The sequence below is a fragment of the Mesoplodon mirus genome (assembly GCF_964341445.2).
Source record: "Mesoplodon mirus genome assembly, chromosome: 5".
Taxonomy (NCBI): domain Eukaryota; kingdom Metazoa; phylum Chordata; class Mammalia; order Artiodactyla; family Ziphiidae; genus Mesoplodon; species Mesoplodon mirus.
Genome location: NC_138980.1, coordinates 82,491,852 through 82,636,030, shown reverse-complemented (window position 1 = coordinate 82,636,030; position 144,179 = coordinate 82,491,852). Strand labels below are relative to the sequence as shown.

Here is a 144,179-nt window from a genome sequence, read left to right as displayed (position 1 = left end):
GCCTGCCTCATTTAGAAAAAAGTAAAAATTTATTTAGAAAGGAAAGGATAAAAGGACTCACAGTCCAATTACATTCTACTCCTACTAGTTTCATGACCATGGGAAAGTCTTTATCCATAGAAGACCATGGGGTTCTGAACTATTGTATGAAAAAAGTTCAACTACACCCTCTACTTCAAGTCAAAACTGCTGATTCTTTTATCATACACAAGCTTATTTGTTTATTTAAACTTTGTCTTTCTTCATTACTTTAAATTTTTTATGTCTAAAGGTCTAAAACTTTTTCCAGATTATCAAATTTCATCGAATAGAAAAATAATTCTTAATAAACATTACAAAAAGGATTTAGCTGTTTGTCACAAAAATGTGCACTTAGACTTGAGTTTATCCTCTTCACTGTCAACAAGAAACCTGGTCTTCCTAGATTCCTGGTCTCTGACATGGAAAAAAATATGGAGCATGTGTAGCAAAAATAGCTCAAATGTAGAATCACTTGGGGAATAATTTGGACTTACATAGTTAAACGAAAAATCTCCAAAGTCATATTTGCCAGAATTACATCCAAGAACAACGTTTTATTTAGCAACTAACTGAGATGAATAGCAGCTTCAGTAGCTCTAAGCAAAGGCTCTATTCATCAAATTTAAGGACACAGGCAAAGGAAATTGATTCATTTCTGGACCTGATTGAGTTTCCACAGTTAGATGCATTGGAGGGAGACAGGGCCTGAATGCTTCAATTCTGTGGTCATTGCCTGCATGTAATCTGGTCTGGAACACCCCACCCTTGTGTCCTCAAGTCCAACCAGGCTCCTCCCATGGAAGAGGCTCTTATCTCCATGCCACTTTTAGAGTAATCAATGAGATCTTTAATAAATATCTGAGATCTTTCAACGGAAGTACAGCTTTCTCTCAGGAGATGCCGGTGTGCCTGAAACAGCAGAAGCATGAAATATTGGAATACCTTGTGAAAGGGAGGGCCTTGCGCTTAGTTGGTGCTCTGTCAATGCTTGTTAAATCAATTGAAGGTCTCATGTTAAACTTATTATGTTTGACACAGTTGTAAGACTTATTTTCACCTCCTCCCTATCATCCTGAGAGTCTGCTTGGGAGCCAGAAGAGCTTACTGCAGTGGCATGTTATCACTGCCACTTCCATAGTTCTTCTGAGTATTTGAGTCATACTGGCTCAGTGTCTCAGCTCACGTCTGGAGGGTAAAGCTCTGTGGAGGGAGGCACCACATCTGTCTCCTTCACCCTCACAAGGCCCATGGCAGGCGCTTGGAAATACTTGGTAGAGGAGCAGGCTTGGCTCTGCTTTTTCTACTTTTACCACCTAGGAGGTTTGTTTGATGTCAGGATGCTGGGTTCCTTAGTTAACACATTAACTTGGGTTTGTAAGCTTTGCCCTTGGAGTGAAAAAACCTGGGTTTGAGCCCCAGTTTGGCCTATTAACTGGGACCTCAGACAGTTAAACTCTCTGAGCTTCTGTGTCTTAACCTCTGTAAAGGAGGCAATAATAACACCTTCTTCACAAGATTTTGGTGAGAGTTAAATGAAATTATATATATATGTATATGTATATAAAAATGTATATATATGTAAAATCTAGTACAGGCTAAGTATACAAGAATGTTAAATCTCTTCTGTGCACAGATCAAGCTACTGATGTGTAGTGTAGAACTCCTTGGAAGTAGTAATAAGGGGCTGTAAACTATTTGTGATAGTTCAAAAAGGCCAAGGATTGTTATATTTACTTATTATAATAGTAATGAAACTGTTAAGCTTTTTGGGAATCAACTTGCTGACTCATGCTAGTCAGGGATCTCTCTTGATACATACATGTCTCAGATTAATTAAAAATGAGAAAATGAACTATTCAGGTATGTAACTGAGTATAAAACTCAAAATATGGAGTTTATGAGGTATCCTTGGTTACTTGCAACTACAGTGGAAGTTACTCAGAAGCATGTGTTGGTTACTTGGTTACTCAGAAGCATGTGTTTTGGATCTGGCCCTCAACTCAAGAATTTATGATGAGCTTACAGAATTTGGGGAGCTGAAGTGTTTGCTGCTGGGCACTCCAAGTGTGTTTAGCAATAAAACTAAACCAGTTTCACCACAATAAGAACACACGTGCTGGCTAGACTGAGCTGTTGTAATTTTTCTTGAAACTCATAACAACTACATATGTCTAATTCATGTGAGAGGATTTTATTGCAAATTACTAAATAGTGGATAATGAATAATTTTACCACAGGCTTTTATTACTAGATGGCCAGAATCTCACATTGGCATGAAATGACTATGGCATTCTAAAGCAAAATAGAGTTACATTTATATAGTCCAGATTATTTGTGAAATCCTATAAACTCTCAACTCTCTTGTATTTTATCCTTTAAAATGTTTCAAGAAATTATCAGCCAGTATACTTTGGGGAGATAGTGTAGAGATATAAAATCAGAGAAAAGAGACTATTTACTAGCCTCATAAATATGTTCTAAAAATCCTAATGATTTCATCATACTTCCTTTGTTTATTACCACATTCTTACCAAATTCCTATGGGACTGCTTATGGTATGAGAGAAAGAAAGAAAAAGAGGAAGAGAGAGATCTTTTGATCCTTGAGTAGTATTTCCTAACTCCTTTAGCATGCGGATGATTTTATGTTATTTTGTATTGTTAAGTCAAATTTCCCATTTTCCTTATCTGAACTAGACTGAAGCCAGATTGAAATTTGGGAGGGTATTTTTTACTAAGAGGGAAATTAAACGTTAAGCCATTGCAACCATAAATCCTGTTTACGTTTCCTTAAACTAAAGATGTTTTTACTCCTCCATCCCATATTTTTATCACTACTCTGTTGAATGTATTGTGAACATCTGCTCCACAGAAGATAGATATACGACAGGTAACCATGTATCATTTGTGCCTGTTGGGCATTTAAAATACTCACATCTCTGTCACCTGTCCATAAAGAATTTGTGAGATGTATTTTATCTTCCTCCCCGTGGGTCAGTTATCTAATGAGACTTGATACCCTAAATAAAATTTTAAGATGTTGCCTACTTATTTGGATAAGGATTATCTATTTTAATTCTTTGCAAAATATGAAATAATTAAAAATAGAACTTTGTGAGTACATTTATGGCAACTTGGATCTTACAAAAGTATGAAAGGAAGCTTTCAGTTTCCTTACTGAGTGTACATTTTAAGGACTGTTACCTCACTAACAATTATAGCTAGCATTTTATCACTGTTACATGACATAAATACGTAATAAACAATATCTGATTTTGTTTCTACAATAACCCTGTGAAATAGATGGTACAAATATTATCAGGCTTATTTTACAGATAAATAAACCTCAGGAAACTGAGGCAAGAGGGATTTTAAGTTACTTGCCCATAGTGAAATGGCTAATAAGTACTAAAATCAGGACTCAATCTCTGGTCCTCTTCCTCCTAGTTCTGTGTTTCTTTTTCCCTTTTTAAAAAAATGAGGTGAAATTCACATAACATGAAATTAACTATTTTAATGTATGTGATTAAATAACATTTAGTCCATTCACAATACTGTGCAATTATTACCTCTTTCTAGTTTCAAAACATTTTCATCACCCCAAAAGGAAACTCTGTACCCATTAAGCTGGCAACTACCAGCCCCTGGCAACCACTAACTAATATAGTTTCTGTCTCTATGGATTTACCTAAACTGGATATTTCATATAAATGAAATCATATAATATGTGACCTTTTATGTCTGGCTTCTTTCACTTAGTATAATGTTTTTGAGGTTCATCCACATTGTGCTTCATTCCTTTTTATGGATGAGTAATAGTCCATGTTTTGCATGCACTACAATTTTTTATTCATGGATGGGTGTTTGAACTGTTTCCACTTTTTGGTTTTTGTTAACAGTGGTACTGAGAACATTTGGACATCTGTTCAAATAATGCTAATTATTATAAATGAATATTTGGATTGTTTCCATTTTGGGGCCATTATGAATAATGCTGCTATGAACATTCATGTTCATGTTTTTGTGTGAGCATATGTTTGAGTTCTCTTGTGTACATACCTAGGAGTGGAAATGCTGGGTCATATGATAATTCTATATTCAACTTTTTGAGGAACTGCCAAACTGTGTTCCACAGCAGCTGTACCATTTTATATTCCCACCAGAAATGTATGAAGGTTCTAATTTATCCACATCCTCACTGACACTTTTTATTTTCTGTTTTTTTTTAATAATAGCCATCCTAGTGAGTGTGAAGTGGTATCTCATTGTAGTTTTGACTTGCATTTCCCTAATGACTCATAATGTTGAACATCTTTTCATATGCTTATTGGCCCTTTACATATCTTCTTTGGAGAAATTTGTTGAGTTCTTTGCCCACTTTTAATTTGGGTTGCTTCTGTATTTAAAAATAATAATATATCATTCTTTTCCCCCCAAAATTCCACTTTTGCTCCCTTGGAAAATTTACCTTCCTGCTCCATTAGTGTGTCTTTTTTTTTTTTTTACATCTTTATTGGAGTATAATTGCTTTACAATGGTGTGTTAGTTTCTGCTTTATAACCATTAGTGTGTCTTTACGCAGGGAAAAAATAGTTAACGTGTTCTTGAGATATTTTCATGTGTGTGTATGTGATCGGGGTCATTCCTACCTATGAATAAGATATAAAGTTCTCCACAGGTGATGGAGTTGATAACCTAGCATGAAGACTGAGACCATCCATTTGTCAGTCACCATGGTGCTGTCCTCAGACTGGGGTGCCCTTCAGAGGGTGAACCAGGGTGGATGGCAGATTTGGGAACATGGGCTTCTATTTAACTTGGATCAGGAAAAGGAGAAGTTGCCTGGTTTGCTGCCCTGTGTCAGGGGATAATGGGGCGCCTGCTCTGGAGTGAAAGGTCAGGATGGGGTGGCAGTGGGGTTGAAGGGAGAAAGCCAGACATTCTTCATATGTGGCTGGACCTCTTGGCTGCTACAAGGGTGTTTTCATGGTCAGACAGTTGCCCGAGGGAGTCCTGATACTTTTTATGCTGTTTGTATTTTGTGTGCCTTTTTGTCTGTCTTGGTACTGAGTGCAGCTCTTTGTAGAAGTGCCAGCCTGTCTCAGGTGTGCTAAGGAGAACATGGGCAGAGGCTCTGGGCAGATTTGGACCAATGTTTTGAAGGGGAAGCAGCTCAAAGAGCCAAGTGAGGTGGTGGCTGCAGTAGAAATAAGGGTGAGAAGACACCAGAGGGAGGGAGAGGCTTGGGAGCCAGACTTCTGGCAGGTTTTCTCTGGGGCCCCTCCCTGACACTTCTCAGTGTTTACCCCTCACAAGAGCCTCTGTTCTTCTGCCAATGTGACTGGATAATACTTTGAGATATTAATTTACAGACTTTTCTCATATTTCCCCCTTTTACCTCCCCCACCTCCCCCCCCCAGTTAATCAAATGGTTGACTCTGCTCGCTAATCTCAGGAGAAGGAGGTGACTGGCCAGAAAGCAGAAGCACACTATAAGTTACTTTTTGTATGTGCTCTGAAAGTCCAAATAGTTAGGGGAGCCTAGGAGATTCTGGGTTTGAACAAAATGGTTGGGTGAGGGAGAGGCTTTCCTTTTACCCCCAAACTTGAAGAAAGATCCTCCTGGGCTGGCGTGGGGATGAGGAGAGCTAAGGTGGGTACATGGGCATGAACACAGAGAGGAGTATGGGTCCCAGAGCAGAGGGGCCCATCCCCTGCTTTCCAGGAGAGCCTGGGAGGCCCCAAGGAAGGAAAAATTGTGTTGGATGTGCTAGGCTGAATAATGGCCCCCCCAAATGTCCACATTCTAATCCCAGTACCTGTGAATATGTTATCTTACGTAGCAAAAGGGACATTGCAGGTAAGATTAAGTTAAGGATCTTGAGATGGGGAAAATTATCCTGGTGGGTGTAATGTAATCACACGATCCTTACGAGAGGGAGGCAGGTGAACAGAATCAGTGAAGATGTTGTGATGATCTTGCACTGCCGGCTTTGAAGATGGAGGTAAAGGCTGCAAGTCGAGGAGTGCCCATGGCCTTCAGAGGTTGGCAAAAGCGGGAAAACGGATTCTCCCCTAGAGCTTCTAGGAAGAACCAGCCCTGCTGTCACCTTGATTTGGCTCATCAGACCCATTTTGGACTTCTGACCTCCAGAACTGTAAGGTAATACTTTCTCATTGTTTTAAGCCAGAGTTTGCGGTCACTTGTTGCAGCAGCACTTGGGAACTAACAGTGGGGATGGAGGCAGGGATGACGGAAGGCCATGCCCTGCATCTCCTGTACCCCAAGTGGGCCCAGCAACAGCAGGACACCGGAAGTAGAGGTTAAGGAGCCACATGGAGGCGCAAGAAAAGCCCCAGCTGACTGTGTGGACTGGGCCCCAAGGACCCGGTGGGCTCCCAACCCAGTGCCCTGGCATGACAGGAGCACCCCAGAACTTCCTGTTGTAGTCCTAGGGAAGGCTGGAAGCTCCCTCCAAGTGACATTAAATTTCTGTCACCCAGCCTAAGTGAGCACTTAAAATATAAATAAAGGAAGTGATTATTCTTGCCCTGAGCTTGGTAGCTGAAATTCCTACTCTCTATGTAAGGTTCATTTTCACAACCCAATGAGGTAAGTATGCCTCATTATCAATTTAGTTGGCTCCTGAAAATGTGCCAGGTAGAGGAATTTTGGAATGACTGAGACTATGTTTTATTTTCTTAAATCTAAAAAAATAATGAATTTGGGCTTCCCTGGTGGTGCAGTGGTTGAGGGTCTGCCTGCCTATGCAGGGGACACGGGTTCGTGCCCCAGTCCGGGAAAATCCCACATGCCACAGAGCAGCTAGGCCCGTGAGCCATGGCCACTGAGCCTCCACGTCCGGAGCCTGTGCTCTGCAACGGGAGAGGCCACAACAGTGAGAGGCCCGCGTACCGCAAAAAAAAAAAAAAAAAAAAAAGCCAGGCTTACCGCAAAATGCAATTAGTTTGCTCCAAATATCACAGAACATCTTAAACATCTAGATAACAATCCATCAAGGATTTCTGCCCCATATAAAGCCTAAAGAACACCAATCATCTAATTATTAAACACATCAGTGGGTGTTTTGTGTTTGATACACAATACTATCCAGTATTACATACCGACTATATTTTCATTCTACACTGAAATGAACTATAATGAAAATAAGCAATACCCCTATATGTTAAAGGTACAAAATGAATGCAAATATCACAAAATGCAACCCTCTAGGTGAATGGCTGAGATATGACTGTGGCTCAGGTGTGCAACTTTACTTTTTCTCCATGAGAATTCCTCAAAACTTGGGTGATCATATAATTCAGGATCAAGTTTTTGTGAGTAAAAGAAGAACTGTTAATAACTATGTTGGGTTAATAGCTGAAACTGGAACTATCTGGGGTGAAGTGAGATGTATAGTCATTCTACTTAAAGCAGTTTTGCAATTTGGAGAGTGAATTTTGCAAGTTTTATGGGAAATATTTGGATAGTAAGAGTTCAATGTTTTCTTAGGCCTGTTTTTCAGACAAGAGAAACTAGTACTCAAAGACTGTAAGCACTTGCCCAAAGTGCCACAGTAATTTCACCCATTGTGTAGGAATTCAAACCCAGGTCTGTATGCTTCACACTGTGGTTTTTGTGAGTGGGTTCAAACACTTTAGACTTGGACCTCTTTTCTGAGACCCCAGAGAACTTGTTCCACCCCCAAAACAGGCATGGAGGGCCCAGGGAACTCCTTCCCATCCCCTAACTTACAACCTCTGGTGCGGGCGGGAGCCACTTGGAATGGTCCTTCATCTTAAGTGCCTGGGTGTACTTCAGGGGCTTCCCTGCAGCAGGGGAGATGGGACACAGGCATCCCACTGTCATTCATTCATTCTTTAAAAAAAATTTTTTTTATTGAAGTACAGTTGATTTACAATGTTTCAAGTGTACAGCAAAGCGATTCACTATATATATACATATATATTCTTTTTCAGTCTCTTTTCCATTATAGGTCACTACAACATATTGAATAGAGTTCCCTGTGCTATATAGTAGGACCTTGTTATTTATCTATTTTATATTTATCTATTTTATATATAGTAGTGTGTATCTTGTTAATCTTGTTAATGCCAAATTCCTAATTTATCCCTCCCCCTACTTTCCCCTTTGGTCACCATAAGTTTGTTTTCAATGTCTGTGAGTCTATTTCTGTTTTATAACTAAGTTCATTTGTATCTTTTTTTTAGATTCCACATATAAGTGATATCAAATGGTATTTGTTTTCATCTGTCTGACTTATTCACTTAGTGTGATAATCTCTAGGTCCATCCATGTTGCTGCAAATGGCATTGTTTCATTCTTTTTCATGGCTGAGTAATATTGCATTTTATATATGTACCACACCTTCTTTATCCATTCATCTGTCAATGGACATTTAAGTTGCTTCCATGTCTTGGCTATTGTAAATAGTGCTGCAATGGATATTGGGGTGCATGTATCTTTCTTTTCTTTTTTTTTAACATCTTTATTGGAGTATAATTGCTTTACAATGGTGTGTTAGTTTCTGCTGTATAACAAAGTGAATCAGCTATATGTATACATATATCCCTATATCCCCTCCCTCTTGCTTCTCCCTCCCACCCTCACTATCCCACCCCTCTAGGTGGTCACAAAGCACTGAGCTGATCTCCCTGTGCTATGCGGCTGCTTCCCACTAGCTATCTATTTTACATGTGGTAGTGTAAATATGTCCATGCCACTCTCTCACTTCATCCCAGCTTACCCTTCCCCCTCCCCGTGTCCCCAAGTCCATTCTCTACATCTGCGTCTTTATTCTTGTCCTGCCCCTAGGTTCTTCCGAGCCTTTTTTTTTTTTTTTAAGATTCCATATATATGTGTTAGCATACGGTATTTGTTTTTCTCTTTCTGTAGGGTGCATGTATCTTTTTGAATTAGAGTTTTCTCTGGATATATGCCCAGAAATGGGATTGCAGGATCATATGGTGGCTCTATTTTTAGTTTTGTAAGGTACCTCCATACTGTTTTCCATAGTGGCTGCACCAATTTACATTCCCCCCAACAGTGTAGGAAGGTTCCCTTTTCTCCATACCCTCTCATTCATTCTTTCAACTGATACCTATTGCTTTTAACCATGATTCTTTTCATGACCCCTGTATTAGTTTCCTTGGGTTACTCTGACAAAGTACCACAAACTGGATGGCTTAAAACAATAGAAATGTATTCTTTCATGGGTCAGGGCCCAGAAATCTGAAATCAAGGTTTCAGCAGGGTCATGCTCCCTTCAAAGGCTCTAAGGGAGAATCCTTCCTGTTTCTTCCAGCTTCTGGTGGCTCCTGGTGTTCCTTGACTTCTGGCAGCATAACTCCAATCTCTGGCTCCATCTTCCTATGGCCGTCTTTCTGTGTGTCATTGTCTCCACATGGCCTTCTTATAGGGACACCAGTCATTGGGTTTAGGACCCACTCTAATCCAATATGACCTTATCTTAACTTAAATACTTACATCTGCAAAGACCTCCTTTACAAATAAGATCACACTGTGAGCTTTCAAGTGGACATGAATTTCGTGGGACACTATTCAACCCAGCACAACTCCCCCTTTGACTTCTCACAGAATCACCACTTCTTTGCTCTTGCCAAGGCATGATCAAGAGTTAAACATCACTGGAACATCCATATGGGAAGAGTCTTGAATGCCACAGTCTGGTGGTAAAAAATGGGGTGGGGGGCAGGGCTAGGGGCCTTGTCTTGAAGCTATGTTTGCACAGCTCTTTTTATGAGATTGGAGAAAAGTCCATTTCCTTTTCAATGAATAGGGGTTAAAGGGTGGGAAGTTCTGATGGAAATTTGGGAGCCTTAGAACTATCCAGAGACACTCCTTGCCATCACCGCTATCAGAGGAGGTCTTTAGAACGAAGAATTTTTCTCCACCTTATTTTTTTAAAAATCAATCTTTAAACAAATTGGTTGAGTTGAATACATATTACTTGAGTGATTTGATTTTTAGAGTTAAGGAATTTGAAAAATTATTCTTCCTGTATTTTGCTATCAACTTGTTTGTGTCAGATCCTGAACTGTGGAGTCTTGTCTTAAACATATTCCTTCATTTAAAAAAATTTTTACATTTTCTTAAATGTGGTATATTCTTGTCACATCTAACTATCACTATGTCATGGGCCAAATGCCTTATACATCACTTAGTTTTCCTGACTTGCCTCAATACCTTTGTGCAACGTACACATTGTCACTAGGACTGTGTACATCTTGCCCCTATTCATCTTGGCATCCCCTGGATTTTACAGCGTGCCTGGTGCAGAGATGGTATTCAACCACATGTTTGTTGAAGGAAGGATGTCTACATGTGACAAAGAGACAAATTTTACCGCCTCTGCTAATTGGATGTACTAATCTACTTTAGAGCGTTTCCCTCTTCTCTCTGGCTGCCACATGGAATTACACATTCGTTCCTGTTACTGTCTTGTAGCCTCTGCTGGTACCTCTGCTAATATGTTAGCCTGTGATTCATCTCTCCATCTAATAGCTATTGCTGCTCTGTGGACCTTATAACAAAGAGCGTGTGAGCTGCCAGTTAATCATAATCTGAATCTTCTAGAATCCAGGTACATATTCAGATGTACAGCACCTCATAAATGTGTAGAGGAGCTGCCTTGACACACGCCAGATGAGATTACTGCTCAGATTCCATGCAGGACAGGCACACTGCCCTGCTGTCTTGTAAAATTGCCCTGGTTTTTATAGAAAGAAAATAGTCTAATGAAGTTCACGCTCCATGAAGAGTACAGATGTGCTCCATGAAGAGAAATTATGGGTAATTTGTGAACCAATTCTAGGACAAAATATGGATCATTAAAACCAGCTTGCCTCAATCTAAGCCTTCAATACTCACAACTTTGGACTTTTCAGGCAGGCACACTTCAACCATTTCAAATTCTAGTTTTGGGGGGTAATTGTTCCTAGAAAACTGTCTCCTAACTTAGCTAGTTGTCTAGAGAATACTAGCAATTTTTTTTTTCTTAAATCTCTCTCCTTTTGCCCACCATTAATTTTGGTGATAAAGGGATATCCTGAACATTATATAATGTATATTGCATTTCAATCCAGACAAAGAGGTGAAGATGAAGTATTTCAGTCCATAGAAAATCAAATAAGATATCTAACTTCCTTCCTTTCATTTTCTTCATGATAAGCAACATGGTGACATTGAAGTGGTAGGGTTCACTTTTGGTCTTTCATCTTTCTAGCTTCTCTCCTTGATCCTGTGAGACTTCATGAGGATTCAAACACCAAATGATGATGTCTTCTGTCATTGCTACCACTTACCTTTCTGCCACATTTTACAAAATCTGTATGGAAATATATTGCTAAGCCTTTGGAACGTAGCTGATCACTTAACCTAAGTGGACAAACTCTCCACTCAGTTTTGATCTCATTTCAGTGGTACAGATGCAGTCACTTGCACTGGGTCACTCGAGGACCTGCATGTGGCCCTCAACACTGTGTAGCCATCCTGTGATTACCCAGTGGCACCCTACTGTTGCCACCTGGTGGTGGGCTGAGTGGTGCCTGAGTTCAGAGTTGCTCACTGGGGACATGGCAGGGCATAATGGGAGATGAAGCTCTGGGACGCCTGCACCTCACAACGTTGCACATCCATTCAAAAGTCAACAAGTGTTTCTTGAGAGCAGGCACTGTTCTTGGCGCTGGGTAAGAATAGGAAACAAAACAGGTAGAGATTCTGGCCCTCAAGAAGCTTACATTCAATTATGGGAGACAGCACTAACAAGATAAATAAATTAAACACACTCTATCCAAAATGAAGATACACTCCATGGAGAAAAATGGAGCAAGGAGGGAAGAAATCAAGGCAGGCCTCACTGTGAAGGTGACATTTTCATAAAGGCCTGAAAGAGAAGAAGTGTTGTACCATGAGGCTATCTAGGGAACAAAGCATTCCAGGCAGGGGAAAGAGCAAGTGCAAAGGCCCTGAGTTGGGAGCATGCCTGTTTGAAGAACAGTGAAGAGGCCGGTGTGGCCAGAGGACAGGTGACAAGGAGGAGAGGAGAAGGGGATGAGGTCTTTCAAAGACTTCAGTAGGCATTTAGGATTTCCCAAGGAAAGTCTTATTTCCAGAATTTAAAAAGAAGAGTTGTAAGGTATCTGATGGAAAGGAGAGTAGATATGACTTTGTCTTTGATCAAGTTTCCTTTTCTTAGCTCAAGAGCAAGAATGTTAGAAGAAGAAGGAGAGGGGGCAAGGGTAAGAGGGAAGTGGAGAGAGGGAAGAGAGGAAAAGGAGGAAGCTTGTCCAGCCCAACCTGGCCTTTCCCCCGAACCTGACCCCAGATCTCTGTGTCTGGATCTGTGCAAGACATTTAAAAACCTCAGACAACTGACCTGTCCGGGGTGGAACTCGGCAGCTTCTCTGAGACACATCTTCTGTCTGCCCTGCCTGCAGAGTTACCTTTCACAGCTCAACATCTAGCAAGCCAGCAGGACTGAGTTACATTTTCCTGACCCTAATAGAGAGAAAGAGAGAGGGATTATAGGGGAGTTTATTTATCCAACATTTGTTCATTGAACAAACATCTGATGAAGTCCTACTATGTGCCAGCCACTGCTACCTGGGATCAGACACTCTTACTCTTTTGTCCAAGGAACTTAGATGCCCAACACAAGTACAGGACACACTGTTTAGGTGGTGGGGCTGCATCTTTTCATCTGAAGGCAAAATAAGCACAAGAAATGCTCAAACAGCCTCTGTGCACCCCAAAGACCCCAGGCAGGGAATAATTCTGAATATGTGTGTTGGTACTTCAGGTGTAAAAGAAGGAAACTCACTCAGAATGCTGTAAAGAGCCCAGCGCCACTAAAACTGTGCTGTCCTTCAAGAAACAACCCAACTTTAGAGAAGGGATCACATTGTTACTGCAATGGCTGGCATCTTTCTATTCCTCACTTCTCTACTTTGCTGCTGTGGAAGGACTTAGCTTCTTTCTCTCTTCTTCCAAAGAACCTGCTCTTGGAGACCCAAGATTCTATTTGAAATTCACACTACCCAAGAGAAATGATCTGATTGGTCAGTCAATCCTCCTCTAACACAGAATGTGCCTCTGGGCAGAGACTGTGATGAAGCTACCTTAGTCATGTATAAATAGCTGTGATGGCGTCAGTCTTCCATTCCTGGTCAAATTAGCAGTGGCCAGCGTACTGGTTTCAGATGATAACACCTCTATGTTACATCTACTTCTTAAGGGGAAGCGATTGAAATGGCAGATACAATGAAGTTTCCCAGAAGGCCCCTAACTTAATTTCCCCACCCTGGCATGCTATTCTTTCAGAGAAGTGAGAGGAGTTCTCTGTTCTTTGTCCCCACTTTTTTCTTTCCTCATTAGACCTCCATCTACCCTGGCCTACCATATTCCTCACTCCACCCCAGTACCATAACATTCAACTGTCCAGGGTTTCTCTCCTGAGTGTGTGTATTTGCTCAGTTTTGACTCAGAAATCTGTGAATTTGGTGTGTTTAATAAATGAAAATTTCTCCCATTGTTCCAGGAGCTGATGGAGCTTGTGTTAATTCCAAACTCTATATTTCCTGTGGAATTCATGAAAGCCACAGAGTTCAAAATTCATTTGTTCTTTCAGATTATTTGGGTCTTTGCTAGGACTGGTCAAGTTTCTGCTTCTTTCCTCTGGGTTGATTAGATCACATAATGTTTTATACTTAGATTTCTCCACACCATTATTACACTCAATGGACTTCATTTAGAATGTCGTGGCATCACTCTGGTGTGAGATATGAGTGCATTCTGCCAGTCCACAGACATGTGCTGGCATTTCCTATTAAAAAGAAAATGGACCACACACTTCTTGCTGTGCTTATGAGGTCTTAATGGGAATTATTAGACCAGAGGGAAGATGTGATCATTTTATCGGTCATTCTATTTGAAGGAAGGAATCCCTTAATTTTCCTTCCTTCATTGGAAGAACTGTTTACGAAGGTATAGTTCATTGAGTCCAGAGGGCTGTGTGAGGGCCATGTGGGAATCTCAAAGACCCTCTTCTTCAGGAAGGATATAGGAGTATAAACAGATACTAATGGGGAAATAATTCAGTTTGTACTTACTCTTGCCTGGCATTATAATAGAGAGTGAGCTCTGTATACCTAGGGCACCAGACAGCACTCTCCTGACACAGGGAAAGGAGCTGGACTCAAACTCTCTCTCCAGGTGTTCCAGCCCCATCTTCTACCCCTGCCATGGGCTTTGAACATCATGAGTCACTTGCTGGCTTTGACCTTTCTGGTTTTGTCTCTGACAAGCCTCCACATGGTGGGGCCTTGGGGATAATTCCTTCATTCACTTGTACATGTATTTATGTGTACCCTTGTTCATTCGTTCATTCACTCAGGCACTCTTTTGACAATGATTCAACAGTATTTAAAAAAATTTTTTTTTAATATTTTTAAATTTTATTTATTTATTTTTTGCTGTGTCAGGTCTTAGTTGTGACATGCCGGACCTTTTTTGTGGGTTCTTTTGTTGTAGCACATGGGCATAGTTGCCCCACAGCATGTGGGATCTTAGTTCCCCAGCCAGGGGTCGAACCCTTGTCCCCTCATTGGAAGGCAGATTTTTTACCACTGGACCATGAGGGAAGTCCCGATTTAACCATATTTGATGAGAGCCTCTGTGTGCCTTGCAGCATGTCAGGTACTGAGCAGTATATCCCTATTCTCCAGAAATTTATTGTCTTATTTGAGAGACGAACCTAGCACATATTTTAGAGTTTAGTACAAATACATTGCAGTTCAGAGTATCAGTACTAAAAATGTGACCCAGACAGTAAGAGCTGGGGGAGTTCCTGGGAAGGTGAGCATGAGAAGTGAAGGCTACCTGGATAAAGTAGGACTTGAGCAGGACCCTAAAATAAGGGCATTTGGCAGGTATGGAATAAGGAGAAGGAAACTCAAAGCAGAAAACACAGAATAAGCTAAGGCAGAAAGTCATAAATGACAGTGGTGCTTATGGTGGAGAGTGGAGAGACCACTCTGGCCAGAGGAAAGGGGCCGTGTCTGGAGTTATAGGAGGTGAATGTCAAATTAGATCAGGGCCAGACTGATGAAAGAATTTGAATGAAACAAACAGCACATTTGGACTTTATTCAGTACAGGTCTGAGAACCATTGGCACTCTTGAATATAAATGTGATGCTGTTGCAACAAACTTAAAATAGTTTAGGATTTCACTATTACCCAATAGTCAGTTGATGTGCCTGGGAGTGCAGGGTGGAGGTGAACCCTGATAAAGATGACCTCCTTGATAGGCAATGGGAAGGGGACAGGAAAAAAGAACAAGGAGGGTTAATGTCTAATTTTCCTAACCTTGTATGATATGCTGAAGAACTTTCTGATATACGTTTACATGGGTAAACTTGAATCAAACAGGGTTTGCCAGTGAGAGAAAGCCTTGTGTGCAGTGGCTCATTTAGCAAGGAGTATGTACTGGTTCATATGACTAAACTGTAGGAAGGGCTAAGGATGTGGCTCAGGGCAAAGAGGGGGGATTTTATTTATAACTCCAGTAATTTTACATAAAGTTGAAGACAATCATTTTTATTTGTTTTTTGATTAATGTCCCAATAATTCACGTATTTAACCAATTATATTTCTCTTAAACATTTAGCACCAGTTACATATCTAAATTCCCACAATTTTAAACAAGAACATACTATATACAGATATAATAATGCAATAATAAACACTTACATAGCACTTACTATATACCAGGCACTGTTGTAAGCACTTTATATATATTGTTCATATAATCCTCAAAACAACCTTATCAGATAGGTTATTGTCAACCCAATTTTTGAAATGAAAAAAATTGATGCCCATTGTGTTTATACATTTAACAAGTTATATAGATTGGATTCCAACCTTGTCATCCAGACTTCAGAGTTCATGTTCTTAACCATTACACTTCTACTACCTCTCAATATAAAATGTTAGTATCATTATTTAACAATATTCTGGTGATATTAAACAATGTAACTACATATGAGAAAGAAATTATAAATGTGAAACATTGAAAATCAGGAGGTAAAATAATTATTTGTAGACACTGTGATTCTACACCTGGAAAACAATAAGAGAAGCAATAGAAAAAACTACTGCAAATAATCAAGAGAATTCAGTCTATCAACTTGTTATAAAATGAAATATAAAATTTAGTCATATTCATATGTAAAAACCACCTAGACAGAAGATATAATTTAACAAAAGACCCATTTGCAATAGTAAGAAGAAAGCTAAAACTCTTCAAGATAAACCAAACAAAATTTATGCAAGATGCACCTAAAGAAAACTTTAAAACACTTAAGGACACCGAAAAAAACATGAAGAAATAGGAAGACATACCATGTTCTTGGATAGGTTGTTTCAATATCATAAAGGTGTCAATTCAAGTATCTTAATTTAAGGATTAACTGGAACTTAGTAAAATTTCAAAAGCTAATTTTATAGTTCATGTAGGAAAACTATGTATATATAAGCAAATATAGCTAGGATAATTTTTCAAAGGAAGAATAATGAGCCTTGCCAGATGTGAAAATTTGTTATAAAGCTATGATTGTTAAGACAACATGATATGACAAGTCAGACATGGATGTGGAACAGAATGTAAAGTCTAGCAATGGACAAAAATAAATCAAGGATTCAGGATATGATAAAGCCCACATTTGATTATTTGGTGAATGGTGTTAGGATGACTACATAACTATCTTAAGAAAAATAAAATTATATCCCCACCATATAATTTGTATCAAAATAAATTCTCGATGTACTAAATATTTAAATGTGGGAAATGAAAACATAAAAATACTAAAAGAAAAAATGGGAGAATTTTTAGTACTCTCAGAGTAAGGAAGGCTTTTACAATGCAAAAAACCATAAGAGCACCACTACAGATCTCATAGGAATAAAAAGGATTAGAAGAGAATACTGTGTACAACTATATGCCAAAAAATTGCATTAACTAGATGAAACTGGACAATTCCTAGAAAGACACAAACTACCAAAACTGACTCGAGAAGCAACAGAAAATCTCAATAGACCTATAACAAGTGAAAAGATTGAATTGGTAATTTTAAAACTTCCCACAAATAATCCCAGGCCTAGATAGCTTTACTGATGAATTCTATCAAAATTCAAAGAAGAAATAATATTAATCCATTACAGACTCTTCCAAAAATAGGAGGAATACTTCTTCACTGATATCAAAATTTGACAGACATTACAAGAAAAGAAAACTACAAATGAATATCCCTTTAAAATATAGATGTAAAAATCCTCAACAAAATACTAGCAAACAAAATTCAGCCATATGTGAAAAGGATTATTCACCATGACAAATCTGGATTTATCACACTATTAAGATTGGCTTAACATCTAAAATCAATCAATGTAACACACTGTATTAATAGAAGAAAGGACAAAATCTCATGTTCATCTCAATGAACCAGAAAAAGAATTGACAAAATCCAATACCTTTTCATGGTAAACAAACAAACAAAACCTGAGAAGCTCGGAAAAGAAAGGAACTTAATCTAACTGATAAAGGTCATCTATGAAAAGTTCACAGCTAACCTAGTGAAAGATTGATTGCTTTCCCCCTAAAATCAGAAAAAAGTCAAGAATGTTCACTCTCACTGCTTCTATTCAATATTGTACTGGAGGTTCTAGCCAAGTCAGCTAGACAAGAGAAAGAAATATAAGGCATCCAGACTGGAAGGTAAGAAGTAAAACTGTCTCCATTAGCAGATGACATGACCTAGTGTAAAAAATCCTGAGGAGGGCTTCCCTGGTGGCACAGTTGAGAGTCTGCCTGCCAATTCAGGGGACACGGGTTCGTGCCCCAGTCCAGGAAGATCCCACATGCCGCGGAGTGGCTGGGCCCGTGAGCCATGACCGCTGAGCCTGCACGTCCGGAGCCTGTGCTCCACAATGGGAGAGGCCACAACAGTGAGAGGCCCGCATACCGCAAAAAAAAAAAAAAAAGAGAATAGTCTTCTCAACATATAGTGCTCAGAAACTGGATTTCTACATACAAAAGAATGAAGTTGGACCCCCCTACCTCACATCAAATACAGAATAATTCAAAATATATCAGAGACTTAAATGTAAGAGCTAACTAGAAAACTCTTAGTGAAAAAAATGAGAGTAAATCTTTGTGACCTTGATCACAAAATGACACCAAAAGCCCAGTGACAAAAGAATAAATTGATAAATTGGACCTCATCAAAGTTAACAACTTCTGTGCTTCAAAGGTCACCATCAAGAGATTGAAAAGCCAACCCACAGCATGAGAGAGAATATTTGTACACTATGTATCTGATAGGGACTTGTATCCAGAATACACAAAGAATTCTTAGAATGCAACAGTAAAAACATAGATAACCTAAATTGAAAATGGGCAGAGGATTTAAAAAGCCATATCTCCAAAGAAGATATACAAGTGGCCCATAAACTCATAAAAAGTTGCTTAACATCATAAGCTGTCTGGGAAATGCAAATCAAAACCACAACAAGAAATCCATACCAAAAAGAATGGGTTTCTTTTGGGGTGATGAAAATGTTCTGGAATTAGATAGTGATGATTGTTGCACAACTCTGTGAATATACTACGGACTGTTGAATTGTTCACTGTAAAAAGATGAATTTCATGATTTGTAAATTATTTTTCAATAAAGCTGTTATTTAAAAAAAAGCCATAAGAGAAAATGTTGATTAATTTAGTTATGTAAATCATTTAGATTGATCTGCATTGCAAAAACTACCATAACAAATTTAAATAGCACATAATGTTCTGGAGAAAATATAGGAACAACTCATATTCCAGAATAGGGTTAATCTCCTTAAAATAATAGGAGGCTTTGTAAAAAAAAAATCCCAAAAAACCCACAATCTGAAGTGGAAAATAGGCAAAGGATATGAATAGAGATTTTTTAATTAAAAAAATTTAAAACTCAACATACAAAAAGATGTTAATTTTCAATAATAAGTGATATATTACAACCTCATTGAGAAACCAATTACACCCATCAAATTGGCAAAAATCAGTAATTTTGATAACACTGTTGATGAGATTCTAGGAATACGTTGCTAGTAAAAATGTGTGAAGGGCAATTTGGCTCTATGTATCAAGATTGCAAATGCACATACCCTTTGATCCAGTAATTCCACTATTGGAAATGAATTCAGTGGAAGCTGACCAACTCTCTGCCCCCATCCCTGCCCCAGCCAAAAGGAAATGGGGTCCTTGTAGGCTTTGCCAGTTTTAATGGTGTGAATACTTCCACCATGGTCAATTTCAAGCTATTCTCCTGACGTCAATCAGCTCTTCAAATTCCTGAAATTTTAATAATTGGCTCTTGCAAGCCCAGATGAGCCTGCCCCAGCATATCACTGAATATTCACTAGAATTTGCAAAAGGATATATGTATGAAATTGCACCATTATGTATAATGACAAAAGAGTTGAAACATTTTAAGTGGCCAACAATAGAGAACTGCTTAAATTAATGATTAGATAATAAAGTTGTTTAAAAAATTGAGAAAGCTCTTTATTTACAGATATGGAACGTTTCTAAGCTATATTTTAAGTTAAAAAAACTAAGGTGCATAACAGCACATATCATATAACACTTGAGGAAAGGGGGGATATATATGTGTGGAATATCTCTGAAAGGGTATGTAAGAAACTAGAATCATTGATTTCTTCGGGGGAGGAGAAATGGGGGTGATTCACACGCATATACTGAGCAGCACTGTGTGAAAACTCTAGGGACCTCTGCAAATCTCTGGGGTTCTTTCTCTATTTAGCTCTCTCTTGAGTCCCCTGTTCTGCAAACTTTAGCTGCCTTGGACTCCCCAGAATCTTGGCTCTATCTCCTCAATTCAGGGAGTCTGCTGGTCTCCATGTGGTTTCCTCCTCCTCGTGCTGTGTCCTGGAAGCTGCCTCACGGCAGTAGGCTAAAGCAATTAAAGAGTTCATCTCATGTGCTTTTGACCTCTTGGGAATCACTGTCCTTCCTGGCCTGATGTTAATATTTTGACAGTGATTGTTTTATATATTTTGTTCAGTTTCTGTGTTCTTTTGGACAGGAGGGTAAATCCATTCCCTGTTATCCCATTTTGGCTGGAAATGGAAGTGAAATACAATTTTTAGAAAAAAATAGAATACCTTCATGACCTCAGGATAGGGAAAGATTTCTTAAACACTGAACATTGCTCACACAAAATTAAGATTTTATTTTAAAATTAAGACCCCATAAAGAGAGTGAATATATAAGTCACAGAAAAGGAGAAGATATCTGCAATGCATATAATTGAGAAACAACTCATAAATAGACTACATGAGATGAAAAAAAAACCTCTGCAGATTAAGATCTAAAAAATATAACCCAAGATAAAATAATGCAAAAGCCATTGATAGGCACCACACAAAAGAGAAACTCTAAATAGCCAATGACCATATACAGTGGTGTTCAAATCATTAGTAATCAGGGAAATGCAAATTCATATCAAAATGTCAAACATTGCCACCAGGTAGACAAACATTTTAAAAACTAACAACTCCAAGTGTTAAGGAAGTGTGGTATGCCAAGAACTCTCTACCTTGGCTTGTGGGAGTACAAATTAATGTGACTATTTCAGAAAACAGTTTGGTACTTTCTAGTAAAGTTTAAAATATACAAACCCTATGATCCAGCAAATTCACTCATGGGTCTACACCATACAGAACCTCATGCATACATGTAAAAGCATACAGGTTCAAGAATGTTCATAGGGACATAATAACCAAATAATGAAGACAAATCACATGTTCATCAGCAGTAAAATGGATAAAGTAAGGTATATTCCTACAATATGCAATGTTAAAAATGGATGAGCTATGTCATACAACAATATGGATAAAACTTACAAATATAATTTTGACCAAAGGAGTAAAATTCTAAAGAAAGCATTGATTATAATTCTATTCATCAAGTTCAAAAACAGGTGAAATGAAGTATATTATTTAGAGATGCACTCTTAGGTAGTAAAACTATAAAAAAAAAAAACACTAAACGTTTCCCTTAAAAAAGTAACTCATATCAGGGCAGAGTTAAGATGTCACTGAGGGAAGACCCTGAGTTAGCGTCTCCCCACAACTAGGGCACCTGCTGGCCGCTGGAGGGGGACCCTGACACCCAAGGAGATGAGAGGAACCCCCAAGTGAACCGATGGGGGTTGGGCCAAGGCTCCTGCTGTGGGAGCTCCATGGTGGAACCACTGGACTAACAGAGAACCTCAGACCCCAGGGAATATTCATCGGAGTGAGGTCTCGTGGAGTTCCTCATCTCAGCACCAAGACCCAGCTCTACCCAACAGCCTACAAACTCCAGTGTTGGAAGCCTCAGGTCAGACAACCAATAAGACAGGAACACAATCCTGCTCATCAAAAAAAAAAAAGAGGGAAAAAAGTATGTCACAGATGAAGGAGCAAGGTAAAAACCTACAGACCAAATAAATGAAAAGGAAATAGGCAATCTGCCTGAAAAAGAATTCAGAGTAGTGATAGTAAAGATGATCCAGAATCTTGGAAACAGAATGGAGGCATGGATTGAGAAAGTACAAGAAATGTTTAACAAAGATCTAGAAGAACTAAAGAACAAACAAACAAACAACAAACAAACAGACATGAACAACACAATAACTGAAATGAAAAATACACTAGAAGGGATCAATAACAGAATAACTGAGGCAGAAGAACGAATAAGTGAGCTAGAAGACAAAATGGTGGAAATAACTGCCGAGGAGCAGAATAAAGAAAAAAGAATGAAAAGAATTGAAGACAATCTCAGAGACTTCTGGGATAACACTAAATGCGCCAACATTCGAATTATAGAGGTCCCAGAAGAAGAAGAGAAAAAGAAAGGGTGTGAGAAAATATTTGAAGAGATTATAGTTGAAAACTTCCCTAACATGGGAAAGGAAATAATCACCCAAGTCCAGGAAGCACACAGAGTCCAAACAGGAAAAACCCTAGGAAAAACACACCAGACACATATTAATCAAACTAACAAAAATTAAATTCAAAGAAAAAATATTAAAAGCAGCAAGGGAAAAACAAAAAATAACATACAAAGGAATCCCCATAATGTCATCAGCTGATTTTTCAGCAGAAACTCTGCAGGCCAGAAGGGAGTGGCAGGATATACTTAAAACCTATGGCCAAGATTACTCTACCCAGCAAGGATCTCATTCAGGTTCGACAGAGAAATCAAAAGCTTTTCAGACAAGCAAAAGCTAAGAGAATTCAGCACCACTGAACCAGCTTTACAACAAATGCTAAAGAAAGTTCTCTAGGTGGGAAACACAAGAGAAGAAAAAGACCCACAAAAACAAACCCAAAACAATTAAGAAAGTGGTAATAGGAACATACATATCGATAATAACCTTGAATGTAAATGGATTAAATGCCCCAACCAAAAGACACAGACTGGCTGAATGGGTACAAAAACAAGACACATATATATATGCTGTCTACAAGAGACCCATTTCAGACCTAGGGACATATAGAGAGTGAAGGTGAAGGGATGGAAAAAGATATTCCATGCAAATGGAAATCAAAAGAAAGCTGGAGTAGCGATACTCGTATCCAATAAAATAGACTTTAAAATAAAGACTATTACAAGAGACAAAGAAGGACACTACATAATGATCAAAGGATCAATCCAAGAAGAATATATAACAATTGTAAATGTTTATGCACCCAACATAGGAGCACCTCAATACATAAGGCAAATGATAACAACCATGAAAGGAGAAATCGACAGTAACACAATAATAGTAGGGGACTTTAACACCACACTTACATCAATGGACAGATCATCCAAACAGAAAATAAATAAGGAAACATAAGCTTTAAATGACACAATAGACCACATAGATTTAATTGATATTTGTAGAATATTCCACCCAAAAGTGGCAGAATACACTTTCTTCTCAAGTGCACATGGAACATTCTCCAGGATAGATCATATCTTGGGTCATAAAGCAAGCCTTGGAAAATTTAAGAAAATTGGAGTTGTATCAAGCATCTTTTCTGACAACAACGCTCTGAGATTGGAAGTCAATTACAGGAAAAAAACTGTAAAAAACACAAATACATGGAGACTAAAGAGTGTGCTACTCAATAACCAAGAGATCACTGAAGAAATCAAAGAAGAAATTAAAAAATACATAGAAAAAATGACAACAAAAACATGACAACCCAAAACCTATGGGATGCAGCAAAAGCAGTTCCAAGAGGGAAGTTTATAGCAATTCAATCTCACGTCAAGAAACAAGAAAAGTCTCAAATAAACAATCTAACCCTACACTTAAAACAACTAGAGAAAGAAGAACAAAGAAAACCCAAAGTCAGTAGAAGGAAAGAAATCATAAAAATCAGAGCAGAAATAAATGAAATAGAAACAAAGATAACAACTGCAAAGATCAATAAAAATAAAAGCTGGTTCTTTGAGAAGATAAACAAAATTGATAAACCCTTAGCTAGACTCATTAAGAAAAACAGGGAGAGGATGCAAATTAATAAAATTAGAAATGAAAAAGGAGAGATCACAAGTGACACCACAGAAATACTAAGTATTATAAGAGACTACTAAAAACAACTATATGCCAATAAAATAGACAGCCATGAAGAAATGGACAAATTCTTGGAAAGGTACAATTTTCCAAGACTGAACCAGGAAGAATTAGAAAATATAAACAGACCTATCACAAGTAATGAAGTTGAAACCATAATTAAAAATCTTCCAACAAACAGAAGTTCAGGACCAGATGGCTTCACAGGTGAATTCTATTGAACATTTAAAGAAGAGCTAACACTGATCCTTCTCAAACTCTTCCAAAAAAATGGAGAGGGAGAAACACTCCCAAATTCATTCTATGAAGCCACCATCACCCTGATACCAAAACCAGAAAAGAATCACAAAAAAAGAAAATTATAGACAAATATCACGGATGAACATAGATGCAAAAATCCTGAACAAAATACTAGCCAACAGACTCCAACAACACACTAAAAGGATCATACACCATGATCAAGTGGGATTTATCCCAGGGATGCAAGGATTCTTCAGTATACGCAAATCAATCAATCTGATACACCACATTAACAAATTAAGGAATAAAAACAATACAATCGTCTCAGTAGATACAGGAAAAGCTTTTGACAAAATTCAACACCCATTTATGATAAAAACTCTCCAGAAAATGGGCATAGAGGGAACCTACCTCAACATAATAAAGGCCATATATGACAAATCCACAGCAAACAACGTACTCAATGGTGAAAAACTGAAAGCATTTCCACTAAGATCAGGAACAAGACAAGGATGTCCACTCTCGTCACTCTTTTTCAACATAGTTTTGGAAGTCCTAGCCATGGCAATCAGAGAAGAAAAAGGAATAAAAGGAATACAAATTGGAAAAGAAGTAAAACTGTCACTGTTTGCAGATGACATGATACTACACATAGAAAATCCTAAAGATGCCACCAGAAAACTACTAGATCTAATCAATGAATTTGGTAAGGTTGCAAGATACAAAATTAATGCACAGAAATCTCTGGCATTCCTATACATCAACAATGAAAAATCAGAAAGAGAAATTAAGGAACCAATCCCATTTACCATCACAACAAAATGAATAAAATACCTAGGAATAAACCTACCTAATGAGGGGAAAGACTTGTACTCAGAAAAGTATAAAACACTGACGAAAGAAATCAAAGATGACATAAACAGATGGAGAAATATACCATGTTCTTGGATTGGAAGAATCAATATTGTGAAAATGACTATGCTATCCAAAGCAATCTACAGATTCAATGCAATCCCTATCAAACTACCAATGGCATTCTTCACAGAATTAGAATAAAAAATTTTACAATTTGTACAGAAACATAAAAGACCCCAAATAGCCAAAGTAATCTTGAGAAAGAAAACGGAGTTGGAGGAATCAGGCTTCCTGACTTCAAACTATACCACAAAGCTACAGTAATCAAGGCAGCATGGTACTGGCACAAAAACAGAAATATAGATCAATGGTACAGGATAGAATGCCCAGAGATAAACCCACCCACATATGGTCACCTAATTTACGAGAAGGGAGGCAAGAACATACAATGGAGAAAGGACAGCCTCTTCCATAAGTGGTGCTGGGAAAACTGGACAGCTACATGTAAAAGAATGAAATTAGAACACTCCCTAACACCACACACAAAAATAAACTCAAAAAGACCTAAATGTGGGCTTCCCTGGTGGCGCAGTGGTTGAGAGTCCGCCTGCTGATGCAGGGGACACGGGTTTGTGCCCCAGTCTGGAAAGATCCCACATGCCATGGAGTGGCTTGGCCCATGAGCCATGGCCACTGAGCCTGCACGTCCGGAGCCTATGCTCCGCAACGGGAGAGCCCACAACAGTGAGAGGCCCGCATACCGCAAAAAGAAAGGGAAAAAAAAAAGACCTAAATGTAAGGCCAGACACTATAAAACTCTTAGAGGAAAACAGGAAAAACACTCTTGGCAGAAACCACAGCAAGATCTTTTTTGACCCACCTCCTAGAGTAACAGAAATAAAAACAAAAATAAACAAATGAAACTTAAAAGCTTTTGCACAGCAAAGGAAACCATAAAGAAGACAAAAAGACAACCCTCAGAATGGGAGAAAATATTTGCAAATGAAACAACAGACAAAGGATTAATCTCCAAAATATACAAACAGCTCATGGAGCTCAATATCAAAAAAACAAATAATCCAATTTAAAAATGGGTGGAAGACCTAAATAGACATTTCACCAAGGAAGACATACAGATGGCCAAGAGGCACATGAAAATATGCTCAACATCACTAATTATTAGACAAATTCAAATCAAAACTACAATGAGGTATTGCCTCACACTGGTCAGAATGGCTATTATCAAGAAATCTAGAAACAATAAATGCTGAACAGGGTGTGGTGAAAAGGGAATCCTCCTGCACTGTTGGTGGGAATGTAAATTGATACAACCACTGTGGATAACAGTATGGAGATTCCTTAAAAACTAAAAATAGAACTACCATATGACCCAGCAATCCCACTACTGGGCATATCCCCTGAGAAAACCATAATTCAAAAAGAGTCATGTACCACAATGTTCACTGCAGCACTATTTAGAATAGCCAGGACATGGTACCAACCTAAATGTCCATCAACAGATGAATGGATAAAGAAGATGTGGCACATATATACAGTGGAATATTACTCAGCCATAAAAAGAAATGAAATTGAGTTATTTGCAGTGAGGTGGATGGACCTAGAGTCTGTCATACAGAGTGAAGTAAGTCAGAAAGAGAAAAACAAATACTGTATTCTAACACATATATATGGAATCTAAGAAAAAAAATGGTACTGATGAACCTAGTTGCAGGGCAGGAATAAAGATGTAGACATAGAGAATGGACTTGAGGACACGGGGTGGGAGGGGGAAGCTGGGTAGAAGTAAGAGTAGCATCAACATATATACACTACAGAATGTAAAATAGCTAGTGGGAAGCAGCAGCATAGCACAGGGAGATCAGCTTGTTGCTTTGCAATGAACTAGAGGGGTGGGATAGGGAGGATGGGAGGGAGGCTCAAGAGGGAGGGGATATGCGACACATGTATGCATATGGCTGATTCACTTTGGTGTACAACAGAAACTAACACAGTATTGTGAAGCAATTATACTCCAATAAAGATCTATTAAAAAAAAAGTAACTCATATCAAAGTGAACATTACATGAAATAATGCATGAAAAACACTTAGTCCACGAATGGGCACACAGTCTATGCTCAATAAATTTTAGCTGAAAGTATTTATCTTTATCCTGAAACCCAGTCCTTTTCCTGGCAAACAGCATGTACTTGGGTTGTGGGTCTGAGGTGGTAAGTTAACCAGTTAACTCCAAGGTGAGTGTCCTAATGATCAAGAAAGTAACCAGCTACTTAGCCTACTTCTTATGGACTCTAAATGGCATATATTTCTCCTGAGGCTTTTCTTTTTCTGTGAAATATGTATGTTCTCAATCATAATTATTGATTTCATATCCAGCTTTTTATTACAGTCAAAGAGAGAATATATTCAGCCAAAGCAAGTAAATGTGCATTTAAGAGATCAGCCCAAACATCAGAATAAATATCTTGAAAGTGACTGGAATCAAGTTGCAGGAGAAAGGATGTGGTATATGGTAAAGATGGCACACTGACTGTCCTAACACACAGTCTCTATAGATAGGGCTGCGATTCAAAAACATTTAGGGGTAAAAATATAATTAGCCTTGGTTTTTAGCAGGAGTTGAATAAGCAAACTGGTGGCATGATTTTGGAACTGCCAGCTATCCTTGGAGCCAACTGTCTCCAAACTATGGAAGTGGGAAGACAAGAAGACAAGGAACTGAACAATTAACCATCTCTGTCTACATGCTGTGTGTCCATTGCCAAGCCGTACATGTTAGCTGGAGTTACCTCTGTGATACCAAAATGTAGTGGACATAAATCCTAAAAAAAATTTAAAAAGACAATGTACATTATAAGATATAACATATAGAGAGTGCTATGTCCTAACTATTTTTTCAAGGACTAGCACATTGAATGCTCAGAATAACACTAGGGATTTATAGATGAGGTCTGTGGGGTGCATAAAAATGTTAAGTAACTTATCTAAGGTCATACAGCTGCTAATTTAAGTATGGAACTAGGTTTGAATTTTTTTTTTTTTTTTTTTGCGGTACGCGGGCCTGTCACTGTTGTGGCCTCTCCCATTGCGGAGCACAGGCTCTGGACGCGCAGGCTCAGCGGCCATGGCTCACGGGCCCAGCTGCTCCGCGGCACGTGGGATCTTCCCGGACCGGGGTACGAACCCGTGTCCCCTGCATCAGCAGGCGGACTCTCAACCACTGCGCCACCAGGGAAGCCCTAGGTTTGAATTTAAATGCTCTGATTTAGTGTTTTATCCACTAACTATACTGTCTGTCTAACTCTACTGCCTATGTTGACAGGATACATCTTTCTAAAGCATAGAAACTATGAGCTTAGCACCTAGTTAGCAAGAATAATTAATAAAAATAGGGAGCCACCAGGTGGTGTCCTAATTAATAAAACCTTTTGGTAAATCACGTCATGAATTACATGGATGATTTGGAGGTTTGTGTATTGATTTTTGCATTTGGCTGCATGTAAAGTGTTTTTCGTCTTGCTCAAAGAGAAATTTAGGAATAGATAGTCCCAGGCTAGGATTGTAGCTCAGTGATTCCACAAGGGCTCCTTCTATATTCTGGCTCTTCTGTCTTTAGCCTGTAGCTTTCTTCCTGAGCATTGTAAGATAATTTTTACCTCCACTCATTGTGTTTGTATCCCAGGATGGAAGAAATATGAAGAGGCAAAAGACAGTAGTCAAAAACCTAAAGGGCATGGCAGCTGAGGCTATATCTTCTTAAAAGATTCCTTAGAAGTTTCACTCAAGGACTTCTACTTGTATTTCATTGGCTACTTCTAAATCAATCCTAGAAATTGATTAGGGAGAAGAGAGTTGCGAATGGGAGCTGAGTCAGGCAACTGTTGTGTGTCACAGAATGACTTGCTCTTGGAGCCAAAATTGTTAGTTAAGGCTCTGCTCCTAGGAGACAATCGTGGTGGCTTTGGTAGGGAAGGCTAAGGACTGCTGCCCATTGTCCAATGAATGAATAGAGATTTGCTATGAGCAGCCTAGGGCTTGTCAATGGTAATACTCCTTACCAAAAGGGACCTGAAAGTATTAGCAGGTAGAACCTTCTTAGTGGAGAGGACATCTGCTATTGACTTGTCAGCATTCACTCCCCCTTTTCTGGGAGTAGCACCCTGGTTTCCCTTCAGAAAGCTATTCCTGCCCAACTTCAGTCTATGTGGTTTGGTCAGGGCCAATGTCCAGGCCTGGGCAGTCAATATACTGCACTTCTTTGATTACAATGCTTAGTTCAGGGGTAGTTGGGTGACTCAAATTAGCCTGTTAAGACTCAACTCCAGAAGTTTTGTTGAAACAATTGGGAAATAAGTGATCTTTTCCCTTGGATTGCTGTTTAGAAGAATAAGGTAAGTTTGGAGCTTCTGGGGGTAACCACATGGCTGCCTGAGATTCAAGTTAGAACAGAGGAAGGCAGACCAAGAAATGAAGAGAAAGCCTGAGACTTCATGCGGTTGTTTGAACCTCTGAATCCATTTATAGCTGAAATCCCGTAACCTGGTTTTTCATAAGTCATCGAATCGTTCCTTTATAAAGCTGTTATCAGTTAATTTAATTTCTGTCACCTGAAGTTGAAAGAGTCCTCAGTAATATAGCCAGTTACGTCAGTCCTGATTCTTCTTAAGTTCCCCTCTCAGACTCGGGACAAATCACAGTGGTTCTCTTTCTTCGTATTTACATATACAGTCACTCAGAGACTCACACCAACTTGATCCTCTCTCCTTTTTATCAGGGAGAAGGGAGTGGGGGGGCCTGTGTTGCCCACTTTCACAACTCTGTATCTGGAAATGAGAAGACAGATGGTACCAGTAATCAAATCACAAATAAAATGGCATCTACGCAAATGAAATGAAACATTGCTAAATGTGCATGTGCTTCTGATCCATTTTTACCAAGAACAAATCATTTTGAAAATGCTTGACCTTTTCTTACAAAGCATTTTGGGGGGTAGCCTTGTAAAGCAACCCATGGAAATCTGTAAGGGAATGTGACCAATAGAAAATCTTGAAGGTGGCAGAATAGTAGTGATGGATGTATGGAAGAAGTTTTCTGGAATGTTTGGCTGGCTCCAAGACAAACATTTATTTTGAGGAAAGAATTGTGAGAAATGCTGCTGTTTGAAAACATTTGCATACAGAGCAAACATTTGATTTTGAAATCTATACTTAAAGTATTAAGTATTAATGGTACTTAAACTATTAAGTACTGTTAAGTTTTAATCTATACTTAAACTATTAGGTTGCTGCCAAATACAATACTTGTCCGCCTAAACATACGTTTCAATTAAAAATGCTTACCAATGTAGACAGACAAGAAGGAAATGTCTGAAACATGGTCAAACTTAACAGTATTTTAAAAAGCCGAAGTGTTAATTACTGAATTTTTAGAATGTTAATTTTCCGATCAAGGTTTCAGTGTCATTTGTCAATTGCTGTATTATAAAAATGAACTCAGAATGTATAGCCTTTTTTAAAAAGTTCTATTTAAGGATCCATCAGTCTTGTCAATGAAAAAAAAATGATTGTTTTTTTCTTTGAGACTCAAGAATCTTGTTGTTTTTCTGTAATTCCTTTTTTTTTCTTTTAAAGAGGGATTAACCATAGTAAGAATCCTTGGAAAACATATCTGCTTATTCTAAAACACTTTCCTATACAGTTTTTACTTCAGAAGGATCTAGATCACTCTCATATATATATATATATATATATATATATATATATATATATATGATAAATGTATATTATATATGTATTTTTGCATAGTTCTTTACAGTTTAAAAAGAGCAGTTCAGAGAATCATAGATTTTATCATCCAGAGTCAGGAAATGGCATTGTCAAGCTTACCAAATCATGGTCCAGTGAAATTTCTGCTGTGTTGATGGTTTTATCTTGGACCCCTCAACTGTTTTTGATATCTTAATTGTGAGTTGATTTCAGACTTGAACTTGAGCATTTGGGTCAGGACACTTCTCATAAAAACATCTTTCTGAATCTATGGAATATGACTGCAGGATCCCCCAAGGAAATGGAGTTCTGGCCCTTGGAGATGGGGCAGCCAGCCAGCCAATCATTATTCTCATGAATGGAGGAAAAAGTCACCTGGCCTCCCAGTTTATCTGTACAGACAGTTTATTTGCTCAGGCAGCTCCCCTGTACTAGAATGCCTTTTCTCAGTTCCTCTCTACCTGCCTGAATGCAGAAAAATTTTATGGCCCATCTCGTTTGTGAAGTTCTGCTTGATCATCTCCTCACCTAAAGTGATGGCTTCCTCTTCCGAAATATTATGCCACTCCCTGGCCCCAGGTCCTAGGAACTAGAGAGGGGAAGCTGAGTCTCTGAAAGATTTCCCCAGTATAAGATCATTGAGGACAGGGGCACTGCAATTTACACTCTTTTGGTTTTCCCCACATTAACCTCCATAGTGTCTTTATTTATTTTGATTTAAAGACAAGTTTTCCGGTTCCAAAAAGGAAACTGAGAATAGGTGGTTGTTGTTCTTGTTCTTGTTGTTTTAACTGAGAGGCTCTTACACAGAGAACATAGACTCACCAGAAATAATACAATAAAAACAAGACTTCGTGTCATCCTCTGACACACTAACTCAGAGGAGGGAAAGGGCAGGCACCAATCCAGGCAGAAGAGTGTAGTCTGGAGGGGCAGACAGGCTTCCAGGGTTCCCAGTAAGAGCCTCTGTGGGAGTATGGGTCTTGTTTCCTCAGGCTGCCTTGTGGGGTAGGCCTCAGGGCTCCCTCACTTATGAGGCTACCTGTAGGCCATCCTGGCTCTTAGAGACTTATGGAGCACTCAGGGGAACTCAACATGCACTAGGACCCACCAACACTCAGAATGTGAATCAACTATAGCATATGTTCCTAATTTCAAACAGATGCACTGCAATATGCTTGCCTCATCCTGATTATAACTTAAGGCCTACAGGCTTCAACTAAGTTAGGCGACAAACTGGTGACCAAAGGAAGACTGTGTTAGAACCAGGTGGCATTTGCTAGAAGAGTTTCAAAGTAGATTGTCTCAAAGATCCCTACCAAGAGTCACTTGCACACAGTAGGTGCTCATTAGATATTCTGTATAGCTGTTAATTTGTAGGTAGGTAACTTCAATTGGGCTTGTCTATTCTTACAGATTCTTGGAAAAATGGAAGAGTGAATTTTGGGGGGAAGGGTGGAGGTGATGGAGATAACGAAGGGAACATATGAGTTTCTGAAGGGCCAGTCTGCCTTGTCTAATTATTACTCTTTTCCTTTACTTATTAAGACTTAAAGAAAAAAGAGCAGTTGTTTTTCACTCAATGGCTATTCATTAAATCTTTATGGGATTGAACTGCCCCAGTATGTTTTAAATGCACGAGGCCTTTGCATATAATAATAGCTGATTTCCCTGCAAAAAGAAAGGATATATTTAGAGGCTTTTCTGGGAGAATGAACTGGCCCGGGGGATTTGTAATGGACTGTTGAGCCTTTCACCTCGAGGTCAGTAGGTCAAATCCAAATCAGGCCTGGGGTGGCTGAGAAGCATTGTTTGAGTGACAGCTGTCCGGTGACCAGGGTGAGAAGAGCTGGAGGGTTGGGCTGCATTTCAAGTGCAGTGAACAGGTGCTGTCTGCGGTGATCTTGGTGGAGCTTGAGAGACTGTGGTCAGAAATAGGCTGAGCTTGGTCTCTCGGCCCCAGAGGCCATCTTCGACTTGGCAAAGTGAGGAGCTTGCCTTTCCAGTACTGTTGTGACAGGATGAAAGCTGAGGAGACTACACGTACAAAACAGCCAAGGCCTCAGAAGAACAGTGAGGCTCACGAAGCATCATCAGAGGAAGGGCTGACTTCTCCCGGCTAAGCTCTAAAGTGGCTTCCCCGCCTGTCTCTTATTTCTCACACACTTGCTTTCCAAAGGTAGCTGGCACTGTTTTCTAAAACTGAGTAAGGACAAACGAGTGAAGACGCAAAGGGATCAATGGGAAGATGGCAATGATTCAAGTAAATGGTGTGGGATTTCTTGTTTTCAGTTTCTCAAATACATTTTACATACCGCTCGCCTTAGACTCATGGCATCTGGGAGGTGGGGTAGAAAACGGATGGTGGAGAGGGAGGGCAGAATTTGGTAGTTGCTTGAGAAGGAGCTTAGAGTAGAAAGCTACATTAGTCCCATCCTTTTGTTTGGCCGTGGAAGGAACTGAGGCTCAGACAGTTTGGAACAGATCACTGTGTAAAGTTTAAGTCACCAGCAGCACAGGTGACTTCAGCTGATGTAAACAGCGAACAGATGTATTTGAAAGGATATTGAGTAGCTTACAGCATCTTGTGGGAACCACGTGGGAACAGGTACGAGCAGGAGCCAAGGGTGGCCAGAGGCTGAGGATGCAGGAGCCTTCCCCAGTGCCTTGGGGGTTCTTCAGGGGAAGCCCCTTTCACTGTGTTCGCCCCTGAGCCACAGGTTAGGGCAGGGACTGTCTCCACTCCAGGCACAAAACTGGCATTCTTTTGCTTTAAGTCTCTACCCAAATTTCACCTTATGAGAGAAGCCTTCTCTGAGCACTATATTTAAAATAGTAACACACTCCACCTGATGCTCTCATCTTTCCTCTCTGCTCTCCATAGCACTTACTACCATCTGACAATTACTTGTTTATTGTTTACTCTTTGTCTCTATGCCCCACAGTGTAAGCTTCATGGGGATCTGGACATTTCTGGTTTGGTTTTGTTCTGCTTGAAAGCCCCTACAGCCCCTTTCTGAAGAGATAGAGTGGCCACCAGAAGCTGCTTGTCCCCTTAGGAGGGCAGCCTCCTTGAGATCCCAGGTCTGGGCAAGTGGCAAATCTCCTCCGCTGGGAACGTCATAGGGATGGGGAGTAGGGTAATCTTTTTTTCAGGGGTTTCCCCCTTTTGCCTGCATTCCAAAGTTCTCAGTTAGGTGGCTCTCCCCGATCCTAAAGAATGGAGGGGTGGAGCTGTCAGTACAAGTGTGAATGAACAGATGCGGAAATAGGGAAAGGAGTACCGGAGGCAGAGCCCTGTGCTGTTTGGATGCCACGTTTTCAGCCACGTTTTTAATGGCAGGCTAGAGGGATCTGTCCACTAATCTGGCTAAACAAAGATTCTTCCTGTGTCCAACCTCCCTTTTCAGTTTCCTTTTCCTCCTCCCCTTCTTTCACCTGCAGTCCCCCCCACCCCGTCCCGTCCCATCCATTTCCCAGGAAAATAAATCTCTGGGAGGAGATCAGGAGAGTGGATCTCAGAGAACGCTTCTGAATAAACGTCTATATTAATGAATTATTAACTCAGCCACCCATGACCTTAAACCTAGAAGAGGGAGCGCCGAGGGCAGAGAGGAGAGCTGCTGAATTCTTTATTGGAGTCCTGTCAAAGGCAACCGGCCATTTGTTCCCCTCCTCCATCAGGAAAAAATAATTAATATGAAAGGCAAACTTTAAAAATGTATGTCAAACGAAATCAGATAGAGAGTCTCCCAGACAGAAGCCTCTTCTTTCTTGCTTGCCCCTTCTGGCCTCTCCCTCTCTGCCCTGCCCCCACTCCCACCCACCACTTCCCCTCCGACCTAAGGGTACAGTGCTTCCTAAGGATAATTTTCTGGAAAAAAAAATTGCTCGAGAAAATGATGAATTTGGGTAGTTAATTTATCGATCCTGGCTCCTCTTCCCACATGTTTTATTTTAGAGGTCATTAATCAATGAAGAAAAACACCACCGTGTCCCCCCGTTTGCATTTAATACACTCTCGTTCTTTATTTATTCCTCTGGAACAAATTCCCAGCAAATATTCACCCATCGATTTGGGAGCGATGGATTTTTAGAAAGATTGGATCGCTTCCTAAGTGGTCGAAGTGATTTGTTTCATTGGTCTTCAAAATAATGAAGAGGAGGGGCACGGATTTGAGGGGGCGCAGGTCGGCGGGCTCACTTTCTGAAAATTTCCGAGTCATGGCAGTGTGGTTGTGACCAAGCCGTCCGGGATCAGCTGGGTGAGCGGAAAGCGGCCCGGGGCGCCGGCCGTCCCGCCTAGGCAGCGGTGGTGCGCCCCGGGGTGGACTGCGCGGACCTCTGCCCCAACCTAGCCCCGCCGGCCTCCTGCAGATCGCGGTCGGAGCAAAGGCCCCGCCCCGCCTTGTGAGCCTGCACGGTAGGCTCTGGGGATGCTCGGACCCCCGCGACACTGACCTTGAGAGCTTTTCGTGCTCTCCCGGAATCCCGGGCCCTCTGAGCGCCCCCTCTAACGTTAACCCACCTCCTGCATGCGAGTCCCCTAAGGCCTTTGGGCCCTGGCGTCCCGTCGCCTCCAGACCCGCGTACCCTGGGGCCGCTGGGGGCGGACGGTGGTCCTCGAACCTGGAGGGTCAGGGATACCGCACAGGGGCATAGAGGGAGAGGTGAGCTCCGCTACAGTTCTGCTTCTCCCCTTGGCAAAGCGAGCCAAATCCCCGCCGTGGTGTCCCTATACCCCTCTGGCGACAGTCCTTCCGGACTAGGGTGGGCAGGAAAATGCATTTCGTGCCTCACTGACCCGGGTTTGAATCTGCCTCCATCACTCATTAATGGCGTGACCTCATGCAACCTACCTAACCTTTCTGAGCCTCAGTGTCCCCATCTGTAATATGGGGGTTAATGATAATGCTTTCTCCGCATGGTTGCTGGGCGGACTTGAAGCTTTTATCCGCACCTGGCCTGTCGAAAGCTCTCACAAACGGTCAGCTAGTTTTATTGGGAAGGGAACTCCCGGTCTTCCCAGAGTGTGGGCGGCAAGAGGCCTCGGGAGCAGTTGCTGCAGCTAGCATCTCAAAATCCCGAGATTTTCAAGTGTGTTTGGGGGGCAGCTCAGGGAGGAGTTCTTCGGGACGGCCAGTTCTGGGGACCGAGCACTTGCAAGTAGCAGGTTTGCGCAAAAACAAGAAGGCGGTGGGGCCGCTGCCGCAGTGTCCGGTCTCTGAGCCTCGGTGCTGTCTTTCCGGGAGAACAGAGAAAGAGTGTGAGAAAGAGAGTATGCCTCTTCTCCTGTGGCCCGACAGCTACTCTTTGGCAGCTCTGCGAGCAGCTTAATTGAAAGGGGCCTAGAACTTCACCCTCTCCTCCCATGGAGTTGTTCAAAGCCCGAGGAGACTGCGTAGTTAGCCTCGGGGTCCAAAGCACCGTGGGTTTTCCCTCGCGGTGTTTGCCTTAAACTTGGGTACTATCAATCTATCCAGAGATGACTGATGACCTTGTCACAGCGACGCCAGTCAAAATATTTTCGGTCCAGCTCTGTTCCAACCAGCACCGCGAAGCATCCTGAGTGAGACCCGGACAAAGTCTAAACAGCGCGTTTCCCAGGCTCAGACGAAATGAGTGGTGGGAAGACAAAAAGAAACAAGCAGAAATCAGGAAAGAATGGCTCTTAATTGTTCGGAGTGGTAGGTGCTAAATGAATTGGTTTGTTTGGGGAAAGACAAATGTTATTTCTTCTCTTTGAGGTGTGGACAGAACTCCGGCGTTGGGAAAGCGCCCGAGCCGGTCAATTTCACACAGCGGTTCGGTGCCCTCCGCCCACCGACTTCTGTGAACGCCTTGAAGAACTGGGGGCGGGTGTCTAATTCCTTGATGTGAGACCACGCCTGGAAGGGCTGCCACGGTCCAAGGCGCCAGGAGTAGGTAAGGTGGGTGTGGGGCTGCGCTCGCACCCTGCACCTCGGACGCCAGGTTTTGGGGAGAGAGACCTATACATGACCCTTCGGGGCAGCCCCGGGCAGCCAAAGGCAAATAAGCCTCGTCTGTGTCCGGGAGCAGTTGTACCACCAGACGTAGCTCTGGATACTTGGCTTGTATGTCAAAAGGGAGCAGGAGCCAGGCCCCCAGGAAGACAACTCGAGAGTGGGTGGGCTCAGCGCTGGGCGGTGTGAGACTCCATTGCAGCCGCCTTCCAGGCCCGCGGCCAGGCCTGAGTCCCGCCAGGACCAGCGCCCTTTAGAGACCCTAGGTCTCACGCCTCCCAGCTCGCAAAGCCTGCCTCCTCCGCCGCCGACTGAGGGTTTCATTCCAGCGCGCGCCTCGCCCCGCCCCCGACTCCCCCTTCACCCCCACCTCCGCCAAGATTTATGTGAGAGATTGCGTGGAGGGCTAGTCGACTCAGGCACCCAGCAGTACTCCTGGTAAAACGGAGCCCGGGAAAAGCGCAAACCCGCTACGGGGACTCGGTCCTCTCGCCTGGCCGCGCTCGCCCGCCCGGATGCGGACACCCGAGCGCGTGCCGAGATGCGTTCCGGTTTCCGCGTTTCCACTGCTTTCAGGACCAGGGCGGTGAGCCGGCACCTAGAAAAGACATATCATGGGCAGAAAGAGACAACAGGCGAACGGGAGACGTCACGCCAAAAAAAAAGTGGGGGGTGGGAGGGAGGAGGAGGTTTTTGTGCAGGAGAGGCGCACGAGCTGTGTGTGGATACAGCCGAGTTAGAACTTCCTTCTCCCCTCTCCCCTCCCCTCCGTTCTTCTGGCCTGCCTCCTGCCTCCCCCCACCCCCACCCCCATCGCTCTCTCGCGCGCGCTCTCTCTCTCTCTCTCACACACACACACACACACACACTCACACACACACACACACACTCTCTCTCTCTCTCTCACACACACACACACACACACTCAGTCTTGTATTTTGTGCTGTCGTAAAACCCACGTGTCCAGCGGGGAGGCTGCCAGAGCGTGGAGCGGAGGAGCCGGGACGCGGCAGCGGCCGAGCGCAGCAGCCCGCCGCGGCTCCGGCGCCCGGGTCCGCCCGCACTCCCGCGTTCAGCGTAACTGTTCTCACGCCCTCCGCAGGCCTCCACATCCCTGGCTTGCGGCCCCGGAGGGTCCCGGGCGGGCGCATCTCTAGGGCTCTGCTCCCGCGCTGCCCAGGGGCATGTAGCGTAGCCGGGGCGCACACTCTCCCGCACGCTCACCGAGACACACGCACGCACGCACCCGCCGGCGGCTCCGAGTTTTCAGGTAAGCGTGGCTTGTCTGGGGCTGAGGGTCTTGGACCCGGGGAATAGGAGGCTGGAGGTCCTGCGCTGGGGGCGGGGGGCGAGACTGTCCCGCCTCCTGGCGCCGGAGGCCAGCGCGGCTCAGGCGCTGCGCCACTCCAGTTCGGGTCGGCTCCGGGCGGGGGCAGAGGGTGGGGGCTGCGTCCTGCCGCCGAGTTCTGCTGGGAAGCGCCTTCTCTCCGGGCTTCAACAGTACCGGGTGGGCGCTGGGCGCCTCGGGCTGGGAGGCAAGGCAGGGTGCACACAGCTCCCCCAGCGCGGCGCTGCGGCTTCAGAGTAAACTTTGCGCCCCAGCCGAATTGGGAGGAGGGAGCCTCCGAACCGGGTTGCCGCCGGCGGAGCCAAGGACTCAAAACTCTCGCTCCAGGGTCTTGGCGGCGGTCCTCCCCGCCCCTCTCGCACCAGGCCCTGAGTCCGGCTCACGCGCACCCTCCTCTTTGCCCTCTGCCCCCAGCTTGAAGCGTCTGACATGCTGAAGCCCGGAGACCCCGGCGGCTCGGCATTCCTCAAAGTGGACCCAGCTTATCTGCAGCACTGGCAGCAACTCTTCCCGCACGGCGGCGGCGGCCCGCTCAAGGGCGGCGGTGCCGCGGGTCCCCTGGGCGCACCGCAGCCTCTCCAGCCGCCGCCCCCCCCGGAGCGCACTGAGCCCCAGCCGGACAGCCTGCGCCCGCGGCCCGCCTCGCTCTCCTCCGCCTCCTCCACTCCGGCTTCCTCCTCCACCTCGGCCTCCTCTGCCTCCTCCTGCGCCGCTGCCGCCGCGGCCGCCGCTGCCGCCGCGCTGGCCGGTCTCTCGGCCCTGCCCGTGGCGCAGCTACCAGTGTTCGCGCCTCTGGCCGCCGCCGCGGAGCCGCTGCCCCCCAAGGACCTGTGCCTCGGCGCCGCCTCGGGCCCGGGGCCCTCCAAGTGCGGAGGCGGAGGCGGCGGCGGCGGCGTCGGGGATGTCCGGGGCGCCCCGCGCTTCCGCTGCAGCGCGGAGGAGCTGGACTATTACCTGTACGGCCAGCAGCGCATGGAGATCATCCCGCTCAACCAGCACACCAACGACCCCAACAACCGTACGTAGCAGCAGACCGCGCGCTCTCTTTCGGGGCGCTGGCTCCGTCGAGCGCGGGCGCCGGTCCGGGAGGCAGGTCGGATGAGGGGGACACCGGCTTGTGGGCTTTCCAGGCCGCGGGCCCGCACCTCTCAGACCACTGTAGCCAAAGTTTTCTGGGTTAGAGAAGGAAGGAGAACGGTTGGGACGGCCGGGTGACACCACTGGGTTACCTCTTCCCCCTCCTCCCATTCCCTGCTTCCCAGCTCCGAATCTTTTAAGACCCGAGTTGCTCGCGGACCGAGGAGTACAGATCACAGCCCTCCCGCGGGATACTGCGCCTCGCGCGGGGCGGGTACTAGCGGCGCGCGATGGGAGTGTCCGGGGACCGGCCCGGCCTGGCCTTAGAGGGGACAGGGCAGGGACTGTCAGCGGTCCTGGGGAGAGTGGATTCCAGAGCTAATTTCTCCTCCTCGCTATCTTACCTCTGGGGTTAACTGCGTCAGCTCATTTTCGGTCCGCGGGGCTGTCGGGGAACCGGCCGGGAGCTGCTTGCTGGCCCGGCCTCGCTGGAGTAGGAGTTTTGGATGACACTGGGTCAGTCTTTCCCTGCAGGCAGGCATTATTCTTAGGTTTACTATTTATTTTAGAGAAGAAGGAAAAGAAAAAGAATGCCAGTTGCTTAGTGAGAAACCATTTCCGACTTCAGGGCAGGGTCATTCCCTGCGGATCCCGCATTCTCCGTGCACCCTGGACCCTGCAAACGTTTACAGTCCGTAGCCACGCTTGTCGGCTTACGTATTTTTTTTTTAATGAGGGTAACAGTAATTTAGTATAAGAAGCTTGCTCTTTTCCCGAAATAAATGACAAAATGCCTAAATTAACATCAATTTTCTTCTAGCTTCGTTCCTGTATTCACAGTTTCAAACTCTTGATCCCAAGCGTAGTTCCATTTTCAGGTTTTGAACCAAAACTCTAAATGAAGATCAAGGATGTGTTATTTATTTTTTATATCAAATTCTTTTTGGTAATTTCAGGAGTTATGCTATGTTTACACTTAATGTGTTGAGATAAATGCTAAGTATACTCCCAGAGACCCCAGGAGAGAACATTAAAGCAGGTCAAGAGTTAGGTTGAAAGCAATACGGGATTTGAAACAATGCTCAGCTTCTTTCTTCGTCTCATTCCTTCATCTAGCTTCTGCATGAGGAAAGTTAATTGTAAATGTATATGATCATTCTATTTTGAACAAGTCCCTTCTTGCAGAATGTCTACTAATCCGTGAGCTTCTTAATTCGTTGTAAAAGCAAAATAACTACAGGTTGTAGTTATTTAGAGGACTCCCAAATTTATTACTTTGATTAAAAACACTGAGCATGACCCTAGTGATTGAGGTGTATTAATCTTTTCATAATGGTTGGAGATAATTGTTCTAATGGAGGTAATTATTATTAATAAAAGAGTAGTTGTATTTACTTTTTTACTTTCTAGAGTCTGAGGGTAAAGTATTTGGTTTAAAATGAGGGTTTCAACTCAGATTTGCTCTGCAGTTAAGAAAATTCCTATATTTCAGAGTTCCAGAAAATTTTATAAAACTATGTTGTCTTAATGGATTTCAAAAAGTACTTATCTCCTACTGAATTTCTTGATTGTGTTGTTTTCAAAGCAGTTCTTTAAAAATGTAAAATAAAAAGATAAGAAATGCTTTCGTAAAAGGTATTTCTTACCCCTAAGTGAAATATAGTCCCTGTGGACTGAGAGTGCTTCATCAAACTTGCAGTCTTTCTTCTGAATTAAATTAGTGCTGGAAAAGACACCAGCAGTTCACCCCAAAGCCCCGGCTGTGCGCTGAGCTCCATGTGTTGTTTACAGTGCAATCTTGAGGTTCAATACATTTTCACCAGAGAAAAACCTAGACTAATCAGAGAAAGAATTGGGACAGATTCCTAATTAATATGTGGCTATTGAACTAGTTTATTGTCTAGGTACCCTTTTTCGTGGCTGGAGGAAATGAATTATGATTTATTCAAATTATTCCTATTGTGTTAATCTTCTGATATCTCCTTTTGCGTCGACTGGACTGCTTCAGTGTGCAAAGTGCAGGGGCAAGGACAGGAGAGAAAGGAAGTCAGATTGTCTCATTAGAGTTACACTTCACATTGCTGTCTAATTAAAGGGCAACTGAGAAAGAAAATAGAAGGCTGAGGTAGCTCTCTATGTAATGCTGGGAGACTATGTCTGCCATGCTTCCAGGAACTTCTCTGGGCAAGAGTAGGCACTCATTTGAAACCATGAGATGTGTTTTACAAAGATGAAGTGAGAAGAGATTGAGTTTAATCTAACTAGGGGATCAGAACAACTCAGAAATGCAAACAGTGCGAAACTGGTTTTTCCCTTGGCAGGGAAAGTTGATATATCACTTGAAAGATGGTGAATAACAGCTTCTCTCCATTCCCAGGTTGTATGTGGGTCGGGGGTGGGGTGAGAGGCGGGCAGAAGGGAAGCACCTATTAATTTATCAGGCACAGATCATCCTAGTTTTCCTTTTAGTCTATTGCCCTTTCCCTTAAAAAGAATTCTGTGAAGTGACCACTGAGCATTGCTTCGTTTTATTACTTTGTATTTTAAAACGTATTGAGTCGTATTCTCTTTTTCTTACAAGGCAAAGAAAGGGGCCTCTGTACTTCTCCTTTTAGAAGAGTAACTTTTTGCCTGGGATCAGCAACCTAGTAACACCTGTGAATCAGTATCACCTTCACCTTGAAACTTTATTGCCACCTATGGCAAATGCCATAGTGAAGGGTGTTGTAGCTCTCTTTCACACATAAAAAGATGTAAAACCAGCAGAAACTATACAAGCTGGCCCGGGTGAGCTCTTCCAGTATATATCTAACTCCGTGTATGAAGTTATTCTATGATTGAAGTACACTTTCCACTGAGGCTCTCAATTCTTGCTTAGTTGCCTCTTCTTTCATCTCTAAAGTCAGGTGGAGCTTGTGTAATGTAAATGGGGGATGGGGACCTTTCTTCCTCCTGTATTACTGCCCTCATTTGCTGCCGGTTTGCCTGAAGCCATTGATTCCGTCAGGCTCCGTTGCGGTGGCCTCTTCTCGGGTTCTGGGAGCTGGTGCGTTGTTTGAGACCCTGTCACTACGCTTGGAAGGTATTGAGCAGCGGCCAAGGGGAGCGCCGGACGTTTGTGTTTGTTCGGAGACAGCCGGCCGAGCCAGTTAGCTTTTCATCCCCCCCACCTTTTTTTTTTTTTTTTTTTTTTTTTTTTGTTAAGACATTCCTCCCTCGTACCTGGGAGAGAGCAGGGGACTAATCCCGCCTGGGGTCTCTCTGCGGAGAATTGAGTCGGGGCAGTCCGCAACTTCCCCAGCTGGAGGTCTCTATCTCCTCCGTATTTCGGGGAGCCCTGCTGCGCAGGGAACAGCAACGGCGTGTGCGCAGGTGTTGGAGTTGGGCCCGAGGCTCCCCTGTTGGTAGCGCCATGCTTTCCAAGGGTTTGAGGAGAGATACTGGGGAGAGAAGGAAATCTGGGGTTTGTTTGGTTGAGAGGTCAGGGAAAGAGGGAAAAGGAGGGCCAGTGTTTACTGACCCTCCCTAATCTCTTCCCACCCAGTTGGAAAACGCAGGTCCTGTTTGGGAAGCTCCCGAGCCCAGTAACCCACCAGTGGGATTCTCCTGACGCCAAGGCACACTCGCTGCGCTACTCCCCGCTGTCAATGGCCAGCAAGCGACTTAGATTTCAGACCTGGTCTCCGGTGGGAGGAGGCTCGGCGTCACTGTGTGGACTTTTGTGTTGTTCTCTTTTTCTTTTTCTCTTTGCTCTCTTTTTGTGTGCACGCCCAGCCCCATCCCGTAACACACATAATTTAGCTATTTTACATCATTCGTTATCTAGCTCCCTGAAACTGAACATAGAGCCATATATTAGATTGAGGTTAGAAGAGGTGGTGACTGTTTATTTAAGGTGATAAAACGGTTCATCAGCAGTAATCTCCATCGATATGTGCCACCAGAAGATGAAGGATGAGGGGACAAGCCACAATTAATTGCCCTATAGTTTTGTAGGAGAGAGTGGAGCCAGCCCAGACCCGCTTCGATCTCCTCTCGCGCCTCCTATTCATCATCTCCACAATGTATATGGCGGCCTCGCAGGGGCAGGGGCCGGCGAGGTTTATCTCGGCGCAATATTCTCTCACCCTCACACACTGGCGCTGTCATTTAATTTATTAATACAGTCATCAGGAGACAAATAAAACCCACATTTCCTCCCTCTTTCTTTCCCTCCCCCTTTTGTCTCTCCCTCTTGGTCCCAGGGCCAAGCCGGCAGCCAGGCCGAGCAGGCGAAAGCCTAGCGCGTAGGCAATTCGTAGGGAAGCCTTAAACTCGCCTAGAGAGAGGCTCCCAGAAGGTTCCTGGGAGCTGGGCCGCCCCGCGGGAGCGAGACCACAATCGGTTCCCCTAGCGGGCTTGCCTCGCCTCTGGATCTGCTCCTAGACCCGCTCCCGGGAGCCTAGAAGACCCCTTCCCGCTGGCAGGAAAGGGGCAAGGCCTTCAACATACAGCTTAAGTGCTGGGGGGCCTGGCGCCCACCCCGTGCACGGCCCACCGCCATCCCAGCCAGCCAGTGGCTTGGCGCGGGGAGGGCTAAGCAGGGAGTGCGGGCTGCAGGGGGACGTGGAACTCTGGTGCGAGAGACTCCCAGCCACAGCGCTCCGCCTGCCCTAGGCCCCGTCGGCCAGCGCCCTCGGCGACCCCAAGGCCCAGTGCCCCCGCCACGAAGCAAGCGGAGCTGCCAGCAGGCGGCACTCCCGGGGCCGCGTCGCCGTCACCGGGCGGCGATCGATGGGCGCCGGCCCCCACCCGGCTCGGCCTGTGGGACAGAGGGCCGCGACCTCGGCGGCGGTCGCAGAGAATTTATAGCCGGGCGGTTACCGCCGCCCAGGCGGGGAGACAGGCTTTTCAGCTGCTTCTCGCTTGTCTTTCCGGAGGATACGTGAGGGCAGGAGAAAGCGGCGGAGAGGCTCTGGGGAGCGAAGATCCAGGGCGGCAGGCGCGTCCCGAGGGTCCCCGCTCCGCCTGCGCCCACGCGCTCCTGCCCACCTCTCCAGAAGGCGAAAGAGCCCTGAGACGTTTTATATTTCGCCTTTCCTAGAACGAGAAATGAGATACCAGAGAACTCCGGCTTGCTTTGCCCCTTTTACCTTAAAATAGATCCATTTTCAATTACACAAGTTGCACGTGCCCTTGTAAAAACATTCGAACAATACAGAAGGATAAGGAGGGAAGAGTGAAAGTCTGGTCTTCACTCCACTTGGCCTGGCCTCCTGAAGCCAGTGGGTGAACTAGTCTATAACTTAATGATACCTCCTTCTCTTACTCAGAGACCCATAAACAAGAGTATTAACAGATCTATTCAAGAGAGAGGAGAGAGCATGATCTCTTACATTCCCTAATGCTAAAATGGCACTTTGAAGTATCTTGCTTGGGGAATATAATATCTCTCACAGATACAGACAACATTTTATGAATAATAAGTATGCAGTTGTGAAAAAACTTACCCTGATTTTAAGAGAAAATAGGAACATTTATTTGCCTCTTCTTTAAGAATACAAATAGACGTACTATGTATTGTTTGGCCTGGAATGCTGTATCATGTATATAATACATATGTATTTTTTATGTGTAGTGTAGGCATCTAGCCCACTTTTTTCCTCAAATCTTTTCATGTAGGTGTTAGTGGCTTGCTGTCTAGAAAACACTCTGCTAGAATGTTTGTCCACTTGGGTCACATTTGTCAACCCCAGCTAATCAGTTACTTGTTTTAGTCATCCTCAGGCTCCTTTGGGACTCCAAGACATAAGTCAGAAGCCACATGTTTTCAGTGGCAGAAGTTTTGTGTATTAAGAAACAGTAACGTTAGGATATAACATGTATGTTGACATAGCCTTTCAGGTAGAGTATTTTGAAATAGCATGAAATGGTTTATAAATGAAGAAAACTTATACTGGATGAACTAATGATGGTGGGTTGGCCTTGCCTACCCTGCAGGTGTTCTTCTACATATTGGGAGAGCCTCAGCTTGTCACTCTGCAGAATGCTGCTATTAAATATTTCAACACTTCATGGAGACAAATGAAATTTAATAAGTTGAAGAAGTACTTTAGAGGACTTCTTAGAGAAAGGACTAGCCATACTCTATCATGCATAACAAATAACAGGAGTGTGCTTGTTGTCTGTGTGGGTGGTGGCCGGAGTTGGCACCTTTCCTCCTTATTTTATTGCTGATGTAGTGGGTGTGATGTTACAGGTTGTGGAGATCTTGTAAGTTGACAGAATCTCTGGTATGGACTGTTAGGGAGGAAATACCAAATGCTCTTTCTTCTCACCCTTTGTTTCACTGAGCCAACCAGAAAGGGAAAGTCTGTTAACTCCTTGGGGTGATTTATTTTTATTTTTATGGGCATATTGCCTTTGCTTATTGTCATTTGTTTTAAGCTATTTTTGCTAAGTTGCTGAAAGCTCATTTCTGAAGTTAGGCACTAAAATTCAAAATTATGGACATTATCTTCTTACTTTTCAAATCATCCTCTTACGTTAACCTCCCCAAACCCAAGAGTGTGGGAAAAAGAGAGAAATCTCTTTAGTTCAATCATCCTACAACAGTTTTGCAGCCCCAAAATAGTGACTTCAGTGAAATATTTCAATTATATTGATTGAGTTATGAGTTTGGATATAAAATTCTCCTAGTTTTCATTAACCTTAGATCTCTAGGTTTGGAGGCTTTGGAGTCAGGCAGACCTGATTGTGAATCCTTCTCAGCCACTTTCTAGTTTCTGGTCCTTGGTCAAGTTACATTGCTCATGAAGTCTCAGTTGCCTCATCTGCAAAATGGAAATTGTGATATTTAGATAATATGGTGGTTGTTTGGTTGAAGGTAGGTGTCTGGCACATAGTAGGCACTTGGTAATTGTGAGTTTTTATTGTCTTTCCTTCTATCCCCCCTTTATCTTAAGGTTTTTATTTTCACCATCAGAAGCTTGAGAGGGTGTGTGAAGTGTCTGCATTCTGGAGGAGTTGACTTACGGATAAGGGTGAGACTACCTCCCTCCATCTAGCCCTAGGGTCAAAAGCAGAGCCTGGCACAGTTTTGACATTAGTTTGTGTTGCTGAAAGAGGGGTCCTTTGTGTGATGGAGGTCCAGGAGGCATGGCCACTTCACTACCTGCAGAAACAGGTTGCTACTTTTCACTTGAGAGGCCTGGGGACACCCTCAAGAAGCTGAGGTCAAAGGTCCCCTCATTCCCTGGGCTCTTTTGGGGGAAGTGGAGGAGTAGCTGCCGGAGGGGAAGGCGCCGTGGGCTGGAGCCCTTCTTCACTGAAATAGGATACTCACCTAGTCAACCTTCGGTTCGCGGTGAAGCGAATGGCAAAATGGTATCGCACACCATGCTGGGTTGCGATTAGGTGTTCCTCGAAGGTTCCTCAGTGACTCACTTTTCACAAGTTCTTTGGGCATTTCAGTTGTTCAAGCACGGATAGGGCACACCCAGGGCGATCCACCAGGACTGGCTGTGACCAAGGCTGGGCGCAGGAGCCCAGAGGGCGACCCGCCGCCTAGCGCTGGTTCCTCCGCTGGCGCCCAGCTCTTGCCATCTCCGCCAGTCGGGGCTCGCCCGATATCAGGCCCAGTACCACAGGGCTCTGTTGCGCAGGGGCGCCGTGGCTCCCCAGGGAAGCTGGGCCAGGGAGGCTGGTTTCGCCGGCGGGCGCCGAGGCCGCCTCCCAGAGGCAGGTCCGCCAGGCCAGGGCGCAGACACGGCGGCTCCGCCAGGCCCATTAATAACCCGGAGGGCGCTGCGATCCGACAGCATGGTCGCCGCAGGCCTGCTTCCCGCGGCTGCTTGACCTGTTCCTGCCCAGTTTGAGTCGAAGGACACTGGGGGTCCACGGCCGGCCGCCCCAGAGGGTGGGGGTCCCCTCGCGCGCCGGCTGCTCTGAGGAACATAGGAAAGAGTAGGCTTTACTACAGCTCTCACTTAATTTATAACGCAAAATAATTGCATTTAGCCTCGGGCTCAACCGTCTGGGCAGGATTTGGGGCCCTCTCCATTGAACCTTTATCCTCATCATTAAAGACCCATTATCTTGATCGTTAAATTTGCTGTTGGTTTTTTGGGGGGCGGGCTTCCGGGAAGAGCTTGCACGCAAGCATAGGGCACCCCAAACCCGACAGAACAGCCCCGCCCTTTCCCTACCCGTCCCCACCTAGCTGGAGTGCCCGGAGCGGGCGCTGCCGGGGCGCTCGAGAGACCCTAGCGCCAGTGCGCCCTCTGTGGCCGGGGTCTAGAACTGGGGCTCCGCGGGGCCAAGGCCGGCTCCGCCCACTCGCGTGGACGTTCTCGCGAGAGGGGGGCGTGGGTCGAGGAGTGGGGATGGCTTGCAGCGCTAGACCGGTCGGCCACCTACGCTGGTGATTTTGAAAGTCTCTTCTATAACTGTAAAGAAAGGAAAACCAGACATACCCTGGCGATCAAGGTAGAATGTCTCCGAGATATCAGAATGGTCGAGAGACCGCCTTTTCTCTTGGTACAACGATAAATACACTTTGAAACGCCACTGAGAGAGAGAACCTGAGGGAACAGGGGAGAGGGTCAGAGGGAGCTAGAGGCAGAAGGGAAGAGGGAGAGAAAGGGGCAGAGGCCGGGGAGAAAAGCCGAGAGCCGTCGGTTCCTTGGAGACGACAACGCCGTCCGCACCCAACTCAGGAGGCTTTTGGAGGCGCCCGGGGCCTCGACCCTGTGCCAGGTGGATTTGGGTGCGACGAATTCCAAGGGAGCACGTCGGGTCACCTCTCCCCCTGCTCCCAGTGGCCTCGGCGCCCTCCGGCGTCACCTCCCCCGCAGGTGGCTCACCCGGGCGGGGATGCTGTTGGCGCGGGGTTTACCCGGGGTTAACCCTCTCCCTTTCCTCCCTCCCTCTCGCGTGTCTCCGGCAGGTTGCGACATGTGTGCGGACAACCGCAACGGCGAGTGCCCCATGCACGGGCCGCTGCACTCGCTGCGTCGGCTCGTGGGTACCAGCAGCGCCGCGGCCGCCGCGCCCCCTCCGGAGCTGCCCGAGTGGCTTCGGGACTTGCCACGGGAGGTGTGTCTGTGCACCAGCACCGTGCCCGGTCTGGCCTACGGCATCTGCGCGGCGCAGAGGATTCAGCAGGGCACCTGGATTGGGCCCTTCCAGGGCGTGCTCCTGCCCCCGGAGAAGGTGCAGGCCGGCGCCGTGAGGAACACGCAGCATCTCTGGGAGGTAAGTCGGCCGCCACCGAGAACCTTGCCACCCAGCCGGAGCTTTGGCCGGCAAAGAGCCTCCCTTGTTCCCCAGAGGGTAGTGGAGGCTCGATTTCTCTGGTCACGCAGATGCCTGGTATTTTCAGCACCTGCAGTGAAGAGGTGCAGAGCCAGGCCCAGCACTACAGCAACCCAGCCAGGAAGACAGGGCTTACAGGTTTCTGAAGAGGGAATCACCATAACAAGCTTCCATTCCAGGTGTGATAGATTTGACTGTTGTCTCCCTTGATCTTGAGAAAAAGAGAAAACACCTGAGGAGGTAGAACAGAGGAGGCTGGGCATTGGGATGTGAGCTAGGTGAATTTTGTGTTCTATTTTAAGCTCTTCCAACATGTTGTTTTTGTTTTTGCCCACTGGGCAAGAAGGAACATAAACATAAACAGCAGGAAGGAGAGTCAGGTTCATTTTCTCAGATGAAAACAATTTGGTAAACGCTGAATGTGAGAGACTGTAACATGTTTCACAACTTTCAAAGTGCCCAAAGTAAAGCAAAATCGTACTGTGAATCAGATACCACAAATTCTGCTTCTCTGACAAAGTACAGTTATTCAGTCTTCAACAGGGTACTGTAGGAAAACTCTGGGCAGTTTGGTATAACCCAATTGATAGTACTTCAATGGTACAATCTTACCTGATGCTATTACTTAAAAGTCAACAACGTATTTGAAAACTATTAACCTGAGATTTGTCTCAAAGCTTCATGGTTGATTACTGAGGTCCATTCCGGAAGAGACAGACCCTTAATGTAGGTTTCTCCCACACCAATTTTAGATACTCCCACCATGGAGAGTTATTTATGAAAATAAGGTGCCAGAAGTCTTACTCTTAAGCAGTATGTACATCTGACTGAGGCCAGGCAATATAATGGAGTGGGATTTGCCAGAAGACAAACTTTTTTAAATGCCAGAGGCCAAGTTGGCATGGACCTTAAGGCTCCATTAATGGCTCATTTCTGCAACAGCTTGCCCCCCACTTTTGGCTCAGTAGCCTGCAAGATGATCATTTTTCACTGCAAGTTGCCTTATAGTCACTAACTAAACTCATACGATTCAATAATCCACTCAGATTTTGCTGAGCACCCACTCTGGCCAGCACTATGACTTGGTCTCCAGGCCGCTTGTATGACTATTGGCAGTGGGTACTAAGGCCTGTGTCTGCAGAGCTGCCTTTGATTAAAGGGGAGGAACTAAATCTATGAGCTCATAGCCAAGCAGCCCAAGATGACCACATGGTGGCCACTGGGCTGTGTACCCTACAGTTATCCACTGGTGCACTGCACTGTGCCCAGGCTCCCAGGTTCCATTTCACACCTAAACTATTGTGAAATTATTACTGGAAAACAATTATACATTTTTAATCTTTCAGAATAGAATTCTTGAATGAGGAAAAAAAGAGGCATATTTATGTTGCCAAATAGTGCTTGCTTTCTTTTTTTTTAAACAAATTTTATATAGGGAAATGGGGCAGGAGAAAATGGTCAATACATTGAGTCAAGTTAGACTTTAGAGCTTTTGGATAGGAAAAACTGACATGTGGGAAATAAAGCATCTGGTTTTGAAATATTTTCTAGTTGGTTTTTGTTTTTGACTAATTAGTTGTTACCCCCACTGTGGTTTCAAGTTTATAAAACAATTCCAGTCACTTTTCGTGTTCCAGTGGTATTATTAGGAACTGTATACCATACAGTTAAAGATCTGCCAATACTTTTCTGAGGAAATCGTAAAGCAATTGCTTAGTGGTACAGATTTGTTCTATCTGAAAATGTTAAAACTGAGCACTATTACATTGCCCTCTGATGCCTTGGGTTTAGTGCCCGTCTGTTTTTAGAGTGCTGGGGACAAAGCCACAAATATGAAAAAAATCCCATAGCTTATTGTGGTTGTTGGTTTTTGTTTTCCTGAAAGGCTTTGAATGATTGGGATGTTGGCAGGAGACCACTATACAGATAGAATATGATGATATATATCAATACTGAAAACTATGGAGCCTTTTTTCTGCACCTTTACTTGTACTTGATGAAGTTAAAATTCTGTTGTAGCAAAGAGACTGGGGAATTTAATTAGTTTGTTGTTGTTGATGATACTTCGGTGGATATAAAGTGAGTTTTACCTGTTGTTTAGGGTATGTGAGTTGAGTGTGTTGTGGGGTGGTACATAGACTTGGTTCTGTGTTACAAAAAAAGACTTGCTGAGTTTATGCTTGAATGATCTACTTCTAAAAAGGACATAATCTATTTATTTTTATCATCTGTAAGAATAGTTACAATAACATGCATTTAGGGGATGGAAGGAATATTAAAACTGAGGCCATGTAATACGTATCAGACTCCTGGGAGATCATATAAATGCGACCGACCAGGGTTACGTAACTGATTGCCAATGTCCATGTGTAAGATAAAATACTTATTTAATAGGTTTCAGAGTTTTACTAGTATAATTATTTTTAAGATATGAAGTGTAAGTTTATTTTAATTTTTAAGCATTATAATTTATTATTTTTATAAAATGTGACTATTTGAATTGTTACATTTATAACAGAAAATTCTAAATGTGGGATTGTTCCTCAGATTTTAGTCTTTCCTTTCAAATCTAAATTTTATTGTGAAAAAATTTTAATTATTATATTTTTTATATTAGAAAGAATCAGTAATTGGAATGCACTGTAGGTCTATAAGAAACTTTGGGCAATAATTGTTTAATGACTCATGTAATAACTATCCATTTTGAAAACATACTTTTAAAGATATCTTCCAGACTATCAGATCGACATAAAGCAGATCTTGAAAAAATTAAAAGCAATCGATCATTACTATTTCATTTTAAAAGTCAACTGGAATCGTTTCTCTTTCTCACATGTTTTTCAAGTCACTTGCAGGTGAAGAAATGTCTTTATATTTAGAGTTCAATACTCAGGTCCTGATGGATCTTACCAAGGTTACTTATCTTTATTTCAGTACAATAAATGGATTGCTAATCCCGTCACTGTTTCCAAGTAGATGATGGATTTTTGTTTCAGTTTACAGTTCATTGTTTTTAGTAAGGTTGTACTTTATTATACACATGAAGGCTTATTACAGAAACAATCAGATTCACTTTAGTTACTCCTTTTGCTGAATCATTAAAAGCTCTTTTTTTTTTGTAGAAAAATGACTTTTAAAATATTTAACATATATCATTTACGGAGAGCTTGTTTGATTGGTTTGTAAGTGTGCTATCATCTTTTAGTTAATATTTTCTTTATGTATAATCCTGGTTCATAAAAATACAATTTAAAGAAAGTTAAATATCATGCCACTACCTTCATTATGTTTTGACTCTTTTGGGTATTTGTAGTTTAAGGAGGTTAACAAGCTAAAAGCCAAATTATTAGTCCTTTTTTGGGCCAATTTCTTTTAGAATCAGAATTTTAATGTGTTTTACAAAAAATAATAAGTTCAGATACTTTAAAACAGAAATATTACAGGATGGATTAAACAATCACTTGCCTTGCTTATATACCTGTATTCCAGCAAGACTTGGATGCATGATATATTTCTAGCTATTTGGCCATAACAGGAAAGATCTTTCTGAATGTTTTGCAAAGAAAGCATAGTCTTTCTCAGCAATTAGGTCTTATTGATGAGAGTGAGATAATTTTGTCCTAATGTGTTTTCTAATAAAGAAGTGAAAGGGCACATTTGATTCCAACATTTATGAAAACATTATCTCAATTATTAATGTGCCCCTTTTCCCTTGAGATAAATTAATCTAGTCGTACATGGTTTCCCCTTTCTGCTTAACATCAGAATTTAATACGACTGGACCTGAGGAATGTACATGGTGTATACTTTAAATTCTACCTGAAGAAAATACGGAAATTTAAAATTAAGTTACAGTTTAAGATAGCCTAGAATTACTCAAGCCTTTCAACTCAAAGTCTGATTTGACAAGAAATTTTACCAACATTGACAAAATAAATTGCACTTATTTTCACCCCAGAAAAGTTTTTCTGTTAATTGAAATAATGCAGTAACTTGTTAGGATTACAGTCAAGGTACTAATTTTACAGAATTTCTCTTTGCCTGAGTAAAATTTGAGTGTCTCATTTTCAATTGCACTACGTAGAAAGCTTCATTATTTTTCTTCAGAAAATCAAGGGGTATAACATAATGTGGTCCTTTTTGTGGTTTGATTTTGTGCCATAATATTTTAGATTTAATAAGAGTTTTACTTTGAAGCAAATGGTCTATTTTTCATCATTACTATTTAGCTTAGGTCAAAAGACATTAATGAAAACCAATTTTAAAAATGTATTACATGCTGCTAAATGTTTATATTTCAAAGCCATCACAAGTAATTGGTACTAGAAGGAAATGAATTGATTTCATATTTTAAGTGTATTATGTATGTTTCCGTAAGCGACCCAACTCCATCTATAGTACTGTACCCATTTGTATATATTTAGATGTTGAAAAAAATCGCTTGAAAATAATAATTTTAAATTCAATAAAAATCATTTTTAAATTCAATTAAAATCACTTAAAAATTGTTCCAGTGATAGTGCTGTAACTGTATACTCCATATTTTGCTTTATAGACCTGGGCTCATTTTGGCCTTATTCACCAAAACACCAGGGGACAGAACTATGTGGCTGTCACAGCTATATTGAAGTAAAAATTGTGTTTCTTAGCAATTTATCATTTAATATAGCAGAGTGCTTGTCATTTTAGTTTTTAATATATCAACTCCATGAAATCCAAATAATGTCTCCTTCAAAATAAACCATAGTCATGTTACTATTATGTTTTTAATTATGCAGAGTAACAGCTGGTGCATCTCTTTGGCTTTGCCTCATTTGATTTGAAGATATCTTTTATAGTGGTGCCCATTTGATCGAGTGTGAGCATTTTGTAGTTTTACATAAACTGTAAAACCATCTGCCGCCCCTTGAAATGGTTACCAGAATTGTGTTAAAAATCAAAACTTAGTACTTAAAGTTGGCTTTGAAAAGGTCCATTTAAAGTCCTGGTCCTCTTGGTTTATGTACCAAATGCCACCCTTGGTTTTCTAAGTCCAAAAATGACTCTGCTTTAAAAAAAATTATAACAGCCATTTGGAAATTCTCATGTTAGTGAAGTTTAATCCAAATATGCATGTGGCACTAGAGTGTTTTAGTTGCAAATACTTTATAAAGAATGATGTGTTCTGTATCTGCAGAACTATTTTTCTCATTGGTCAGTTCAGTTTATCTATTGTTTACAGATTGCTTCTTTTGATAGCATTTTGTCCATGTGAAGAAAGTAATTCACAAGTATTTCTTGGTCTATAACTGCACATTTTCTTACATTGTATAATTTTTTTTCCTTTTTCCACACTGCCTTAAAAATAGGGTATGGAAATTAAAATCAGAATTGCAGAGGTTACAGGACAGATGAAATCTGCTGTCTCCAATCACTGCGTGGCAGCAAGTGATCTGATGAAAATGTGATTTTGGTAACACTGGGTCAGAGAAACCTGCAGGGGAGCCTTTTAATTTCACTGTCAATTAAGGCAGTTTTAACTATTCAAGGAAATCTACCGCATTACCCAGAAACCACTTGTAGTTGTCGTATAATGTGATGAGTTTAAACGTTTTTGGTTGAATACGGAAAACTGCCTATTACTCAGCTGAGGAATCATGTCCACAGTACCAAAATCCTCATTTCTCAGAGGGTGGATGTGATACATTGGTGTTTGGCTTTTCTAAAAAGTGCTGTGCATGGGACCACTATGAGACTGCCTTGCTCTCCTTTTTTCTTTTTCTTTTTTGGAATCATATATAATCCACAATTTCATGAGTTGAGACATTCCTTGTGTATTTACACAAGAAATACAGACTCCGGTATAACTACTTAGCATAAAAGCTAGAGCAGCCAGAACAGCGTATACTTTTCCTTGTAAGCATTTGCCACCTCGCTCAGATAAGTTACAGAATTCCATTATCCAAATTGTTACACATGTGTGACAGAGGTTGACCTTTCGTCATGTCAATCCTTTTTGTGTAGGCCCCAGGCTCCAGCCTAATGGCTCAAACCCTGATTTACTCACTGTAATAAGGGCAGGAGGTCGAGCAATTGTCAGGCTGCCTGTTCGTACTCTTCTTGGAGCCTGGTTGAAGGCTGTTAACACAAAGCTTTTCAAAGTGAATTTACAACCAGCACCACTGACAGAGGCCAATCAGTGCACCATAAATGTCAGGTTAGTGAGATTGAGCAGTAAGTAAAGTACTGACAGCACACTATTGGCTGGAATCAATTGGCCAAGGTTTAACCGAGAAGAGCAATCTCTGTGTGGTGGGCTTAGGGAAAGAGCTAAGTGTGCAGTCTGGGTTTCCAGGTGGAGTCTGTAGATGTACCTGTGAGGGTTGGGATGTCACCCATTTGCTGCGGTGCATCCAGCATCGTCGTGTCGATATGCTTCACGACCTGGGGGTTCAGAGCGGCAGAGCCTGCTGATTCTGAGTTGGGTGGTAAAAAATGCCCCTAACATTAGACAGGAGAGAGAGAGAAAAAAACTATTAAAATATGGGGCTGTCAGAACTGGGAGACACATCCAGTGCGTTACAATTCAGTGAAAGGTAATTTGTTTAAGTTGCAAAACTGTAACAGGGCTTTCTACCAAGGCAGAGAGACAGATAAGCCCATTCTTTTGCTCTTCCTGGGGCTCAGCAGGGTGAAACTTTCATGGAAGTCACTAATGACTGATTATGGGTTGAGGGTCTGAATATCCATGAAATGTGGTTTCCCCACCAGACAAATGTTTTTATCATTTTTTGTAATGACAGCCTGGACAACAATTCATTTAACTCTGAAGGCATCAGCATTAAAATGGAGGAATCCATTAAAATGCTGTATGCAAGGATTTATAAATTAGGCAATTTCCTTGATTATTGCAGTCATTTACAAAATTGATTGTTCCAGTGTGGTATAGACAGATTTCAGCAGCGATCATTGACAACAAGCACATTCTGATATCTATAGCTACTGGTCACTAAACCAGGTCAGTATTCCTCACCCCCCTTCTGTTCTTGGTCTCAAGGTCAGGCAGACTGATTTCAAAGAAGCTTATAATTATGAAGTTTCATTTGTCTTCAGAGGAGACTCACCTAGGCTGTGAGGGTAGGTGTGGGTTGCTCTTAAAGGTTGTAGCATTCTATTCACAATAGCCAGGACATGGAAGCAACCTAAGTGTCCATCGACAGATGAATGGATAAAGAAGATGTGGCACATATATACAATGGAATATTACTCAGCCATAAAAAGAAACGAAATTGAGTTATTGGTAGTGAGGTGGATGGACCTAGAGACTGTCATACAGAGTGAAGTAAGTCAGAAAGAGAAAAACAAATACCGTATGCTAACACATATATATGGAATCTAAAAAAAAAAAAAATCATGAAGAACCTAGGGGCAAGATGGGAATAAAGACACAGACCTACTAGAGAATGGACTTGAGGACACGGGGAGGGAGAGGGGTAAGCGGGGACAAAGTGAGAGAGTGATAGTGTATACATGGACATATATACACTACCAAATGTAAAAGAGATAGCTAGTGGGAAGCAGCCACATAGCACAGGGAGATCAGCTCGATGCTTTGTGACCACCTAGAAGGGTGGGATAGGGAGGGTGGGAGGGAGGGAGATGCAAGAGGGAAGAGATATGGGGATATATGTATATGTATAACTGATTCACTTTATTATAAAGCAGAAACTAACACACCATTGTAAAGCAATTATACTCCAATAAAAATGTTAAGGAAAAAAAAAGGTTGGAGCATTGTTTTTATATTTTAATCATACTTTGTGGGAGGGTATTGATGATCCCGATATGCTTCAGATCAGTAGCACAGATTTTGAGATGTTTCCAACTTAAAAGGAAATAATTTTTGCAAATTGCATCTATAAATATTTGTTTGATTGAAGATCTAAAAGTCAATAATGTGTTTTATTTGTTGGTCCTTAGAGTTCTAATTACCCAATAGATATATCAGAGAGTCACTGGATTTTAGGTCAATTAATTCTGGAAAGCCTAATAAAGACATTGTTGCAAGTGTGAAATGCTCAAAATGCTGCAGATTTTCCTACATAAGAATGCACACAAGTTCACTTGGTGTTTAATCATTAACCACAAACCACAAAGTTGTCTTTATTTCTGAAATATCAGAGATGGGCATGCCAGATGTGTCTGCAGAGCTCTATCCAATGAAAGCTGGCTGTGCAGTTTATGCTTAGTACAGAATAACTAACTTTAGACATTTGTTTTCAATCATCATTTTGTTTTTAATCATAATTTTCCCCTTTTGGAACTCTAACACAAACTGGGGCTTGTAAAACAATAGCACTTTAGAAAATTGTTTAACACTGTTGGGAAGGCAGAAAATTTTCAGTTTGTCCTGATTTGAATATATAATAATTTGATCTCAAGGTAGTTCTTTGTTTTAAATTGAAGATGTATGTTTTGGGAAGTCCTGTGGCTTGGGGGCACTTTGCACTTATTTGGCTACTGTTACTTAATACTCTAAGTCAGAAGTTCATTTTCATTTTTAATTAGTTGTAAAATTCACTGCTTAAAAATTGAGTAAAAAAGGCAGTGTTTCAGTTCAGTGTCTTGATGTGATCTCTTCATTTTTATTTAAATTTTTTTTTACACAGTATTCTGGTTTCTGTTAAGACTTAAAAGCCGTGGGACTAGATCTGTCTCCGGGGAGCTCTGAACGAAGCACTCAGTTTTATAGGTGTTTTTGCCAATCCCCTTGTAAATTTATTTAATAAACCAACACCTACAGCATGCAATTGTGAAATAATGATATGGGAATGAGCCCATTTTATTAAAATGAACAGTGTTTTTCACTCTCTGTGATCATTTTAAATTAAGCCTGCCTCCGATAATGAAGTGTCTGTAGAAACATTCGGTGTAATCTAATTCAGTAGAAAGTTCTTAAGTTCTTTTTATAATTGGAATTAAATTAAATATGATCAAGTCATGTTTTCAGTATCTTGTAAAGCACCAGGGCCTCAAGTGTTGTTAGCACACGTGGGAATATTAATGTTTATCGCAAAAGCAACAGTACTAAATTCCTAGATATCCTTGCAAACTCCAAAATGGTAGATAACCTGTAAATAAATTCTAGGTTAGAATATAATGTTTTTAGAACCTGTTGTGTTTGTCCCACACTAATATTAAAATTTATTTTTGATATACAAAATGCACAAATAGTTCCTGGGAGAGAGAGTCCTGAAAAATATTGGTCTACTGAGGAAAACACTTAATTTCAATTTATTGCAATTAATTGCAATTAAAAATTTGACCTGGATAATCTACAAAGTAGAAAATCAAATTGCTAAACTTTAAAATGGTAGAAATGAACTTTTCTATTAAAAATAATTCTTATCATAAGAAATTTAAACTGTATGAAAGTATAAACCAGTGGTAACCATTATTGACAATTTTTATAATGGTCTTTTGAGAGATGACTATGTAATGTAATATACATTTGTTTGTATATGCATTGTATATACATTGAATCACAGTTTTGCTAAAAGATACTTGTGCTATCTCCTTGAATCTGCAAAACACTTTTTTTTTTTTTTTTTTTTTTTTTGCGGTACACAGGCCTCTCACCATTGTGGTCTCTCCCGTTGCGGAGCACGGGCTCAGCAGCCATGGCTCACGGGCCCAGCCGCTCCGCGGCATGTGGGATCTTCCCGGACCGGGGCACGAACCCGTGTCCCCTGCATCAGCAGGCGGACTCTCAACCACTGTGCCACCAGGGAAGCCCTGCAAAACACATTTTAAAAGCAGCAACTAATGACACTGTTTTCATAGGATCTCCTGCAGATGTTTAAATTTGGCTCACCCATGAATAGATTTTGATTTTGTGTCTAGTCCCATCCTCCGCTCTCTGTATCTTCCCTGGTGGGAAATTTCATTAACAGTCTGCAGATCCTACTGATACTATAGAAGCATTTCTACTGATATTTTCATGTTTTATAGCACATCTTTAATAAGACCAGAGCCTTTCTGAGATCTATAAGGAGATTTTAATAGTCCTCAGGGAGGAAGGAAAAAATTTTTGTGTTTCTTTTAATACATCAAGGTGTTAACAAAAAATAATCAAATCTCTTTGAAATGCTTTTCTAAGTAAGAAGACTCCTTGATTTATGTAGCTGTGTGTGAGACTTGAGGGAAACTACTTAATTTCTTTGTACCTCTCGTTTCTCCATATGTAAAAGAGAGCCATATTGTACTGTTACACAAATTAGAGTGACAATATTTATGATGCTTGTTTAATAAAAGAGATTTTCCCTTTTTCAATTGGGGTTTTAATAATAATTTTTAAGTCTGTAGTGGACTTGCATATAGTAATAAAGAATCTCATTATTTGTGGAAACAAAAGATTGTACATGGTAGCCCATGATACACAGTTTGGATTTAATTACTTACTATAAAATCAGGCTTAATATTTAAATGCAAATTTATTTAGCACTGCTTACAAGTAAGAAAGGATTATGTATTAAGGGGATACCATACAACATGGATGTACAAAAAATCATCGCTGGCTTTAATTTTTAAAAGAACATTTCTAATGGATGGCAACAGGGTAACTACAAATATTAGACACATAAAGAACATTTCCTAGAGGTACATGATTTCAGTAAGTGAAATGGTCACTCATAATCCTCACAACAGAGAACTGACTTGCAATATGAACATGCAAGGGGAAAAACTTAGTAAAATCACCAAGCAGCCCTAAACCTGAAGGTCTTTTGACCATGGACCTTGAATCAGGAGCAATTCAATAGGTAGCTTTGACCCTGGATATTGAATTCTGAATAGAAAAACATCTCAATGCCCAGCATATCGTGACTTGTCAATAAATATTAAATGACAACAAATCAACATAGTGGCACTTTTGCCACTGTCCATAAAAATGTGTGTGCAGCTATGTGTGTACCAGTGAATACCTACATAATAGTACATTATACAACTTAAGAATATGTGTCAGTGTTGATTCCAAGTGACAGAAAATTTTAAATGAAAAAATAAACATAAATACCAAAACTTGTCATAGAGAACAAAAATTAAACTGAAATGAATATTTTTCTAATATATATTTATTGAATATTAACCATATCTCTTATGTTATCTGGAGTTTTTACTTTGATGATAATCTAATCAGGGGTGATAGTCAAAATATCTGACAACCAATCCAGCTTAGACCCTGCCTCATAAACCTGGATGCCTACAGTTGTATCTGTGCTCCATGGGCTACATATCAGCTCCAAAGCTAGGAGAGTTAGCAGAGCTTTAGCAAAGCCATTAAACAAATAGTCTGTAATGGGTATAAGTTTCAGTTTTGCAAGATGAAGAAGTTCTGGAGATTGATTGTACAATATTGTGGATATCCTTATCAGTACTAAACTATATGGTAACTTTTATGTGTATTTTACCACAATAAGAAAAGAATAATAACTATATTTTCGGTGATTTTTCTTCCAGCTCAGTGATTCTTAAACTCTCACATCCTGGAGACAAGAATCTCCAGGTGCAGGGAGCCCAGGAAAATTCAATCTGGGGACCTGCCCCCAAAAGATTCTGATTCAGTGGTCCTGCATTGGGACCCAGGAATCAATTTTCTGAACCAGTGTCCCACGTGGTGCTGGAACTACAGTTCGGGGAACGAAATGCCAAGCTCCCCCTTTCTCGGCCTTACTCCTGAGGTTGTTAACTTCCCTTCGTGCTTCTTCCCTTGTCTTGGCTGCTCTTGAGCAAACCTGGCATATCTTCGGTTTCCCTTCTATATCTGGTCTCATCTGTTCCTATGTTAATTCTAGTCTCACCCCTTGCTTTCATTCCTGCTACACCTTGCTAATCTCTAGGCATTTCCAAACTCCTCCCTTACCACCCACACCCCAAGATAGGTAAATAGACAGAAAAAATAGATATAAATATTAAAGAACTACTAACAGCAAAATGGACTTGCCTGACTTTCATATTTTCTGTCTTTCTCAAGTCCTTCTGGCCAGGTATAAGGAAGCAGCCAAAAAGGCAGAAAGCTTTCCACTTCGTGTCAGCTGCAGTGTGTAATTAGCCCCTTAGCAATCAAGGTGTGCTTCAGGAGGAGGTGGCCCTCTGGAAGGCATTTGGTGGCATTCACAGGGCCTGAGTTCCAGCCCTCACTGGGTGTGAGCTGTGTGACTGCAAGCAGATACCTTCACTCCCTCGGCTCTTACCAGCACTACATCTGACGGCACTGTCCTTTCCATGTCTCCTGCCAGCCCCTTCTGTGCAGCCCTATATCGTAGAGAGGCCATATACTCCTTGCATGATATTTGTGATTTGCAGTCTGTAAATTTTCCATATGCTAACTTTATCTGCAAATGTGCTGGTTGTTTTCTGTCTTCCTCTTCGGGTTCCCATTTCTGCCCGTTGAGGGAGCATGCAGCCTGTATTCTGATCACAGCGTACCGTACCTGCTCTTACTGTTTCAGTTGTTCCCTGTGAGAGGTGGCTCTCAGACTCCGTTTCCCACACTGGGTCTGAGATCCTCTATCCTCACTTGTCTGTGGGACATCTCCATTTAGGTATCCTGACATTGTTTCAAATTGAGTTCACTAACGGCGGCCACCTCACACCTCCTCAAATAGGAATCCACATTCTCCTTTTTGGCCTATGAGCCTCGCATTTTTGGAGTTACTGTAATGGCTTTTTAAAATATTTGTATTTCTGGCAACTAACAGAGTATCTAGCACACAAAAAGCACTTAATAAACACTGTTGATCTCTTTTTTTTTAGAGTTGGAGTTGTTATATGAACAAATTTGAAAAAAAAATTGGAGGATCACTCAAATAAAAGTTAATAGTGCATATAAATTATTTTGTAAAAAAAATAAAGTCCAAATATGAATCCTAAACTGCATCCTTGCTTCTGTCCAGAAGTATCCATTACTGAAAGGCAAATATCCTCTGTTGCTAATAAAAAATAAAAGATTTCTTTTTATTCTTGAAATTTGAGAACTCATTTGACATTACTAAAGATGTCTAAAGAAATCTTATCTGTGACACCTTTTATAAACAAGGTATTAAAAATTGCAGTGGGACATCTTAGACACCAGCTGCAATTGGTGCTAAGATCCACTTTCAGAGCCTACTTCTGTAAAAAGTAAGGAGGTAATAATCTGACACTGGAAACTCTCTTGATCTGACAGCAGTATTAACAACTAATACATTTAAGCTGAGACTTTGTGCCAGGCATTCTGCTGAGAGCTTTATAGGAATTATCTTAGTTCACCCTCAGAATAACCCAATAAGGTAAAGACTACCACAGTATTTTTCAAATGAAGCAAGTTTTCGGATGAAGGCAGAGAGAAGTTAAGTAACTTGCCCAAGGTTGTAGGTAGTAAAGGTAGGATTTCCACCGAGTTGTGTGAGCTGCAGAGTTTTTGCTCTGAACCCATCTGTTGCTGTGCTGCCTGCCCTTTGCACTCTCAGACCTGAACTCCCATCATATTACAGGGCTGCAGTCTCTGCCACAGACTTCTCTGTGCATCCAACCTGGTCTCTGGACCTGGCTGGGAACACTCCCTCCTTGGTGGGCACTGCTTTGGTTTCTCAGACACAGCCCAGCCAGCTTCACAGAGACCCCATAGCTCAGGCCCTTGAGATTAGTCCACCTTGTGTTCCAGGATCATGGGCTCCACATTTATCATCCCAGAAAATGTAAACTCCTCAGTATTCAGGGAAGCACATTTATGGAGAAAGTACTGTGCATGAGGTGTTGTGCATGTCACAGAGGTGGGCAAGACCAACTCTGCCCTCAAGTACTGTAGAATAGTAGGATTGCAAGTAATTCCAGTTGAAAACAGTGTCCAGAAAGTGCTTTTTGAGGTGCACAGAGGGGAGAGGTTCCTGCTGAGATCAGGGAAGGAGGAGAAATTTGACCTCGGGACATAGATAGTTAATACTCAAGAGTCAGGGATTGGGAGGAAAGATGCTCCTAGGGGAAGCTCAGCTCCTTCATTCTAAGTGAACTGCTTCCTGTTCTTTGTCAACGTCTTGTTAATTTCCACTGCTGTGCTTTTGCCTAAGCTATTACTTCACCTAGAAGGTTTTTGCTTCTTGTTCTGGTCAACCTATATCTTTTACTTTTTTAGAGTCATATCTTCCAAGAATTCATTGGGGGTTAACCCCAGGTCTCCACCACCCTTTCCACATTCTCTTTCCTTCAACCCTGTCCTTGACAGGGTTAAAGTTTTGCTCTTTCGCCTGATACTGCTTGCAGCCTCGGTTTGGTAAGCTCATTTTGGGGACATACTTTGACTAAAAAATTGCTTGTTCTTTGTCTGTGATTCAGCTTTGACTGAGTGTCCTGTATTTTTATGTGTGAAATGTACAGTCCTATTAAGGTTACGTTGAGGAGAGACCTGATGAAAAAAGAAATGAACTGTCAGGGAGGCCAGTGTGCTGGTAGCCCAGTGAGTTCAGAGGAGCTTTGTGGGAGAGAACGTCAGAGGTATCTGGGATCAGGTAAATTAGACCATGAGAAAGACTGCATTTTATCCTGAGCAAAGTAGATCTTGAGAGAGGAGTAGCACAGGCCAACTTATGTTGTTGTTATTGTTTTAAAATAAATTTATTTATTTTTGGCTGCGTTGGGTCTTCATTGCTGTGTGCAGGCTTTCTTCAGTGACAGTGAGCGGGGGCTACTCTGTTGTGGTGCGCAGGCTTCTCATTGTGGCGGCTTCTCTTGTTGCGGAGCGTGGGCTCTAGGTGTGTGGGCTTCAGTAGTTGCATCATGTGGGCTCAATAGTTGTGGCTCGTGGCTCTAGAGCACAGGCTCAGTAGTTGCAGTGCATGGCCTCAGCTGCTCCGCGGCGTGTGGGATCTTCCCGGACCAGGGCTCGAACCCTGGTATTGGCAGGCGGATTCTTAACCACTGCACCACCAGGGAAGTCCCAACCTCTGTTTTAAAAGGATCACTCTGGGGTGCTGTGTGGAGAACAAGTCTGTTGCGGGACAAGGGTGGATGCTGGTAGGAGGAACTCAGAGGACAGGATGTGACTGGAGAAATAAATAGGAGTTGTGAGCATTTGGCTGTTATTTAAATCCATAGGACTACTTGAGGTCAGCTGGGCAGTGTGGGTAGGCAGAGCTTTGACTAGAGGAGAGCTACGATGTCTCTCGTTCTAGAAACCTCTGTGAATTGGATCTCCAGGTTGAATGTGGATGAAGGACCACGTAGTTTTAAACAAGGTATTAAACAAGTTAGGTATAGCTGTGGATGCCTCACCTCATTTCCCTCCTGTGCCAGTAATGGGAACTGTCCTTACTTTTGCCTCTGGTAGAATGGCAGTGAGGCAGTAATACAGCGACTTAGAATGATGCTGCTGCTCTGAAATGTGTTGGCATCTGTGAACCATGAAGCCATTATATGTCCTAGATGCGGTCTATATTAGGATCCTTCCCCAAGGAGAGGATGCTTAATCTGACTCACCTACATGTTCTGTGGAAAATCTCATGTATGTCCTCTATTCGTAGTGAGTCATCCCTGTGTTCTCTTGCAGTTTTCATCATGCTTCTTGCGAGGTCTTTATTTTATTTGTTTTTTACGATTATAAGTGCTAAACATATTTATGAAAGGGAATTTGGAAAATGCAGAAAAATATTTTTAAAAGAAAAGAAAAATGAGCTGTAATTAATTTGGTGTCATTCTTTCTTATTGCAGTTAGTTTTTTTCATTTACTATACAGATGAAAGCATGCTGTTTGCCTTTTATCATAAAATCAATAAGCATTTTCCGTATTTTGAAAATTCTTTGAGTATATAGCCAGTGATGTTGATTGGCTATATACTCTTAATATGGTTGAATCCAATTGTTGAATACTTGTGTTGGCCCTCCCTCACTCCCTCCCTCCTCCCCTACCTCCTTTCCTCCCTTCCTTCCTTCCACCCTCTCTCCTTACTTTGAAAGTGTTACTAATCATTTGATATCCTGAGTGTATTGGATCATGCTTGCCAAAATACATGCAGGAAAAAACACACACAGAAAAACTCTGTTTATACTAACAAAAATAACATTAAGAACAACAGGAGACATTTGTCCTGCACTTTCTAATTTATTCGAGATTTCACAACCGGCTCACTGATTTTGTTGCTGCTGCAGCCTCTCAAATGCAGGGAGTGCTCTGTGCTGCCTGGTACGAGTGAGATGGGGAAGCTGGGTCCTGGGGGCTGCCTGCTCTGCTCTTCAGAAGGCCTGGCGGGCGGAGCTGGCTCTTTTGACCCGACTGCTCCAGGGGAGCTTTCCATCTGTCCAAATGTTAGCCTGGAACTAAACGCCTCCATACAGTGATGAAATCCCTAACAAATGTAGTGACAACACTGAACATAAGGGCTTCATTTTTTTCAAATTGCTTTTGCATTTACTGTTAATTCAGTTTGAATTATAAGTCACCTCCACGTGAATGACTCACGCACTCATTATTGTGAGATTTGTTTTTGAAAACGTACAAAACAGGAGAAGTTGGTTTGCAAACTCTGCATTGCCGAGATAGTACTGAACTGGTTTCCAATTGAGAAAATTGTTTTACGTCTTTGTACATCTTGTATTCCAGGCCTGGAGTTCTACAAGAAAACAGCAATATATTTTATTTTTTAATTTAATTTAATTTTTTAACATCTTTATTGGAGTATAATTGCTTTACAATGTTGTGTTAGTTTCTGCTGTATAACAAAGTGAATCAGCTATATGTATACATATATCCCCATATCCCCTCCAGAAATATCTTTTAAAAGCACACTTGGATCACTGTCCACAGTGGCTCTTGGAGGGGATAAATATGCAAATCAAACTTAACTGTGTAGTAAAATGAAAAAAAATTTTCTTCTATTTCAGGACATTTCGTTTCAGGCCAGTTGAAACCCTTTTCCAAGTCTGGACCTTCTGGGATCTAGAGGGGTGGATAGATTAGGCCTTATAGGTTGTGACGAAAGTGGGGAAATGGTTTCAAAAGCAAATCACTTTCACACTGTATAAAAGACTGGAGAGAAACAGTAAGGATATATTCAGAAAACAGCCATATAAATAGGTAATTGCTGAAATATTTGGATAATTTTGAGAATAAATGCAGGCTAACATTTTTGGACAGTGAACTCAGCTTTTCATAATAACTCTGCCTCCCAGCCAGTAATTTCCTTGTTCTCCCTAATTTACTTCACTTTTCTGTAGCTGACAAATTCCTGTACCTCAAGTTCTGTACCTCACATAAACCGACTTTCCAGCTACCAAGTTCTGTTGTGAGACTCTTGTGTTACCTCCTGCTTTTATGCACAAACTGGTTCCCGCCACCCTGCCAGGGAGCTCTGGAGCCCTGAAAGCTCTGGGCTTTCTGATGACTTTCCCCATGGGGCTTCCAAGGATGCCCGGTATCCCAACAGTTCATTTAATTTTGGACTGAGGTCCAGAGTAATTCTAGAGTTATGCAACTTTTAACAGTCTTAGGGCTCCTAATAAGGGGTGTGGGTACTGGGAGAGGGCAGTGAACACACCCAGCAGTCTCTGCTAGGGGGCTTATGGCTAAGTGATCACAGCCAAGATTGGACTGCCCTAGAAGGCAGTGGGTCATTTGAGGTACCTTGGGTTTTTGGCTTTTTTTTCCTGGCCAAGGAAGAGGAACGGTAGTGACTTCTGAAAACTGTTTAGTAGCCTGGCATGATGGAAATTTTCACGCTCTTAACTTTGGATCACAGCAAGTTTGTGTCTGGAAAGTTTAAAATGGCTGTTTTAGGAACACATTCTAAAGGACTAGGTAACCAGTAGGAAATAAGGTGGGTTTCATTTTGGTGTCTTATCACCTCTCCTGTTTGGCTAGAGTCACCGATGGGTTTTGCTCAGATTTACCCCACTGGCATAAGATGTCTAATGATGGAAGTTCTATTTAAATCTTGCTGAAGTTACCAGAGCAGAGAGCATCACTCAAAGCAACTGTAGAGAGTGTCACATAGGAATGAATGTAAAATCCAAGTAGCATTTGCTTTGCATGCATGATGACTAGCACGCTGAAAACTGGAGCAGAAGTTGTGGAGATGTGTAAAGTGTTAACAGAGGCAGTCCCAGATCTGGAAGAGTTCACGCTGTGACCAAGGAGAGCCGCTCAACCAGTCAGTCTGTATACTGGGGCTGCCCAGAAATGTTCGTTCATTTTCTTCCGTAAGATGGCTCTAGTAGCGCTTAGTTGCCTTTAACTTCATTTGAAACAATTTTGTTAGGTTGTGTTGTGACAGCTGTCATATCAGCGTGGAAGTAAAAAAACCCATCAAAATCGGTGAATTTTTGTGCAGCCATTTTAATATTGAAGATGGAAGGAAAAATGCAACATTTTTGGCATATTATGCTTTACTGTTTCAAGAAAGGTAATGCAACCGAAACACAAAAACGATTTGTGCAGTATATGGAGAAAGTGTTGTGACTGATTGAACGTGTCAAAAGTGGTTTGTGGGGCTTCCCTGGTGGCACAGTGGTTGAGAGTCCGCCTGCCGATGCAGGGGACACGGGTTCGTGCCCCGGTCTGGGAAGATCCCACATGCCGCGGAGCGGCTGGGCCTGTGAGCCATGGCCGCTGAGCCTGCGCGTCTGGAGCCTGTGCTCCGCAACGGGAGAGGCCACAACAGTGAGAGGCCTGTGTATCGCAAAAAAAATAAAAAGTGGTTTGTGAAGTTTTGTGCTGGAGACTTCTTGTTGGGCAATGCTCCACGGTTGGGTGGACCAGTTGAAGTTGATAGCGACCAAATCGAGACATTAATTGAGAACAATCAGCATTATACCACCCGGGAGATAGCCGACATACTCCAAATATCCAAATCAAGAGTTGAAAACCATTTGCACCAGCTTGGTTATGTTCATCACTCTGATGTTTGGGTTCTACACAAGTTAAGCAGAAAAGAAACCTTCTTGATCGTATTTCTGCATGTGATTCTCTACTTAAACGTAATGAAAATGTTCTGTTTTTAAAACAAATTGTGACGGGTGATGAAAAGCGGATACTGTACAATAATGTGGAACGGAAGCGATTGTGGAGCAAGTGAAATGAACCACCACCAACCACACCAAAGGCCGGTCTTCATCCAAAGAAGGTGATGTTCTGTATATGGTGCAATTGGAAGGGAGTCCTCTATTATGAGCTCCTTCTGGAAAGCCGAATGATTAATTCCAACAAGTACTGTTCCCAGTTAGACCAACTGAAAGCAGCACTTGACGAAAAGCGTCCGGAATTAGTCAACAGAAAACACATAATCTTCCATTAGGATAACACAAGAGCACATGTTTCTTTGATGACCAGGCAGAAACAGTTATAGCTTGGCTATAACTGCTCCTCTCCACTCCTGCTACAGTGACCCGGCAGCTTCTGCCCGTGATGCCTAGCCCTGCCCCCTCTTGGAATTAGAGGAATGCATCTGTTTGTGGGCTGGAGATTAGAGTTTCGGGTGGGGGACTACAAGGAAAGCTGTCTTTTTGGGTGGCCTCACAAGACATGCTTCAGACCCGAAGCTGATACTTCTAAACTTCCTTCTCTGATAATCTGTAATTTTCTGTTTTTAGAACTACATTGTCAGCGATGTCAGAGAGACCCTTCTCAGATGATTCATCCATTTAAGACTAGCAGTAATATCTCTTGTTTGGAAATTAAGCAACAGAAATGACTTCAAGGGGGCAAGCTAAATAAAGACATTTAAAATTAATATATGTCTCTGCTTATACTACCAAGTTAAGTCAGGTCAGTTTTATTCCAGAGCTTTAAACAAGGTTGAAAAATTATATTTTAATTTATACTTTTAAATTTCTTTAATCTGAACATTTTAAGTTAAGAATTATTTTTACAGGTTTTTCCTTCATCGTGTCTTCTACAGTGCCCAGTATATATTAGCTATTTTGTAAAGAGTTATTGCTTAGTTTTTAACATCTTTCATTTTTTCAAGGTGTTTATTTATTCTCATTTTACCATGTTCCAAAAAGATTTAAAATGGCCCTTAGAGAGTCTGCATTTAGAGACTGATAAATATTTTAGGGATATGAAAATGGAAAATAGCAACAAATGTGCATAGCTTAAAAATATTCTAGGTAGGCTTCCCTGGTGGCGCAGTGGTTGAGAGTCCGCCTGCTGATGCAGGGGACACGGGTTCGTGCCCCGGTCCGGGAGGATCCCACATGCCGTGGAGTGGCTGGGCCCGTGAGCCATGGCCGCTGAGCCTGCACGTCCGGAGCCTGTGTAAAAAAAAAAAAAAAAAAAAAAAAAAAAAAAAATTCTAGGTATTGTTTTGGTGCTAGAACATGTTATATCCAAATAGTGTTGTCTTGACATGGTTACCTGATTTACTCCCCCTCCAGGTGTTCTGTTGTTTATTTGCTTGTAGAATGTGTATGATGCTACCATCATCTGGAGGCAACAGAGTGACACATGCAGAGTTGGGCAGGCTGAAATCTGTCTGTGGGGTGTAGCTGACTGTAGCTGTGCAATGCTGTGTTTCTTTATTGTTTTTTTTTGCTTATAAAATGAGTAATTGATGTTTATTATCAAAAATTTTAGAAAAACAAAAAAATTAAATTCTCATAGTCCACCACCTGGCAACAAACTCTAAATTTTATTTTATTTTATTTTACAAACTCTAAATTTTAAATGTATTTTTAAAGAAAGATATATATATATATGTGTGTGTGTATTATGTTGAAAAAAATTTTACTTAAAATTATTGCCTAAGCGTGTTGGAGTATAATTAATATTCTTGTAATCACTTTATTTAATATATTGTCCAGCAAATGGATGAGTCAGAATTAGCTTAACTGTTTTCTTATTGTTAGATATTTAACATCTGTGTTGTTTAACATCTGTGTTATTTTTATGAACATATTTAGACATGTTACTTACCATGCTTTTGACCTCTGTATATTGGGAATTATTTCTCTCTTACAGGTTATTGATAATAATGAATAAGGTAATATATGACAAATAGTAGGTTCTTATTAAATATGGGCCCCCACTTTCTTTACCTTTGGCCTGATTAGGACTGTCTTAAGATCTTTGAGTTGATGTTTATAAACATTAACTGACTGATATTTTGAAAATGATAATTACAAAAATGTAAAATTCCTAACTTTATACAAGAGAGAAAAGTTGCTTTAGGTTCAGTTTTGCAAACTGAATATTTTTAAATCACTAGGGCAGTGGTTCCCAAGCCGCTGGGAAGCTTTTTCCCTAACTTTCTATAGGAATTTAAAATCTACCCAAAGGAAGGGAGAGCTAGTACCAAGTCCTCTTGTACCCAGCATCTGTTTTGAATAATTTTTCTTTCCATTCTCTTCCTTCTGTTCTATCCTGCCATTTTTTTTGCTTTGTTTTAATTCTGTTTTGTATTTTTTGTTATTGTTTGAATATTTTAAAGTAAATCCCAGGCACCATAGTATCTTACCTACAGATACTTCCTCTAAAAGATACAGATTTTAAAAACCCACATAACCATAATGCCATTATCACACTCAGCAGTATTAACAATAATTTCTTAATATTATCTAATTTCCGTATTCCCTCATTTCCTCCCAAGTATCGTTTTTACAGTTGGTTTGTTTGAATAATCAAAACAAGATCGTCACATTGCACTTTGTTGAAATTTCTCTTAGGTCTCTTTTAATCTATAACTGTTGAATAGTTGTGGAGCTTTTTTTTTTTTTTCTTTTATGAGAGTTCTTGAGTCTTCCCCTCTAACCTATTGAATCAGGATCATCAGGTAGGTAGTCTGACGGTCTGCGTTTCGTAGAAGCTCTAGCAGTGATTCTGATGGAGAAACAGAGAATCTCTATCAATGAGCATACTTAAGACACCTTTGGAGTGAATTTTTTAGTAGAGGAGTAAACTTTTTGAAATACTAAAATAATCACCCCCTAATTCCCTGCTTTATTTATTTTATAAATGTGAACCCTTTATTTATTGGATTTTCCCAAAATGAGAATTACTTCTTGTATGGGTGATGATTGAGGTGATTTATGGTTTCTTTTCACAATAACTTCTTTTTCTCTTGATGATTGTTCCCCCTGATAGGTGTTTTTACTGTTTCCTGTTAAGAAATCAGTACTAAAATTTCTCAGTCTATTTGTATCATATATGTAGTTATCTATCTTTGTAAAAATTTTTTAAAATGAGGATATGTAGGGAAATAAGAAAAAAATAAAAATTATCTACACTCTCTGTTTAGAGGTAATCACTGATAGTATTTTCACTGTATTTCATTCTAGTCTTTTCCTATGGCAGTCAACTTTTTAAAAAAATAAAGTTTTAAGTTCTATTATGAGCATTTTGGTAACTTTCTAACATGATATATTGTAAATGTTTTTTTTCAGCGACTAAATATTCTTTACTATAAATTTAATGGCTGCCTAGTATCCCAGCATATGGGTATGGTCTAATGTTGGGTATTTGTCTTGTTAATTTTTTTCCCTGGTATGGATAATACTCTAATAGAATCAGTATAGATTTTTTTACATATGTATGATTGTTTTCCTGGTTTAACTTTTTATATTTCTAAGCTAAAATGTTTTTACACTTTAAAGGCTTTTAATCTTGCCTAATTTGCCTTCGGAAGGGTTGTATCAGTTTACATTTTTCTGAGTGGATGAGAAACTATTTATTTCCCTGACCCCATATCTACATTGTGCTCTTTTTCTATTATAAACCAGTTATTTGTCATTCCCTCTTTCATATTAGTGGTTTTAAATATAGGATCTCACTTACACTCAGTTATGCTTTCTGAAGCACATGATACCTGATGATTCAGTATTTGATCTTTTTGACTCTTGGAGTATTAGGAGACACACTTCGGAGGTCAGGGATTCCACCTGTGGTCAGTTCAAAGCCCTCAGCTCTCATTACAGGGATAAAGGATGGTAGAATCATGTAGCTGCTATTGAGTTTTTTTGTGTAGTTTGATCATTTTAAATATTGCATTGTGGCATAGATAATGAAATGTCCTAGTTCTAGAGGTAGCTGCATTTTGTGGATAAGCAAAATGAATCCAAAATAAATGAACTTTGTCAATTATCTTTAGTAGAGGCCAAATTTGCAGACAAAATATTTTACAATTGGTTGTATAGTTTCCATTTTTATTGCCCTTCATTCTTTTCGACATTTATACTGATGCCATAATAGGCATATGTTTTCTCTCTCCTCCCATGCAAACTCTGATACCACTCTGATACAGTTTGAAACTTTAACCCTGGGTGACATAGACCCTTAATGTACCTGATTTCTTATCTAGCTTTTCTGGCTCCCCTTTAGTCCAGTCTCTTGTGTCAGATGGGAGCTCTAAGGGCTCTCATTACAGGGTGACTGAAAAAGGAATACCATGGAAAGACAGCTAAGGTTTGGATGGGGAAAGGGAGACCTGGGGTTTTTGAATATTTTTAAAAAACTGTTGAAAACCATGGTTTGGAGTAGATGACAGTCCTTAAACAAAGCTCATCAGAGTGGAATGAGCAAAGTCAGGGAAGACAGGATCCCTTGTAAGTTTCAACTTGGCCCAGGGTGGGCCAACCTTGGAGCCTGACCAGACAGGCTGAGCTGCTGTTACTTTTGTGTTGAAGGCAAGTTGGTTGTGCATCTCTGTTGTGTGCGGCAACTGTCCTGAGCAACCACACCAAAATACTTTGCGTTTGTGACTTTTTATGCAGCACAACAGGAAGAGTCAATCTGGTGATTTTCTGAATAATTATTTCAGTCTAGATGGCTAGCAGGATAACTGAGACTCCAATGGAAATGATTTTATCTTATATTGTCCAGTGTCGCCACTCACATTGGTACAATGAATGTTGCCAAATTTTAGCTTACTTTTGTGCTGTTTATACACACTTCATATGGTGCTTTGTTTTAAAAGACCTCCAAGTATTTTTATGGAAGTATTTACAGGAAGTTTGGTTCTCAAGGGCTAAGGCAAAAATATTATTACTTCATTGGTAAATGTATTTATCCAAATCTGCTTTTTAAGACAATAGCCTAACATAGAGCTGGCATTAAATGGAATGATTCTGGTCTTTCAAAGATACAGTGTCTAATTCAGAAACTCTGCTGTTTTTGGCAATCACACTGCCTTGATTTAGGTGGGACAGGGATCAGGGAATAAAATGACTCCACCCAGGAGCAAAGTGGACAAGTTTGACAGCAGTGAAAACTAAGACATTGCCACATCCGGAATATTTATGGTTAAGACCAGGGACGTCTGGAAAGTTAGACAGCTCTGTCATTTATTAATTTATTAGCCTTTGCATCATGCTTTACTTTAGAAGACTGATCTGTGGCCTCTGAAAGGATATGTCTTCTACCTCTGTATTTTTTCTCTTCATATAAAATAAAGATACTCTACTTACAGTTTTCTAAAAAAGTAAAATAAAGGAAAAAACCATCCATGCTTTTGCATCCAGATCTGTGAAAAAACTGCTTTCTCTGTAGTCACATATTGTGTACCCCAAAGATTTGATGCTAGAAACTCATCATTACAGATATTTCCCTGGAGACGTAGTTATAAAACATTGTTTTTTGAAACCTTGTGTTGCGTTTTCCTGAAAACTCTCCCAGTACCCTGCTCAGTGCACACACACACACACACACACACACACACACACACACACACACACACACACACACACACACACGGACTCTTCAGCTGTGGGTGCCTTTCGTGCTGCTAACCCAGCTAGGCTTATAGTACATTTTAAGTCTGGTGACTCACAGTCTGTTTGGTTTTATTTTTGCCTCATTTAAATTGCGGTATCATAAATAACTCCATTTTTAAAAAATCATTTGAGTAGCAGACACCCCAAAGCATTAAAATTAAACAATGTTAATGGGGATTTACTTTGGCTGCTATTGTTTTAATATGACAAATGGCCATGCATCAAGCTGCGTAGCACAGTTTATTTATGCAGACATAATTGGGCCTTTGAAATGAAATATGCAGTGAGCCATTTGCCAGAAATTCAAAGTCGACTTGACGTGGTCCCTCCTCCAATCTTACTCCTTCTGTGTGCTTGATAAGTTTACAGCAAAATGTAAGCTAGATGAATACTCTTGGGTGGGGGACATTGTAATTAGGCTTAGGAAAGAAGCTACCTAATATTCAAAATGGAACACTTCCTCCTGCATTTCTTTGGCGTTTTTTGGTGACTTCTAGTGGGAGAGACTTGAAAGTTAGAAAAAAAAAAATTTTTGGTTTCAGATGTCTGAAAAAGAGGCCGTTTCCCAAAGTGTTCTCACTGAAGAGTTTCGTGGTCTGAAGGACACTGAGCCCTAACATGCAGGCTTTTGGAGAGAAACCATAGAATGTCCTTTCTCAGAGATCATGGGGAACAGTGTACACGCTCTCATTTCCAAGTCCTTGTCAAGCCCATCTAGGGTCCTGTCCTTCTCTCTCTAAGTTCATTCTGTTGTGCTTATGTGAATGGAGGGAGGGATAGAGATATAGTCGTTCATTTATGGCTGGACAGATGTTACTTTAAGGTTGTAATTACTTCCTTTTTAACAGTTAGGAAGTAGGGACTAAGTTGGCACAGCAGATAAGTTCTGGGAATGAGAAACCAACCTGCCAGGAATTCTCCCCAATTCATTTCAGCTTCTCACTCTTGTTCATGCGTAACTAGGCCCAATCCCTCATTAATCTGAGAGGATATTGGGTCGTATCAATAAAGGCAAAGAGAAGGGAGCAGGAGTCCATGAGTTATGTCACATTTGTGACAATCACTATATCTCATGCTTGGAATGAAATGTCAAAGGACACCTCCTTTGTCCTTAGGTGACTGCTTTGAAGTCTGAAAGAGGGATTGTTTTTTTTGTTTTTTTTAACGTCTTTATTGGAGTATAATTGCTTTACAATTGTGTGTTTGTTTCTGCTTTATAACAAAGTGAATCAGCTATACATATACTATATTCTCATTTCTCCTCCCTCTTGCATCTCCCTCCCACCGTCCCTATCCCACCCCTCTAGGTGGTCAAAGCACCTGGTGATCTCCGTGTGCTGTGTAGCTGCTTCCCACTAGCTATCTATTTTACATTTGGTAGTGTATATATGTCAGTGTTACTCTCTCACTTCGTCCCAGCTTACCCTTCCCCCCCGCCCCGTGTCCTCAAGTCCATTCTCTACCTCTGCGTCTTTATTCCTGTCCTGCCCCTAGGTTCTTCAGAACCTTTTTTTTTTTAGATTCCATATATATGTGTTAGCATACGGTATTTGTTTTCTCTTTCTGACTTACTTCACTCTGTATGACAGACTCTAGGTCCAGCAGGGATTGTTGACTATAATTGATGATGATTTTCGTAGTGAAGTTTCGAATGTAGCTTCTCTATAGTGGATCTCTGTAGATCTGAGACCCCTGGCAGTGACCAGTGAACTAGTTCTGTTTGGGAGGAGCATTTTCTCTGGGCTTAGCTAATTAGTTATGGAAATGGTCTCATACCAGCCACCACCATACCCGGGTTCTGAAACATTCTCAGAACCGGTCCAGTTCTTTTTAAGGCATTACCGATTTCTTAGATTCTGTTTTAACAAAGTTTTGTTTGTTTAAGCAAGATATATTTCCTAGACAACAGGTCATATATATTCCTACATTTTCTTAGAATGTAGGAAATAAGATTAATTTTAAGGAGAATATTCCTTGCCAATGACAGGAATATCCAAAGGTTTTACACAAAAGAAACCTTCCAGATACGCACCTGATCCTAGTCTCCAAAGATTTTTTTATCATCATCATAATTATTAATAAGATTTTTTGTCTTATAATGTGATACAAAGTGGTTTCTTTTGTTGGTGTAAGGAAAGTTGATAAATGTTTATTGTTTTTGTTGTTTTGATACAAACGACTTAGCAGTAAATTTAACTGAAAAGCCAGACTCCCAAAACTTAGACAAAGACGGCACCCCACTCCCAACACTTACTTACTTTTACTCCTATTAATCAGAAGCACTGGGAAAATCTGACAATTGAGGTGGAAGGGAAAAAAAATCAAGAGGTTGGGAAAAAGTTCTTATTTCTAATCCTTAGAATTTTAAGTTTGAGGGTAAAAGATGTGGTCTCTGTATGCAGCACCATTGAGAGAAGTAAATGGAGAAGTGACTACATATTTGGGATTGAAAAAGATGAAAACACTGTTAGTAATGAGTCTTAACCCTTTTCAAGGTTTGTTAACTTTTAAATCCATGCCTTGGAAAGATCTGTGGATGAAAATAAAGCAAAGGATTTTGATCCTAAAACAGAACTTTTAGAGGAATGATATTCTAAGGGATTTCTTGATAATATGTTAGTATTTTGAAGTCATTTAAGATTATATGGAATTCAGGACTTAGTGTATGGATTATTATTAACAAACAACATCTCCAAAATCTAAGCATAGTAAGAAACTCCTGAGGTGTTTATTAAGCTTTAGTTCTACCCTGAATATACTCATTCAAAGTGTCTGAAAAACACTTTGCATTGTAAACAAGCACAACACCATTTGAGGATGTTAAGTAAAGGTTGTTGTGTGATCTTCCCAAGCATCTTCCTTCCTTCCAGTGCTGTATGAAGAATGAGCCTTTATGTGAAAGGAGCTACGTGGGGTGATGTAACGAATAAGGCCTTGGTAATTATGCAGGTTGTTCAAACCCTGACTCCACTTCATGTGATTTGGGACAAGTCACTTTTAACTTTTCCTAGCCTCAGGTTTCTCATTTGTCAGATGAGGAATACCAGTCTCATCTAACTTTGATAAGAATTAAATACAACTAAGTTATATAAATGAAGCATGCTGCTTGTCACATAGTCAGTTCTCAGTAAATGTTTCCTTCCCTTCACTGCATTTTCAAAAAAAATCTAGAGTATGAAGTTCTGCTCCATTTAACATCTAAGCCAGAGAGAATCAGCAAATCTACTATGTCAGACCTAAGCAATTCCTGTTTATAAAAATAGCGTCTGAAAGGGCTGGCACCCTTTCTTCCTCCCTCCCTCCCTCCTTCCCTCTTTCCTTCCTCCCTCCCTTTCTCCCTCCCTCCTTCCTTTCTTCCCTTCCTTCCTTCCCTTCTCATCCTTCTCGTCCCTTCTCTCTTTATCTTTTTCTCCACAGTGGTTAGCCCTGAAACACATCTTGAAGAATCAGGAAATCTTCAACCATGGGGAATAACTCATTTCTTAATACATGCAACAATGCATGTATATCTTTGGATTAGAATCAGGCACAGAAGATCTCTTTTGTAATGACTTTATTTAAATACTCTCATTTATTTAGGGATTTTTTTTACATGATAAAGTCCATGCATTCCATTAAAGTGTTTCCAGTATTAAGAGATTAAAAATTGCATTTGAGCCAAATGATAGTCAATAAGCAGTTATGAATTCTCTCAAGAGATGGTCTGAGAAGTTAATACAGCTGCAATTCCACTTGTATTCCTGACAGCACACAGTATTCCAGGCTACTACATTCTGTTCATTATGTTAAAAGTTATCGTTATTAATATTAACAGCATTTACCATGTTCCAGGCATTGTTCTGTGCACTTTGCACACGTTATCCATCTTAATCCTTGAATCATCCCTCTGAGGGTGGTTTAATTATGCCCATTTTATACGTCAAGAACTGAGGTCTTGGGAAGCTATATCTATCATAACATCATGGTGCATTGTAGTCATAAAGTTTAATATCTGTATTTCTCAGTAGACTGAATAAAAGTAACTTGAAGTCAAAGGTCATGTCTGACTCAAGTGTCCAGCTGACTCTTGAACATCGCGGGGTGTTAGGGGTGCCAACCTTCTGCCCAGTTGAAAATCCACATATAACTTCCATTCGCTCCTCTGTATCTGTGGTTCCTCCCCATCGCGGTTCTGCACAGAGATTTCAGCCAACCTCAGATTTGTGGTACTATAGTATTTACTATCGAACAAATTTGTGTATAATGGAGACTTGCTCAGTTCAAACCAATGTTGTTCAAGGGTCAACTGTATATTTTCAGTTTTGATAAATATTTGATGGATGAACAATGATGATAAGAGTTATCATTTTGAGTACTTACTCTGTGCCGAGATGTTTTGCATCTAGAATGATCTAGGTTTGTGTCTCAACTTAGTCCTCTAATAGGAGTGTGTCCTTGGGTAGGTTGCTTAGCCTTTCTGTGCCTCAGGTGCATCAAAGGCAAACTGGGCATAATAATAGTATCTTTTCTGTAATGCAGCTTGCGGAGTGAATGAGTTAACATATAAAGCTTTTAGTGCCTGGAACAGAGCAAGCAGCCTGTAAATATTAACGATCATTATTATTTCTAACCCGGGCATGTCTCATTCCAAAGTATGTGCTCTTTTTATAAAAACACCTGTATTTCTTTTTAAAAAACTATTTGCATATCTTTAACTAAAAATCATGTATATGTAAGGTGACAGCTTGAGGATTTTGAGATATATATATATATATATATTTATATATAGTGAAATGATTACATAGTCAAGCTAATTAACAAATCATCTCGCATAATTACTGTTTTTTGGTATGTGATCATGCACTTGAAATCTATATTTTAGCATATTTCTACTGTTCAGTATGGTGTTATTAAGTATAGTTATCATGACTGTACATTAGCTTTCTTGCTGTTACGCTTAGAAATGTTCATGTAGAGAGATCCAGACTTCTGTTGTCTATTACTCAAGCTAAATTCCTACATTGTGGTCTTTTCAGCACTGAGAAGCCCATCCATTAACACACAGGATACATAAATGTGGAGAAACACCTCAGGCCTTTCAAAATTAGAATTATTGCTGGCTCAACCTTCACATAAGCGGGATAAACACATTCCTCTGTCCAAGTAACAACGAGTTATGCGGGGTTTTTTGTTTCCTCTTCCTAACTTATCAAAGAGAAGTTTCCAAATCCTGGATGTTCTGTAAGTACTTTCTAATGGGTTTCCTTGTTTAGTTTTCCACAAGAGCAGGTATAACATCCCCATATCTCTGGTGGAGCACTCTTAAAGTGTGTTGACATTTCAGGAAGCTTTGAATGTTTCTAAATGCATCGGTGTTTTGGGCTGAGTGGTTGGCCCAGACCCAGAGAAATGTGCCTACACAAGATAGTTTCCAAGATGATTTCTAACATGGTAGAATTTTGGTTGTACACACATATGTATTATACAGGTTGATATCTCTTCCAGACCACTGCCTTTCTCTTATCGTCATTATTTTAGAGGTTTTAATTATTTATTAAACATTTACTCTCTCAGATGTGTTAGGTTTTGTTAATTTTATTCTATTTTTCCAGCATGTAGATATTATATCTTTACAGTTGAACTTTGATAAACTCTTACATATTATCTTTGGCAAATATTATCTAGAAGGCTATTTTCTGACGAACAGGACATATTGTCCATCGAATTCTCCAAGCCCTGGAAACGTACAGTATCTCCTAGTGAAGGGCCTTGTAAGGAGAAAGGACACGTTGATATTGATAACACATTTTAAGTTTTGGAAAGAAGATACAGAGTCAGCGACACCTAGTGTGAGATGGCTATAAATATGGAAGTAAAAAGAAAAGAATGACTTGATTGCAGAAATAGTGTTAATTACCTTTGTTGTAATCTCCTTTTCCATTTAAAACAAAGTATTCTTATTATCACAGGTTATGCATTTTGACAAACTGAGGAGAGAGTAGGAATCTCATATAAATTCTTCCTGTTCAAACATGTATGTTCCTCCTATAACTGAGAGAAATAACCACCTTTGATAGTACTGGTAGTTTTCTCCTTTTGAAGTGGAATCAGAGTCAAAGCTTCCGTCATAGAAAAGGACAAAAAAAAAAGAAAGTTCTCGTAGCTTATTACACCTTCTTAAAAAGAAAAAAAAAAGACAAAAGAACAAAACACAACCAAAATATCTTTTTTCATTAAAAGTCATAATTAGCATTGCAGATACAAGCCAGAACTTCAGCGCTGTCACATAGGGTGAACCTTTTGATAAATTGAATCTTGATATTTACAGAATCTATTAAAACACAACCAATAGTATGTTTGTTTATATGTTGACAAGATGATATACACCCTGAAGGTCAAGGGTGATGTGAACTGTTATGGTGTTCTTGTCAAAGTAGCTAAGAAAGGGGGGCTATTTAAAGAGTTTTGATGGAATAATGGCTTCACCAGAAGTGTGACAGCAAATACAAGGATCATCCTGAAGAAGTTCAATTGATTTGAAACAAAAATCTGTGATGTTTATCAATCAAAAAAATAAAAGGGAAAGTTTCTTTTCCTTCTGTAGCATGTTAAAAAATTGGCAGCTCAAATGGAAAAACAAATAGTGAAATTAAACAGAAAAGCATTGATTTAACTTCTTGGGTGGTTTATCAAATGCCACACCGAACTTTTCATTCTGTCTTGTCATTTATTAATTACCCTCTTTTAATCAAACCAGTTAAGGATCACTTTATAAACTTTTGGGTTACTTCTGTATAAATAGTTCCAGCAACTCAGAGTCACTTTGTCTTTTTACAAAGAGCTTTCTCTAATTGTCAGCCAAGTTGTAGTTCTTTTCCCCTTGTAAAAAAACTCAGAATGTATCTGAAAAATAAATGTGAGGTTTACATAATATTTTCCTAGCGTGATTTTACCACTGCATTTGGGTTCCTTGTTTTCTTTTTCTTAACAGTTGTAATGGCTTTAATTATTGGAAACTAACTCTAAAATGTAACACCAAAAAGAATGCGGATACATTCAAAATCAGTAAGTTTTTAAAGAGATCTTATTTTGGTACTTCAAATGAGCATCTAGAAGAAACGTAGTAAAAATTGTACATGTTAATTTCAAAGTAATAGATTAAGCTAACTTTAATGAAGAGGGTTGGTACAGTCTGTTAACAAAATATGAATCGGTATAAGGAAATAGATTTAGATGTTCTATAACCTCCATCTATTTAGAAAGCTTTTTCATTTGTATGTATTTTAAATTATTGTAGCACACAGAAAGCTAATTTATGGGCATATTTTAATTTATTTTTGGAAGGACCTGAACTTGTTCATGTGTTTGTCATAAAATGGAGTCATTAAATGAAATTAAGACAGAATAACTGTAAACAGACATATAAAAATTATTAACCTCACATTTCCACCAATCATTTTCAGTTAAGATTTCTGCTAAACAGTCTATGTGGTTTAGCTTGCAGGAATTAGTTCTTTGAGTACATTTCAATAGACTGGTTCATCTCCAGTTACTGCTCAGCATGCAGAGATGTATAATAGAACGTTAGAGAAGATGTCAGTGTTTTAAGAAACTGATCACTTTGCAGTGCAGGAATGTTTAACCTGCAATGGTTGACACATTCAGCCTCTGCAGGATATGAGGACACCCAGATCGTACCAAATAAATGCATAAAAAGAGGCAAAATATTCTTTAAGAAAAGCTTATGGATCCCTGTTCTCCTTAAGTAATTAGAAACTTTTGCTGAAAATCAATCTCCATGGCTGTCTTGATTTAAAAGATCATGGTCATCCCAGAATTAGCAATTATTGGATGGTTTACACAGGCTGCAAACTATAGTGAGGTAAAATGTATGAGAGTGTTTTGAGAACAATAAAGTTCTACACAAATGCACCGTGATGTCAGATAAACTTGGATGAAACTATAAGCATTGAAAACGTTTTACTCATCCTAACGGAGGGAGGGTTAGAAGTCAGCAGTTCAGATAAAAGTGTTTGTGGAACATCTTTAAGGTAATGTAGGATTGTGAAACTCACCACACTGAAAAAGGTAAGGCCATTCCCCCAAACAAAACACAACAAACCAGAAAGCCATCCCTGGCTCCAAGAGTGAATGCAGGAGTTCCTCCACTGATGTGGCTCCACACTGTGTTCATGTCTGAAGGCTGTATTTCAGCTTTGTATTAAAGACCTGTGGATTTAATAAAACTTGAGGGTGTGTCCTTGAAGGGTCGCTATAGATAAGATGTTGGTAATGCAACATTACCCCAAATCACCCTCATCTTCCTAGCCCAGAGCCCCAGGAACTATATCTAAGCCACTAAACTATTATTAAAGCTGATTAATCACCCCTGACTGCTTTGAAATAAGACAAATGATTTAAGAATTAAAGTTTCTGTAGCCTATTATCAAACTCATTAAGTCATCTCAAACTGCTGGATTTTGGATGAATTTCTGAATTCCTTAGAATCTATTCATGCACCATCACCCCCCAACACACACACACACACACACACACACACACACACACACGCATATTTATCCATGTTACACAAATATTAAAATAACCAGACCAATCTATTTGGACAGCAGAGTACAACATAATTATTTAAGAATTTCATTAGTTTGTTTTGTTAACTGTCACATTGCCCTGGGATATTTTTTTCAATTTTTTATTACTTTTTCACTCTCACTAAGTGAAGGAACGTATTAAAATTATATTTGCAGATGGTCTAAGATCTTACAATAAAAATGAAACTTTCTTGTTAGGCCAAGTCTCACTGTTCTGCTGACATTCATGGGTTTTCAGAGGTCTCTGTGACTTGAGAGTGACCAGGTTTCTTATGAGAACTTTTGGGGAAGAGTTAAATTATAAGGCTATATTTTAAGCCTCATCATACTATGAAGTCAGACCTTTAACTCCTTTTGGAAATTGTTCCATTTAAGTTTCAGGGCTGTGATCATATGACTGCAACTCTGAATGTATTCTGTGGCATGTTGCACGGTGTAATGTGAACTATGTAGGCCTAAGACGAGCCACACTATTTCTATTTTATTTCTGTTCTAATTGTTTTAATGTGTTTATAGGGTACGTGTTGGCCAAGAATGGCAGTGAGATATATGACGTTATTTGCCCAATACAGTAGACTGTTTCACAGACTAAATACCCAAGAGGCCGAAGTGTTTCCAATCGTTATTATTTTCTGCTTTTTTGTAGAAAGAATTAACATGTAAAAAGAAAAAAATAACCTAATAGCAAATTATTTAATTAGCCAGTAAATCTAAGAGACTGCAAGTACATTTTAGGCCACAATTTTTCTTTTTAATATGAATCCTTTTGTGGGGGCAGGGCAGGGAGATGCTGGGTATGGATTATTTGGGTTTTTAATTTTTCAGTTGATTGTAGTGCTATTAAAAGGTTTAATGTTACTGATGGCATTTAAGCTAAATTTAGTCTAAAGAATATATGTTGCAGTGTATTTCTTTTCAGTTTCCTTTTCATTTTCCAGCTGTCATTCGCTTTCCATATTTTTGGTTCTCTCTCTGCCTCTCCTACTGCTCTCCTCACGTCCTCAGAGTTGTGTCAGCACAGTGTGCATGGGAAGCTAAAAGTCCACACTGCCGGCAGGCTTCTGGGGCTCCAGTTCCCAGCTACATCACCTCCTACCTAACCCTATAATCTTGTGCAAGTTCCTTCTCTTCATGCCTCAGTTTCCTATCTGTGAAATAGGCTAAAGAATGGTTGTGAGGATTAAGTGAGATAATATATGGTGCATCCATGGCACCATCCCTGAGACAAGGTAAGCACTAGATAGACGTTTGCTGTCATTTCCCAATATGCTCATTTCCAAGCCACTTGCAAATTTGTGTGCAAGGTAGGATGAGGATGAAGGAGCACTAAATTGGGAGTCAAGAAACCCGAGGTCTGGATCTAGTTCTGCTCTGGCTTTCTGTGTGCGATGACGGTGCAGATCATTCTAGGAGTCCTGAGATCATCACATTTTAGAATTTAGAAGAGACTTAAGGTTACCCTGACATTACTTATGGCCGAGCAAACCAGGAGATCCACAGAGCCTGTAATTACTCCCTGCGTGCCACATATAACTAGGGCAGAGCTGGCCTTGGAAGCCAATGCAGTGTTCTTATTTCTTAAGTCAGTGTTTGCCAAAGTATGTATGTTGTTGTAGTTAAAATAATTTTAGGTAGTATACAGAAAAATGTTTTCAATACTACCGTATTAGCGGTATTAAAGTAGTATTAAACTTACTACAGGATTAGTAGTATTAAAGTAGTAGCATTAGTAGTATACAGCAAACCCACAATTTTATAAATAGTGTTGATTACGTCAAGCCTAAGTTATGTGAACAAATTGAATTAAAGTCATTTAAAAAAGGACATCAAGTAGGTAATGGTATAGATAGTGTAAAGATAAAGCAAAAATCATTCATGCTGACGCTGAGGTATGGGAAATCCTGCTATTCCAGGTTCACCCCTGTCCCTTCAGATACTGACAGAGGCCAGAACTATGTGACAGCCCGCACGGTTTTCTATGATTTAAGGTCTTTTTTAAATTCATGATTATATGCCCAAAGAGACTTCTTTGGCCCGAGGAGTTTTTCCTGTTCTAGTAACTTAAAAAATGGATAAATGGATATTGGTTAACCGTATGACATCCTGTTCTAGAATCCTAAGTGCAAAGGGAAGCAGTAGTTGTTGGCACTGGCACCGAGCTGAGGGAAGTGTGAGATGCACTTTAGAGGGAAAAGGCAGATATGAAAACCCACATGTCAGGAATGGTTCTGATAGTGGGTTATCTTATCACACGCAGATGCATATTTACCCATTCACGTTCCACAAAGATTGTGAAGCGCCCATATCATCCCTTCTCTGTAGCTGTATGTGCACACACAGGTAAACCCTCTTTCAAACAGTAGCTATATTTTTGAAATGTTATAAATACTTTGAATTTGTTTTATTTGGGTTATCCCTTAGGGTTCTGCAGAAGTCGAATATTCTAAGGAAAACTAGTAAAGCTTTTTGTCAAACAAAATCACCCCTTTATCGTATAAATTTGGATATTTATACATCACATTTTTTTAAAGCAAAGCAGACATAATTAGAATGTTCAAGATTTGAGCATATTAGGTAACAAATACTTGGTTTTGTTTCAGTTATTTGTCCTGTTTGTTGATTGTTTTTGAAGACATGGAGGGAAGCCCTTGGAAATGTCAGCCGGGTTCATGGAGAGGAGTGACAGGGCTCTCACCCACCCTTTTTTTTTTTCTTTTTAACTTTTTATTTGATATTGGAGTACAGTTGATTAACAATGTTGTGATAGTTCAGGTGATGTTATACATATATATGTATCTATTCTTTTTCAAATTCTTTTCCCATTTAGGTTGTTAAAATATTGAGCAGAGTTCCCTGTGCTATACAGTAGGTCCTTGTTGGTTATCTATTTTAAATATAGCAGTATGTCTACGTCAATCCCAAACTCCCTAACTATCCCTCTCCCCCTGGTAACCATAAGTGCGTTCTCTAAGTCTGTGAGTCTGTTCATGTTTTGTAAATAAGTTCATTTATATAATGTTTTTTAAGATTCTGCATATAAGCCATATCATACGATATTTCTTTCTCTGTCTGACTTACTTTACTCGGTATGACAATCTCTAGCTCCATCCATGTTGTTTCACCCACCCTTGTTAAGCACCATTTCTCTATCTCTCCCTCCGGGAAAGTGCACTAGGTCATTTTTAAAATGAATGAAATTCTAATATTAAATTGGTTGTTCTTTGACAAATAAGAAAAAGGAGAAATTGCTTATTATCCCTCTAACTAGGGAGCTAGCCTGGCTCAAATCAGCTTTAAAGTATAACTTGGAATCTTGGTAGATTCTGAAAGCCAGTTCTTTTTTAGGTGGTTTGTGAACTAATCTCCTCATGTGCATGATTCAGAAGCACAGCTGGTCATTTACAGATAATATTTAGTGAAAGTTAGGTCTTGCTGTTGTGTTAAAATTAGCACCCATTTTTTTGGTAATTTCTTTTGTGTGTAGTTTGGGATAGTGCGCTTGAGAGAGAGGAGGATACAGGACAGTGTGGACCACAGGGTCTTTGCCATTCTTGAAGGGATCTTTGGAGAGTCATTTCCGTACTGGTATATGCTGAGCCCATTCTTGAGGTCAGTCTTCCCTTGGTGTGTGCAGGCTGTGCTGGACCCTGGTGCCTTATTTCTATAAAGTCACTGCACCTACTGTTTTGATTCCATTGACTGATCCAACCAATGCTTAAAATATGGGAATTTGGGGACTTTGGGTTTATTACAGAGGCAGAGTTGAATTGAAAGAGGGCAGAACTTCTTGCTCATTGAGTTGAACTAAATAGGGGAGAGAGGAGTACGAAGGTTGGGCTGAGTGATGGGGGAGGATGATCAGGAACAGGGAAGGATGGGTGGCAAAAAGGATGCTGCAAGGATGACCTCTATTTGATGCAAATATTTTTGTAATTTGTTTGTTAAAAGATGTTGACATAATTGTATAATTTATTTCAAACCGTAGTAAGCCCGGCATTTGATTTTTTTTAAAAAAAGAGCTGTGTATTTGATAGTCACAGTTTGTATCAAACCATTCAAAAAATACGCTAAGCACAACTGCAAGGTCATAGATTTTCTAAGTGACATCATCATTTCAGATCATAATTATATCATAATTACCATGCTTATGAGTTACCATGCTAAGTTCTAAGATATAAGAACATCTTTAATCTGAAATTATCCGTGCTTGGCCAAATCAGTTTGCCTGTATTTTCTTTCACAAAACATTTGGTCTCAATTGTAGATTTCTTTCTTTAAAAAAAAAAAAAGGTCAGAAAAAGTTCAAAATGACATGATGAAATATGTATTTGTTTGGAAAAATGATCTGGTTATTGCCATGGCAGCTATATTAAATTTTTAGGGTTATGTGATATAGTTCTTATATTAATACCATCTTTGAAATTTATTTATATGATGTAACAGCTCCAATGGTCACATTACATCCTTGAAAGCAAAAATGTACAAACTAGTCAAGATTTATGCAGCTTCTTAGCAGGACAAAATTATTCAACTTAAAGGAAAATGTATATTTGTTGGATTTTAATTATGCCATTTAGAATTTGACATGTATTTAATTTATGACAAAAGAAATGTAAAGACGGTTATAGGAAAAAAAGTCGATTAAATAATGACTTGGTAAGACTATATAATTTAACGTATCTTGGTAAGACTATATTATTTTGCTTTCTAATGAAAGCAGAGGTCTGAGAAATAGGTGTTATGAATGAGAGAATCTTTGTATTCAGTCTTCCCTCTGGTGTGTGAAATTGTTATACATATTTACTCTTGCTGCTGGTTTCTAAATGGTTTACTGATCAAGAGAAGGTAAGTTGTTAATTCTTAAATAAATTATAGGTATTATTGTTTTAAACTATTTTTATTGACCTGTATTTCATCAGTCATGTCCTCCCATTTAAATTGAACCTCAGGTTCTAAGGTAAAAAATTTTTTTTAATGAAGTCAGTTATTTTTTAGGGTTAAATTATGGTAGTTGTTGCAAGGGTGATAGTAGAAACTAAATATTTCTATTGAGATAGAGAAAAATACAATTTTTTAAAAAATTAATTTTTATTGGAGTATAGTTGTTTTACAATGTTGTGTTAGTTTCTACCATACAACAAAGTGAATCAGCTATACGTACAAATATATTCCCTCTCTTTTGGATTTCCTTCCCATTTAGTTCACCACAGAGAAATATAAATTCTATGAAGCTTCTTGTGATTATACTTCCTTGGTTTTATAACCCAGTTTTGAGTAATTATATCCCAAGCTCAGAATTGTTCTGTAAAATAAATATATCAAGTTCTGATTCTTTTGAGGACATACAAGTAGTATTATTTTCCCCCTAAACTATTATTTTAACCTAAAAAGAAATACGATGTGTTACAATGAAATGAGATAAAACTGAAATGACGTGGAAATTTATTTTCAAGTTAGAATGTGCCTCAGTTAATATTTTAAACACTGAGTACCATGGCATTTATGTTTTTAATTAAAAATAATTGCATAGAGTTTTTTTCAGAGTTTGTTATTATTTGGCTCTCTTAGTATTTAAGATAATGGGGCCACTGAACTACAGAAAAATTTTTAATTTTTCTAGTAATTCTTTTTTGTAGCTGTGTGTCTGCCACTATTCTCAGCCTTTGTTATGTGCCTTATTTTTCTCAATCCTAGCACAGCCTATTATTCTCTTTTTACACATGAAAAAATGAACTTGGAAATATTAAGCAATTTGCTCAAAGTCACCCACAACTCAAATTCACACAGCTGAGATTTGATTCCTATTCTGCCCAATTCCATTGAACACACAACACCCACGGGATGAAAATTCTCTGTCATTTTCTTCTGTACTTAGTTTTTCAGAAATATTGAAGTAAAGAGAAATTTGTTTTGGAAAGGAAAACTCAAACCCACCAGTAAAAAGCAAGGATAATTGGTGCTATTTATTGAGCACTTACTATGTATCAGGCACTTATATGGATCATCTCATTTCAGCCTAACAAAACCCTTTTGAAGTTGCACTATCATCTTCCTCATCTTACAAATGAGATAAGTGTTTTGCCCAAGATGACACAGCTCCTAATTGCTGAATCCAAGATTCAGACTCAGGCTGTCTGATTCTATTCCATGACTGTGTCTACTTTTCACTGAAATCTGAATGTATCCATTACATATTTGCATAATTGAATTCACTTTCAATTACATGGAATTTAAAAATATATCACTGTTGAAGAGTTTATTTTTGACTTAGGTATACTCTACAGCTTGGAAGTTGTGAATTATAATTAAATTGGCACAGATCTAATGAAAAAGTATGTGACTTAAGGTTGTTATTCTACCCCCCCTTACTGGACATCAAAATATTTTTATATGTACTTGAAATGGTTGTTATAGCCTTTATCCTTCCGAGTTCCAGCAACCAAGTACTTATATTTAAGACATATTTACATAGTTATCAACTCATAGGATCATGGAAGTTGAGCTGGAGGATCCCGAAAGTCATCTAATTTAACATCCATACTTCACATTGGAGGACTTGAAAAGTCAGGTTAAGTGACTTATCTACATCACAAAGTTACTACTAGCCAAGTCAGAATTAGAACCCAAGATTCCTATTTTGTAGCTCATCTACCAATGAATTAATTAGGAAATATAAAGGCATAACGCTGAAGAAGGTAAATAATGCCTTAATTTAGAAAAACTTTACAATTTACAAAGCAAGTGGTTCTATTGGGTGGGCTGATTTAGAGTGACTATATACTTTCTTTTTAGTAGGAAAAAATGGTGGCATCAAAGGGTTTGATCAAAGCTGAAAGGGAATGCTTTGGAGTATTAATAACCATTGACTCACTAAATCCAGAATGCTTAATGTCCACCGAGCTGAAACACTGAGCCATCCAGTGTAATCTGGCCCACTCACATGATCTCTAAGCTGAAGATATGTCTTATGAAATAAACCAACCAAAGGTTTACTATTCCAGTTTACTTTTCTAATGGTCATGAAAATGTGGTCAGAGTTTTAGGCAAAACCAGTACAACAAAACACAATTGTAATCAAATACAAAATGATCCAGTAAAGGGATCACGGAAAGCTCAGGGTCCCTAGCTTCAGAGAAGAGGAAATGAGAATGAGATCAGATAATTCAGAGGCCCAAAGAAGCTTATCAGTCCTTAAAGAGAACCTCACCAAAAGTACATAAAACACTTCAAGGATTCTAGCTCATCCACAGATGGTTTCATTTCCATTTCTTCATTCAGTACTTTCTCCTATCTGAATGTGTAGAATCTGGCAGTAGTTTCGTGTGTGTGTGTGTGTGTGTGTGTAAACACACCCCCTTTGAGAATCCACTAACTCTACAGAACTTCTTCCCAGAAGACTACCCATATGCACAGATGTCATTTTCTTGAGATTCAAGGTATTTGTAGCCTTACCTGAAACCTCGCTATGGACCCCGGTGTGAGAGATTTCTTTCCATTCTTTCCTTTCAGCCCACAGATGCTTCCTGTGGAAAGAAAGGAATCCTAAGTCTTGTCTAAAAGTTAGGAAGCATGCATGTTCTAACAATGTGATAACTAGGTGTTGGTTTTCTTTGGGTGTTGACATTAGTCACACCTCCGCTAGCCAGAGATTTGCAAACCTTGAGCCTCAGACGTTCAGGTTTACTTTTTCTTTTTTTTAATTATTATTAGCTTCTGCTTTATAACAAAGTGAATCAGTCATACATATACTTTTCTTGGTTGGATTTCTAAGGAATCATGCCTTGAGGACTTGACTGTGGATCCAGGAACACAGGACTGTCTCTCTGTGGGAAAATATCATGTCGGCTACACACTGGCCAGCCCTCTGGCCTGACTGTGTAAAAGGAGCTTTATTAACAAGCCCTAACCAGGGCTGTTTAGAGACCTGGGCAACTTCCATTTTTTGAGGTCCTTGATATATGGAAAAATGAAAAACTGCCGAAACAGGGTTACAAAAACAGTGGTATACTTTAAATGTTTATCTTTAACAACTTAATGCTTTTAATACCAGAAACATATAATTGTGCTATTCATAAGTTAATTACAGGATTTATAAAAATGTTAATTTATGGTTTACTTCAGGCAGTGTGGTCTGGTCAAAGGACCCAAGTTCAGAGTTTGCAAAGGCTGCCTTCTTTTAATCCTGTCTGTCTGTCTCCTGATTGTATGTATAACCTCATTTGGAAATGACTTCAAAGGTCTAAATTTGAGGCTCTTTATGTAAGTGAGGCTGAGTGGCACTGCCGGCACACCCTGGAGAGGATCTGCAGAAAACGCTTCTGCAGGAGGAGCTGGGGTTGCCCAGAGTCCCTGACCTTCTCCTCCAGGCCCCCCACTCTTCCGAAGCTACCTGTGCCCTTGACCTGGAGCTGTAGCAGCACAGTCAGAGGTCTCACCCTGCATCTCTACTGAGGACCAAAATGGACCATCTATCTGTGCAATAGAAGGGTCCCAGGGATGGTCATTTTGTCCTCCCCAGGATGACTTCAGCCCTTATTATGGTACTTCAAATTCCTTTCAAAAGGCAGACCCCCTTTCAAGCCTCACTTGAACATAAAGCTCTAAATGCAAATATTCTTTCCAGGAGCAGCATGTTGACCTACACTCAAAACTGGGTGTAAGTCTCAGTTACTGGGAGCCTGATGAGGGCAAGCACTGGGCCCAGAAGAGAGGGCTGGAAGGATGATGGAAGGTAGAAAATGAGCCACCTAAAGAGAAGACTAGGGATAGTAACAGTGACCCACAGCAGGGGGCAAATTTGGCGGGGCAGTGGGGGGGGCATGAGAGGGGGCAACTGCAGAGAGGCAGGTATGTGCCAGGCTCTGGCCTTGCCGTTGACTGAAGTCTCCATCCAGCTGCTTTGCAGTGACCTCTGCTCTGCAGAGACAACTGAACATTTTTTAAAGGAACTTAAATATTTGTACCAAAAAAAAAAAAACCAGATAAGTCTGTAAAGTGATGGATGTGTTAAGTAACTAGAAGGGGAGGAAATCCTTTTACAGTGTATATCAAATTACCACCATGTACACTTTAAATGTCTTACAATTCTATTTGTCAGTTATACTTCAGTAAAACTGAAATTTAAAAAAGAAACAAAGAACTAGGGGAAAAATAATAAAAGTACTGTTAATTTTAATTAGTAAGGAAAAGTACACTTTTTCGGCAATGTTGCATTCCTTAAAATTTTCCCAGTTGGATATTCAGTTCTGCCTTAGATGTGTTGGCCTGCCCAAAGGGCAGAGAGACATGGTCCAGCCTTTAGTGCTTGGGTACCTAGAAAGCACCTTATCCTATCACCTGTATCCTTCTGACTCTCCATTCATTCATCTGTGTACCCATCCACCCTCCCACCCACCCACCCTCCCATCCACCCTCCCATCCTCCCACCCATCCACCCATCCACCCTCCCACCGTCCCATCCACCCTCCCACCCATCCACCCTCCCAACCACCCATCCACCCTCCCATCCACCCACCCACCCATCCACCCATCCACCCTCCCATCCACCCACCCACCCACCCACCCACCCATCCACCCACCCATCCACCCTCCCATCCACCCATCCACCCTCGGATCCACCCCCCATCCACCCACCTCCCATCCACCCTCCCATCCAGCCACCCACCCTTCCACCCTCTCATCCACCCATCCACCCTCCCATCCACCCTCTGACCCAACCCCATCCACCCATACACCCATCCTTCTATCCACCCACCCACCCACCCTCCTATCCACCCACCCATCCACCCACCCCCGCATCCACCCACCCATCCACCCACCCCCGCATCCACCCACCCATCCACCCTCCCATCCACCCATCCACCCATCCACCCTCCCATCCTCCCATCCACTCATCCACCCATCCATCCTCCCATCCTCCCATCCACCCATCCACTCATCCACCCTCCCATCCACCCATTCACCCATCCACTCATCCACCCACTAAACCAACTAACCCACAGACATTTATTGAACACCAAGCACTATAGTATGCTGAGCTCTCTGTTAACCGTTAGGGAAACTATAGCAAACAAGACATTTTATCTTTGCCCTCATTGAGGTTATAGTCTGGCAGATTTTAATTAAATGTTTGTTTAATGCTGCCTTCACAGTCTACAATTTGTTTAAATAGCTAGCTTTAACTCTTTAAATCCTGATGTTCTTTTTACAGAATTGTAATGGATTACCCTTCCTACACCTAGGAACCCCATTCTAGACAAATGTTCAAAGATTGGATGGGAAAATCTACAGATGGTCATGCCAGAATAAATGTCTTCTGATTTGTTTAAGTGTGTATCTCTCCTGTTGAACTGTAAATTGCTTGAGGGTAGGGACCAGGTCTTAAGTTTTTCATGCCCTGCACTAAGCACAGTGGCTGGCACATAGTAGCTGCTTTCTAAATGTTTGTTGAAAGAATGCTGTCTGGGAAGTCAGAAGTCTCCATTCAGGGCTCACCATTACTGCCATGACCTTCTGTCCTTGCTGCCTCATCTCCTGGATCTTGATGGGGAGGAGATCTATGGCAAACCAATGTGTTCATTCAGTCCTCTGCACAACTGTGCAAACCTTCCTTCAAGAAGAATGGTTCTGAGAAGCCAAATTTCATCCCTCTCCCATGTTTCTTGCTCCAGGACAAACTTGGAATTTCACTTGGTTTTGCCTGTAAGCAGTTATCTTGGGAGGACAGCAAGCTCAGGGGGCTCTCCCTTGAGACCACCTGGTTTAGGCCTGCTTTAGCCTCCACACTCTCACTTTCTTGAGCACCCTGAATCTAGGATTTATTTTGTTTCTTCCATTCTCCTGTGATCCAGGGCATGATGGTGTAAATTGGGAATTGAGGGCATGCTTGGTACTGTCCCAACTTGACGTAAGGAATGTCTCCTAAATTATTTAAGATCTGAAAATATGTTTTCTACGCTCGACAGATGGTCACTTTCCCCTTAATAAAGCGTGTCTGACAATCACACTTTATTGGTGTGGTTAGAAAAAGAATGTCGTAGACTTGAGAAAACATAATAATTTAGAGAGTGACACACTGCAGTGAAGAAATAAAGCTGTAGACTACTTTGAAAAGAAATAAACCATAGGAAACCATGATTTCATTGGAACAAACGTTCTGTGTCTTCAGAAAGTTCTTACTAAAAAAAGGAGGGTGACCTCTAGGGCATGGTGTGTGTGTGTCTACACGTACATGGAAGTAGCCTCGCTCTGATTTTTTAGGGACATTCTCTTTGCAAACATTCCCCACTTAGTACCTTGTAAGTTTTTTAATATTATCACTAACATAGCAGTTTGCACCTAGGCTTTGGTCCAAGCTGCTTCTTGGAAATCATAGCTACCATGCTGAAGTATAAAATCACTTATCATTTTCATCAAGGTCTAAAGGTCTGTATAGTATCATACCCCATGGAATTTATAAACAAGTAATTTCCACTACAGTAAGGGTTAAATAGTACCCCATGAGATACAGTGCATGAACCATATGGAGAATTCAAGTGCTTACCACAATGCACTCACTTTACTGTGTTCTTTTGTGGCTTTCAAGTGTAGAACTATTTGGTACACTGTCATAGATAATGTGCAAATCCCAGCAGTTCACACTGGTAATATTTCTAGGATTATTTTAACAAAATAATGGTCCCCTTTCCTATTTGGTAGAAAACTAAGGCTTTGTTTTTCCAACTGTAGGAGTATGTTCATTCAAATTTCCCTGTGGTTTAATTTTCCAAAATTGATGCTTTCTCACAAGGAGCACGTTGTTGTTTATTTTTTTCAAAACCCACCTCTCACTGATTTGAGAAAAGATGGAGAGTAGCTGTGCGTGTTCACTAGTCAGAGTCTGAGATCAGTCATAAGGCAGGATTCTCTGATGCTCAGTGCTGAGGTCTGGTTCCATGGATCCTTTTGCACCTCAGCAAAAGTGAAAATGAGAGAGAAGATCAAGAAGGGCCAGAATGGGAGGGTAGCTGGAAGCTGTGGTGTTTTGCTCATTCATCTCAGTAGATAGAGAAAAACGTGGTAATACTGTGAGTTGTCCTTTGTTTATAATACATACAGTTCGTGGCAGTAGTCTTTATAAGCCCCAGTGGCATTTAACAAATATGAGAAGATACAGGCTTTCTTGATTACTTAGATCTGAATGTTTATTCAAGCTTTCATGAGAGTTTTTCTTCATTTACACAGAGCTCTCTCCACTGAACAAATGTCCATTTTTAAGTGTGGACCCAGTACATATGAAACAAGTTTTTCACAGGATTCAAATTCATTTCATTTGGTCAGGACTTCTTGCTGGTTACTTTAATTAAAACTGGATTTTTTCAAAAAAGAGTAAAAGCAATCTTTAAATGGGTGGCTTACATCAAAGATTTTACAGTTTGTGAAAAACATTAGTGCTGACACAAAAAAAAGAAAAAAAGGAAAGCAATGAAAGATAAATTGCTGCATGAAAATATTTCCAAGGCTGTTCTTAGCAATATAGGATTAGCGGTATTTTCCTTTTCAGTGTAGATGTTGCATGGATACTGGAGACAGTTGTGCACTGTGGGTATTACTGCTGTGACAGAGGAGAGGGGAAAAGATAGGTTTGCAGCCGAGCCTGCGGATGGCACCAAGCCAGTGCCCTGAAAAATGGCAAACGTGTCACAGCTAACAGCTGGATGCAGAAATATTTCTCTTTAATTTGGATGGATAAAACTTTTTTCACAGCAGGGCGCTCTCAAAAGAGGACAACATCAAAGAGGGTGGGTCTCCCCAGTCAGACATCAGCGGGCTCCAGGATGGAGCAAAATGAATGAACTGTCAGGACTTTTCCAGCATATATGCTTCTGCCAAGTGAAAAGTTAAAGGTTCAGTGGCTTGTTCGGATCACAGACAAAGTCTTGATAATGCAAGCCTGATCCCCAAAGTCTTCCCTCTGATCAACAGACAGAGGATATCTGAGGAAGAATCTGGATTGATGGATGGCAGGCTTTGTATGGATGACCACCGCCATCCTCGGAGATAAAGGGATTCACTAAATGCTCAGAGGCTCTTGGGAGCTCCTGATCTCCATGCTGGAATCCTCAGTCACCCACTCTCCTCTTCCAGCCTGCAGCCTAACAGCTGCTACCCTACAGTGTGACCAAAACACCCATCTCATCTCTTCCCACGCCTGGCTCTCTGAGGCAGGCTTCACAGATACCACCACCGGTGTTTTACGGTTTATTGACACTTTTCAACTGTTTTTCTGATTACCATATTTCAGTCTTGACTTATGTGTTAGTATTATCTGCAAAGTCAACATAAACCTCTAAAGATTTTCTAATATTTCTGGAACTTGATGAATGTGAATTGACAAAGTACAGTATATAGCTTTATATCAGCATTACTGAAAATACGGCAACGGTGTATATAACCATTACTCATTTCTTGACCTTTGAAGCCTCAACTCAAAACCTTGGCATTCCAGGTATTCCAAAATACTCCAAACCAAAATAAGAGGGAAGAGTTTTCTTATGAAAAAAAACAACAAAATAAGTTAATTCTAATGGAGAAATTTTTGAAATGAAAAAACATGTATTATATATTTGAGAAAAAAGTGGAAAACCTGAACACAAATAAATCTGGCCACACTAACGAGTATTTGCTTTAATGAAGAAACTTTCATTTTAGAATATGCATCTTCATCCACAGACTTATGCTTTGGCCATTTTTTTGGTGGTCCTGGTCATTATGACACATTGCCAGTGGAAGGAGAGTGGGTTTTACAGAGTGGGGGAGTGGTGGCTTTGTCCATTGCTTGGTTGCTTTGTGTAAATTTGACTAACAGGTTAAGTAATTCTCACTAAATTGACGTTTGCTCTGAAAATAGGAATTTGATAATGACATTATTAATCATTATGGACATTTTCATGGCCCTCATTCCTTCCTTTGAAGAGTTTCAGGTGCTTCTAATGAAAAAGCTCGGCTAGTTCTCCCTGATAAAACAAATGGGATGTCATAAAAAAAACAGTCACATGGTGGGCCATGATTCAGGAGGGTTTCATCCTTATCACACTCACAGACCCACTATATGACTGTGGGCAAGTCATTTCACCTTTCTCAGCCCGAAGTTTCTGATCTGTAAAATGGAATAAATGTTCCAGCCTACCTTCTAGGTCAGTTGTAAGGATCAATTAAGCTTGGGAAAGTATTTTATAAACTAAAATCCCGCTCAAATGTGTATGACCTGGTTATTAGCTGCTGTTTTTTCTTTGTGTTAAGGTGGAGGCAGATGCTTCACTCATTTTTTTTTTTTTGGTGGAGCCACACAGCTTGCAGGATCTTAGTTCCCTGACCAGGGATCAGACCCGTACCCTTGGCAGTGAAAGCACAGAGTCCTAACCACTGGACCACCAGGGAATTCCTGCTTGACTCATTTCTAAAGTATTGTTTTGTGGTCTGTCTTCTCAAGGTTTGACTTAGCTTGAGTTGAAAGTTTACAAGTAAAGCTTTTAGGAGACCGCAGTGGTGTGGTTCTTGCTGTCTTCCTCTCTAGATTGGGAAGCAGTGCCCAGAAGCCATGGCTGACAGTGCTCCCTGTTGATCTGATGCTCAAGGCTGCCATCCACAAATGTCCCCTGCTCCTCATCCAGGTACATTTGCCTGCACAGATGGCTCACCTACCTTGACCATGTTCAGTGCTCATGTAGACATGAGGCACTGTGAGTTGGAGCCTCCTCTAGCCAGAAATGTCAGTGTCTTCAGAGGTCAAGCAGTCCTACATGGTAGAGGATGTTCAGTAAGAGGGCTGAAGCCACAATTAATTAAAATACTTGTAACAACCTGTTAGTTACAGAGATACTCCAGGAATGCTCTTAAAGGTGTGGTGGGTGCCTGTGTCTTTCGGATTACATGTTTGTAACACTGTGTTAACTTTAAGAAATGGAAAATGTAGAACTGAAGAAATGCTTCCTTACTGTTTTCTAGATAGTATTCACATTCATCCAGCATTTTTTATATTTTGTTTTATCTTTGGATAGACTCATTGGGGGGGCAAAAACATAAACTAGAACGACTGGTTTATTTCTACACCCCCTTTATGTTATTCCCAATTTTTCCTTCTCTCACTTTGAACAAAAGTTGATTTCCCGGTATGTACAAAGCTTTGTGTAAGGTACCGATGGTTAAAATCTTAAAATATTTAAAATGCATTCCTACCCTCAATGAGCTTGTAATGTTCCGGTCTTGTAATCTTAGCAGTAATGAGTTTGCAAATGCCACATGAATTATCTTGTGGTCAGTGTCCACGAGCAGGTTAGTAGATGAAGTCCAGGCTGACATTTCCCATCTAATTATAGTGATGGCCTAAGGATAGCTAATGCTTTCTGGACTCTTACCATGTGCCCAGCGCTGATTTAAGTCCTTTACATATACTAGCTCATTTGATTTTCATATCAGCCCTTTGACTGGAACTGTCATTAACACCCTTTTTTTCAAAGAAGGTCTCAGCTTCCTCAAGAGGTTAAGTAACTGCCCAAAGTCACTTGGCCATCCGAGGTGAAGCTATGATTGTAACTCACACACATTGGAGCTGACACCCACACGCGTGCTCTTAACCTCTGCCCTCTACCCTCTCCAGTTCCTCCTGACTGGGGTGGCTCCTGTTGCACGTTTTCATTGGTAATACTTTAGAAATTCTCCTCTAACAACCATACTATTAAAAGTAAAATCTTTTATTGAGCAACAAAGGTAGTGTGTTTTTTAACTTTTCAGTCCAAACAGTCAAGAATTATTCTTTTGTGTAAATAGTTGTATAACAAAATATTGCGCCTCTATCTTCTGATACAAAGGAATCTCACAGTAAAACATTTTTATCCATCTTGCCAAACAGTATAGTTTCAATTCAGTTTCTCAAATTACTAATACACTTGATTATTGAAGCCCTTGTTTTCTGAATTTTACAGAAAGACGGGGTCGTCTAAAAGTAGTGTGTAGAGAATAGGTGGAGGAGATCTGAGAAACTCTCTTTGTATCCGTTCTTCCCTGGATCTTCCATGTGCTGTGAAGGGACTTAAAACAGTGCTGGGTTCTCAGGTCTAAACTGGAAAACTCCCCAAGACCTCTTCTTGACCCTTTTCTATGGTTAATTGTTTATTACATTTTAATCATCATATGAAAACCACCTTTGCATTTCATAGAATTGAAAGAAGTTTCAAAAAGTATGAATATTTTCTTTAAAAAGCCCTGGTTGTTAGTGCTTAGAATGAAGTTTTAATTGCATTTAGTGGCGATTTCTTCTCAAACTTTGAATAAAATCTGAGATCTTTAAGAAGCTATAGAATTATTGTGAGAATTTAATTCAGTTCACTTCAGCATGTTTTGAGTTCCGCCAACATGTTAGGCCTTGTATTAGATGTTTGGACATAAAATATGCACCCTCACCTCAAATTTTGGGGGAAAACTGAAGGAGACTGGTGTTTCAGCACATGACCAAATGCTGCTGCTTGGGCCTAGGCACGGGGACATGCCACAGTGTGGAATCGTAGGAGAGGGAGCCTGAGATGTCTCCCTACTCTCTGAAAATTGGCTAATACTTCCAAATAAAACCTTTGGACATTTTCTGTTTCCTTTTGTCCATGCCAAAATTCAGAGACCCCAGTTCTTGGAGGAGCAGATTAATGTTTAAGTTATAATTCAAGTTCCTTTTGTTTAAGGTCCGTGGCTCTCTTTAGAGTATCTGTAGGATTAAATGAGGTGTGAGGAGGCCTCATTCTGCCATTGACTAGAGTCTCAGTTTGTCTAAGTCACTAACTTTTGAAGACCCCTTTTCATTACGTATATAGTTGTCCCTTGGTATCTGTAGGGGGTCAGTTCCAGGACCCACCACGGATACCCCATTCTGTGGATGCTCAAGTCCTCTATATCAGGAGTCCCCAACCCCTGGGCCACGGACCGGCACTGGTCTGTGGCCTGTTAGGAACCGGGCCGCACAGCAGGAGGTGAGGGGTGGGTGAGCGAGCGAAGCTTCATCCGTATTTACAGCCGCTCCCCATTGCTCGCATTACCGCCTGAGCTCCGCCTCCTGTCAGATCAGTGTTGGCATTAGATTCTCACAGGAGCGCAAACCCTACTGTGAACTGCGCATGCGAGGGATCTAGGTTGCACGCTCCTTATGAGAATCTAATGCCTGATGATCTGAGGTAGAGCTGAGACTGGGTGCTGGGGAGCAGCTGCAAATACAGATTATCATTAGCAGAGAGGTTTGACTGCACGGAGACCGTAATAAATCAATTGCTTGCAGACTCATATCAAAACTCTATCAGTGAGTGGCAAGTGAAAACAAGCTCAGGGCTCCCACTGATTCTGCATTATGGTGAGTTGTATAATTATTTCATTATATATTACAATGTAATAATAATAGAAATAAAGTGTACAATAAATGTAATGCGCTCGAATCATCCCGAAACCATTCCCACCCCCTACCCCGGTCCGTGGAAAAATTGTCTTCTAGGAAACTGATCCCGGTGCCAGAAAGGTTGGGGACCACTGCCCTGTATAAGCCAGCATGGTGCATTCAGCCTTTTGCCCTCGTGTCTGTGCGCCCTCCGCGAATGGCTGAATATGCGGATGCGGAACTTGCGCGAGAACCAAGGGCTGACTGCAAACTGATCAGGTTAGAGCAGGCCATCTCTGAGATTTCTTCCAAATCTCATTTCCCTGGCCTCTAAACTTAGCCGAGGTACTCAGCTGTCTAGCAGAGTTGTTGACTGAAGCCTATCTAGTGGAGGAAGTGCTCTGCCTGTGATTTTTCAAACAGGGTGCCCGCTCCACTCTGGGCCCTTGTGTTCTTATAGTAGACCACAGCAACTTTTATCTGTTTTTATAGTGTAATTACATTTATGACTTCTTTGAATTAAAACGGACCCCTTGCTTAAAAAGATTATTGAAAGCCTCTTCTGGTAAAAATAAAAGAAATGAACTCTCTTCTCTGTACTCCCACTCCCTGGAAAACTACAGCACAGATGCTTGGATCTTGGTCAGATGATGGTTTCTGGGCAGCACCCAAGTCATCAATGTTTGCAGTATTTCCAGGCTATCAGTTCAAACAGGTTTTCTGGAAAGTACCCCCCAGTGGTAGCAGACTGATTTTCACGGGGTAGCAGTAATTCCTTTACAGCTGGAATTACCAACTTAAATGCTTTATGAGGCCAAGCAGCTAAGTAAATGAGTGAAGTAAGGAACACTTAAGGATAGGGAGTAGTAGGGAGTATGGGGAAGGAGAAAAGCCTATGGCTAATCTAAAGAGGCCACTTTGAAGGGGCCTCAGTTTCCGTGGATTAGTGCCAGAGATTGGGGACCCATCTTCTGATTTTTTTTTCTCAAGAAAAATTAGAAATTAGATAAAATTTCCAAAATTTTAAAACACCGGAGAGAAAACAAAATTGGTCAATTACGTGAATTCAGCCGGAGGGCCACCAGTTTGCAAATCTTGCTTCAGAGAAACAGATTGCTCAGAGCTACCAATATACACAAATTCTTATCCTTCAGAAGATGGTTTTCTTGCTATTATGTTAAAATGAGCCCAAGTCAGTCACTGGCTTACATTGTTTCTACGGTTATTATTATTGTTAATGTTAGTTGGCAGCATTCATAAATGGCAAAGCTGTGGACAAGCCACTCATGACCAGTGTTTTTAGGACACAACACTGGTGCTGTTTTTACTCATGTTGTTCTCATTTAAATTAGATTCTTATTCTAGGAAAATAAGATCGTAGGAGAGAATGCAGTTTCCTGATCTTCAGGATTGCATGAAATGCCTTTCACGTGGTGGTTTTCAGTTAATCTATGCGTGGTTTATAATGAGCGACAATTTGTGTGATCATTATCTCAACCACATGTGTGGCATTTCAGTAAATATTATTGGGTTGAAAACTATAAAAATTTCCTTAAAAAGGTAAGAATGAGCTCTCCCCCTTACTTATCTTTCTACTCCCACTGATACAGGATAAAAGAAAAAGTACAGACCAAAACCAGTGGTTTTAAAATAGCAACAAAACAATCAGGAAGGAAATCAGTGGCTGATAATGTAGTGATACATATTACCAAGAGTTTCCCAGGAAGATAACACAGATACAGTTTTTAACCTTGGGTAAGATTGTAGGCTTCTCTATTTTAACAACACATGCAAAAATTGAAGTACAGAGAAATAAATGGCTAGGCTTTCTTTGCATTTATTTTTCTCTTTTTGATTTAAAAAAAATCAGAAAAGTCCAAAGTATAAAATAAATGCCATATACAAGCCACCAAAAAAGTGAGTGTTAACACTTTTCCATATTTGCTTCAGAATCTTTTTTTTTAAGAAAAATGAAGCATTTCAGATACATGTGAGTTCCCTTTGTTTTCCTTCCATCCCTTTCTTTCCAAAGCCATGACTCTGATGAAGTTATCATGAATCCTTCCTGTGTGTCTGTTCAGAATTGTACTCTATGTATAGATACATATAAATAGGCATATTGCTATATGTATATTACAATATACACTATTATAAAAGATACTCTTGGGTGTTATTTTGTATATTTTGAAATGTTGACAAATGATATCGTACACTTTAATCTGCAACCTGATTTTCTCAATCAACATTATGTTTTTCATGTTTATATCAACTAGATCTTTTTTTTTTTTTTTTTTTTTTTTTTGCTGTACGCGGGCCTCTCACTGCTGTGGCCTCTCCCGTTGCGGAGCACAGGCTCCGGACACACAGGCTCCGCGGCCATGGCTCGCGGGCCCAGCCGCTCCGCGGCATGTGGGATCTTCCGGGATCGGGGCACGAACCCGTGTCCCCTGCATCGGCAGGCGGACTCTCAACCACTGCGCCACCAGGGAAGCCCTCAACTAGATCTTAATGCACACAGATCTAGTTCATTCATTTTAAGTGTTTTATACTTTTTTGCTGAATAAACCACAATGAATTTATTCTTCTGATGATGGATATTTCTCTTATTTCTAATTATTTACTGTTATAAGCTGTGCTACAGTGAATGCCCTTGAACTCATCTCCTTAGGCACATGTATCAGAGTTTCACTGGAGTAATTTCCTAGAAGTGAAATTGCTGAGTCACAGGAAATATGCATTGTCAACTTTATTTCAGTATTGCCAAAATGTTCTCCAGTGTGACTGTGCCATTTGATATTCCCTCTCAGCAATGCTAGGACTAGCTTTGTAAAACAAATATACTTTCTACAGCTTTGAGGGGTTTCCATTACAAAATTTAACCCTTTTCCTACCAAGTGTCCTGTGTATTTCTTTACATGTGTTTCCCCTACCTCCAGAGGGTCATTTGTTCAGCTTCTTTAGAAAAAACAGAGCAAGTATTAAAACTTTGGTGGTTCATATTCTTTCAGAATAAAGTGCACAGTTTCCAGCAAAACTATGCTTGATTCAAGGGTTCTTTCAAGGAATTTTTTTCCTAATCTAAATTTAACTCTTACCTTCATTCTCTCTATTTGAATGAATACAATTTCTGACCTTTTCGACATTTTCATCAGTCCTGAGGAGATTGTCTAAACACTTTATGCATGATTTTTGATATTTTTCTGCTTATTTTAAATCTTTTGAAAGGTAATGAAAACAAAATAACTCTTGGTCTTGGCATTAATACATCTCCTTAGATTCCTTAAATTTTTTAGACCTATTAGGTATCTAGCTTAAAATTACATTTTAGCGTCACACAAATGTAGATGTTAATGCGGCTTCCAAGAACAACTCCCGACCTTGAAATTGTTGCAGCTGCTCTAGACCAAAATCTGCTGAAACATTTCTCCACTCGTGGTTCCTTCTCTCCTAGAAGGAATAATGTCAGTCCGTCTGGATACAGGGACAGTGTCCTTGTATAGTTCAGATACATGCAGAATTTTATCACCCTCTTTAAAAAAAATTTTTTTTAACTAAGCTCTTAAATGGAAGCAAACTTGAGCTAATGATGGAGAGTAATAATAATGCTCAAATTAGGACCCAGAGCTTTTCTGAGACGTCGTCTTTAGTTCCTCTTTAACGTGCACATGTGGGTATCTTGGTTTTCCCAATTTTATTCTACTTCTATTAGGAAAATGAACAGAAATAGTCATCACCGCCTTCTGGCCCATTGTTTCTCTTTGAAGAAACACAGTTTAAATGTTAACTCCTAACAGCAGAAGCCAGAAAGGGCTCCAGGATGGTCTTGAGCCAACTGCAAAGGCACGTGTTTTCGACCCACCTCCCTAAGTAACTTAGGTTGGAGGTGCTGCCCGTATTAGCGTGATGGGCCCCCTTGAGGAAATTTCACATGCTGTGAATATATGTTGTTATGATTTGACATTTTATGACATTTATGAAGCTTTTATTTTGGGGGAGGGGTTGAAAAGCATATCAGATTCGTGTTTTGAAAGATCACTCTGGCTATACTTTAGAGACTAGGTTGGAAGGGCCTGAAGAAGGTGCAGGAAGATCAGTTAAGGGACTTTTATAGTCCTTCAGGCAAGAGAGGAAACTGGTTTGGGCAGGATGGTGATGGTGGAGAGGGAGAGATGTTTAGGAGGCAGATTCAGCTGGATCTGGTGATAGCTGAGCTCTGGGGGGTTGAGGGAAAGAACAGTGTCAAGGTTGAATGAGATTCCTCAACTCTGGATGCACACTTGTGCGATCCAACTAGGTACATGGGATTTTCATCAGTTTCATGTGAAATCGTGTGATATCGGTATCAGGCTGAAGCCAGGGAGGCTCAACCTCGTGCTACATGCTCATTGTGTGATATTTGGGGGAAGCCTGACAAATAGCCATCTACTTTCCTCAAGGCGAGAAGAGTTTCACTAGGTAGGCAAAAACTGTAGGATTCCTGTAATCACAATATACTTAGTTTAAGGAGACTATTGTTGAAACAGTGTGGGAGGAAACACTTTCTTTTTTTTTTTTATTAATTCTTTTATTTTTGGCTGTGTTGGGTCTTCGTTGCTGCACGTGGGCTTTCTCTAGTTGTGGCAAGAGGGAGCTACTCTTCGTTGCGGTGCGCAGCCTTTTCATTGTGGTGGCTTCTCTTGTTGTGGAGCACAGGCTCTAGGCACACGAGCTTCAGTAGTTGTGGCACGTAGGCTCAGTAGTTGTGGCTCACAGCCTCTAGAGCGCAGGCTCAGTAGCTGTGGCACATGGGCTTAGTTGCTCCGCGGCATGTGGGATCTTCCTGGACCAGGGCTCGAACCCACATCCCCTGCACTGGAAGACGGATTCTTAACCACTGTGCCACCAGGGAAGTCCAAAAACACTTTTTTTTTTTAACATCTTTATTGGAGTACAATTGTTTACAATGGTGTGTTAGTTTCTGCTTTATAACAAAGTGAATCAGCTATACATATACATGAATGGATAAAGAAGGAAACACTTTCTTATATTCATTTTCAAGACTGACTGGCTAGTGTCTGGTGTTCAAATGAGCTAACCCTCAAGGCAACACCCACGACTACATATAAACGTTAGAGAGTTTTACTTGCTGTTGAGGACATTAGCTACAAGCACAAAGGAGAACTGCGCTTCTCCAAATGTGTCATTATTTTCACTAGCAGCTGTCATGGGTGGTTTGTTCATGGGGGAAGGACAGGGCAGGGGGCTGGATCATCAACATTTTGGGCTCCATTATAGATAAACAGTGGCATTCAAAGAACTGATGGCTGTGTTCAGTGTCGCACGGGTTGTCAACAGCAGACTCAGGGTTGAGACTTTGAGCCTTTGAACCAGTTTCCTAAAACGAAAACAAAGACAACAACAACAAAATAAGTACAGTGTAATAACCTAACCTAAATATGCAATCTGTCAGTAGGTTGCTCGAAGAGCAGATGTATCCACTGCATGAAATGTTTCCATCCTCTGCCATCATCCCCGAACTAGGAATTTAAAGTCATTAATCTTAAATATAATATAATCCAGGAATCTCTTCATTCTTCTCAGGCTACATTGATTATCAGCTGTGATCACTCTGGCCTGCTACCCAGTTATAACTTCTCCAACAATTGTATTGGTTAGATTGGTGTCTCTCTTCTGTTTCTGGGGGTTAGTGGAAAGATTGGGGGTGAAGACAAATGAGTTCAAGAAAAGCCAAAAAAAGAAAAAAATCAGCTATTTAAAAATGACTGGTGATGATAAAAAGAACTGTCATCACTAAGCCCTTTGGCCTCCAGAATAGAAATACTGAGCTAAATTAATATGAATGACCCTACTAATTTTAGGGCCGAAATGTAACCAGTGAGGCTCTCTGTGAAACTTATCTCTGTGTCTATTTGGAAAGGAAAAGTGGAAAGGCTGATTAGCAAAGGTAAAAAATATTTTCTCAGGATGCTCTGGGGAACAGAATCTTACTGCTGATTTTATTTGAAAAGGTCCAGTTTTGCCATGGTCTTTCTGAGAACTGTACCCCTTGCTTCCTGGCTGCCCCTAGGGCTGAGGATGACCTTTGAGAATTGCTGTACATATATAACCCCGGATCTCCCACTCCTCTAGATACCACAGCCTTCAAGGTACCCAGGGCTGACCTGGTTTCTGGAAGTGAGAGCCAATTGTCTCTGCTGTCAGCACTGACTCCGCATGTCCTAGGCTGGCTAGTTGTTTCACAGAAGACTTTTTGTCCCACACTTATTGCCTGGTTTGAAGCAGATTTCATTTCCTTGAATGTGGTCTTGAAAGAAAATCTGCTTGAGGTGGCCTAAGGCAATAATTATTAGGCCAACCTTAGTTAAGACATTAAAAATCCATAGGAAACAGTTATTATTATTTTTTCTTTCCCTTTGTGAGGGTCTCTCTTTTTTCATGACTCCTCTCCTAATAGTTTCAGGTCCTGACAGCTGAAGTCCTACATCTTCTGCGAGGTGAGAGTCCGTTTATTTCATCTGAATCAGAGTCTGCTTTATCAGTGTGATACAGCTCCATAACGCTCCAACCTCTGCTAGGTGTCACGCAGCTTGTTAAGCAGACGGTCCCTGCCTCCCGAATGCCTTCGAGCAGTTATGTGTTTGAGAGGAGGGCCTCTCATGTGGATGTTCCAGCCATGTCAGCGTGGCCTCGCCTCTCAGCTTGCTTTGTTTACCCAGCAGCTCATTACTTAAGAGTAGCCTGTCAAAAGAGGTTAAATATTCTTTGGGAAACATGGTCACTCACATCCTTGAGATGCCACAAATATATTTAATAAAGGGAAGATTGGCTTGATAAGAAAAACGTGATTAACTTGCATCACCAGAAAATGTTTTTCTTCTGTTATTCCAGTTGAGTTTCCACAAGCATTCATAAGCACTAGCAAACCTACGGGCAATAAATTGCTGCAGCCGACACATAAAGACACCAAGGGAAGCAGGGAAAATGATTGCTGATGATTCGTTCTAACTACTTGACCTTCTGACCTCTTCTCTAGATATATGACCAAGATGGGACACTACAGCACTTTATTGATGGTGGGGAACCTAGTAAGTCGAGCTGGATGAGGTATATCCGATGTGCAAGGCACTGCGGAGAACAGAATCTAACAGTAGTTCAGTACAGGTAAAGTATACCTTGATTTACCACTTACAAAGCCAAAGCCCTTTGCCTTGCATATATAAATTCAGGCTTGCTGCTAGTTTTGAAAAATCCTGCAGAGTCCTGAAGAACTGTGCAAGGACTGGCAGGAATTTTTTTGCTAGGTTTGTGATATCTCCTTAGTTCTTGTAACAGTAATTTCTTGAGAATTCAGGAAGAAAGATGCTAGGAGAAGGCTTTTTTCACTCACTGCATGTGATAAAGTTACTTCCACATCATTACCTGAACTTTCATAATGCCCTGAGTGAGCCCAGCGAACTCACTGACTCGGAGTGATTTCCGCCCCAGCAGACGTGTCCACACATAAACAGGAGTTTATAGAGATTCAGTCCCGGGTCGTTTGCCTTCAGTCCCCTTCAGTGTGGCTGTCTCCTAGAGAGAACAGTTTGATTTGTACAAAGGCATGGGAAATCAAGAACTCTCAACCCTCCCAAAGCTGCTTTTCTAAAACCATTATGCTCGGCAGCCTTGGCGGAGTCAGAGCAACCTCTTCTGATCCCTTGAAAGGTGCCAAAGCATTTGGCTTTGGTCCTGCGACAATTCAGAGTACCTTTCAGGGGATGAGGTAGTTCCGGAGCATAGAGAAGGCCCTGGTCTCCTGAGATGTTTGGGCAAAGCCCAAAGGGTAACAAAGATGAGGTGAGCCACCCCCATTGCCCAGAGTCTCATCGGGAGGCCTGGGGTGGGGTGGGGGCATAGAAGCAGGGTGGATTCCCAGAGCCTAAGCCACACCTGCCCAGTGCACCTGTTGGTCAGGCATTTCCATTTAATGCTAAAAGCTGGAGTGGAGACAAAAAGGCAAAGACACATCCCATAGGAAAAAAGCCCTGCCACTAAGCCTTCTTTTCTCAGAATCCCTCGAAAACATGCGCCCTGTAAATATATGACCTCAGTTATAAACAGCCGTGTTTCCTTTCGGATCAGAAGCAACTGTTTAGCTTTACCAGGCACCACAGACACATCAAAGCAGAAGAGCCCTTGCTCGGCAACTTGGAGTCCTGCCTATGACGATTTATTTTCATTCTCATTTTTTTTTTTTAATGAAGACTTAAAAAAAAAAAAAAGCTTTATTCCCCTTATAGGTTAAAGGCTGCACAAATCTGGCTTGCTCTCCAAAGGCCTCCAAATTCAAAAGGAACATATTTGGGCAGCATGTGACTCACTGCCTTGGTTTCCTAGGCAGTTATCTTTCATTACATAAGGGTTTAAACGAACTTGTGCACAACGGGATCTGGTTACAGTCTGTATATGGGCTTCACCCACCTTCCCTGCAGCTGCATCTCTGTCATGAAGTTTTTATAAAACTTGGAGCTAGCTAGAAAATTAGTAAAGGTTGTGCTTCTCCATTCGGCAAGAGATAGATTGGCTGGTTCTGTCATGGGCACCCAGGGAGCTCTTGAGACAAATTCTGACTTTGGGAAAATAAGAAACCCCTACGAGGAAGGTGGGTATGAGCAAGTCATTACCTTTCTGTCAATATTAAGTGGATTTTATTGCTCCCTTTCCTGATGGCACTTACACATCAAGTTCTCTCTGCCAATCTGTTTTCGATTACTTCAGATCTTTATAAAATGAACTACAAAAACACAATTTAAAAACTGGCATCCATCACCAGTGACCACGTCCAAGAGTAAGAAAATAGAAAAGTTGGACCCCGAAGAGCCAGCCTAATTTTTATTGTACATGAATGTCCTCTTCACAAAAAGTCAGCTGGTTTAGATTCATTCTGTTATGATTTGTAATATCTAAATGGAATTTTCTTCAAAGCACCCTTGATTGATTGACCCTTAGTTGAACGTTTTGTTTTTATTTTGAGGCTGACAATAATGTTTGTTGGCGTGTGTTCTGCTTCAGCTGCGTTGGGACGCCATGAAGCTATCTTTATGAGTCATCCAACCACAATACTAAATACATGTCAGCAAAGGAAATATTATCTGAAAAGGGAAAAATCCCTTTGATGTGCTTCAACATGCAGAGATTTCTGCGAGTTTTGGAAGCTCTGCCCGCTTGTAAGGAACGGTGTACGCTTACACATTTTTTTCCCCCTTTCGGCCTACTCTGTGCCTCAAAAGACCACCCATTGCTCGAAAACAGTTCTGCTCTTTCAGCGGCAAAGTGTGTCATTTGGTTTTAGCACATTCATTTGCCGGGCGCTGTGTTTATATTAAGGGAAGCCAAACGGAGAGATGAAATGTTACAAGGGTGAAGTACAAAGTCGACTCAATTTTTCTCAAGTTAGGAGATGCCAGTGATTTATAGCCCGGCTCCAATTTTGATTTTTTTATGTAGCAGTGGAAAGAATTAATAAAATGCACAGCTCTTGGAGGTGCGGAGGGAGGAAGGGGAGTGAGGTCCGGACAGCTGGCTGGAGTTTTTGTCAGATATTCATAGAATGTTGGGAAAAAACACTCTGCTTAGCTAGCAGTGCCCTCGTGAGACAGAATGGCAGCAAGTAAGGAAAATAACAAGATAAATGAAATACTTGCAGCTGCAAGTAAAATATTGAGAATCTGCACTTTTTTTTATTGATCTTTATGATCCTATTGCCAAGAGCCACTTTGTGGTGACAAAATATGTTGACAAGTGCATATCTCACTGCCATGAAAAATGTGGTGAAGGCTTCGCATTATGTCTGCAGTGTTATACAAGGAACAAATTGCCCTGCTATGGCCAATTCCTTACAGAAAGGCTAAATTTAAGGTCCACCAACCCTAAACACTTTTATCTTGGACTTGAGGCTAATATTTGTAGCAATTCTTCATTGAGAAAACCGGTCGCAGGCTCCTCTTTCTTCTAATCTGTAGATTTTTCTTTGCAGTGCCACAGCTGTTATAAAAAATGATTATTTCTTGGTACCTTCACTCCATCATTTCAGAGTGTAATCTTTCAGCCAGAGTAAAGTGCTCCTCTTGTATTTACTGAATTTCCATCCATTTCACTTAAGAGGGTTTTTCTCTTCTCCTGTATCAAACTTTAGAAAAAAGGCGATGGGGAAGATTTTTATTTCTCTCAGTCCTTATATCACAAAGCTGCTTAATTTTAGTACACATTTGAGAACTCCCAATGCCAAGTTGTAAGAATATACACAATGCTTTCCCTTCAAATAAGAAATCAATAGTATTAATTTATATGTGAGGTTGAGGCACCAGAGTCTGCAATTTGCCAATAGAGAGACTCTTCTCATTAGTATGAGATGGAATTTTTTTTTTTTAATGAACTCTTCCTTTCTGCTGTCTCCCGGGCCAAATATCTTGTCTCTTCAGCCAAGAGGTTCTGTGGAGGGACACTGTGGAAATAAACTGTGAGCTATTTATCGTACCAGGTTACAGGCTCTAATTGGTTGTTGGGAACGATAAGGTGGGTGCAGATTTTATTACAAACAGAAACTGTTTAGGTGGAAAGCTGGGCAGAACTTTTTCGGGGCAATAAAGGTGTGGATGGGGCACATGAGTCCTACCGATTACTAAGCTGGGTTTTCTTTTGTTTTGAATAGGTCGAATATATTCTACCGAGCCTGTATAGATATTCCCAGGGGTACCGAGCTTCTGGTGTGGTACAATGACAGCTATACGTCTTTCTTTGGGATCCCTTTACAATGCATTGCCCAGGATGAAAACTGTAAGAATTTATTTTAGCTCTGAATTCACATTTCCAAATACCTATTTCAAAGCTAACTTTTTAAGAGTGTTGTTTGAAACTCCTGAAATGCAGTTCACTCTGCTGTGTAACACAAATGTGCACAAGTCTGTTCCATCATTTTCTTTTCCTTGTATGTCCTTTGCTTTTTCACAGGGAGTCTTGACTTGTACAGGCCAATTTTTCTTCGCCTGCTTATGATTTTAAAACCTTTGTCCTGGTTTTAAATCATTGCCAGCAGAAATGTTAAGGCAGTTGGTATTTACTGAGCACCTACTATGTGTCTGTTTACAAGAGCAGCATAAGATACAATTTCTCTGAAGGGATGCACAGTCTTGCTGGAGTCGCATTATTTGCAATAATGAAATAATGAGAAAATACTGTTGTTTAATCAGGAGTAACACCCCTCCAGTCGATTGGCTTTGTTTCCTCTTAAGTAGTCATTGGAATGAGAAATGGTAGGAAAAATCATAGACGTATGATTGAGGAATTTGTCTCTCTCTAAAGAACTTAGTCTAAAGTGAACCATGTAATTTTCTTCTATCTTTCTTACCATGGCAATCATTATGTTTAAAAAATAATCTAATGTCTAGGCAGATGCAAACTTTTGCAGCAATTTTCACCTAAACTTTATATATTTGTTTTTATCAATTCTTTGGGAAAATGTTATAAAGTGATTTCCAGTATTTGGAACAGAATTAAGTGATTCTGATGTGCTTCAGTGAGAAACACTGGTTTTAATGACACTTTTTTCTTGTCATCAAATTGACTAATCTGTGAACTGATAATTTGGGATTATACAGTAGAAAAAGAAGCAGAGAGAACAGATCTATTTAAGAAACTTCATTTTGGAAAAAAAATGTGTTATTTTAATTTTTCCTTCTCTACTTACTTTCTCTCACACACATATAAACTCCAAAAAAAAGTTTATAATACTACTGATTGAAATGCTGATCAGGTATTTCTTTTCCATGTTATCTTTATTTTCTTTGTAAAAAATAGAATCCTCAAAAAGCGTATGACTCTCAACTTTCCTTTTCTACTTTACCCTAACCCCAAACCAATCTCAAATCAAAAAATGAATCTTTGGACTTGTAAGTACATTCTTCTTACTTCCCAAGTTTCCATTGGAAAGTTTCTTTTCTGCAGTCATACTCCTGTTTGAGGGAGTGTCTGTTTCATGGGAGAAAATCTCAGTGTTGGACATGAGTGTGTGGTTGGTATTACAGGCAGAAATGGCCATGGCAGCCAGTGTGCTTTGTCTTCCCACAATGGCTTCATTCCCAGCTCCCCTAAAACTAGATGTAGATACACACACGGAAAAGCACCAGTATCAACTCCCTTGATCTGCTGACATGGGCCTGTCCATACATTAGAACCTTGGTGGAACTTCGCCTTCTAAAGGATGGAATCTGATCCAAAAAGATCCCAGAAATCTTATAAGGCCTTCTGTTTCCTCCTTTAGTACAGCCTGCTCCAGACTCTGAAAATATTGCGGTATGTGTATCAAGGAATGTCTGGGAGTAAACATATCAAAGTCTAGAGTTGTAAAGTACATAGCACACAGTCCAAAAATAAATTCATTCATTCATTCATTCATTCATTGATATTAGTTGAATACTTATTAAGGACCAGCATCATTGCTGGGTGCTACAAATACAGCAGTGAACAAAACAGACAAGAATTCCTGTCCTCCTAGAGCATAGAGTCTAGTAGAGGGAGGCAGATTATCAACCTGTATATGAGTAAATAAATAGTTTGTCAGGTGATGATAAGTGTCATAGAGTTAACAAAGCAGAGAAGGGGTGAGGAGTGCCAGGAGTTGGGAGTTGCAATTTTAGAGATGATCGGGGTGGGCCCTACTAGAAAGGTGGCCTTTGGGCAAAGACTTAAGGAGATGAAGGAACAAGCCATGTGTTCTTTGGGAGCAGAGTGTTGCAGGCAGCTGGACTCCAAGTGTAAAGACCCAAGATGGAAATGCTACTGGCCTGTCAGAAGAGCATCACAAAGATTGACATAGGTGTGTCAGTTGGAGTGTATTGGTTGAAGTGGGGAGGAGTTACCTTAGATTTGGGGGCAGGAATCTTGTAGGGCCCAGGAGCTCACTGTCAGGACCCTGGCTTTTACTCTGTGTGCATTGGACAAAGGGGGTATTGCAGAGTTTTGAGCAGAAGAGTGATATGATCTGACTGAAGTTGTAACAGGATTACTCTGGCTACTGAGTGGGGACCTGACAGTGAGGGTGAGGATGGAGCAGGACCCAGTTAGAGGCTCTTGCTGGAATCCAGTGGGGGGAGGTAATGGTGGTTTGGACCAGCGTAAAAGTGGTGGAGGTGGTGAGAAGTGGTTGGATTCTTGATATATTTTGAAAGTAAAGTCAGCAGCATTTGCTGACACATTGGATGCTGAGTGAGAGAAAGGAGTCAAAGATAACTCCAGGGCTTTGGTCTGAGGAGCTGGATGGATAGAATGGCCATTTACTGAGTTATGAGTCAGACATGGGAACTGTGGAATGACTGCTCAGGGAATGTGTTTCTTCCCCTTGATGTGGATCTGTGGGGTGGAAGTCTCACATCTACGACATTGCTTCCACCTCGTGATGCTGTTACATGGACGAGAGGCATTTAGGGGCTGAGCTGGAGGATTGGGGGTTGTATGTGCCATTCACAGCCACCTGACGATGGTGTCTAAGAGTGTACCAGCTGGTCTCCAGTTTCAGTGTGATAGTGCCATCAAAAATGTACTTTCTGGCAACACCAAGTGCTTTGCTTCTGAGGCCTTCTTTCTCCCATTGTCCAACCTGTGTGAAGCATTCTTGAGGTTGCTGATTAGAGTATTGAATAAACTCTCCCGGGGCACATGTTATGTATCATTTAGCACCTGAAATCCTTGGAAGAAAATTCACAAAGCTAACGCACCTGGAAGTATTGTGGATTCAGTAGGTAAACTATGCAGCTCTTTTAGGTTGAGTTCAGAGCTCTAAGTAAGGGTGGAGGGAAGTTTAAAGGGAATTAAGTCATTGACTAAAATGCTCAGCAGTGACCATCTCTCTCCCCCCTAAGGGTATTACAGGAATTTTATTTCAGTCCTTGTCTCAAAGTCATATATCTGTCATGTGATTGGCCACCCAGGAAACCAGCAGAAAGCTTCATCAGATGGTGTGGGGGTAGATATATGACTTTGACTCTAACTCGAAGATGGATTGTCATTCCATATGATTCACGGAGAGACCTAGGGATGCTTTATAATGAGGGATCCTTATTCTGTACTGAGAAAATACTCTGTGTGATTTAAAAGCACAACTGTGTGAAAGGGCATGGACAGATAATTTAACAGATAGCCTTCTGCAACCCTGAGTAATTGAAATCATCTCAATGGGATTAGCAGTTTGAAGACAATTTTTATCCTACCCAGTTAGCCACAAAATAAATCAGGTACCCTAAAAAGAAGCTTCTTGAGATCAAAGACTTATTTGACAAAATGCTTCCACAGAGCCTCCTTCTAGTGCTATGCACACAGTAAACAATTAATACATGCTCACTGGATACATATGGAGAATTTTGTTGCCATTACTAGAAGGGGTACATAGTTCAGCTAGATTTTTTTCTTGGTTAATGAAATTGATACATGGTCCAAGACATTCAAGGAAAATATGATTTTACTTAGTGAATAATACTTATTAAGCGCTTTCATTTATAAAAATATCATTTTCTTCTCATGGTTCTTTCAACGGCGAAAGTACACATTTCCTATTGAGCATGTGGGCGGGTTCAGGCTTCAGTCACTGGCCCCTCTGGCAGCGGCCACGAAGCAGTGGGACACACTCACTGCCTGGAGGAGCCATTGAAAGCAGCCTTGCCTCAAAGAGAAGGCAGCGTTTCACACAGGCACTTGGGTTCTGGAAGCAATTCCTATGTTATTTTCTTTAAAAAAAAACAAAAACAACCCATAGTTATAAGTGTAATAGAGCTCCAAAGAGAGCGCAGCTCTGTCCACTATGGGCCTTTCAGAAGAGCCTGAAGGAACGCCTGTGTCGACAGATTGTATCCGCAAGAAGGAATGAGGTTCCCCAAAGCTTCCAGTGGGGGATTAGCTCCTGCAGAGTGTAAAGACCATAGTGTATTCATATTCATTTCAGAGGAAATTGAAAAAAGAAACCTGGGAATAAATGTTAAACACGTCTTCCTGCTGCTTTTTCTGTCTTGGCATGTGAAGCTGAGGTAGCAGAATGTGACACTTGATGGCAGCGCAGAGGTTCGCTGCACTGGAGTAAACTCTGCCCGCAAGAGGCCTGCCTTTTTTCTTTGATTTTAATGAGAAGAAAATAAAAATTGGCACCTCTGCATGGCGCCCTGACCCCACCATCCCACCAACAATAAGGAACTAGGCCCTGGATAGAAAGGCCCCGCTCAAGCCTTCTATGTATGAACATTGAGGCGATTACAGTATAGTTCAGTCCAATGAGAACATCTGTGTGCAAGGCCCTGTGGGAAGCATTATGATGGGGTACAAAACCTCAGACCCTGTCCTCAAGGAACTCCATGTAGGAGAAGGCACGTAGCAAAAGCTACAACACCAAATCTAACGCAGGTGCCATGTGAGACGGCCGTAGCTGCGAGCCTGGGCTAGGCGGGTGTTAGGCTCAGTCTTACTGCAGTTGGGAGGGGCCCGGATCTAGGCTTCTTGTGCACAGTGAGCAGCTGGGACTGGATCCTCACATAAATCCAAGAACCAGAAGTCACTGTTTTGTCCCTTAACGGGACTAGAAAAGTGCTACCCTCAAGCCAATAGGCCATTGGTGAAAAAAACAGTATGTCATGCTCCAAAAAACCAGCCCCAGCTATGGGAGGATACAGGGTTGGATTTTGCATTACCTGCCAGTTGTGGAAACCCTGGGCCAAGAAGTAATATAAAACTTGGCTCAGAACTGGAGGAACCTGTAGGGTCCTAGAACAAACAGAGGAGAAGTCACCCCAGAGGGATGTCTTGATATCTGCACAGGACTCTTAACAGAAAGCAACAGCCACTGAAAACACCTTCACAGAAGGAAGTGGCAAAAGACACAAGGAAACCCATTGTCATGAGAGATTTGACCTCTTGGGCTCCTTGATCCCAGCCATGCTTTAGGATTGAGGCCCTCATTCCCCCATTTCTGGGGGTGTAAAGGGCTGAAAGGTGCTCCCAGATTTATACTGCCAACCCAGACCTCTCACCGGAGCCCCAGGATCTTGTCCACCTGTCGAATCCCCACCTGCACTTGCCTGTCTCACAGGCGTCTCAAACTAAATGTGGTAAAGTGAAACCACCCTACTCTGTCCTGCAAGCTGCCTCTCCCCCAGTTCAGTACCTCTCACTCCCATTCATCCAATTGTTCTTTCTAGAAACCTTGACACCTTGTTCTTTCTCACCCCTTCTATCCAGTCATTCATAAATCCCTGTTGATTGTGTATTCGTAAATGAGTTTCTTTTCATTTCTGCTGCCACCTCCCGATCAGCCTCACCATCAGCTTTGGCCTGGACCCCTGCGGTAGCCACCTGCATGTCACATTTTCCCTTTTAGTATCACAGCAGCCAAAGTGAAAATTCACTGATTTGTTTCAGCTTATTCACTTGTTTTGTTAATAGGTAGTTCGGTTCCATAGATCAAAATACAGAAAGTAATATGGGCATAGTAATTCTTCTTCCAAAAGGCAATCAGTTGAAACATTCTTAGGTGTCCTTCCAGATGTATTTTTTGCCCGTTCTCTCACTTGAGCATATTCTCCCTCTCTTTCTCTGGCTCTCACTGTACCCCTCCCCTTGTATGCAAATAGCAGCATACTATATATTCTTTGTTCGGTACCTCGCTTTCTCATTTAATGATACAGAGTGATGATGCATTTAAAGCATAAATCTAATAACCTTATACCCTAGCTTAAAACCCTTTATTGGCTAGCCATTACTCTTATAATCAATCCCTCGTTCTTTCATATGGTAGCCCATGGGCTACATATAGTTTCCAGAAATGTTTTGTATGGCTCACATAGTGTTCTGCAAAATTCGAATTCAAACATCTTTACGCTGGCCATGCCCTATTTAGTTTGCTGAAGACCCCACCATCCTCTGTTGTATTAACCTGCTTCCCAGCACTTATTTCTGCTATGTGCCCTGCCGCCACGGGCGTTGGGAATTGTGCTGCCTTCTTCTCCAGCCTCAGCTACAGCCCATCTCTGCCTCGTTCTCTGGCCACATGAGTCTGCTTTCCATTCCTTCCGTGCCCTGAGCTCCTCACCTCAGCGTGCCATGCAGACTCAGTGGCACAGCTGCCACCGTGTCATCTCCTCTCATCCCCTTTTTCCTCCCTTTGCACCTGTCTGATGCTGTGTACCCTTCAGGACTCATGTTCAAGGTCACTGCCTCAGGGAAGCCATCATTCCCACCCGAAGTTTAGCCATCCCTGTTAGACGTTTTCTTGACCTCCTTTCTTCTCTGTCATAGCACTTATTACACTTGTAGCAACTGTGTATCGTCAATTCTAAAACTCGTATGTTTTTCACATTTTAATCTTTCTGAACCTGGTAAGTGTGTTATAATGATCAGTGACTTACAGTTAACGGTGTGGCTTGCAATTAATGGAATTTTAGATTTGATGAAACTGAGTAAATATTTACCTGTAAGGACATTTGTATAATATCTGTGTCTGTCACTACAGTTTACGTGGCCTGAGAGCTGGGGCTGTGGCTCTCTTGTTCCCCTGTATCCTCAGTGCCAGCAATGTCAGGCTTGTCACTGATGCTCTGTATGCATTTGTGGACTGAATGAATGGATGAGGGTGTAAAGTAGGACTTTGTTGTATAGATCCTGCATTGCATTCTCTCAGGGGTTTAATTTTGCAGGATTTGATGAGTTCATGTTCTTTCCTGACTAAATCCTTTAGGGCTTTGAAAGTTTGCCCTCTTTCCCTTAACCTTTGTCTTATAGACTGAAGAGATTTTACTTGCTCACTATGTCTTCGTGTAGAAACCCCTTCATCCTTTTGGGGAATTGCCTTAGTCATTTCTGGGCCTTTTGCAGTGGTCTGGACTGTCATGGCTTGGGATAACATAGTGTTTTCCGATTCATTTCTTGTCCTCTTATAATTCCCTGTGTTTTGTTAATACTTTTGTTTGTTGGGCCAGTCAGACTGGTATTAGGAAGAATGATCCTCTGTGTCCTTTTAAGTCCTGCTTAAAAAAGTGTGCTTTGTATCTAGACCTCTACAGTCCTGTGGAAGTACACAGGAGCTCTGCAGGACAGCTTCGAGAGCAAATATGGTTGCTTTCATGAAACTTATCCATTCTTAGCCTTACTTTTTTTTTTTTTGCTCTAAATTATATGCTCATTTCCTTCAGCAGGATTGAATTTATTCACAAGTACAAGAAAAGATCATGCCAAAAGCAGAATATAGAGTGCAGGTGTCTCTGCTATATCTTGAGAACATAGTATGTTTGTTTTGAAGTGTCCCATAGGAGGAAATAAGACAGAGGATAACCATCCCAACTCTTATTACCTAAATGCTATTATTATCATTAACTCAGATCCCGTTTATCCCAAATCATTATACAAACTGGTATATACGTTTCTTTATTACTATTTTGACATTGATTATTAAACTTAGAAAAATCCATTGACCCACACATTCTTTTGTTTAATAGAAAGGTGGTGTGACCATAACAGTTTTTGAAAATGAATTTATTGGGTTACTTTCCAGGAGCTTAAGTGAGAAGTCAGCATTTATAATCTATACTTAGAGTATTATTTGTATGGTTTCCCCCAGAGGCATCATATTCCTCTTTCCAGCAGTGAGCTTCTGGCTGGTTTTCCTGCTCTCTTGCATGTTGATGACATCTTCATTCCACAGTCTCCCCACCCCGCCTTCCTTCCTGCTAGTCTGGCCTTCCCAATCCGCAAGAGCTTAGTGTTGCCTGAAGACTTGCGGGTTTCCCTGTGCTTTGTCTCTTCCAGATTAGTTATAAACAGGCTAAATAAGATGAATTTTACCCTAATCTCTGACAATGCTGCTGGTTTTTTTTTTTTTTGATTAAGAAAGAGCCAAAACATAAAACATTTCTTCTTTTCTTTCAATATGTATTTTAAAAGTCACAGTCTGTGTACAATCAAAGATTTTTTGAGAGTCTGATATGTGTGCACACATTTCATATTGGTTATACACTTTGCCCCAGAAGTTGAAATTATACATAAATTTTATATGTGAAATATATACATAAATATGTCTATACATGTGTATATAGGTGCATATATAACATATGTTTATGCATGGGTATATATATATACACACACACAGAACTCTGTACTAGCTGTAAAATGTCCTTTTTATTTTTGCAACACAGCTATTGAGCAGACACAGAATAGGAGTGTGGTCAGAAAAAAGTGCCTTGGAAATCAGAAAGCTAAAGCTTCCAGCTTAGCTGTATCCTTAACCGAATGTATGACCATGGGCAAATTATTAGACCTGCTTGGTCTTTAGCATTTTTTTTTCCTTCTTTCTTTTTTTGGTAATAAGAGAGGGTAGGATTAGATCAGTGGTTCTCATCTCTGATTGTATATTAGAAGTACTTGGGGAATTTTTAAAAATGCAGATGCCCAGGCCCTACCAAGAGATTCTGGTATTTAAAAAAAAATCTCCCCTGTGAGTCTAATATGCATTCAGGGTAAAGAACTGCCAACTAGACAAACTCTAGGCTCTCCCCTGGTCTGTGAGTCTCTTGTTTTATTTCTCCTTCCTAAGATAGGATGGGCGAGGCCAACAGAACCCTGTAGGATGAGCTATCCCTTTTGTTGGGTTCATCAAATACATGTGATTATATAGAACACTCAGAGTTGAAGAGTCCTTACTAGCAGCCCATTAACCTCCACACGTGGTGTCTACCTGTCCACTCAAGCGTGGAGCCTCCTGGCGGTCACGGTCCCCTACCACTCTCTTTTTATAGTTGAGGACACCTGAGTCTTCATGCTTCATAGGACTCTCAGAGATGGTCCATGTCAGGGAAGAATGAGAGCTCCCAGTTCATGTATTTCCTCCACGTGGCCTTGAACTAGTGGCCAACAGCCATATTTTACTTCCCATCACTAACCTTTTTGCCAGTCATCCTTTTTAAACTTTTTGGTCTCTAATTTCCCTCTCTTGACCACCCTGTAACCTTTAATCTCTATGATCTCTGAAATACCAAGAAATACATTTTATTGACAGAGTGGTTACTTAAAAAAATAATAACAGTTTTTAAGCATATTAGGTTCTAATTACCTCTGAACCTGTGGGTTGACCAGTGAATACATGATATATATTATTAACACAATGACAACTTAAAAAAAAGAAAGAAAAATTTCAAGTATATTAGGGTTCCCTCTTCAAAAATGTTTCTTTTAATTCTTTCCCCACTCCCACTGCCACCACCCGTACTTGAATCCATCTCCCTTCATTCCAAGCTCTTCTTCTAGAATAAGAATGATGGCTGTTGTTGATGGTAGGCCCTGTGATGAGTACTTTCAGTATCTCATTTAAACCTCATAAAAGGGGGTTTAAAGATAAGGAAGCCAGGGCTCCTAGAGCTCAACATCTACCGAGTGGCAACCATAGCATTTACTAGCTGCTGTCTATGCATTATCGCACCCAATCCTTCCAGTAACCACTTTACATTTTACCAAGGACTAAATTGTGGATTCAGATGTTCTGTATTTTCCCACAGTCACAAAGGTATTACAGTCAGCCTTCTGTATCCAAGGGTCTGCATCTGCAGATTCAACCAACCACAGATGGAAAATATTTGGGAAAAAATTTCCAGAAAGTGCCACAAAGCAAAACTTGAATTTGCTGCATGCTGGCGACTATTTACATAGCATTTACGTGGTATTAGATATTGTAACTAATCTAGAGGTGATTTAAAGTATCCGGCAGGATATGAGTAGATTATGTGCAAATACTGTGCCATTTTATATACGGGACTTGAGCCTCTACAGATTTTGGTATCTGCGAGGGTTCTGGAACCAACCCGCGTTGGATACCAAGGGACAGTTGTGAATAGTGGAGTTTAAATTTAGGCCATCTCAACCTCTAAGCCATAATGCTATTACTGTTAGGATGATTACTTCCATTGTCCTCATCTGTAAAATGAAACAGAGGCACAGGGAGATTGCGTAACTTGCCTAAGGTCACCAAGCTGATAAAAGGCAGAGTCAGGATTTGAACATAGATCTTTCTGATTCCAAAGCCCGAGTGTCAAGTCCAAGATTGCGTACTCTTTCGCCTCCCACTGTTACCTTACACACCGCACCCGGTCTGTGCATCGTGCCTCACTCAGGCCCTTCCTGAACACTGATTCTTTTCTTGCTGTTCCTGTGGTCAGAAACAGTCAGTGTCTATTTCTTAGGCCTGAAGTCTTCTGTTTATTTATTTGGACATTAAAGGCCCTCTGAGATCTGCCCCCCGAGAGCCCACGCTGTGCTCGGTCAGCTCAATTCCCGTGCCATCCCACCAGCGTGCCAGACTTCTGTCTCCAGGCGTCTTTCATAGGGTTGCCTTCATCTCTTCAGCCAGTTTTTCTTGAAAACCTGTTTTGTGCTGGCAGGGTTGGATGGAAGGCCTGAAATCCTGAAGGCTTGAATCTACCTTCTCTGCCCAAGGCCACCCTCTCAGGGGAGCTCCACCTTTCTCTCCCTGTCTCTTGCTGTACCTCCCATCTGAGAACCCCCAAATCTAGGCTGCAGTGTGGAGCCTCATTATGGAGTCTTTTTATCTCAAGTCATAAGTGAGCTCTGTGAGGGCAAAGACCATGAATGAAAAATCTCGAGCAGAAAATAGGTGCTTAATAAATACAGGCATTGAATGAGTTCATTTGTGGTAATTGTGCTTGCCCCCTTAAATCAAATTGTCTGCTCTATGTCCATTCTGAGTCCAGAAAAACCAATTTTTAAACTGTTGACTTATAGGAATTTTTTAGAAGTGTGTGTTATCATGCTTATTTGAAGGGCTAATAAAACTGATCTTTTCAACCCCTTGCTGTTCTCCCAGTAAATGTCCCCTCGACGGTCATGGAAGCCATGTGCAGACAGGACCCCCTGCAGCCCTTCAACAAGAGCAGCAAACTGTCTCCTGCCATCCAGCAGCGCTCCGTCGTCTTCCCACAGACTCCGTGTGGCAGGAACTTCTCCCTCTTGGATAAGTCTGGGCCCATGGAATCAGGATTTAATCAAATCAACGTGAAAAACCAGCGAGTCCTTGCAAGCCCAACCTCCACCAGCCAGCTCCACTCGGAGTTCAGTGACTGGCATCTTTGGAAGTGCGGGCAGTGCTTTAAGACTTTCACACAGAGGATCCTGTTACAGATGCACGTGTGCACACAGAACCCCGACAGGTAACCCCACCTCTCGTTGCTCACCGGCTGTGTTTGCTTCTGAGACTCACTGCTTGCCTTCCTGTCGCCTCCTCCAGTCACACCTCGGGGAGAACTCTGTGATCAGAGCTCTGCATTCTGGAAGGTCAGAGAGTAATGTTGGGCCCCTCTTTGGCTTTATTGTGTAGAAGGGCTGCATGAACAGTGGCTGCAGAAAGGAATCTGCTGTCGCTTTCCAAACAGCTCTGCCCAGGTCTAACGGGAGGCAAAATAGAAGGCACATTGATAAGTATCATAGATGGAAAAATGAGGTCAGGATAATTAGAATCCTCTCTGTCTTCCAAAGATAATATAGCTGGCTGCTCTGCTGCTGTCCAGTCGTCTCAGGGTTCACCTCCAGTGTGCCGTGGGTATGAACTTAATTAAGTACTAAGAGGTAATGAATTGGAATTTTTTGCTTAGTACTATTTTTCTTCAGAGCATGCAAACCCATAAATCCTGCAAAGCTGTCAAAAGGAAATACCTACTCTGCTAGTGATGTGGAGGAAAACAGATGCCACTTATTCAATAAACTAATATCCACACAGAAGAAAAATGTTGACTAGATACCTCAGAGTCAAAGTTGCTTTGAAAGTTTGTCAATAAAGAATTTTATGGCCATGAACTGAGGATGGAATTTAGCTGAACAAGTGAATTAAAATTTCAGGTACTCTGACGAGTGGCACAGAGGATATAATGGAACTATTATTTATGAGTCAAAACTGGTTTATTCGACAGTCTTGATAGCTGGGAGTGCAAAAGACAAAAATCAAATTAATTCAATAAGAAAGGACAGTGTTTTATCTCCCCTTCACATCCTATGAAAATTTGATTAAACCCCAAATATCTAAGAATATTTTGAATATAAAAGCAGAAAGTAAATTTTGGAAGAAGGATAGGAGACTCGAAAGCAGGACTCCGGAATTATTTTCTTAATTTGGCCACTGATTAACCTTAACCCACTCAGCTCTCCTTGCCTTATGCTATACACCCAACTCTCCCCTCCCAGCTCTGCAGGATACGACAGTGTACTCGAACCCAAGCAGGCAGGGACGATAGAAGTGTGGTGGAGAGGGGGTGAATCTTTTCAGAAAAAATAATGATCCATTTTAGGGTACATGTGCACATTTACATGTGTATATATTTTTATTTGTGCCATTCTAGAAACCACTTGCTTGGCATCAAGCATTGCTGTGACTGATTGACGTTGAAGCATTTGTATTACAGATGTTAAGGCGGTTGTGTCTTTATAATCTTTTACCTTCAGTAGGAGAGCCCCCTGGTGAAAATATCCACAGACTTCTGCATATCTTAGTACTATGGGCTTTAGAGGGGACACAGAAGTTTTGAAAATGTTTTCCTTACTCCAACAGGGTTTTTTTTTTTTAAGTCTGCCTTCCTTGCAAGTATACAGATAGCCTCAAGATATATCTATTCAGAGTTTGCAAAGCATTTTATTTTTTTTAATATAAAAATGCATTAAAATCTTGTTATTATAAACTTGCTTTTTGAATTGAATGAGTTTAGGTGTATGGATCTGTTATTTGCACAGGTTCATTGTGGTCATAGTAACTGAACATACAAGGTAAGATGAAATGATAGTTGAAAGTTTCTGGATACAGGAACTGAAAGCTTAGCTTTGGGTATGATACAGTTTCATGCTGAATGTCATATAAAACAGTGAAAATATGTCTTGGTAAATAGAAAGTTAGCAAAACAGACTGTTTTGTCTGACCCCCAGTTACACTTTGAAAACCGTATGTGGATTATGGTTTAAGTCCCTATGAAGTCTGTTCTGTCAAATAATAATGTCAGAATTTGTAAAGCATCTATGTAATCTGTCAGAAAAGTACCCTACAAAATTAGAAAACTTACAGGTACAAAATAGACTTCCACGAGAGACTGTTAGGTCATCGCTGATTCCAAGCTAATCTAGAGTTACTGGCAAAAATCCAAGTGGCTTGAGACTCCCATCCAGTGCGAGACCCTGATGGGCTTATTTGGTGCAGATGCCCAGGTGTCGTTTGGCCAGGTTCCCAGATGAGGTGAAGTAATGTGCTTGATATTCAGGTAGATCACCAGGGTGGAATCAAATTATTAAAGCAGTGGGTTCCTACTTCTCTCTTCCCTGTGCTTTGTTGGTGAAGACTTGAGAGGTGATATGATTCACCATCATTCATGAATAAGTTAAAACTAAGAATTAGGAGTTCAAAGAATTAGTCCCTTTATAGGCAAAGTAAGAAAGTACAATGTTTCTTACTAGTAATGGGGAGATGCTTGAATTATTCCATTACATCTGAGTTGATTATTGGAGATAAGGGAAATAGAGATGCCCAGTCTCTTTGACCCACTAGTTTCATTGAGATACATAATTTCATTGAGTTACATAATTTGCTTTTAGCATATAGGTTCTGTATGGTGTTCTAGAACCTAGCATGCTCTCCTGGTACCGGCAAGTTTTGAAGTAGAAGATACTTTCCCTAATTCTTAACCACACAGGTGAATTGCTAAAGAGGAGAAATATGCAGAACTAGAATGGAACATCAATTTGTGCACGGTTGTGAAATTTGGAGTCTTTCCTCTTATTATCCATGTGGAGACTTACAACTGCTGAATACACATATTTTCTTTAGTGATTGACTCCATAAATTAGGTGGCTTTTAGTCTTTGGCAGTTTGTGCCCATTCAGCCATATACAGTGAAAAAGCTTAGAACCTGCCAGTCAGAAACCATTTCCCTTTTATTTGAAAAACTCAAACGTTTTATTTTGATAGGAAAATCTTGCTAGAACTAGAGGCAAGAAAGGGAGACACAGAAGACAAAGTCAGAAAGTAAACAGGTTAGAGTTTCAAACACGTCCAAATTTGAAACAGGCCCCCAAATCTTAGGTCCAAAAGATTTTTCACTCAGCACACTGAATATTTGGCCATGAAACCCAAGACATTTGAACCTTCATGAAAGAGACTGTGTGTGTCTTTATTTGTGAGCTTTTTCTTGTGAGGGACCATCAGTAAGTCTATGCCTTGATATAAAGGAAGGAGATCCGAGGATACTCAGGGTTGTCAGCATTACCATTTTTCACTACTGTGTTATTTACATTGAACACAGAAAAAAATTCCGTTTGACCTTTCAAAGTAGGAATTAGCATTAAAGATAAAAATACACCCGTATGAGGGCCCAGGAGCCACAGAATTGTTATTTCTTGATTTTATTCTGTTAATATTAAACATACAAAACCAAAAGTCTCTTCTTTTTTCTCAAGCTACTGACTTTTTCTTTCCTGAGTGAATTCAAAGGGAAGAAGCTGTCGGAATCTAGATCAACCTAGATCTAGACTAAGGACTAGGGACTTAGGGACCTCATAAACATTTGAGTTTTGGCATAAGCTTATTACCTGGGCCAGGGCAGCTTGACTGACTTGTGCCTGAAACAGGAATTAGAAATCCCTTTTCTCTTCTGTTTTTCTGCTACAGAAACTCTCAACAGTCCCATTTGGGGGCGGGGGCAGTCCAGAAAGGGGTAAGCAATGCCTTCAATCCTAGTGGATTATTTTCTGATGAATATGTTCTCTTTTATTTTCTGCAGAATATCTTTTTAGTGCTTATCTTTATTTTGCATCCTTTTCCTTTCCTTTCTGATTGTGCTACCTGGGGATAGTTTGCCTTTAGCCTCCTGGGCATACTGTCAGCCGTTTCACATTTATGTTTTGAGTATCCTTGTTTATAATTGGGTGTGGTGGTACCAGAGGGGAAGATAACTCTAGAAGGAGCTGTTTGGTGGGAGGAGCCTGGAGATAATCCATCACCATAATAGTTTCTTTGGAATGTGTCAGTGTTCTCGTGAGTTCCGTTGTTTCCCCCTCCCCCAAGTGTGAAGGTTACCTTCTTTCCATGTTCTCCCAGTGTTTCGGCTGCATACTTGAGCCACTTTCCTGAAATCTTTTTCTCCTTACATAGAGCTTAGTTCTTTTCTCACTCCACACAGCTAGCAGTGGACCTAAGTAGCGCCCTGTATGAAGTCTCAGGAGATGTGCACTTGGGCTTGACTGATGGGGAGCAAGGAGACATTCCTTGCTTGTTGTTCAGTTGTGGGCCCAACTGAACAACTTTTGTCCTGGAGGCTTTCATGCCATGAAAGAAAAATCAAAGAAGGATTAATAATATTTTTAACCGAACCACACTTAATTTTGTTCAATGTTTCTTCCTTTTCCTATGTGTACAGCAAACCAATTACAGACTCAAAGTAAATGAATTGCACATTTTACTGGAGTCATCTTTAGCAGAGGAGCCACCAGTTACAGAGAATGCCAGGGGACATACAAAATTGTCTTGCTGCTTTCTTTTTGCTTAAAAATCTACCGGCATTGATATACACTAACTAAGTCGACCCAGGCTTTGTCTGTTTTTTAGATATTTCATTGTTGAGGACAGAGCACATTCTAGTTTTTCGTGAAGCTTAATATTTCTGTGTTGGAACAAGCCACACGAGGCTATTTAAATTTAAATTAATCAAAGTTAAGTAAAATAATACTTCAGTTTCTCAGTCACCCTAGCCGCATTTCCAGTGCTCAGTAGCTGCTTGTGGCTAGTGGTTCCCATATTGGATAGTGTAGATATAGAACACTTCCATCATTGACAGAACTGCTAGATGTCTCAAGTAGTGTTTAAAAAAAAAAAAACCCTCCAAAAGCTTTTACTGGTTATGAAATGTTATCTCTTTGTGAAGAATGCTCATTGCATTTGTTTTGAGAATAATAAAATGCTGTATGTGTATGATGACTTGGAAAGAATCAAAGTGCTTTAGAAGGGAGAGTCCCATTTAGCTGCTGAATGACATGAGATCCTACAAAGAGTGAAGCTGAACACAGCACTTGACTATTCCAGTCCTCCTGGCCTGCTTCTGGTATGACACATCAAAGGGAGCAGAACTTGAGATTTGAAATTGATTGTATCCAAAAGTTTAATAAATTAAGGCTTACTTTTTAATTTTTTTTGGCTGATGATGATATTTTCTTTTCTTTTTTTCACTTTTTTATCCCTTTAGTATCTGTAGAACTTTTCAAACCCCACCCTTTATTCTGAGTCTTTTTTTTTAATATCCAGTTTTTAAAGGTTACACTCCATTTACTGTTATTACAAAACATTGGCTCTATTCCCCATGTTGTACAATGCATCCTGGAGCCTGTCTCACACCCAGTAGTTCGTACCTGCCACTCCCCCACCACAGTATTGCCCCTTTGACCAGACCTTGAAAAGTTAATGGGAATGTTAGTCATCACAATAAAAAGCTGAGTAATGGCAACTGATTCTGTGCCCCCAAAGCCCTTTAGCTGTAACCTGAGAGGTGAGGAGTCAGGGTGTGCTACTAAAAACATCCATACGGAGTCTTAAATCCTGTGGTCAGTTGTCCCAAAAGAAGTTGTGATGTCTGAGATTCTATGGTGATGATGATGTTTTCTAAGTAAGCCTTGCTCTTGCGCTTGAAGATTTCATTCTGTCTTGAATGTATTCCTATGCCCTTAGATGAACTCTAGGATACAATTAATGTTAAAGTTACTTTTTGATCATTTCCTTTTATTCATTTTTAGGAAATATTGAAAACCTAGGAAAAGAAGTATCTTGTCTGTATTTTCTGAGGCCTAACTTTCCATATATTTCTAGGCTGAGAGAGAGAATCTGTTAACACAGTGGCAAATAGAGTACACATTTTAGTTCTAAATTCTACATGAAATCAGTTTCTGCCACGGTGAATATGACCATGTGCCCTAAAATCTTACTCTTTAAGGTACCAGAATTAAAGGGATATCACTTTGTTTTTTGAGATCAACTAAAGTTGGGTCCTGTATTTTGGTACTAGATTTTCTTCTTGCTCTGAATTCTCAACTGTTTACCAAGTAAGTTTAAATGGTCTGTATTCTAGTTAGCATGACTAGACACACAAAACCGTGGAAAGCTCTCCCTGCAGGTCACTGGCTGGTACACACGATGGAGGATGGAGGTCACATTGTCCATGCTGTCTACTGTGAGGCCATGTCTTGGACAGATCCTTAGGTGGCACGTGCTTGTTGATTATCTGAAAGCAGGAGCAGAACATGATGGGGTGCGAGAGGGCGTCTAGTTCAGTCCATCCTGCTTACCAGAGAGATGAGGAGGTGGAGAGTCAGGGACGTTGGGCGACTTGTCAAGTCCCACAGCTGATTGGGGTCGGAGGCTGAAGCAGGACTCACCTTTCACATCTCGCCCGTTCGAGGCTGTTCCATTCTGTCAGCTGAATTCTGCAGAGTTTTAAAAGCTGTGCCATAGGTCACGGAATACCTAGCAAATACTGCTCAGGCTGGTACTGGCCAAGGTGATGTTTTATAATCTGATTTGCCTTTCATTGGTGTTACCTTGATATTAGAATTCAGCATAAGCCTCTCTGTGGTCATCTCTTCTGTGTGTAAATCTTTGCCACCTTGACTATTAGCATAAAAAGGATGGAATGACTTCTGACTATAGGAAATAAATCACCCCAACTTTTGACAGCAGAGTCAGAAAAAAAAAGATTAATTGGTTTTATTTAGTGGCTAATTGTTTATTGTGATAGCTATTAAAAATAGATAACCAGAGGCTAATAAATGTTAATGGTCCTTCACTATTAGAAAAATCAATTGTCAGTGGATATAGCATATATTAATATATTATTTTGTTTATAATCTTCAATACATTTTAAAAATTCACCCCTGAGAGAATGATTTCTTGAGGACCCCTTTAAGGTTAATGGTTACTACAAAGAATAAATTTGACAAAAGTATATTTTCATCTACGTATGATTTTAATGGCTTCAAAGCTTTATTTCATGATTGTAGTAAAATGCATGTGCAATTTGTCAAGTTTGATAAACCCCTTACCAAGGACTCTTATATATTTCTTTGAAACTTGTTTGAGAGCAGTTAGATAGATTTCTAAATGTAAGTAATTAAAATTGTATAGTATTGAGTTATTGACCAATCCCAGACTATTAATCAAGCTAAAAAATTCTACAATCAGTGCTCAGTGCGCTGAAGCCTGGTAAAATAATCGTATTTGTGTTCAGTGAGGCAAGTAGCCACAATTAAGCACTTCACTTGACAAATGAGAGGGTACACTTTATTTTGCATGTAATTGAATTGTTGTACATGCTCGGTCACCATTGTTTCCTAGCCCTTCATTTTGGTTTCTGGTCATTGGAGCTTATGCATTTGCTAAAGGTAGAGCAATTAAGTCTGCTTTTGCCATTGGCTTTCTAAATGCAGCCAGAAATGTCTGAGCCACAAACCAAGGCTTCCTGAGCTCTGTTGATATTGCTCATGACAGATTATTAATTTTCTCAAGAAAAATTTTGATAAACAAATTAGAGCCCTGTCAAGGAATGATATGAAATAGCCTCAAATAGGGAAAACTCCCCAGGTTTTATATCACTCACCAGATTCTGCTTAAGTAAGCAGAAGAACTTCTGTAGAGAAGACAGAATTTTAATTTATTTTATGAAAACCAAAAATTGATTTCCTTCTCATGAGCTGAAAAGAATGCGCTCTGATAATCTTGCTAATTATCAGGTATTTGTCACAACTTCCTTCCATTTGTTTTTGCATCCCAGTCCTCCTCCTGCAAACATAGTGACATCCTGTCATTTCTGTGCTGCTATAAGTCATTGCTTGCTACCAGATTAAACTGGGGAGCCGAAGTTCACAAAAAAAGACCCAGTGGATAAATATGAGTTTAGGTTGGGGCGGGGAGAGAGTAAGTAGAAGTCAGGATTTCTTTTACAAAGAAACAAATCTGGGTGCACGCCCGTGTTGGTCTGTGCACTATCAGACAACCCCAAGTTGGGGATGTGCTATAGACAGACCCCAGGACAGTCTAGTATCTATTAAAACACGCATGCAGCTTGCTGACTTGCCTGCATCTTTACCTGGGACTTAGAATAAGGTCCAGTCACCCTAGAGTAACCTTGGCATCAAGAGCTTATTTCCTTTGAGGACAGTTTATCCTCACTTTTCTGAACTGACAGAGATCATAACATCTGCTTTTCCTGAGAGGATTATTGTAAAGATTAAACTAGATAATTGATGTTAAAGCACTTTGAAAAGTTAAAGTGCCCCAGAATTATGAGAGACAATTACATATCTTCTCTTGTACTCTTGTGCTTCATCAATACTCTCAAAGCTCCAATATTTGCCTGGGGGTGGGGCTCAAAACAAGAAATAGGAGTTCTTGAAATGGTATGGCTAATACTGGAAAGGAATATTCTTTGGGGAATGAACGGGTCTCATCAGCTCTGTTAATTTTGTTCGTGTGGCAGCAAGTATAGTCATGAGAACCTAGCGGCCCCAGCGCTATGCTTTGTTACAGAAACTGAGAGAACGTCACCAGAACGTTTTGGCCCTTGCCTCATGATGCTAACGTCTGCTGACTGACATAGAACGTAATGACCAGGCAGTGTCTTCATGTGTTTCAGACCATACCAGTGCGGCCACTGCTCCCAGTCCTTTTCCCAGCCTTCAGAACTGAGGAACCACGTGGTCACTCACTCCAGTGACCGGCCTTTCAAATGTGGCTACTGTGGTCGTGCCTTTGCTGGGGCCACCACGCTCAACAACCACATCCGAACCCACACTGGAGAAAAGCCCTTCAAGTAAGTAGCGGCTCGCACTGTATCCCTTCTTTCTCTGAGCCTTTCCTGAGAGCCGGCAGACAAGGTGGCCCAGCACTGCCTGGCTCAGCCAACTGGTGGAGAAAGCTGTTTAGAAAGTCAGCGTCCAGGCTGCAAACGGCCCCACTTGTTTAGTGGTCGATACTGGGAAAATGAAGTCAGGAAATTTATACACTGATCCTGGGTTGAGCTATGCAACCTTGGACGTGAGACGTTCTTCGTGGTCTGTTTTCTCACCAGTAAAATCAGGAAGTAGGAATAAGTAATTTTAAGACTCTTTCTGGTTTCTGAGGGTCTGTGCTTCTAGAATTTGAGCTAGGAGGCATGCAGAATGCCATCTCTGGCCATCAGCATGCAAGTCCCCTGACCATCAGCGAGGTGGCCACAATCGAGGACAGCTGAATGAATCGTCTCTTGGGAAATCTGAACCCTTTAGGATTCTGATGAACAATTTCCTCTTTTATATTTGTTAAGGGGGTTTGAATCTATTATAGCAGCCAATTGGTAGCTTTTCAGCGTGCCCTTTGGATCTCAGACTTATCATGTTAATGCAAAAAAAGAAAAACAAAACCAAACCAAACATAGGGCATGTCTGAGTCCTTGAGGATTCAGGGAATGTGGAAAGAGAACGGAATTCTAAGGGCTTTGGCAAGGTAAGGGCACCTGAATGAGAGACTATGTTTCTAGATATAGCACAGTCATGAAAACGGTGGACATCTGAATCCTGCAAGATGGTCTGTTCATTCACTCGCTCACTCATTCATTCATTCATGTATATATGTGTTCATTCATTCAGCAAATATTTATTGAACACCTTCTTTTGTACTAGGCACAAGAGATATAAAGGTGAATGAAACTCAGCCCCCTAGTCTTTGAAGACCTCATAGTTTATGGGGAAGCCCAATTAATAAGCAAGTGTTACCACCTAGGGTGAAGGGTGCAAAAGTGAAAAACAGTAAGGCATGTATATACAGTGTTTCAGGGTAGCACGAAAGTGGAGTAATCAATGCTATATGGAGAAGATATGTTTAAGATGTGTTTTGAATGATGAGTAGGAGTTTTCCAGACATACAAAGGAAAGGAGGCTTTCTGGTAACCCATGTGGGACATGGAAAGGCTTGGGAGGGTGAGCCAGCTTGTGTGAGTGGTTGGTCATCTCAGAGCAGATTTTACTGTCTGTGTGATAGACTCTTTTTTGTTCAACCCTCTTATATCTCTCTTTCCTCATTTGCCATGATGACTTTCCTTGATTAAGGAGGAACATGAAAAGGGCATGGTTGAACGGCCTATTTACCTTCTGTAGGACAAGATCAAGCAAGAAAGGAAATGATTCAGGCAGTAGGAGGTGAATCCCCTTTCTTGGTCTCAGCCAAGGAGTCTTCCCAGAGTCTCATTACCCATGCTTTTCCCTCTGGACCTGCTGGCGTAGCATGCAGTTGCCATGGTGCTCAGCCTGAGGCCGGGCTCAGCTTGGGGTGGCAGAGTCCTGCTGGTCTGGGTCCTGCCTGCCTTGGTGTCTGCCAGGAGAGGGAGAGGCTCATAAAAGGCTGTCATCTTTACCCACCTCCCCATGAATTAGTTACCTTTATTCATTATTCTTAACTGTTTTCCATTGTGGTTTAATTTATGATATTAATTAATAATGAAAAGTTTTAATTTTTGTCTGTGTACACAGGTGGGGCTTATTTACTGCATAAAGGCATCTGGCTGAGGGCACTGGATGGGGTCTAAAAATCCACCCTACACTACGCCAGCCAAGCTGTGCCCTCTGGGGCTGCCATAGCCCCAAGGGGCCCTTTTTTAAAATTTACCCTTAAGGGCCTGGTAGGTTAGCACAGTCCTTGAGTTCCCTATGGCAGTTGTCTGTGTCTGCACAGTGGGCTTTGTCATTTCCCCCAGGCCCTCGGGGGTTCACAGATTCTCATTTCACCACTGTTCTAGATGTAGAAGTTGACAGTGACACATTCCCCATGCCTTTGAGCAAGAGAGCTCTTCAAAAGCAGAGATGCAGGAGGACTGACAATCCTCCTGGCCCCTTATATTAGAGAGGGTAGCCAGATGGATACAGTGCCAGGAATCAGATTGATTTTTATCTTGTTGCTGTGTAAATAGATTTTAGTAATTAATTGAAGAGGTTTCAGGGTCAGAATGGGAAATAGATTTCTATTAATGTTAAGGTGTTACTTAAGTATAACCTCGTTGACTCCAGTCAGTTTTTTTTCCTTAACATACTGTTTTCGTCCTGTTTCCAATAGAGGTGCCATTTTAACTTAATTTTAATTCATCAGATTAATATTTGAAGGGCTTTAGTACTTGTATGTTTTTCCTTTCTCGAAGTATTTTTGGGGACCATAACCTGATTTCATCTGGAAAAACAAACAAGGAAACACCAGAGTTGGTTGGATTAGATTCACTGTGCCTGTTTGAGTTCCTCCTGCTTCTTCTCATATTAAGATAACCATATGCTGTAGAGTTTGTTTTTTTTAATTTATCAAATGTTAAACATATTGCCAGGGGAGAACTGAGTGTACGCTTATTTTATAAGTGCAAGATTTAAACGTCTTCTAGGAAATGGAAAGCTAAATCCTTCAGTGTATACAACCAGATCATTCAGGATTGAACTACCCCAAGGGAATTTTGGGAATCTTCCAACCATAGCTCATGGAGATCCATCCCATGGACATTTGTAAATATTATGAGGATATCCTTTTACAAGCCTATAAAACAAACATTCAAAAAAAGTTTGTTGCAGATTAGTCAATAAAATGGATTTTGCCACAATGGTTAATTTTACTACTTCAACTAATGGGTATTGGCTGAAACAGTGTTGCAAAGAAAGAGAATCTTGTAAAGATACGCAACCCATGCCCCAAATGGCTCAGTCCCCAAATTGTCCTACCCACCCAGGGCCTGGGAGGCCTTCACAAGATTCTTAGGGGCCAGGCCACAACAGGGGAATGCCTCTTCTAGCTTCTAAAATCTTCTGCTGAAAAATGATTTTTCAAGGCAGATCAAGATTATTGCCATACAAGAAGCCTTGGAGAAGATTTGGCAGTAAGAGATGAGAGTTTCACTCCAGGCTTTGTCTCACAATCTGATTGGCTGAAATGCCACTGAAAGACTCCATCCCCCATGCTCTAGGTAGATCATGGGCTTGTCAGCAGCTAACCTAGGCTGTGGATGCAGAATTTTTAAGGTGAAGGAGATCATAGGAAAAGCACATATCAAAGGATCATATTGAAGTTTGTACTTTCCGTTTGCACTGTGAGACTGGAAGTTGTGGAGAACAAGGAACAAAATCAAGACATTTCATCTCACAGCAATTGCCAAGCACTTTATCGAAAAGAGGAAAGAAGGAAGGAGGGAAGGAAGGAAGTTGTCAGTCTCAAACTTACTCTTTACAGTGAGAACCCCTTCTCCTTCTCTGTTACTAAACATAATCTCTCAAGATCTCAGAGAGACCGCTCTGCCCAGGATCCATGTGAGCTGCTTGATGCCTGGCTTTTGCGCCTGGGAAGACCAGGACTTTCCATGGGAGAGTTTCTTTTCTTCCTCTTCATTAGAAGCAGGGGAAAACCCACTAAGTTTATTTAAGTGAAGACAGTTTGGCTTAGTATAAAAAATAATCAAAGGATTCCAAAGAGCATCTGATATTTTAGCAAGATCTAGTCAAAATCAAAGCAGACCAAAAAAACACATCAGTAGAATGCATTAAGCACATCATACGTATGAAGCAATTTGGTTTAATTCAGGAAATATTTGGTGACAGGCCATAGAGGACCAGAAAGAAAGCTTCCTGTAGGTTTTCTGTGAACAGAACTTAACATCGTTTTGCACATCTGTCAGTTTCAGATGACAATTGTTAAGCTCCCTCTGTACCTATAAGCCAGTCAACTATCACATTAAGTAAAGAATGATTGCAAATCTAAAAGGAACTCAAGTCTAATTAAGATGCCCACACTGGCAGAAAGTTGGGGAATTTCTCTTTGCTGAAATATTTGGATGGCTTTCCACTTCACTGTTCCTGCAGTGTTTCCTTAAAGGCTGTGACATCAGCACTGAGAGGAAGACCCTGTGTGCCAGAGCAGTTTTAGTCTCCTGGATCATTACCCGCATCTTTCTTTCTTTCTTTCTTATTCTGCTAAACCGCATGAAATCCAGGCTTGGAGGTGCCCATGGCCAGTCACTTGGCTGAGATTGTAGTTCAGGGTTAATTCAGTGCCAACACAGCTGAAGTCCAACTCTGACCTGCCAGAACCTAAGCATTTGCATTGAGTCTGTCCTTCTGATGTGTTCCATTAAGCCATGAAAATGATTTGTGAAGGGATTTTTGTTCTAAAATTAAAGATGATGAACATAAAACTGAGGCTCTCCCCTTATTTAAAACTATTTTTATGTCAAGTTCTCTTTACATCCTTAATTATACAAATTACATTCTTATAATTACCAACACACATAGGTATTATTTCTAGTAGCCCACTTTCCTCAAGAAGGGGAAATTCCTAGAAAAAGGATCTAAGTTAAGGTAATTTTCTACACATCTGCATGTGTTTTTACTCACACTTGGTGAGCAGATGGCCCTAGAGATGATTTTTCAGTAATGATCTCAGGAGAGCCCTATAGACTTAGTAAATTTCCTGACTATGACAACAAATGGTTCCATGAGTGTAAATATCTGTGAGGCAGTTAGGCAAACACAGGAGAAAAATGTTAACTCCCCTCTTACTGTCTGTGCCCAATATGGGTGTTTAATATTACATATAGACATACACATTTGCTGTATGTGAAGCACTACACCTCCCACTTCTGAATTCTTTATATTCTGATACACAAGATCAAAGGTGCAAAAACATGACCTAGGTAACTAGTCATAACTTATAATTTTTGAAACTATTCTGCTCTCTTTGAAATTGATTCTAGAGCTTCAAAATGTTTAAAAAGGAATATAATAATTAGAAAGTTTGTCAGGCAGTGAAAGGTAGTATATTTTGACACACTAATCTAAGTAACTAATCAGTTTTCTAATAAACAATCAGCAATTCACTAGCATGTCATCAGCACTTCAGGAGCTCTGGAGAGGGGATGAGCTGCCCATGGATGTTAATGAATACACCAAAAATCATTAGTTGATCAATACTTCTGAGTTATTTTCATTGAGCTGATAGGTCTGATACATTAAAGCTGACATTATACATTTGTCAAGATCACAGTGCAGTTTTTAACAGTGGAACAGGCTGCTAAAAATATCCCCCAAAAGACAATCGAAGAAACACAACTTCCTCATGCTGACACATTCAGCTGGTGCAGGAGCCCTGAAAAATCCAAGCGTGATAGTCAAGCTCCAGCCTCCCAACGATAAAACATATGCAAGACTCCCTAGTAGGGATAGATGTGTTTTATTTTTTTTTAGGTAATTATTTCCCTGGCAAGGCACTTTGTATAATTTACTCAAAAGGAAAAAGACAGGGCTGCCTATCGGGTAGGGGTGCATGTGGCAAGTGATTGGGCGTGTGCGGATTTTCTTCTGATGGCTTTGCCACAGCCCTACTAGTGCAGGGACCTGAGACCAAAGGTTGCGTTATTTAAACGAAGAGCAGCTGTCTGCAGCTCTCCTGAATATCTCTTCCTTCTAAGGTTTCAGGAGAGGGCATTAGGGGGAGCGCTGAGGGGGCTGCTGTGCCCCAGTGGGTGCTCGGCCAGTGCTCCAGGCAGCCCAGACAAGTGGAATAGTGACAGGGAAGCCACGGTCTGTGCCCAGCTTGCTGCAGCAGTGTGCGTGTGTGTGTGCGTGTGTTTTGAAGATTGTGTAGCTAGTCGGTGTGTGTTGCAGGGAAGATGGCTTAGGCCCAGGGTCTCTAGGTTAGCATGTTTTTTAAGTTAAGGAGAAGAGGAGATATTCCTGAAGTGCGATGCCAGTTTTCTCCTTATCAGACACACCAACCCTTACTTACGGCCCACGTGTACATTCTTCCTGCTGTACCTTGTAGAGGTGAATTTGAAGCACACAAACATTGGTTGATTTCGGGTTTTTCTGAGTCCCCTATCCCAATGCAAACATTTTTGAACCCTGACTTTGGTAGAGCTGTGATACTCTAGCTTTTGCCCAAAAGCGATCACCCACACCCACCCATCACAGTCACTGAAAACTAATGCACTGCTTCTTCCAGTTTCCGAATTCAAAGATGATGGCTCTCTGGCTGCTGTGCTGAGGGGAGTAGAATTCCAGATTTTAAATTAGCAGCAGGTGAAATTCTATTTGTCATCAATTGCTCTTTGGGGTTACCGAGCAGAAAACTACAGACAAGCTGCTGCTTTGATGGCGCACTCCTAAAAATCTCTTTTTGTTCTTTATCTATTTGAAATGACAGTGTCAGAGCTGCAGCAGGACAGGGCTCTCTGGAGAAATCACCTTCCCTCTGCCTATTGACAGATCCCTCTGTTCTGCATCAGCCGGGCTTTGTCCCATCACAGGCATCCAGGCTGTGGAAGGAGCCACCAATTAAACCTCTTGAGCCGGTAAAATCTGAAGCCACTTTGGAGTGTCTGTTCTGATTAGGCAGGATGAGAGGAAGTCCATCAACCTGCAGGCCCTGCTCCCTGGTCTCAATTTTCTCTCTTGCCTCCACCAGGTGCGAGAGGTGTGAGAGGAGCTTCACGCAGGCCACCCAGCTGAGCCGACACCAGCGGATGCCCAATGAGTGCAAGCCAATAACCGAGAGCCCAGAATCAATCGAAGTGGATTAACTGATTGACTGGTTGGAATTAAACTTCAAGGAAAGTCATGATTAAATGTCACGGACACTTAAGCAAAACCAAAGATTTCCTCTGAGCAACTTTCAATCAGTCCCTAAAACCAAAAGCAGTAATAAAATAAGTAAGATGTTAAGAGATATTGATCCTGGCGTGGAAGCCAGACCAGGAGAGAGATTATTTATTTATGACTAGGGATGAGACTCATTTCAGTGGACAACTAACCTGGGATGGCTCACATTTCCAGTCCCACCGTGTATTTGCTTTGTTTCTAAAAAGCTTTTTTAAACTGTTATTTAATACCAAAGGGAGGAATCGGATGGGTTCTTCTGCCCACAGTTGTGACTAAGAATGCACAGGGACTTGTTTCTCGTTGCACCTTTTTTAGTAGCCTGATTCAAGGGGACCCATTGTACAGCGCTCTTCCTGCTGTTTCAGTTTGGCCTGGCCTGCCTCAGGCTGCCCAGCAGGGACCACAGATTCGGGAGCCAGAGCCTTCGCTGAGTCCAGGCCATCTTCAGCCCCACGGGTGCTCCATTTCTGTGTTTTCCACACTTATTATTTCTCATGCACTTTTCTCACGGCTCCTTCCATCCAGCAGCCTGGTCTTGATGCAGAAGAGCCTGGAAGTGGAAGAAGATTGTTTAAAATTCAAAATTCAAGGGGAAAAAAAATGGGGACTTAACGGTGTCCTGTCAAGATTTCAAAAACATTTAAAATGTACGGAGCTTCATAATACAGTATATTGTTCTGAAGCAGCTAGTGAGAAAATTTTGTTTTCAGTAACATTTTAGCTTAAAAAAGAAAACACGAAAATAAAGTTCTTCAGTATGAGGCTGAATATAAGGTATTAGGCTTCCAGTAATTTTTTGTTGTGTCTATGAAAGTGTTGAATATGTGAGCAAAAACAGTGCCAAGCCCCACTGTCAAGACCATTCTAGGCACTTTCATCTTCCTTCCTCGTACCTCTAGGGGAAGCCTGGGAGGCCCTCCTGAGTGTGGGGCATTTCTGCAAAAATACGTGAAAATAGCCCAGACAAGGAAACCTTGAGAGGAGGAGCCACGGAGAGGGTTGTGGTTAGAAAAGACCGCCCTGAACAGCTAATTTTTTCAAGAGGAGTTCCCTTCTCATCCCCTCTGGCCCTTGATAATATTCTTCTTTCAACACTGATCCACTGAAAGAGAAAGGAGTATGTACACAGTTTCACTGATCTTTGATTGAGTGCCAGGAAAATGGGTGTCACTTCAGCCACCCTTTGGGCAATTTAGCAATGGTGCTCAATCAAATTGTGTTGCATTCCACACAATAATCCCACATCAGGAAGAACTGACGGCTCTTGCATATTAGCCGTTAACTCCCAGCAGCATCACGAAGACCGAGTCTACCTTGACGGCTGGTGTAAATCTGAACAGTTTAGAGTACTTACCAGCAGCCATCTCTTGTTTGTAGATTTCTTGGTCACCTGATAGCAGGACACAGCCCGTTAAGGAACTCCTTGTCTTTTTAGCCTTGCCATTGTCTTCTCTTAGCAAAAATGTGAGACACATAACTGGCCACTGAAAGACGAGGATAGCTGTGGTTTGGTTTAATCTACCATCATGTATTTTGTCCTCAGAAATCTTCCTCTTCTTTTCATTTCACTTCCTCGTCCCTTAGCACTCATCTGCCACATTTAAAATGGAGTGAAACGGGGCCTCACTAATTGTGTTTGTAACTTATTTATATATGTCTCAAAATAATGTCTCACAGAGGAATTTGGCGAATTCTGACCTCCGTTGCCCAATCTGAAGTCGTTCAGATTTTCCCCCATTTCTTGCTGTCTCCTTGTCATGGAAGTAGTAAGCAATCTGTGCTGCTGTGTAACTGTTTCTGATGGAAAATATTTTCTTTGGTAGATTGGAATGTGTTGTGTTTTTATAGTTTCTTGCCCTAAGTGATAGAGACGTTTGACAAAAGTGTGAGCCATTGGGAAGGGTGGAGAGAATATGTAGCCATATTAACCCAAAATCGGCAAGAAAGTGACAGACTGGCTATACAGATGAGCAAGCTGCTCCATTTATTCAAGTTGAAACATTTGGTTGTACTTTTTCAAAATGATAAGGGACTCATCTGTATGTTTCTAATACTGTTTTCAGTGAGAAAAACCAGTTCTGCCTTTTGCCTCATTTCACAGTTTTACACAGTGCATCCCACCCTGTGCTCATGAGCTCCCATGCGAGTATGAGAAGCCTTCACTCCAATCTTGATACCCCGTCTCTACCACTCTAGTGGCTTTGCCAGCTGATCCCAAAGTCCCACTTAATATGGCGGTAGCCCCTATACTGAAAGATTCTTCTAGCCTTCTGCTCATTTAAGTCTCTTTTTCTCCTTTTTTAGTAAGGGCAACTTTCAGCCTGTCTTTTCTACCAAATTTGGTCTGAAACTATTTGCTACTGAACAAATAGAAAATTGGGGACATTCAAAATTTTCACATTGCTGAGCCATTGCTGACTTCTAGCAGACTGGCCTTGGCCATCAGTCTACTGGTAAGATAGGCCTATACCTGCCAATTGACTTGGAGCCCTGAAGCGGGTACCGCCATCGCTTGGGTCCCAAATGCTCTTAATTGAAGCTGGGAGTCGGGGGCAGTTCTCCTTAAAACCTCCCAACAATTGCTTTAGCCTTTTCTATTTAAAATTGACAGATATTTCCTATGGACACTGCAAATGGGTGGTAAACACTGCAGTCATCAAGATCTGTCAGTTTTCTTTATTAGCAACTTCCTAATTAATCATGGTATAAAAAGAAAAAAAGAAAAACTCTGAGTCATTGAGGAGAGGGGAGGATATCTAAGATGAGAAAGAGAGACTGTAGGAGCTGAATCAGTGTTTGGCTTTTGGAGCAATCCTTTTTTGCCCCTTTCTATCAATGAGGACTGAATTTTTTTTTTTTTCCAGAATAAGACATGCCATCCTAGCACATGCCAGTTTGTCTAGCTAAGAGCCTAAGCTAATGGGGGTGATTCCAGGTGGGTATGCAGACATCACATTTCTAGAAAAATCTCAGTAACTTTAGGTAAAGCTGAATATTTTCCCCAGGAAATGTGCGTAAATTTTTTTTAAGATAAGCTTTGCGTTTTGGTTGTCTTTGTCTTTAAAAATGACTTTTTTTGGAAGAGATAATGCTTTTATAGAGTTGTGTGGATAGTTAAAACTATAAAACTCAATCTTGTGTAATTTATATAATTTGATTCAATTAGTAAATATTTATTGAACGTCCATTCAAGTATAGCATTATGGGGGAAAACTGTGTATAATAGAGAAGGTTTATGGTACACTAGTGTCCTCACAGGGTTTACAATTTATTGGATTGTACTTTGGGAAAAGTTCATTCTAGTCGAGATAAACAAAGATTTACTAACATTTACCAACTCATCAATCTCGTCAATTGATTGCTTCATTGTTTCATTCATTTATTCATCAAGTATTTATTGAACTCTTATTTTGTATAAAGACCCCATTTTAGGGCTTCCCTGGTGGCGCAGTGGTTGAGAGTCCGCCTGCCGATGCAGGGGACACGGGTTCGTGCCCCCGTCCGGGAGGATCCCACATGCCGCGGAGCGGCTGGGCCCGTGAGCCATGGCCGCTGGGCCTGCGCGTCTGGAGCCTGTGCTCCGCAACGGGAGAGGCCACAACAGTGAGAGGCCCGCATATCGCAAAAAAAAAAAAAAAAAAAAAAAAAAAAGACCCCATTTTAGGTGTTCACTGTAAGGAGTTTTACTTAATTGAATATTGGTGAGAAAATAATATTCTCCTCCTAAGCATCTGGCTAATAGCATGGGCCTTTTAGGCCTTTAGACCGTTGTCTCAGTGAAGTTACAGAGATTGCTACTACTGGGAGAATCAGAGAGATGTAAACTCAGCTGGGGACCAGAAGGTAGCAAATTTCAAAATAAATTAAGATACACAACTTGGATGTCTTTGGCTGATCAGCCCCACTGTTGGTTCTTAGCAACAATCTCAAGATACCAGGATTAGGGTCTGGGTCTTAAGATTTTTATGACCCTATTCCAGTGATAAGGTAACAAATGGGGACAGGGCCGGAGTTACTCAGGGCAGGAGCTCTGCAGACCCGGTGTGGGTCTGTGTGGTCTTGTGAGTGTCAAGCCTTGGCAGTGCAGCCCTTGTCCCCAGCGTGTGGGCTGTGGTGCTCTGAGAGGTTTCAGAGAGCACCATCAGGGTGGATATTCACTGCTGGTTGAAAGGTAGCAGTTGTTTGGTTAAGTTTGTTTTTGAACCTCACTGTCAAGCTCTTTATGCAGTAAAGCTGGAGGATCTTCCTCTTCAGTGGCACCGCCTCCAAGGCCCCAGGTACCTGGCACATCATTGCAGAACTAATTGCTAATAATTGGCTCTGAGTTGTGCATTTAAGAAACTGATGTTTCATTGCTTTTCATAGTAGAAGTAGCATCATTACTGTTATTTGTTTTGCACCGATTTTAAAAATCAAATGCAAGTGGCTGTTGAGTTGTTTAAAATGGGAAACGTGGCACATCTCACAAAGAAGGGCATTTCCAGAACAGCATGGGGTCATGGGTCCTCCGAGCAGGCCTAGGAGCCTGAGTTGAGAAGCAAATCCATCATTCTCATATTAAGGCTACATATATCTACAGAAACCAGGCCAGGAACAACAAATAAACTAAATAAACACATTTTCAAAAAAGTTGGTTTCAATTTCCCTTCCTTGACGTGAATTTAATTTTATTTCCCGTAGCCTTTACCAATTCCTGACACCAAATCCTGAAAGATACTAAGAGATATGCTTCTTTAAGTGATAACAGTAGGTTTCAGAAATGTCACTCCTTTGTCAAGTTCCTTTCAAGGTGAAGAGGTTTGGGGACATTTTATGAAGTGACAAGATGTTTAGGTCCTTATCCACCCAAGAGTTTGAGGCTTTCCCCATCACTAGCACTTATCTGAACTACCACAAAATAACAACAGAGTCCCAGGAAAAGCCACATATTTCAAGCCTTCTCAAGATTAAATTCTACAAACCCAACAATCACCTGTCACATACAACTGGCCAAAGAGAGCCAAACTGAAAAGAATATTGCTTTATCTATGGAAGCCTTGCCACAGATGTTTAGCCTGTAATCCACAGTTGTGTTTAACAGTTAAAATATTTATTTGATTTATTCTTTTAAGTAATGTATGTCAGATGTTTCATCAAATCAATATGAAAAATGATAAAAAACCAAAAATATGCTATAAAACAGGGCAAAGACATAAAACCATTGAATTGTCTGCCCTGTATACTGAGATGCTACCATTGTACTTAGGATTGCAAAAGAATCTGCTGAGTATATTTTAATGGAAAAATAAAATCTGAGCTTATTCCCTCAGATGTCGATGGGAATAATAATAATACTGATAGCAATTTATATTGTGCAATCACTGTCAGGCACTGTTCTAACTGCTCAACATGGATTATCTAATTTAATCCTTGTAACATAGATACTATCATTATCCTTTTCTCCTACATACTTAATCTTATCTTAGCAACTTTACATTTTCACCCTCCAAAACCACACAACAGTAATTTTTTAAAAGGGAAAATATCTCTTTATTCAAACTCTTTTTAAGCATATGAGCTTTTTAAAATAAACACAAGTATAGTTTATTTATCAAATGAATTTGTGGAAACAATACTAAAATACTCTCAAAATATGCATTATTATAGTTGCTGATTTTGTATCTCTAAATCTGTGCCTCTGGACAGCAGAATTTCAGATATCCCACGGCTGGCAGGTATTGTTTTATTTTTCTAAACATGCAACTAAAATTCCACAGTAAAAGAAAAAAAATCCTCTCAAGTGTGTGATACACATTAGGACAAATGGCAACAGACAGGAAGGCAGGTTATGTTGGACACTGGCCAAAAAAGAACTAGGCTTGAACGCTATTGACAAGTGAAAACACATCCTGAACGGGGCTAAGTGAAATCTAGTTTTCTTTCTTTGTTCCGACTGAATGCCAAGTGAGTTATTTTCAGGCATCAATGGAGTAATTATGCAGTTGTGTCCATTAAGAATATGAGCTTCTGTGGTTAGGCTGTTGATTTAAAGCACTGAGGTAGAAAGACTGGAGTCATTACAGGTTTGGTTTGTCAAAGGCACAGATAATGTAGTTCTGTGCATGAGGTACTCAAGGAACCAGTTCAAGTTCTTAGAAACAATCTAGATGAGACTATTTGTGAGAGGTATTCAAGAAGAAAGTTAACAGAACTTCTTCATGAACTGACTTAATTACAGGGCAGTTCTTTACCATGGTCCTGAAATTACAATCTATGTTACTTTTTTCCAAATATGGATTCTAACAGGCGCAGTGGTTGTCAAAACGATGAACGTGTTTTCCCCGTCAGTCAAACACGATGCGCTCCAGTTGGTATTTCCTGTTTCCTGCCTTGCAAAACATCCCTGTTGCTGCTTTTCTCCCAAAAGCTTGGCACATCACTCCTGACTGAAAACAATCTTGATATAGACTTCAACAACTTGGAGATATTTTTCTATAGCATGACTCATTCATGTTTTTAAAAGCGCCTATCACCACAGATGATAGGTGATCACCGCATGTTGGAGAGAACGGCCATTTTAGACCAAGTGTCCGGCAGCTTACTGTCCCTGTTGATCCCCATTCAAGCGTTGTCTAACGCTAAAAATCAACCCTGGTAGACTCACTTTCTCTGAACAATTTAGTACACATACTCAAAGCTTCTCCCAACTTGGAGAGAATAAAATAGCAAAAAACAGGCAAAATTTCTCTCCTGGGAAGTTCTAAGTACTCTGTGAAAGAGGTTTCCCCTGGTCCGAATGCAAATGCCAAGTTGGTGACTCAGATACCGAGGAAAACTTTGGCTTAGATCAGCAAAATTAGTTTGGAAACCTGATGTCCCCTTAATTTATTTTGTTATATCAAGGGGAGGGCATCCAGCTTTGTAATATGCTAATAGAAATGTGATGTTTAGATGCTATCAAGGCACTGTATAAATTTCCCTCATATGCTAATTTAAAATTTACTGTAAATGTTCCCCATTGAAATAGAAATATGTCTCTCTTCAACTTCCCTCACAAAGAAAATAGCTAGAGTTAGGGCTCAGTTTCTTTTCTTGATTTTTGAGGTTTGGAAAGTTTAAATAAGTCAGTCAAGAGAATGAGGAGAAGCTCACCATGGGTAGTGAGGATCCCTTGCTGTAAAGACCACTGATGTGACAAGAACAAGTATTCTGCAGTTAGAATGGTAAACAACTTGCTTATGTTTTTTTAACTTACTAAACTCACATCTTAAAAAAACCACAAAGAACCAATGCGATGATGCATGCAGCTGTACTCTTATGATAGAATCTACCAGGATTTGATTGTGTTTAAGTGAAAAACAGGCCCACATTTAGAGATAATTGGCCAAGAAGTGTAAATATATTTGATTAATAAAACATCCCTATGATGACTTGATCTGCCCTTGGTTTCTTTCTAGTCC

The 144,179-nt window shown here is 40.9% G+C and overlaps 1 protein-coding gene across 1 annotated transcript; it reads left to right on the top strand.

Annotated features, from left to right (window-relative positions):
- Positions 1–38,373: 38,373 nt before the first annotated feature.
- On the top strand, positions 38,374–137,536 carry PRDM6 (PR/SET domain 6; the record flags this gene model as incomplete). Its single annotated transcript, XM_082621700.1, has 7 exons — positions 38,374–38,962; positions 47,948–48,255; positions 106,037–106,164; positions 109,694–109,818; positions 120,884–121,226; positions 129,723–129,899; positions 136,547–137,536. 7 exons carry the CDS (start codon positions 38,374–38,376, stop codon positions 136,659–136,661), a joined length of 1,785 nt encoding a protein of 594 aa, XP_082477826.1. The 3' UTR covers positions 136,662–137,536.
- Between the last annotated feature and the right edge of the window lie 6,643 nt (positions 137,537–144,179).